This window comes from Brassica napus, chromosome C7 (assembly GCF_020379485.1).
Source record: "Brassica napus cultivar Da-Ae chromosome C7, Da-Ae, whole genome shotgun sequence".
NCBI lineage: Eukaryota > Viridiplantae > Streptophyta > Magnoliopsida > Brassicales > Brassicaceae > Brassica > Brassica napus.
The window spans coordinates 37,304,101-37,410,811 of NC_063450.1; the positions used below are offsets into that span (position 1 = coordinate 37,304,101).

Consider the following 106,711-nt stretch of genomic DNA (forward strand, 5'->3'; position numbering starts at 1 on the left):
ATTTGTGGCGAATCCATTCTTGCTGAGCAAGGTTCCCGAGACCAGGTTCTTCCTCATGTCAGGCACATGCTTCACATTCGTCAGAGTGACCTCATGTCCAGATGTCATCTTCAAAATCACATTGCCGCGTCCTTCAATCTTGGAGACTGCAGTGTTTCCCATCTTGAGCTTCTCCTCAGTCATGCTTTTCTGATAGGTGCTGAACATCGCCCTATCGGTGCAAATGTGGGTGGTTGCACCAGTGTCATACCACCATTCCTTGGGGTTGTTGCTTTCAACCATGTTGGCTTCAGTCACCACAGCAACTAGATCCTCCTCTGTGAGATTTGCCTGAGCCTTCTCATCCTTGATCTTTTTTCGACACTCAACAGTCTTGTGCCCCACTTTGTGGCAGTAGTGACATTTCCCCCTGAACTTCTCCACATTCGCGTTCGCATTGATTTCAATGCCTTTGTTCTTGAAGTTTTTTCCAGAAGCCTTCAGGGCTGCAGCAGTTTTGGAAGGCTTGGCAGGAGAATGGGCGTGTGCCTTTCCTTTGCCTTTGTGCTCAGCCATGTTGACACTGTGCTCCTTAGCAGTGACCTTGTCAGCAATTCGGTTTCATCTGAAGCCTCATGATGAGCTCCTCGAGCCCCATCTTCTACTTCTTGTGCTTCAAGTAGTTCTTGAAATCCGCATAGCTTGGAGGAAGCTTTTCAATGAAGCTGAGAGTTGTGAATGTCTCGCAGATGGACATTCCTTCAGCAGCGATTTCATGGCAAATGAGCTGAAGCGCTTCCACCTGATCCATGATGGGTTTTGAATCCACCATTTTGAAGTCGTGGAACTTTGAGACCACATACTTCTGGCAGCCAGCGTCCTCACCTCTGTACTTCTTGTCCAGTGATCTCCATAGCTCTTTCGCCGTGGGGATCTCACAGTAGACACGGTACAATGGGTCAATGAGACGACCCAAAATGTAACCTTTACAGATGAAGTCGGAATGCACCCATATGTCAACAGTTGCAAGACTGTGGACATCATCAATCCCGTACGGAATCAGGGGCTTGTCCTCCTGGATGAACTTGTCCAGTTTCATCGTTGTCAGGAAGAACATCATCTTCTTCTGCCACGTTTTGAAGCCTTTGCCATCAAACTTGTCTGGCATCAGCCCTTGAGTGAACAAGCTAGGTACAGCCGGAGGAGTTTGAACTGCCACCGGACCACTTGCAGTTGCTGATACTGAACCCGTCTGATAAAGACCAGCACCGAATAGGCTACGGCGAGTGGTTTCATCAGCAGCATTTCCCGCAGGGAGGATAGTGCTCGTTGTTGCTGCAGCGGTTGTCACGCCAGTTGCATCAGTTGCTGCAGCGTTGAGTGGAGTCTGAATGACATCCGTGGTGTCAATGGGGGTGTTGTTATCGTTTGTCATTTTTCTGTAGAGAAAACATGAAAAAATGGATTAGTACTCCATTCAACAAATAACATATTATTTTAAAGAAAATAATAGTCTAAAATCGATGTTCATTTTTGGTATTTGAACCAAATCATATCGATATAAGTCTGGAAAAAACGTTTTGCAAACTCGCTCAAAAGCGTTCGCAGAAACCATTTTTATAGACTTAGAATGTTTCACAAACTCGCTTAAGAAAACGGTTACTGAAACGATTCATGTTTATAACGTTTGAAGAATGTATCAACGTTTTGCGAAAATGCTAGAAAGCAATCCGCAAAGCGTAATGAAATAAACCAGAAACGTTTCGCGGAAGTGCTCTAAGGCAAATCGCAAACACATTTAGGCAGAAACGTTTCGCGGATAAGCGTATAGCAAATCACAAACATCGTTGTGAGATAAGAACAAAACGTTTCGCGGAAATGCTAGAAAGCAAATCTCAAACACGGTTCCAAAACCCGTTTCTATTAATCGTTTATCAACCCGATTAAAGCTTTAAACATAAAGCGATTTTTAGTTAAGATTGTAGAAGCCGAAAAATCGGACTGATGTAAACGATATAACAAAAGCGAAGTTAAGGAAATAGACGAATATATAAAAACGAATACGAGGACGATAAGAAACCGTATTCGCAAATAGACATGGAGGCGACATATGATCTCTTTCCTTAACTCAAAATATTCGCTCCGTTAGTGAGACGGGACTGTACGAATATAGAGTCCCAGGATACAACCATGGGAGACGAATCACGCCTCACTCGTGATCGCCCTATCGAACTATAAACTCTACGAAACACTCTCGCAATATAGACTTACGCAGAGGGATATTTTGCTGTTGGATTTCGATCAGGAAAAAAAAATTCTGAAATGAAGGAAGAGGAGAGACGATATTTTAAAGAGCCGGAGAAGACCCACTTCCCGCAACAGCTGCTGCACGTGGGCGAGAATCTCGCGGAGATCGAGGGAAGTTGAGTTCCGAAACTTCTTCCTCAAGACTCTCTCTTATCTCGTTTTAAATTTTCGAGAGGATAACATGCATGACGTTTTTTATTTTTTAGACAAACTACTTGTCGTTTTAAATAAAATTGTATGCTATTTTTTCCCGAAATAACTGGCAAAACGTTGAGCTTAACTTGGTCCAAAAAGAATAGTTCTTATCGGGCCAAAGGCCCTCCACCCAAGCCCAAGCCCAAGCCGAGCCGAGCCGGCCGGACGGCGGCGGCGGCGCGCGCGTGGGGAGCTCTCTCTTCCTCTGAGCTGTTTAACCTCTCATGTCATGAAGACATATATATACTCCTCAAAATCAACTCTCCCAACCAATGTGAGATGTTGTTAACTTCATTTCATTAAAGCCAACAAGGCTTTTTGTAAAAACCCATAGGCCCATTTCATTTCCACATTTTGCCATATATTATTTGAGCCATTAAGCTTAATAATTAGGCCCAACATGGTTGAATTTAGACAACCATGGGAGACGAATCACGCATATACCACATGCCTATATATTTTGTTAAAAGTTACATAAATTATACTCTCTCTGTTGTCGTTCTAATATTTTTTATTGTTACATAAAAAATGTCACTTTAGAATTTCAATACAAATTATATTAATTTTCAGTTGAAAATTAATCGCAAAATACATTAATTTTATAAAATATTTTATTTTTATCAAATACTATTGGTCAAATAGCTCTTATTAGTAACACTTTATATATATTTCAATTATTTTCTTAATATGTGTTAAAAGTGTTAAATATAACACTTATTAAAAAAAAGATGGAGTATAAATTATATGACAATATCTATGAACTACTATATATTGTGCTCGTAACACCAGCAGCATAAATTTGATAGGCATATGTATGTATTGAATTGGTAACCCGGCAATTTCGGATAATGCTAAATATATTTTAACATATTTAACATGTTTTTACCTTATGTTTCTGATGTATAAGTTTTGATTTTGAATGTTTGACTTATACATATATGTGATATGATCAGCTTCTTAAAAAAGTTCATTTGGTGATGTCAAATTCTAAAGCTGACATATTTTTTATAACAAAATTATAGTTGGTGTTAACAATATAATATATCAATTTATGGATATTGTCATGTGATTTAAGTCATGTAGTTTAAAATACATTAATTTTTTGTGATCATGTGGTAGTGTATTTGTTTGTGTAGATAACAACCCTTTTTTTTAACCTCAACTAAAGAAATAATTTTCTTGTTTTGGATATCAACAAAATTCGAGCATAGATTCTCGCAACGGGGCAAGATTCAGCGATTCAAGAGGTGGAGTAGACTTTGGCTTCGTGGACATCGAAGCACATGATCAGATGTCAAATGGTTCTACTACATCACAAGAACGTCCATCTTCTTCTTCCATGACATCACAAGAACGTTCAAATTCTCTACGTTCAATCATTATTCGGTAGAAATTGGTAAACATTTCATGAAAATCTATATGAAAAGCCTAATAAACGTTTATTGCGTAACCATAAACCTCTATATATTTACATGAAAATAAATGTGAAAATATTCCAATAAACTTAGTTTGTTTCCTACATCTATTGATTTGGCATTATATTCCAAGAAAATCGCTTCTTTACTTACCTTGTTGTCGTCAGAAGTAGAAAACAAAAGAATAAGAAATAGAGGTGATTGAGATAATACTCAAAGAAATCTCTATTTAGAGTCCAACTTGTTAATATTTCTACTTCTAAATACTATTACAGAAGAAAGAGTATATCAACTCATCTCTATTTCTTCTTCTGAAATATAAATCGCTATTTTTTTCTTTATATATAAATTAGAAAAAAAACATCACATCTATTGACCATCTCCGACGGCCACTTATCCCCTCATTTTTTGAGTGGTTTTGCACTCCAATAGTTTTTCATCTACTCAAATTTTAAGGGTGGGAGGGGGGACGGGTGGTGAATAGAGTACATCCCCGAATTTGAGAATGCACTATTCACCTCCTTAAAAACTTTAATCCCTACAAAAATATATTTTTGACAATCACATGGATAACTTTTTCTAATATCATATTTTAGTTCTTATCGTTATATTTTCTTAAAAATAGTTCGATTACAAATTATTTTATTAACACTTTTTGTACTATTTATAGTTATATATGATTATATATTAGTATATTTCTCAAAAATGTTTTTATTTAATATGTTACAAATAGTACATTTTATTAGTTTTTGAAAATTTAGTGATTATAGTTAATTATTAATAATATTAAGGACTAAAGAGTAAATTACTAATTCTTCTTAAAAAAATTGACAGTGACTTGTTGAAAATGCCTTTATAGAATCATGTTTTTTTATTTATAATGTAGTCTTTTAACTTTAAAACTTTTATAATTATAACCAAAACAAATATCTTACAGTATTATAAAACATATAATTACACTTTTTATTTATATAGTAGTCTTTTAAAGAAACTTTAGTTCAAACAAAGTCATAATTTTATGAAAATACATTTAAAAATATATAGAGTTAATTATCTAATTTCATAAATAAAAGGTATTTGTTGTAAAGTTCAAATAGAATCTTTTGAGAATATTTACTTTTTAGAGGTAAAAATAGAACTATACAAGAAGTTTCTAATCACCGGAGAGGAAATGAGTAAGTCAAAACTTTCACTGATAAAAATCCTTAAGACTCTTAAATCCCAAATACCTGTTGCATCAGAAAACAAAGAACCCAAATTACTCTGTCTCTATGATGATGCTGATGAAAGCAAGAACCTTGCTCTTAAGGCAGTGAGTTTTGATTGTTCCTCCACTTGTCTAGCTAATCGAATAAAGCCCCCAATTGAACAACGAAGCAAGGAAGATGTCAGAGTTTAAAAAAAAAAGCATGTTAGAGTTTCCGACAGTTGCGACGGACTTGTCTACATCTTCGACAAGACCAAGTTATCCAGCCATGGGAAGACCTCAAAGTCTCCCTTTTTCCAAGTTTCAGCAACATGTTTAGGCAACATGACTCCAAAATCCAAATATGTTTTCTTTCCCAGTATTTTGGAAAGATCATGTTACAGGAACATACAAACTAGTCTGATAACATAACTACAAAAGTTTTACCAAAAAAAAACATAACTACAAAAGGAACAACTGATGGGTTCATTGGTTTGCGGAACAAACGAAGATTTATTTGTCATTTTGAAGGATATAAGAAGAAGGTGATTATCTCAAAGCTCTGACTCATTTGCTTCTTCGTCACTCAATTCTTTATTCTTCACACTTTCTTTTGGTCCTTGTGGCATTGACTTCATTCCTTTTTTCCAAAGTTTAGACTTTCCATTGTGAGCTAGAATTTATCTCTCTTATAGTCTATAGTTTTTCATATACTTGCTGATTCTAGGGGTTTGCAGCCTTCTCGTTGACTCGCTTGATCGGTTACGCTTCACCTTACGTCCAAGCTCTCTCCGCCACTTTAACACTCGTCTTCGTTGCGATCCTGATGAAGCTCTATGTCAACTGGTTTCTCGCTAGGGTCGTCGTCGTTGTTGAATCAGCTTCGGGGTTAACGCCCTGAAGAGAAGCAGAAGCCTTAGTCAAAGGAATGGAAAGTGTTTCTCTTTGTTGGTAAACTGAGCCTCTCGTCTAGATTTAGCAACGTGGCGGCTTCAGTTCAGATCGATGAGGACGTTGAAAACGGCGGGTAACTGTGGACAAACGGCCTTCTTCGGGGGCCACAGCGGTTACGTCTGCGTTGCTAACGATGTTGAATAACGTGGCTTCGACCACCGTGATGTACATGATCTGCAAAGCTGTTCACAGGGATATAGCGGAGGAGTTTGCAAAGAGAGTAGGTTAGCTTGCCTTGGTCTCTGTAGCTTACAACAACGACCGATGAAACATTATGATGAAGAACTAAAGGTTAGTGTTTGTATGATAAAGCAAGTTTGTATACTAAATCATCTTCCATGAACGATAAACGATTTCATTTTTTATAACAAACAATATCATTACAAGAATACATTTCATCAACAAACTGTAACCCATCGTCAGAAAAACGAAAAGAGTTTTTCTCAAAAAAAGAAAAGAACGAAAAGATCCCTGTAACTTTGTCTTTCCCCATGTACAAAAGAATCCACATAAGACAAGAAAAATGTACTCTTCTAAAATACCAGAATGATAGATGTACTCTTCTAAAATAGCAGAATGTTATTTTTTCTCTAAAAAAAAATAATATTAGATTAGAAATTAGTTAAGTAGAATTAGTGTATGAGAGAAAAAATCATCAGTTTTGGTGTAGATTACTGACAAAATAAATATGTCAGATTGTACACACATGATACAATTTTGTTAAACACCATTTACATAGATTTTTTTTTAATGATCCAGTGACAAACTCATGACTGAAGAGAGTTAGTGCAATGACAAGATATCAGTTGTTTGTTGAAACACCGCTATCACAAAAGAAAAATCGTTTGGTAATTCATATTTAACGATTTGGGAAAGTCTTGCTGCGGCAAATAAAAAGAACTCCAAATTAAGTCTGCCAAAAGAAAAATAAAAAAAATCCAGGGTGTTGTTAACTTTCTCTGTCTAAATCAATTAGTCTAATATTTTAATGTGAATTATTAAGAGGTTCTGAATGGATATATATAATACTTTACAAACATAAGCTCCGAACGTCGGTCATCTTCCTGATCACGTTGGAACTAAAGTTGAATACCGTCAGTGAACTAAAGATAAACATTAAAACAATAATTTTGCTTCAGACCATTTATAGGATAATGGTGAGTGAGACAAGAGAAACTTCAATGATCATGAAAAGTGACAGTTTTTTTTCAAAAAAAAATAAAAGTGACAGGTTCTCAGGTCAAGAGTATATCTCTTTCTTACAAAATCTTTATTCGTTGAGAATTAACTAACAACATATAGAAGAAAAAAGAACCTTTGATATATACTTTTTAAGAAAACACACACACACAACTAGAAGAAAAGAAGAATCGACCATGAAAAATTACAGAAATTCAATTAGGTCACAACTTTTCGGTTTTGGTCCTCTTGAGATCGGGAAGCTCACATGTGTAACTAGAGCATGATTATCGCTGGATATTTTAGGGTTTCTTAATTTTTTTTTTCTTTTTTTTTATTCGAAAAAAAAAATTAAATAGTAACCAATAGTGGGCTGTCACGTGTCAGTGGGGTCCGCGAACAGTACATAAAACCGATCCTTATTTCACCATTTTTGTCACCGGTTTTATGGTGATATGTGGAGCCTACCACTAACTTTCTGTGTAAAAACTCTTTTAGAAACTAGCGATGTTGATGGTCTTACAATCCTTTCTCCTTTTTCTCTCAGAATGAGTTTCGTTTTCCTTGAGTACTCTAGCTGTTACTATAACTCTCACAACCTCCTTAACAATTTCCTTGATAAAATCAGCTTCAGGCCTGCCATAAGAATATACCTCAAGTCATTCATAAAAAAGAATCATTAATTTACAGTTTGGTTTAGTACCTCTCGTCTCTCAAGGACAAACCCATCTTGCCGGAGATACATTCCAGTGCTTCCTTCCACTTCTTGATCTGATATCCACTAGAAGCTTTTGCGAGGTTCCAGAAGTTATCACCAAACTCACCCGTCTGTCTCCGCACGTCACGTGCTCTCACCTTGTAAAAGACTGGACGTTGGAAGATGGACGAAGCACTTGTCTTCTGCTTCCATGTTTTTATCTTTTTTGCCGTGGAATCAAGACCAGAGATCTTATATCTTGTAAAACACATCGTGTAAAACCTCAACTTTCATTTTGAAATGATATTTACCTTTAGCAAAAAAAAAACTAAGTGTTTTCCTGCACCATCTGCAGTAGTAAAAAAATTAAATTTAAATTACATTTACAAATAAATTTACTATTATTTTAGATTATATTATTTTCTTAATAATATGCTACTATAAATTTTGATTTAATTGAACATAAAATTAAGATAAAATAAACAATTTAGTTTATTCTAAATTATATTTATGAATAGATAAGTATATTTAAAATTATAACCATATATATATATTTATGTATTTTAATAAAATATATTAAATAAACTTGTATAAAATTAATTAAAACTGATATAAAAGTTGTATAATTACCAAAATAAAAACTAAATGATATTTATCAAATTTGTAGATATATAAAAGAAATTAATAATATTACGATTACAACTTTATAGTTTTTTTTAAATGTAAAAAGTAATAAAATTGTATAATTATAAAAAGGTAGAAATATGTAATATTTTAAAATTTTTAAAATATTATTTTATTATTTTATATCATATTTAAATAGATTTACTTTAATGATGATGTATAATTTACTACCATGTTTTACAAGTTTACAAAAACTATAAATAAACATTAAGTGTAATTATCCATATCACATTTAATCATAAGTCATGTCATCATTCTAATATGTCATGTCATATTTATTTAGTGAAAGTGATTGTAGAGAAGACATGTGTCAAAATCACTTTGCAAATAATCTATAGGGGATTAGAAAAAAAGACACTCTCAAATAATAAGATAGCAATATGAGATAATTTGAAAATTACTCCATTAACAGTTTGAAACTTGAAAATTACACTTTCTATTTTAATTTTAGTTTAGAAAAAAAGACACTCTCAAATAATAAGATAGCAATATGAGATAATTTGAAAATTACTCCTTTAACAGTTTGAAACTTGAAAATTACACTTTCTATTTTAATTTTTGAAAACTACACTTTATTAAACATGAATTACAATATCTCAAGCAATTGGAGAAATGCACATTTGCATACGGGGGAGCTTGGATCACAAGAGATAACACTGGAAATGTGAGACATCATGCCAGGGATGCTTTCACGTGCTCACCTACCAAGTTCATGGCCGGGCTGAGATGTCTAGAATGGGTCCTACAGAGTTTGAAAGACCTTCAGTACAAGGAGATAATAATTGGTACGGAATCACAAGAGCTTATTGAAGCAGTGAAAAAGCCGTCAAGCTGGCCAAGGTTTCGGGTGATTCTACAAAGGATATCAGTTCTCTGTTCTGAAATCCAAAGGGTAGCTTTCGAAGCGGAAACAGGGGCGTCAAATCAAGTAGCAAAGGCAATTGCCAAAAGTGTGCTCAGAGATGGAAGGCTGCAATCTTACCTTGCTTTGGGTGGCCCTGCTTGGTTACATAATCGCATTCTATTAGAGTCTCCAGTCAATGATTCATAGGTCTTTACATTAAGATTGAGTCATTGTTGGTTACTCGTATGTTTTCTGTCTTGGTTGTATTTCCAGAAAATTTCTTTGGCCTAGTGCCTTTTGATGTTAAAAAAAACATGAATTCACATTTTTACCAAAATTAGACATTTCAATAATTGAGATATAATTCAAAATTAATAAAAAATATATTATTATAATTATTTATGTTTAAGATAAATATGTGTGTTGAGATAATATGTTATTTTATTATTTAAAATTTTACAATAACAGAATAATATAAAATAACAAATTATGATTTGTTTTGATTTGATTTTATCATGAACTATTTTCGGAATAAAATATAAACAACATTAGACACTGAAATCTGATTCATGAATTAGCAAATCTCTTAATGAGATGAGAGGAATAAATTGTGAAACTAGAAGAAAGAAAAAAATTTTAAAAATGGAGGATAAGAGAAGGAGACATAGTCTTGAGATTTTTTTATTTTTTCGAAATAGTAAAAAGTTTAATATATATTAAAAAGTTATTGTGTAGATACTCTAAAGATTTTTTTAAAAATATTTTTTTTAAAATCGTTATTTTAAATATAAAATAAACTAGGAATTGAGAAATATTAAGATTGGACAGTTTGGTAAATTTATATATACATAAGTGTATTTTCCGAAAAACTAAAACAATGGTGTAGTTTTCAAATTATCATCTTAATTGATTGTATTTCTCCAAATTTTCCCTAGCAATATATATATCTTATTATAACTAAAAAGTACACAAAAAAAAAAAACAGAAGGGTGTGGGGAGAGAGGAGGGCTCGAATTTGGGTTTTCAGGGCAAAACAAGAGAGAAAGATCGTGGGAGGAGAAAATAGTGGTAGAGAAGATTCTATGAGAGATTTAGAGCAGATTTAGGGTAGATTTAGTGTAGATTTAAGAAAGATATTAGGACATAAAATAAAATATGATTCCACTATTTTTTAAAAAAAAAATTAAACATATAAATAGTCATACTTATGTTTCCAATAGTTTTCATATTTTTTTATATTTTTTAAAATTTAGTTAACTATTTTTCGTAGAACACAAGGATAAAACATGTCCAAAATGACCAAAAATATCAAAAGTACTAAAAGGACAAATAAAAGTTGAGTCTATTTTTTTCAATTTTTTCTTGATTTAATGGAGAATTTCATGTTACCACTTTCATGGTACCATTATTCATATTTACCACTACTAAATGGAAACTTTTAAAAATATCTTCTTCATTAAGTGGCAAAAGACTCTTATACCCATGTTCTCTATATATATAATAAATAATTATTTAAATAAATAACAAAATTAAAAAAAATAAAAAAATAATTTTTTATATGTTTTCGAATTATACTTTTTCAAATTCAAACTTCTTTATCAATTTTTTTTGAACTTTTTTTTCAAAATTTCTTTTTGAAAATCGAAAATTATGTTTTAAACTATTTTTTTAAATATTTTTAAGTATTTATTTATATATTTATTAGAATCCTAAATTTCACATTCCAAAAACTTTACCACACCTCTCAACTCTAAACCATAAGTCTAAATTAGTTAACCCTATGGATAAAATATCTCTTATCCTTCAGTAAAAGTGAGGGTAAAACTGTAAAAATGGTTAGTGTAAACATGAAAAGTGTTATTATGAATGTGATATTTGTGGCAATTTTTCTTGATTTAAATATGATCATATGACAACCATTTAACAGACAATTCACAATTTGACATAAAGTTACAAATTTATTCATTTGTAAGATCTAAATCAATATAAAAAAAATATGGTTAAGACTATCAAAAACATATTCTATTTTTCGCGAACTTAATCTTTCTCACAGAGACAAGCACTCTATGTTGAAAGTAAATTTGATTTGGATTATATTATTGGACTAATAATATGTCTTATCCCAAACTTAACCCAAGTTTTAAATAAGTCTTTCACCTCTTTAAGATAAACAATCTAGACACTTTAATAGAATTTTCTAAATTTAAGATTAAAATATATGAGATATTTTGTATTTTAGAGAATATAAATACCTTTACTCCCTTTTTCCATTTTGTATCATCCATGTTTGTAAGAATCATCCAATTAATAAAAATCATCTTTAAGTACTACAAAGCTTTGTTCTTCCCAAAGTTGTTTTCTATTAAAACACCTAAATTCTTTTTCCTTCGCTACAATTTTTTTTTACTTCAACAAAGTGGTATCAGAACTACAACATCCTTTTGAAGATGGCAAATAGTGATATTCCCATCCAAGTTTCATTTCTCACTAAAAGCAACTATGACATTTTGAGTCTTAGGAAGATGACTATTTTAGGAGCACATGATGTGTAGGAGATAGAAGAGAAATGTTTCATTGAACCGGAGAATGATGGTGGTCTATCTCAAACTCAAAAGATCGGTTTGAGAAACTTAGGAAAGAAAGACAAGAAGGCTATATGTCTAATCTATCAAAGATTAGATGAAGATACATTTGAGAAGGTTGCTGGAACATAGTCGTCCAAAGAAGCATGAAAGAAGCTTTGAACCTCTTACAAGGGAGTAGAACAAGTTAAGAAAATATGACTTCAAACTCTAAGAGGAGAATTTGAAGCACTACAAATGAAGCAAGGAGAGTTCATCTCAAGTTACTTCTCAAGAGTCTTTTGACAGTTACTAATAACCTAAAAAGAAATGGTGAGAAATTACATGAAGTGAGAATCATGGAGAAAGTTCTTAGATCATTGGATTCAAAATTCGAGCACAATGTTACTGTGATTGAAGAGACAAAAGAATTGGAGACTATGATGATGGAGCAACTTCTTGGATCACCACAAGCTTATGAAGAAAAGAAGAGGAAGAAAGAAGATATTGTAGAACAAGTTCCCAAGATGCAGACTGATCAAAAGGAAGAAAATGGCCGAAATTATCCAAGATATGGTGTCAGTCATTTCGGAGGACGAGATCGTAGTGTGAATTGACGAGGTTGGAGACCATATGAAGACAAGTTCAACCAAAGAGGAGAGAATTCGTCTAGAGGTTATGGAAGAGGAAATTCAAAATCAAGGTACGAAAATCAAGCATTAAATGTTGGAGTTTCGAAATTTTCGACATTATGCTTCTCGATGCAAAGCTTCAAACAACAACCGAGTTTAAGAGAAATTCAACTATGTTGAAGAAAGGAGTAAAAAAGAATATATGTTATTGATGGCTTACAAGAAGGATGAACCAAATGAGGTTCACAAGTGGTACCTTGATAGTGGTGTAAGCAACCACATGTGTGGGAATAAAGCATGTTTGATGAATCGGTCAAAACCAATGTGGCTTTGGGAGATGAATCGAAGATGGAAGTGAAATGTAAATTAAATATTCTCATCTGTTTGAAGAATGGAGATCATCAATTCATTAACAATGTTTACTACATTCCAAGCATGAAGACCAACATCTTGAGCCTCGGACAACTCTTGGAGAAAGGTTATGAAAATCGACTAAATGATAATCGTCTTTCTTTTAAGAGGCAATGCAAATAATCTCATCACGAAAATGTCGATGTCAAGCAATAGAATGTTTGTTCTAAACATTCAAAATAACAATGCACGATGTCTTAAGATGTGCTACAAGGAAGAGTCTTGGTTTTGGCATCTTCGGATCAGGCATCTCAACTGTGGAAGCTTAGAGATACTTTCCAGGAAATAGATGGTGAAAGGATTACCTTACATCAACCATCCAAATCAAGTGTGTGAAGGGTGTTTACTTGGAAAGCAAATCAAGATGAGTTTTCCAGATGAGTCAGAGACAAAAGCAAGAAAGCCACTAGAACTAGGCCTGTCCAATATGGTAAAACCGAACCATACCGAACCGAACCGAACCGAAATAGACAATATGGTATGGTTTTGGTATATACCATATAAACCTAATGGATATGATTTTATAAAAATCGTAGGATTTGGATATGGTTTGGTTTATAACCGATTAAACCGAATAAACCGAACAAAACCGATCAAAAGTAAAAACATGTAAATATGTACATATTTTATAACGTCACATGAAAAATATATTTGTTATATAAGTTATTCTTTTGTTAATAATTATTACCATATTTTTATAGTAATAAAGAATCATAATTTGAAAAACACTTAAAATATAATTAAATAACAATTCATCGTAACTGAGGATTTTTATTTTCTTAGTCTTCTTCTTTTAATCATTTTGTTTTCTTTTATCATTGATTAAATTGAAGTGAAGGTTATAAATTTGATAGGTAATAACTAGAAAAAAATCTTCACAATTTTTTTCTTATTTATAAACGAACAGAGTTTCACTCGACGAAGCATGACTTTGATGAACACTGAATATGGAAGAGTGGAAACATTTTCTTTCATATTTCTCTTTTGTTTTTTATTTTTATTTTCAAAATTTAGCTTTGATTTTAATTCTAGATTTGATTATTTCATTTGAAGGTATAAGCGTTTTTATTTTTTTGTTCTTTTATTTGAAAATATAATATATTTTTAATAAATGACTGCGATGACAATATGATTCTAAAATTTATATAATATGATCCCAAACTAAATAATTATGTTTTCGTATAAAACCGAATAAACCAAAAACCGGCGGTATATAAACCGAACCGAACCGAAGTAAATATGGATTTAGAATGGTAGTTATATTTTACTAACCGAAATACCAAAATACCAAAAAACCGAAAAAACCGAACCGAAACCGAACTGATATCCGGATTGAACACCCCTAACTAGAACTCATACCTATAGAATATAGATGTATTTGGCCTGATCAAACCAAGTTCACTCGGTAAGAGTAACTACTTCCTTCTCTTTAATGATGATTTTCAAGAAAAAACATGGATTTATTTTTAAAAAAAAAATTAGAAGTGTTTGAAAATTTCAAAAAAAAAAGGCCATGTTGAGAAGGAAAGTAGTTTTAAAATTCATTCCGTGAGATCTAGTTGAGGAGGAAAATTCTTGTCCAAATATTTTCTAAAGTATTATGAAAATAATGGCATCCGAAGAAAATTGATGGTGCCGAGAACCCCTCAACAAAATGGAGTAGTAGAAAAGAAGAATAAGACTATTTTTGAGATGCAAGAAGCATGTTGAAGAGTAAGAGAAAGAAAGTGTGGGCCTAAGAATCTTTGGGAACCTTGTTCAGGCTCATGTTTGAGACGAAAAGGAGAGCAAACTAGATGATAAAAGTCCGAAGTACATTTTGCAAACTAGATAATAAAAGTCACAAATACATTTTTATTAAATATGATGCTAACTCCAAAGGTCACAAGCTCTTCAATCCTTGCTTATAATTACCTCTACCAGATTCTTGGAACAAGACACAAAGACATCTCACAAAGACATCTCACATCTTTTCATGCGCAGTTAGCCGAGAGATCTTCCATATCACAAATTGACACAGATGCGAGGGGAGAGACAAGACCTGTTGATCGTAGCACCGCTGTGAGTAACTGGAATCATTCTAATTCTAAACAACCCGTCTCAGATACAATAGACTTGACATCAGATATATCTTATTTTCATCTTTTCCAGAATAATACGTAACATATCATAGCGAAGCACTTGATATGGTTATACACTTAATTTTAGTGTTGTTATTATGTATATGCAATCTAATTCTCTCTAATAAACTAATTAATTTGGTTTCCTTGGTTTTACCGGATAAATTAATGGGCCAGCCTAGAGCTGTCTATTGGGCATTGCATTAAACTAAAATCGCTTTTGTTACGTAAGCTTTACCACGTCTGATGAAACATGATGATAATTATCATAAGGATGATGATGATGAATTAAAGGTCAGCGTTTGTATATCGAATCATCTTCCATGAAAGATTTCACTTTTTCGTACAAATATCCCTTGTATAATAATTGAGAAACATCACAGCATTTTTTTTTGTAGCTACGTGTCACTATAACAATGAAATTCAGATTTTTTTAAGAAATAGGTTATTCTCTTAACTTATATTATATTTTTTATTAAATTAACTATTAAATTGATAAATAGTATACAAAAGAATATTCTCGCACTTTCTTTAAATAAAAACTACGAAATTACCTAATATGATTAACGTATATATGACAATTAATAATTATGAATGATAAATATTTGATAATAATTTTTGTATCTTAGATATTTGTTGTTTAATTTTATATTATTAAAAGATATTAAACAACCACTTTAACCATATAATAAAAAAAATACATTTTTTCTTTTTTTTTGACATCAAATACATTTTTTCTTATATATTATATTTTGATTTTTTTTAAATGACTATAAATTATTAAAAACATTAAATGTCTCACACTAAAATTTTGTGATCAATGGTTTAATTTTTTTTTGTAAGAACAAGATACAAATGATCATAAATCGTATGAATATGAAGTCTCATTTACTAGACATTCATATTATATATTAATATAGTTTAAAATTAAACTATCTAACATAGAAAAATACTTAAATATGATAATTTCTAAATTTGTATTGAAAAAGTATTGAAACCTTAATATTTTTATTTTGAAATTTGCATTAAAAAATCGCACATTAGAAATTGTGTGTTTATCGTATGAATATCAATTTTCAATAATAAATATTTATATTAAAATATACTATGTATCTATGTTCATGTCATTAAAATTTAGTTATATATCATATAAAATAAATAAAATGATCGTTTTGATTTATTTACCAAAAAGTTATTGTAAATAAAAAGATGTATTGTTTTGATTTATGTATTTACTCTAATTTAATTATATATATAATACGTAAGTAAATACAAATATATAATAATAGATTAAAATAGTTTTATATATAACATTCATCCGGTAATTCTTAAGCTAGTTATTATTACAAGATGACACTTCATCAACAAACTGTAACCTATTGTCAGAAGAACAAAAAGATCCCTGTATTTCCCCATGTACAAAAGAATCCAACATAAGAGTTAAGAACATTGTCTCGAATCTGGTTTCTTACATTACATCCTAAAGCGTTGAGCTTTATACAAAAGATTCCAACGTGGAAGATAATATACCTTCTGAAATTGTACTTTATCAGAGTTTCTGCCCATAGAAGCCTGTGATAACTTAGTAACACCAAACAAAACAGATTCATTAACCAAAAAAGATTCTTTCAAACTCACAGATTTCTCAAGTGATTTGCTCTTCTTTAAGCCTCAGACGCGCAACACGCTGTTCTTGATTCATGTTATCCACCGTGGTGTTGTGTAGATTGTTGTTTGGTCTTAACTGATGGCTGCTATTTCTAGCAGCTGGAACGTCATGGTTATGTTTCCCTTCATATGTTGTCACTACAGCTTTAGGATCGCTTGCTGCTCTCTCTACATGTTTCCTCACTCCACACCCCGGTGTTGTACACTTATAGTAGCTCCTGTTGAATTGATGAAAGAGCTTTAATGAAAAAGACCGATAAAAATCTAGAAACTCGATGACCGGTTTGTTTTTTTTCATTCTCACCTAGGATAAGGGTTTCCTTTGACTACTTTCTGACCATACTTGCGCCATTTGAATCCATCATCTAAGAGATCAACTTCACTCGTTGTCTGGACTATAATTCTAGGCTCTGTCACTGTTCTTTGCGTTGAAGTAACTGGTTCTGTAACCCGCACTTCCATATTCCTACAACAATGCAAAGATTTGTCTAAATGATGAATGTAAAGAGACATCTCTTATAAATTTCTTTGTTTTACCTTCTCTTGGGATCAGGCTCCACACTAGTTTCTTCGCTATCACTTGCGTCACACATCTGCTCTGTTGTTGTAGTAGTAACCTGGCTTGTTTCCTGGTCTCTCTTATTCTTGTTGAGACCACTATTACTGGTATGAAACTGAGTTGCAACATCAGAACTTCTAGAACTCCCGGTATTGTCTCTCTTAGTCTTGTTTTGTGGAGGCTCGTGACTGTGCTGGCCCTTGTAGATGATTTCAGTCACTTGCCCATCCTGAGATCTCTCCACTTTCTTCTTGACAGGACACGCGGGGTGCGTGCATTTGTAATAGCTCCGAGGAAAATCGCTGCCTTTGACTTGCTTCTGTCCGTATTTTCTCCAGTTGTATCCATCGTCAGCTGGTTTATCAGCGTTTTGAGGCTGTGATGGCCGATGCTCATAGACTGATACTTCCACGGTATCTCTCTGAGCCAGGGCGGGAAGCTGGGACATAGGTTCAGAAGAAGTCTCTTGTTGTTGTGTAGAGGAAGGATATTCGGATTGTGATTGGATTTGGACACCATTGCCTTGAACTGCTTGTGCAGTGACTTGTGCTAAAGCTTGTTGGTGTGTCATACCAAATGCTCCCTTCACACATAAAAATCACATTAGTATTAGCTAATGACAACAAAGATAAAAAAAAAAAGCCAAGCAAATACATGATTGAAAGCCATTGTTAAGATTCAAGATTTTGGAAAAGAGGTTTAAAGAAACAATACTAAGGAGTAATGATCATTAAGTGTTGATTATGGTTCTCTCTTTGACATTTAAAGATAGCCTTTGTCTGAAACTTTCCTACTTTCCTTATAAAACGCATAACGTTCTAATTTCAGTTACCAAAAACAGAGTTTCGAACTAACGACAAAAGAAGAGATCAACGTGAAATGAGAAACCAACACCTGAATGGGTGAAAAAAGACCAAAGAAGCTCGGCGAATCAAGAAGCGTCGCCGGACTTAATCCCGGCGGCACGGTGAACATCGCCGGTGGCTGTGCAATCATCAATCCCGTTGGTCTGTTTTGTTTAAACCTCGGGTCAACATCACCGCCGCTTCCACCGACGGAACTCACTGGGGTCTGATGAGCAGTAGCGACGACAGCGGCGGCAGCAACAGCAGCCGCCGGGGAAGCCATGGCTCCGGCAAGAAGCTGAGAGAAGGTTTTGAGCTCATCAGGATCGGAGAAGAGATTGGAGACGAGGGTCATAGGACCAGGACTGAATCCAAGGCCACCGCTGAAAAACATTTCTCCAAAGGGTCGAGGAGGTAGTGAAATCGTTGGCCGTGATGGAGCTCCGGTTGATGATTTTAACGTCGAAGGTTGCTTTTGTTGATGTTCAACCTCTTGTTCTTCCTTATCCGCCATCGATTCCGATTTGGAAACACAAAGAGGATAGAATCTAACAAACCAAAAAGATAACTTTTGTTTTTCCTTTTCTTTCCTCTCTCTTTTAAACTCTTTTTTGTTTCTTTACACAATCCGTGTCGTGTTTCAGTTTCATTTCGTTTTTAATGTTTTTTTTATATCAGTATATTTCTTCTGTAGTCTTTAATGGAATAGATTTTGAGATATTTTTTGGTTTTCTGTCTCGATGCAGATCTCGATATATAAAAACATTAAATTTGCTTTCGCAGTACAAAGTCTGCGGTGCAGATATGAAGGAGTAAACTCCCTGTCTTTTCTCCTTCCATTTTATCCATTTAATTATCTCTGGTTTAAATAATTTCCAGAAAATGGTACTACCTCCGTTCTTGAAAGTAAAATGTTTTAGATTTTTTTCTTGTTCCACAAATATAGATTTTCTATATTGTTAAGGTATTTTTTTATATTTTTGAGAAACATTAATTGAGAATATTTGAATTGATTAAATTTTATTGGTGGAAAGTTATTGGAAAGTGTATAAAAAAATAAAAAATAAATTAAATTATAAATATTTATTAAATTCTTAATAAACGTGCATACGTTAGAAAATCTTACTTTCAGAAATAGAAGGAGTATATATTATACTACAATGCTAAAAATATCTGTTTTTTTTTTTATAAAAATAATAGAAAAGTATACTTTTATTCATAACATAGAAGTTCTTTATATAGCAGATTACACCGTCATAGATAAATGAAAAGATTACATATCATAATCTTTTGGTTACGAGCCATTCACAATCTGGTTCATAACATTTTGGAAGGTGGCCATGGAAAGTAAAAATCCAAACTTACGTCAACTTTTCCACGAGACGCAAGTCATGAAAATAGTTTTTTTCTGTCATCTAATGCTTTATTATAACATGCAATGAAGAAGTTCATTCTTTTATCAGTTACAAATTACATTGGTTACTAGCCATGAAATCATTTTTTCATAAATAAAAATTATACACTAGCATATTCTAAAAATTATACACACAGAAGGATAGTCTATAATATCAAATTTGTCACAAAAATAGATTTGCTCGGAGGTATCTGATAAGTTGGATGATACACAGAAAACTAACATGATATATGCACTAGTCTAGTATGACACATATAAATTAAGAAATAGTTCAAATTATTAAATTTGTAATAAAAAAAATTCTGGAGTTATTGTATAGTATGAGTAATAGATTCTTACTTATACTATATATATAATGTGTCGTGTTTTAAAATTCTGTGTGCACATTCTCTTTTGTCTAGTTTTGTTGTAATCCCTGGGTTATGATTGGCTCATAAGGGGAAAGGGCTTTATAAAAAAAAAGCGTCGGCGTATGTTTAAAACCACGACTTTGTCCTTACCGAAAGTTTGTCCCTCGCAAGTCAACAGCAGCTCCAAGCACGACGAGTCGACGTTTTCTAGCCAGTTTGTCGTCACCACGTTCTACAAATAGGAATCCGCCACGTGTTCGAACACACTTACCGGATTTATTGTCGGAATAAACCTAATCACAATAGCTGTTTTGTTGAGGCAAAACACAAGTTCACTCCTCCCACCCATGAATACTACTATTTCATATAGTAACTTTTATGGGTTTTTCCAATTCAAAATCGAAAAGATTCCTTACACTTTGTTGGCATCAAATGGTGAAAAGAGGAAACGTGCGAGTTAGAGAAAGAGTGAATATAGCTAGCAACAAAACAAAAGAAAACAACTTGACTTTTGGAGGGCCCAATCAACTTTGAAAACGGGCCAAGAGACAATACAGACTTAATATCTGTGGGTTCCAGGTGAGGGGCCCTTTTCATTCATTGCCACAACGAATCGCGTCTTCGCTTATCACATCAAGAAAGCTAGTAGAAACTGTGCTTGTGTAAACGCAAATTTAGAAAAGTTTGATTGCTAATCACTTAAAGGTATTGAAACTTTCATGATAACCTAACAGAAAATTTTGATATATTCTTCTTGTTCTTGAGTCCAATAAAATTAAGATGTAGGCTTGACATTGTAAATTATGATCAAGGAAATCTTAAATAATTTTAAATTTTTACACCATCTCTTTAACATTTTAATCAAATTGATTTCTCCAAGATAGCTTAAACTTGCTTGTTGCTCAAAAGTGAGAATGGTATGCTTTATTATATGACTCCTTCATGAATGCTATGCTTCAGTTGGCTCGAGGGACATAGCACAGTTGGTAGAGTTCTGCACTTGCAACAATTATTGTAATGGAGTGAAAGACATACCTTAAACGTTAAAACACAGATGATATGCACTTTACATTCACAATTTACATATGGGTCGGATATCTCAAGGATTTAATTGATGTAATAGTAACAAAATACTCCCTCTGTTTTCACATGATGTTATTCTTTAGTGCACAAAGATTAAAAATTTTATTTTTCTCTAAAAAATAGTTTTAAAAATATAATTTTAAAATCATCCAACCAATTACATCCAACTAATTACAGAACTGACTACAACATCTAATTGATTACACAGTTTTCAATAAAGTTAAAAATAACATAAAAATACCAAAACATCATATATTTTGAAACAACAAAAATCATCTAAAACATCATCTATTATGAAACAGAAGAAGTATATTCTTTGGTACGAAGTTATAAGTCACTAAATAACTGAAACAAAACACAAGTGATAATGAGATCTAGGGAGGCCAACAAGAAACGCATTTAACCAAGATGAGAGTTATATATATACCTCTTCCCAAGGTGCAATAAAACCAAATAACCAATTATGAATCAAATATGGTAATAACCGTTGAAAACAACATATTCTAGAACTCTCCAACGACTTTGATAGCGTCATGAGGGGTGTCGTAAACATTCTTGGACCGAGATTTCTTGACACCAGCAGTGAACCAGAGCTTGTCGGACTTCGAGCTCTCGACTGAGACTGTGGTGACTTTAACCCAAACCAACACTTTCGTCTTCATCCCTTCAACACCCATCAGTTTCCCTCTAAGCAAGATCCCTTTAACGCGCGTGGCGTACCTTATCGCTGATCCGTCTTTGAATGTGACTTCGCACGGTGTAGAGAAGAAGACAGTGAGTTTGTTCTTGGTCTCATCGAATTCGTAGCAGATTATGTTTTGTGGGAAGAGTCCTGGTGGTAAGTTGTATTCTTTGAGTAAATCTGGTAAGCTTTTCAATGGCTTTCCTGTTTAAATAGGAGAAAACATAACAGTAACATTGCATGTTAGAATCTTGGATAGTTTATCAATGCGAATAATAAAAAAAAGGAGTTACCTTTAAGCTTGTTGAAAACCCATTTGGCTTTCTCTTCAACGGTACTAGAGAAATTCTGGAAACAAAAGAAAATGTTCATGTTTCCTTTTAGGCAATATGTGACAAGAGAAGAAAGTGCAAATTTATCGTATGCCAAATAAATAGTGAAGCCTTTTAACACGACACAGAATGATAATTATAGTTAACTAGTACCGAATCAAATCTAAAATGTAGTGCAAAGCAACCATAGTATAGCAAACATATAACAAGCCAACCAATGGACACAGGACCTATAGAGTATAGAGCATGTTTCTAAAAATGGTCACAGAATCAAATATAAATATTATGCTTTCAGTTTGAGGCCATGAAACAACACTGATAAGTGCAAATTAACCATTCCATATATCAAAGTTCAAACAAATAGCCAAAGCCTATGAACACAACACCTACAAGGTAACCTGTCATGAAATCAATATCAACTCAAGAATAGAAAAGCCCTTCAAGTGGTTTGTTTGGTTTGTCCTAAAATCATTATCAGTGTAGGGTTCTTAGCTTAGGTCAAAAGCAAGAACATGATGAGCATATCGTTGCTAAAAGTATTTATTTTTGGAGTAAACAATTACTCAAAATGGAAACTTTATATCGAGAATAATCTTAGTTGAGTTAATCAGTTCAGACAATGAAGACTCTCGTATGCAATTAATACATAAACATGAGCTGGATCAAAATTCAGACAAGATCTTCCTAGATCTATGATTCTTCTACAATTTCGATACATCAACCGACCACATTACACAAAATATGACCAAACCCACAAATTTCAGACAAGAACCGCATGCAAAATCACAGGAATAAAACAAGGAACATCGGACAGGAAGCAAGAGAAAGATCTAGGTTTGCACTCACGGTGAGGTCATTGGTGATGTTGGAGAGCTCTTCCTTGGCTTTCTTCGAAACCCATGAACCTCCCACTTTGAAGCTCGTCACTTTCGTTAACACCTTCTCCATTTTTCTTCTCCTCCGATTCACTGTTAGAGTGAAGACAAAAAGCTCTCAGCTAAAAAAAAGTGTCAGAGCAGAGTGAAAGCGGCGACTCACAAAGATATATTGAAAGAGGGCGTTTTCGTCATTTTGTCATCTCCTTTTAACATTTTTCAACTTAATCCGCTATCTTTGCCTAATTTTTCAAATTACGAACACTTTTACATAATAATTTAAAATTTTAAATGCGGAAGAAGACTCTCTAACCGTATAAATTTAAACTCCGAGTTTCCTTTTCTAAAAATTAATTACTCGAAAATACAATTTGAAATTTATTAAAATTTCAATTTGTGAACAATGCTTTGTTTTAACGCGAAATTAAAATGACTGGATAGTGAAAATATGCCGTGGGGCCCGCATATTAACGCTGCTCCAGCACATAACTTATTGTACAACGCAATTATTCTACCAATCATTGAACCTATCTAGCTCAGCCAGAGGATTTCAAAAACAAATAAGTACACCTGTTTGTACTAGCGACAATCTGAAGAATTTCGATTTAGTTTGGTTTAATTTAGTACAAAATCATATCGATTACATCAATTCATAAGAACATCAATTCATAAGAACGCACGAAAAAGGTAAATTAACTCAAAAATAGACAAATCATTATAATCACAAAACAGAAACGTGAATTAACCGTCTATGTCCATAAAAGTCTTAGCTTTCTCGTATGCTTTATTCATATGTTCTCTAAACCGGTTCACATCTAGTCTAACATCTTGTTCTTTCAAATAAACATTCATTTTAGTTGCATTCCAATCCACTCCTCTATAAGCAATCGGATCTTTCAAAACCAAATCATCTTTACTATACTTCTCTACCAAACTGCTTTCTCCCACATTCACTCGATACTCAGTATACTCCAACTCCATTCCCTTAGCTGGATATTCAAAGCACGTTTTAGCCACCCAACCTAATCCAAGCGGAACAATCTGAACCAAAACAGAACCTGGTCTAAGAAACAACAAATGTGTTAATGCTGCACCATGAACCCCGACCATCCCGTGGCTCGACTTTATAAGCTTATACGCTTCTTTCAAGCTCGTGGTTTTTGATGGTCTGAATATGATGACCTCGAATCCAACATCTTCAAGCATCTCTTTGATATGCTTCTCGTTTAGTATCACTCGACCAACGTTGCCATATCGACTGACCAATATTAGACGAGGCTTTTGGGATTTGAGCGTAGATAGGTTTGTGTTGTAGGCTTTGTCTAAAAGATTGTGAAAGTCCACTAACGATTTGGAGTTAGGTAATCGGATCGGGTCTATTAACATGGGCCCATGTGAAATCAGCCCCACAAAAGCTGAAGTGAAACAATGTGTAATAGAAGAAGCATTTTCATTCTCTAGTAATATGGTTTTGTGTTTGGTAAACGCACCTAGAACATCCATGTATCTTGGCATCCACCATTCCTTGGGATTGACTACCACAATGATGAAATCATGGTCGGGGTAGATCGAATTGGCCGTGATGAAGAGGGGAATGAAACCATCAATGAAATCGTGATAGATGCTTCCAGTATAACCTCCAGCGCTGAACACAATAGCCGGTGAATCATGTGTTATATCACATGATCTGGTATATACCAATGTGCCTGAGGTTAGTGTTAGCTCTTTGATTCTAGGCATGACCCATTTGTCTGTTTTTCTTGGGTATGGTCTGATCTTCTCGACAATTGGTGCTGACGTGGAGGAAATGGGGTCCATGAGAGCCAAAGTTCCAGTTCTTTGGTCAAGACTACAGGTGCCGTTGATTGAGCAGAGATCGTAGTCAGTGTGGGAACGGTCGCATGTGATTGTTGATGAAGTCATCTCTTGCGGGGCCTGGTCGATTCTTATGGTTCTGGATTCCCACGTTTGTTGCAATGACGTGCCTATAGATGAAACTTCCTTTTTTTAATTAGAAGATAATATAGTGGACATTTTTAATCGATTAAAACTGAAACATCTTTGTTATTTTAATGTCAACTGAGAAGTGATAAGTAATGAAAAGTCAAAAGAGATCTGCTTCTTTTTTTCCTTTATATATGGTTGGCCAAATATTATGGTCATTATTTCTTTTTAATATTAAAAATTAAAATCCTTACTAATTTAATAAATAGCCTAGAGTTCAGCTAATATAGTGATTTAGTTAAGTTTTTTTATTGACAAAAAAAAAGTTATTTTTCCCCCCATGGTTTCTGAGAACAAAGAAGAAATTAAGCTTGATTCATTTTTGTTATTATTTAAGTATATGACACAAGTTATTTTTCTTGTTCAGAAACATTATATTACACAAATATTGGAAAGAAGCGAAGTTTAAGACTAGTTTGGTCTAAAAACGTCGACTACTAAGCTTAAACAAAAGAAAAAATATCAATAACCTCTCACGTGCTTTAGAAGATACTATATAGTTTTTTTTTTGGTAATCAAGATTGAAGATACTATATAGTTATAACTTATAAGTTCGAGACTGACACGAAATTTAAGTATCATTGGTTTTAGTAATATTAATGTGTAGATCTACACTCGTATCAAATCAAATCTCATATAATAAAAAATTGGAAAAATCGCATTTTAATCTTAAAATAGCAAAAAACTAGCATTTTAAAATCTTAGAGTTAATTGACTTGGACTTTAAACATTTACAAAGAAATGATAACCATTACTGTTAACCAAACCTTTACCTAGTTTCCGATCACTTTAGTTCAAACATTTATGGCTTCCGATCCAGTCATACCATTTTTATTGATTTTTAAAAAGTTTGATTTAGTGCGACCGTTGTGTTAGCATTCAGATTTAAATAAGCTAAACTATTTTACTATTTTATGAATTCTTTCTTTTTTTGCTAAGATACTATTTTGTGAATTTTCAGTTTAACAATATAATTGTTCCGTCTCCTTGTAAAGACAACATTACAGTGATACGTAAAAGGGAAATTTGAATCGCAAGATGAAGAAGTGGTCTGATAGTTGACATACCTTGAGAGGAACTTAGGGAAGGAATTAACCGAAGATCAGATACGGAGGAGAAGAGAGCAAGATACGTCACCAGAACGATGAACGAGGCAACCGCTGCCACCGTATAACTCTTCGGTATGGTTTTCATAACCATGATTCTTTGGTGTTGGTGTAGTGTGATAAATATGTATCTATGAATACAACTGAAGCTTTATCGTCCCTAAAAGCGTTTGGTTTTCTTTACGGGGGGAGAAAAGAAGAAAAACATTGCCAGAAGATTCACAAAAAATGCGAACGAGACAATGCGCATCTTATATACTACTATTTTAAACTTTTCTCTAAAAATAATTTTTGATTTGTTATTATTGTCTTCCTCAGTTTGGCACATGTCTTTTTCTCTTATATTGTGTAGATTTTTTATGAATATTTATATAATATTTCTTTCTTTTCCGTAAAACAATATTTGAAAGACTGCCATGTACATGAACCTTTTTCTTAATTGTCTGCCGTTACGAGTGTAACAATTTAATTTATAAAACCTCTAACAATTTTTAATTAGTTACATCTATTAATAATATCAATCACAATTATCGTCAAATGCTGTGTGTTTGTGTAACTATACAACTGTGTCTTTTCATTATAATGTCAAAGTTGTGTTTTTTCATTAAAACATTTGTGTCTTTTTATTTTAAAAATAAAAGTAGTTTAAAAATATTATCATCTTATAAAATGACCTGTGATTCTATAATATATATAAAGATGGAATTATTTTAAAATAATTATGTGTCTTTTCAATATGCAAACTATATATCGAAAGGAAGTTTAGATGTCAAAGTTTGTGGCTTTGTGTTTTTTTATACTGTTAAAAAGGTTGCGTTTTTAATTATAAACAGTTGTATCATTATAATATAAGCAATCTTCAAGTAATAAATGCTGCTGCATGGGAAGACTATAATAGAACGTATAATTAACAATATATCTTGTATCCGTTTACAGCTGTTCACTCCATTTTGTCGTTTTGATAAATCATAAAAACGACATATAATTAAATCGATATTAGTAACCAGCTAAAGATGTACGGTAACCTCTGTAAATTAATAATATTGGGACTTTTAAATTTTATTAATTTATAGAGATATTAATTTACAAAAATTTTCATATTTAGATTTATTATTTTAAGATATATTTATTCCAAGATAAAAAAAATATTTGATTTTTTTGTATACACATTAATTGTTATTTTTTGAAATTTGACATTTATATTAATTTTTTTATATTATTTGGTTTATATAATATATATCGCATAGTGATTTTAAATATAATATTACTAAATCTCATCAAAAATATATTAAATGTTAAGAAAATATAAAGATAATTTCATTGTGAATATAAAACAAACAATATAATAATATGTTCTTACTTATATAAAATATGTATACATATAAATTATTAATTTATAATTTTAATGGGACCATATATTTACATAAAATTTTCTAAAAAATTATTATCTTATTATTTTATCGATTTATGTCATATTTTGAATCGGTCCAAGTTGGGACCGACAAAATTCATTAATTTATAAAAATTATTAATTTATAGAGTATTAATTTATAGAGGTTCTACCGTTTTTTTTACGTATCTACATTCATTTGTATACACCTTTAATCTCTTACTCAATATGGTTGTTTTTGGTTCTTCAACGCAAGATGCTTAAACTATGAAAAACTGATAGACATTAATTTTTCATGGGAGGCTTGACGGGACAGCTTAAGTTATCAATAGACGGGCATTTAAATCATTCATTTCATCATAGCGTGGGCCTCTAAAGGCCCATTAAGTTTTTTCATTACAACCTCAGACCAAGCATTTGGCGGGAAGAGCCACGCCGCCACCGGGAAGTTGCCGACGGCGAGAACCGATGCTTCGCTTACGCCTATGGGTTAGAAGATTTACGTTTCAACGGAGATGCGTCCATAATGTCTCCACTTCCTCTCTGCTTTACGCCGCATCGATTCCGAGCCTTCGCCTCTTAAGTAACTGCAAGAGCATTGATTCACTGCGGAAAGCTCACGGGGTCTTAACGGGGAATGGGCTTATGTCTGACATATCGTGTGCCACTAAGCTCGTTAGTCTCTACGGTTCCTTTGGGTACACTAAAGATGCACGCTTGGTGTTCGATCAAATTCCCGAACCAGATTTCTATTTATGGAAAGTCATGCTCAGCTGTTATCACCAGAACAGAGAGAGTCTCGAAGTCGTAAAGCTTTATTCTTTAATGAGGAAACACGGTTACGACAACATTGTTTTCTCCATAGCTTTGAAAGCGTGCACTGAGATGCAGGATTTGGATAACGGGAAGAAGATACATTGCGACATTTTTAAGATGCTAGGCTGTGATGATATTGTGTTGACAGGTCTTGTAGATATGTATGCTAAGTGTGGAGAGATCAAGACTTCTTGTAGAGTGTTTGAAGGTGTTAGCTTGAGGAATGTGGTTTCTTGGACTTCGATGATTGCTGGGTATGTGAAGAACGGCTTGCACGAGGAAGGGTTGGCTGTGTTTAATCAGATGAGGGGAAGCTCTGTTTCGGGTAATGAAGTTACGTACGGTACTCTTGTCACGGCGTGCGCGAAGCTCGGTGCTTTACATCAAGGGAAGTGGTTACACGGTTGTTTGATTAAGAGTGGGATTGAGTTGGGATCATGCTTGGTGACGTCTCTGTTAGATATGTATCTTAAATGTGGTGATATAAGCAATGCGCGTTGGGTGTTTAATGACTATTCCCATGTGGATCTTGTCATGTGGACGGCGATGATTGTGGGATACACACATAACGGAAGTGCCAGTGAGGCTTTGAGCTTGTTTCAGAAAATGAAAGGAGTTGGAATCAAGCCTAACTGTGTTACCATTGCAAGTGTCTTATCCGGTTGTGGTCTGGTTGGGAATCTTGAACTTGGAAGATTAGTTCATAGCCTATCCATCAAAGCTGGTCTTTGGGATACAAATGTTGCTAACGCTCTGGTTCACATGTATGCCAAGTGTTATCAGAACAGAGAAGCTATGTATGTGTTTGAAAGGGAATCAGAGAAAGATTTAGTCGCTTGGAATTCTATAATTTCCGGTTTTTCACAAAACGGATCTGTCCACGAAGCTTTGTTTCTGTTCCACCGCATGGTTTCAGAGTCTGTGACGCCTAATGGTGTAACAGTTGCAAGTCTCTTCTCAGCATGTGCTTCCCTCGGGTCTTTACCCATAGGTTCCTCTCTTCATGCTTATTCCCTGAAACTGGGCTTCTTGGCATCATCAAGTGTCCATGTTGGTACTGCGCTCTTGGACTTCTACGCCAAATGTGGGGATGCGGAATCAGCTCGTAGCGTTTTCGACACTATAGAGGAGAAAAATACGATCACATGGAGTGCTATGATCGGAGGCTACGGAAAGCAAGGGGACAGAGAAGGCTCTATTGAGCTATTTGAAGAGATGCTGAAGAAGGAACAAAAGCCGAACGAATCAACCTTCACGTCTATTTTATCAGCTTGTAGTCACACGGGGATGGTTAACGAAGGGAAGAAGTACTTTAACTCGATGCACAAAGACTACAACTTCACGCCTTCCGCAAAGCACTACACATGTATGGTTGATATGCTGGCACGAGCAGGTGAGCTTGAGCAAGCCTTGGACCTGATCGAGAAGATGCCAATTCAACCAGACGTGAGATGTTTTGCAGCGTTTCTCCATGGATGTGGAATGCATTCGAGGTTTGATCTTGGGGAGATCGTGATCAAGAAGATGTTTGATTTGCATCCTGATGATGCCTCTTATTATGTGCTTGTGTCTAATTTGTATGCGTTGGATGGAAGATGGAGCCAGGCTAAAGAGGTGAGGAATCTGATGAAGCAGAGAGGTCTGCGCAAGGTCGCAGGACATAGTACAATGGAAACAGAGTTGTCTCATAGCTTTTGTGGATGAACAAAGAATCATATATACACAAAAGCATTCTTGGATTACGTCGATTTGTTTAGTGTACAGAACAAGAACAGTTCTACGAGGATATATAAGATAACGAACAGTGAACAGCTCTGAGCTGTGCTAAGATTCTTGCTTTGTTGCGTGGTCCCAGCAAGAATCTGTGATAGTGAAAGCCGCTTTCATCTTAATCCTCATCTTGTGAATCAAAGGGAACTTCATGCCGAGGTTTGTTGTACTTCTCACGCAGCTGTTGGATTGGGATGAAATCTCCAGCTGTATCCGCACCATAGAAGAGGAAAGAAATGTATGGATGATCAAACCTTTCCTGTAGAAACCACACGCAAACATGAGTCAAAAAAAAAAACATTGCAATGGAGATGAGATTATCCACAATCTGCTCACTTTGTCAGGTTTCTCAGGAGCTAATAGATTGTCTTCAGGAACTGCAAAATATCAGATCCACAGTCAGGTGATGAGGATAGTATTCACTGTTTAATGTTGTCCAGCAGCAGAATCTCAAAGAATATATACAGTTAACGTTGGACTCGAATACTTGGAGCTTACCGTATGCCACTAGTAGATCAGGGTGGGTGCGTACATCGACAAGAACCTGCTAGACACAAGCAAGAAGGTTTACATATTCTTGTTTTCTTCTCTAAATATGCATTAAACAGTCTTAGATCGTTCATATGTGTTTTAATATGCTCCAGATATTTGTTTCAGCTTCTTTTTTCTATCAATTTAAGCCTTTATGTGCGTTGTTTCCGAACAAGAACCTGATAAAATGGCTGATTAGATCCACGAGGCAGCTTTTCAACTTCTGCAGCTTCCATCCAGGAGCTTGATTCACAGCAAACTGGATCCATCCCGCAAACCACAGCCCTGTAACCTGCAACAGATGAAAAATATCATGTAAGTTCCCCAAGATGAATGTAAAACCAAAGCGAAAGAAGCACTAATACAAATGACAATGTTACCAAAAGCTTTGTGTTTCAGTTTCTGTCCCAGACGAAACGCATACTCTGCATTCTCAAAAGCCAAGGCTTTGGCAGATACAGCTAATGACTCTGCCTCAAGCTTTGAGATCTCATCTCTCAACTTAGCTGCCAAACCATAATCCTCACCGTCAATAGCATTCTGGAGATCTGCACTGCAATCATAGCAAATAAACAATAAAAGATGGTACACTCCAATGTTTACACTTGCAAACAAAGAGAGAATATAACAACTCACCGTAGCCTTATGATGCTAATACCCTTGTCTTGTGCTTCACTTTTGGATGATGATCCTCTTTTCAATTCCTGCAGTCTTATCGCCTCCTCTTCAACCTACCAACCACACACCTTTATCTACTGTTGTGTTGCAATCTCACTGAAAGATTCAAAACATGTAATTTCATAACTACCTCCGTTAGCTTTTCTCTAAGTTGTTGCGCAATGTCGTACTGCTCCATATTCAAAGCACACTGTAACACCAAAACTCAGATCATTTCAATGTTGTCAACACCACCAAAAAAACTCGTGAACAATAGTAATCTTGCTGTTACCTGAACACGAGTAGCCAAGTCAAGCTGAAAGAAGAAGATCAAAATATCTTCATTGGCACTCTCGCTTCGCTCAGAGTTTGGATCTAGACCTTGGTCACCTCCTTGAAATGGCCATCTAGCTTCAACCCGCATCATGTTTCTTTGCTTTAGTGACTTCCAATGGCTTCTTAGAAATGATGATGATGATGATCTACGCAAGAATTGACACGACACACATCGATCACCAATCAGTCCTGAAGATTTCTCCAACTTTACACGATTCCTCCATGAGCTGTAAACTTGTACACTTCCACAGATTGTTAACGTGCTTAGCGACTGAGTTTGCACCATTTTTATGAGGACCGTAGTCACACTTTCCAAACCTGATAATCGTTACTACAAAACCCAACAGTAATCAGACAGAGCAGATTCGGATGAGATTCTAAACTCGAAATGAAAGGAACGAGATAAAAGCAGGTTTGTAAAGTGAAAATTCGAGAAACTTTCACTAACTGTATAGATTCCGGCAACACACGCCGATCAACTAAGAAACTTGCCGGCACGGAGGAGAGTTTTCGTCCTCACAGATTTTTTTCTCTCTTATTTGTTGAAAGTTGAAACTCATAGCCACTAAATATATTTATCCTTTCAACTTTTGTTACGCATCATGACCCAGTTTAGGCCCATTAAAATGCTTTTTTTTTTTTTTTATTCCAAAGATATTACATAGTTTTTTTGTCCTTGTCTAGCTTCTTTAGCCATTACATCAACATTCCTAGTTAAAGCTCTAGGTACATAATAAAAAGTAAAGCTTAATTGCTTGGCCATTGCCACAATGGACGCCTCTATGTTACAGACTTTGAAGATGGTTTGTTCAGTCATTTACTCATTTCTAAGTTAGTTACAATCAATCATAAAAGCGACATGCTTGTATACTTCTTGAACCACCATAAGAATGGAGCATGCTTCAGCTTCTAATGGAGAGCTTGTTGGCTTGATTGAAGAAGAGGCATGAAGATTCGGGACGCCTTCTTTACTGTATAAGGACCATCCAATCCCTCTGACCTCTTTCTCATTAACCCTAGAAGCATCTATCCAAAGAGTACATAGAAGCCGAGCTAGGGAGTACCTCTTGTATGGTTGTAGTTTTTGAGATTATCTCCCTATCCGATTGAGTATTTTGATTTGCAAGTTGGAGCGCCTCCCTTCATTGTTGACAATCACACAGTGCTCTTTCTCATTTTCTAGATTTTCGAACCCATAAAAAAGCTCAATATCTCCACCTTGTTTTCTTTCACATCTTATGATACTATTTAGATTTTGAATAAGGAAAGCTGAATCCTCATTAGGTACCTTAAAAGTAGTGGGATCCAGGGACCATATTTCTTTAGAAACTCTACAGTGGAACATCATATGATTAAGAGTTTCTTTTTCCTCTCCACATACTTGGCACCAATCGCCTGTTTTTATGCCCCTCTTCTTTAGATTGTATGCCACAGGTAAGCTGTTATGAGCAATTTTACACCAGAATGTCTTTATTTTGGAGGAAGATTTAGTTTTCGCATCGCCGATCTGATTTTTTTTTAATTTCATTAGGCGTTTCTATTGCCTCTTGAGTCTTGTTGACCTTCATGGGTTGTGATTTGTCTCTGTAAGTGATACCTAGATTTAACACCGTAATGATCATCTTTTGTGTACGACCAAATAATGATGTCAGGCTTATGGAAGAGGCTAGGTCGTATGCGAAGAATGTTACTTGCATCTTGGTCATTAAACATATTCCTGATTAGTTGTATGTTCCATTCCGTATTATTTTCAGTAAAGAGCTCACATACAAGGAGTTGGGGACAATGAATTGGTGTTGTACTAGTGGCACTTGTAGCAGGCTTTGAGCCTAACCATTGATCCTTCCAAACACTAATATCCTTAATTTCCATTGCCTACTATCCATTTAACCCATTTTCTAAGAAGATCTTGTGTCTGTATAATCTTGCGCCAACCATAGCTGGACGTGGAGTAACTCCTGGCCTCTAAAAAATTTGTATGATGATAATACTTGACCTTGAAAACTCTAGCTAGTAGTGACTGAGGGTGTTTTAGCAGACGCCATTGTTGTTTAGCTAGTAGTGCCATGTTGAAATCCTCCAAGTCTCTTAACCAAATCCCCCATCTTTTTTTTTATCTTGTAATTTTCCTCCAGCTTACTCATGCAATCTTGTTCTTATCTGTAACAGAGGACCACCAGAACCTTCTCATATAAGTTGTAATCTCTCGGATTAGTCCTTTTGGGAGCCTTTAACAAGACATTGCATAAGTGGGTAACGCAGTAATCACCTCTTTCAGCATCACTTCTTTGCCTGCTTGAGAGAGATATTTATTGTACCAGCTATCTATTCTATTCTTAATTTTCTGTCTAATGTATTCAAAAGCATCTTTCTTCTTCTTACCAATTTTTTCAGGTAGTCCTAAATATCTCCCAAAACCTCTTAACTTGGTAATTCCTATAGTTTCAATCAAAATATTTTGATCAGTTTGGGGAATACCTTTGGAAAAGGTGATGGCAGATTTGGCATAGTTGACTGCTTGTCCAGATGCTTTTTGATATATGGCAAGAACTTCTTTTAATGCTCTACATTCCTCCATTGTTGCTCTGCAAAAAACTAGAGAATCATCTGCAAAAAAATAGGTGTGAGATAGCTGGTCCTCCTCGTGAAGCTTTGTATTCATGGAGCTTTTGATTTTGAATTACTTTTTTGATCAACTGAGACAATCCTTCAGTACATATAATGTATACGTAGAGAGAGATGGGGTCTCCCTGTCGGATTTCTCTCTGTGGTTGAATTGAATCTGTAGGGTCTCCATTAAACAGTACTGAATAAGTATAAGAGGATATACATGTGTGTATCCATCTGCACCAAGTATCACTAAAGCCCATCTGTCTCATTACTGAATCAAGAAATTTACACTCAACCTTATCAAATTCTTTAGATATGTCTTGTTTAATTGCCATGAACTTGTTTTTTAGGTTCTTGGTATGTAAATAATGCATCAGTTCATCAGCAATTAAGACATTATCTGTGATTAAACGCCCTAGTATAAAAGTTGTTTGATTTTCTGAAATGATTCTATCTAATCAGGGTTTGAGTCTCTCTGCTAAAATTTTAAAAATTATCTTGTAAGCAACATTTGAAAGACTAATTGGTCTATAGTCTTTTAGTGTGGAAGGGGAATCAGTTTTAGGGATGAGGCAAATGTGGGTATGGTTTATCTTGGAGTCTAAATAATTCTGTTGAAAGAAGAGTTTAACATGAGAGAACACACCTTGCTTAATGACATCCCACTGATGTCTGAAGAAGCATGTGTTCATGCCGTCAGGGCTAGGAGATTTATCCAGGTTTATAACAAAAGCTGCCTCTTCAATCTCCTGCTTCGGTACTTCTTTGGTTAATTGTTTGTCGATCTCTTCCGTTATTACTCTGGGTATTCCTTGAATCAGATCAGGAGCAATACTACAGCCTTCAGTGGCATAAATCTTTTGGAAATATGCTTTAATCTCGGATTGAATATCACATGGATCCGTGTATATGCATCCTTCATCATCTGCGAAGTGAATGATCGATCCTATTATAGCTTCTTCTTTTCATTGTCTTTGAATGAAAGAATTTGTTGTTCATGTCCCCTGCTTGCACCCAGTGTACTCTGCTCTTAGTTCTCCAATACTCTTCTTCGGTTCTTCCATCCTATATTGCAGGCTTAGCTCCGCTTTTAACATGTTAAGAGCACCATAATCAACATTAGGACTTATGTTTTTATTCCTTATGTTTAGATTCTATATAGATTTTTGAGGTTATATTTACTCGATGGCCAAAAAAAAACATATAAATATGAAATTATATGAATTAGCAAATTAAATACATGATTCCTAAAAAATAGGCCCAATCCTTGCATACATGATTTCTAAAAGATTAAGCTTATTTAAATGTTAATTTGTTATGAACCAGATCGCGTGGATGACTAATAACCAAGAGATTATGATTTGTAATCTTTCCATTTATATATGACGGTGTAATCTGCTATATAAGGAACTTCTATGTTATGAATAAAGATAGACTTTTCCATTACTTTTATAACACGTTATCAGCACGAAACTCTAAATCCCTAAGCTAATACCCAAATCGAAAAACCCTAAAACCCTAACCCTAGCCGGCGATCCGACGAACCCTAAACCCCGATCGCGTCTCTTGTTCCCGCATCTATTCCAGCTCGCGTCCCCGATCAGCTTCAGCCCAAGGCGTTCTCGATCCTAGCTCAGACGTTCGCGACCCGAGAGCAGCTCCAGCACGCGACCTCTTCCTCGTTCGCGACAGCATCAGACAGCTCGCGTCCGACGATCAAGGTGTTCCGGATCAAGCAACAAAGGACGTCCGCGACCCGATAGAAGCGACTCGATCCATTCCAGCTCGCGTCCCGTTCGTGTCCAGCTCGCGGCTCAACTCCTTTGGTGGTCCGATTCAACAATCATCTAAGGTTAAAAGGTAATTCAAAACCTAAGAACCCATAATCGAACATGGATTGATTGATAAAGAATGAAACCCTAAAACCCTAATCTTTATGAATCAAAACCATAGGGTAATATATCAAAAATCCTAATTGAGTAAATCAAAGCTCTAAAAGTTCGATACCCCAAACCCTAAATCATGTTCCTACATGATTAAAACCCCAAATCGGTTTTTACAAGTTAAAATCCGATAAACTCTAACCTTATATCTATAAACCCTAAATAATATAAGTATCAGAATTAATTATACTATAATTATCAAATCACATATTAAACCCTAACCGAATATTTTGAGATCAAAACTGTTTTCGGTTTTGATCATTGAGGTTTTAAATCTGATCAAATCTGATGCTATGTTGCTAGAATTGTTTGACCGTTAAATTGATAGATTTATTTTCTCATCCTGCTTGGTTAATTGTTCATCTGATTTAAAATTGTTTAAACCGACCAGCCTGTTAAAATATTGATTGAATCCGATAGGTTGCTAGCTTGCTTTGCTTATATAATCCGATAGGTTGATAGATTGATTGATTGAGGTATACTTGTTTGAAATCCGAATGATCTGATTGCATGATTCTTGAGGTTTAATATCATCTGCTAGGATTAATAGTTTTGTAATCTGATCTGTTTTAAATAGAACCCTAAATAATTCGTATGATAGGTTATATTGATCTGATTTGGATGTCTTTGAGAATTGAGAATCCGTATGCTAGGTTGATAGATTCATGATAAAATCTAATGTCTTGAGGTTTAAGATTGTATGCTAAGTTCGATTAAATTGATTGATCTGAATATATGTTTTTGAGGTTTGATAATTTCGGATACTAGATAAATTATTTACACATGGTTTATGCTAAATACCAATCAGCTTTGAAACTGATTCATTGAAATTCATGCTTGAAATCTATATTCTAGTATTGCTAAAATCAGCCTTGAAGCTGATTCATTGAAATTCATGCTTGAAATCTATATTCTAGTATTGCTAAAATCAGCCTTGAAACTGATTGAGTGATTAATAAATCTTTTTACTGGTCTTGCTAAAATCCATTGATTGTTAAACCCTAATTGCATGATTAATTGAATTCGTTTTTGCTAGTTTTGATAAACCATAATATTATGAGCACATAGAAATAGTATTGCTGGGACTTGCTAGAAATTGACTGATTGATTAAATGCCTTTAAGATTGATAGTCTCATTGTCCTCACAAGATTGAAATCCGAATTGATTGTTTTTAAGAGTAAGGCTGCATAAAAATTATACCTAAATATTGAGTGATATATGATTTGAGATGTCGAAAATCAACCTGGATTTTGCTGCCCTAAATCTCTCTGGAGATAATTATTTACGGTGGGCATTGGATACAAAGATTATCCTAAAGTCAAAAAGACTTGGTGAATGTATCATAGAAGACAATAATGCCAATGAGAAAGATTGATACATGGTAATATTAATTATTAGCCATCATCTTATTAAGTGTCTCAAAGATCAATATCTAACTATAGAGAATCCTCTAGACCTTTGGACAGAGTTAAAAATCGAGATATGATCACCAAAGAACGGTGTTATTACCAAATGCCCTATTTTATTGGAGGAATCCCAGAATCCAGGACTATAAGTCCGTGGATGAGTCTATTGCTAGCTGGACAAAATAATGGATTACTGATGAGAAACAGTGAATTGAGACCTCCTGGATTAACCCCATTACCTGATACCAATAAGGCCGCAGAAGAAAAAAAAAAAAAGGTAACTACGTCCAGAATGATAGACCACGCGGTCATGGCCGTGGAGGGTGGAAAGGACGTGGCCATGGCCACTATAACACATTTGGCCGTGGGAATCACTATGGCAGAGGCCGTGGGTATCAACCCAATTTGAGCCATGGTCAAGGCAGTGGCCGTGGTATATCCTTTAAACCACAAAGCTCGACCAAATCAGTGTGCCATAGATGTGGAATGGGGAGCCATTGGGCTAAGATATGAAGAACTCCCAAACATTTTTGTGACCTCTATCAAAGAGAGTCTGAAAGGGAAGAATTCTAAAACACACTTGGTCTATAAAGATGGTGAAAATAATTTCGAACATGATCAAGATGATCTTATGGAATATGAGACTTATGATTGCCTAAAAGAATCAAGTTGATAATCTGATTTCGACATCAAACTTGTGTGATTGCTTTGCTTGTATGTTTTCTCTGATTTTTATCTCCTTGAATTTATTTCTATTATATTGTCTGATTAAATGAATGAATGATTTTTCTACATAAGTACACTGAAAAACACCAATATAAGTACTAAAGCAGGTATCGTTTGTCTGAAAGAAGACTATGACTAGGCTAATATATTATTGCCTAAAGGTATGCATATAGAAATCAGTGATGCCTTATATTCACTCAACTCTAAGAGTAAGAGCAACCTATTGAGTTTTAAAGATATAAGAATGAATGATTTCCATATTGAAACAATGGGCGAAGGAAACAAAGAGTTCCTTCAGATATATGTATAAAATCGCCTAAGGCCATAATAAGTCGTAAAGACTATACTTGCATTCTCTACTGGCCTAGACTATGCATAGATCAGTATGATAGAGACTAAAAGCCTGCGAAAATATACACTTTATGGCACGACCGGATTGACCATCCTGGTCCAAACATGATGCAAAAATTGATATTCAAAAGGCACACATTAAAAGATAAGAAGAGTTATCCCAAAGAATCTCACGTGTGTAGCATGTACACAAGGGAAACTCATTAGGCCATCACCAGTAAAATAGCTACGAGCCCTTTTTTCATAAATAAGGACTATATGTCTAGATAATACTGGTGAATACATGTCCCAAGCGTTTAAATGATTATGGTATGTCCATGGGGGTAAGTGTGGACAATTCTGTGATACATGTCCATACCAAGAACGGCTTGGCCAAAATCTTTTAAAACGCAAATAGCTGATTGATAGACCATAACTTATGAGGTCAAAACTCCCATTCACAGCTTGGGCCACACGAAATTTACATGCACCTAAGTTAATATGCATCAGGCCATTTAGTGAGCATAGATATCCCCTATCACAATTATTAACGGGTCAAGAGCCGGACATACCCTATCATAAGACATTTGGATGTGTTGTTTATGTACTAATTGCTCCACCACAGAGAACTAAGATGAGACCTCAAAAGGAGGATGGGGATATATGTTGGATATGATTCTCCAACAATAATAAAGTACTTTGAGCCAACTATGGGCGATTATATTTGAGGCCAGATACACTGATTATTTTAAGACCAGGAGAAAAAAATAATAATAAAGCTGGTAAAAGAATGATAAAATAAATAGAATGGAATCAACCATCAATGTGTTGGCATGATCTTCAGACTAAAGAATGTGAAATAGACGTCCAAAGATTATACATTTACAAATCTAGCTAATCAAATGCCAGACACATTTGCTGACCCGAAAAAGAATGACTAAGTCATATATAAACCAGCTTGTAAAGCACCAACAAATTTGATGTCCAAGAATAGACACAGTCGAGTTGCTACAGGGTCTAGACAACGTATGAAACGTGGTAGACCAAATAGGTTCCAAAAGATAAGAATCCTCGGAAACAAAAGAAAGGTGCAGAGAATGATAATCAAAATCCAAATCCGAGGTTACTAAGGAAACCATCCCAGACATGGAGATAAGGTCAGCCGGCTCTAAGGTACAGGTACCAAACAATGTAGCTTGGGACGCCAAGCTGCAAAGTATTAAATGTCCTGATAATAATGAATCTCAATCGATTATATCATGTCTGGAACATAATGGAACCAATAAGGAATGTCGACATAAGATGATTTATTTGCATACAAGGTAACACTTGAATTTATGAATATAAGCAAGGATCATGAACCCACGTCAATATAAGAGTGCGCACTCGTAGAACAGATTGGATTGAATGAAAACATGGGGTTAAATAGTTTAAGGATGAAAGGCGTATTTGGCCATATTGTTAAGACGCCATATGATGTTAAAACCAGTGGATATAAATGAGTATTGTGAGGAATAGAAATCGTGAGATATAAAGCTGATGTTGCACAATGATTCTCACAAAGACCAGTAATAGATTATGAGGTGACATACTCCCATGTGGTGGATGCAACTACTTTTAGATTTCTCATAAGTCTGGCTATATAAGAGAGAAAATTAGACTTGCAGCAAGTTGATGTAGTGACTGCATATTTATATGGTCCACTAGATAATGAAAGTACTAGAGGGTATTGAGCTGAAAGTACAGCAAGTTCTCGAGAACAATATTGATAATCATCAAAGTATATGATCTGAATATCCTAGGAACCTCTGGATACAATTTTTCAAACAGTTGAATATATCAAGAAAGAGTTTGAGATGAAAGATCTTGGAAAACAAAGTTTTGTTTGGGATTACAGTTTGAGTACATTAACAATGAAATCCTTGTGCATCAAATAGTATATATAGAAAAGGGTACTCAAGAGATTTAATATGGACCAGTCTCACCCATTATCTAGTACATGGGCATGAGATTATTTGCTTTGGACACTGATCCATTCAGTCCAAAGGTGGACGATAAAGAAGTCCATTTAGTCCTGAGATGGACGATGCAGAAGTCTTGTTTTAGACACTGATCTGATTGGTCCATAAGAAGAACGATGAAGAAGCCTTTGATTTTGGTTTATTTTATACTAACCAGCCCAAATAGGGGTTATTTGGTTTTGTTGATTTGTTTTCAGACAGGTTATGTTTTACACATGGTGGTACATGCATATCACAGCAACATCATCCAAGATTTCGTGTGTGTGTATATGAGGTCGATGACTCAATATGTTCGATCAATTGTGGCATGACCGATGGTAAAGAAGAAGCAACTATCATGTTCGAGGACGAAGCATATTCTGCCCAAGATCTTCATCACCCACAGATTTCAGAAAATTGGAGAGGTCCAAGGGATCTTCAGTAATGTCCAAATCAGGGGGAATAATGTGTATTGTACTTTTTTTCCTTCACCATGGTTTTGTCCCAATTGGATTTTCCTGGTAATGTTTTAATAAGGCAACATTAAAGCACATTACAAGCTCTAAATGGTTATGACATCCAATGGAGAGTGTTATGAACCAGATTGTGTATTGCTCATAACCAAGAGATTATGATTTGTAATCTTTCTATTTATCTATGACGATGTAATTTTCTATATAACGAATCTCTATGTTATGAATAAAGATAAACTTTTTCATTATTTTTATAACATAATTTAAGTTTTATGTTTGATTTTGAGTTTAGATGTCTCCATCATAACTTTTGTGAAAACCCTAAAAAGAGAATCAGATCTGGATAAACCAATTCTATCTGAATATAATTCTGGTTTTGGTTTACCTTCGGATGCTGGTTTTTAAACATCTTAAGATCATCTCTAGTTTTACAAAGTTAATGGCTTCCCATGAGTAATGATAACTAATCAAAGCTAATATTTTATTTTACATGATCCATCAGTTAACAAATTCAAAACTGACAACTTATATTTAATAGTAACCATGGAAGATAATATATCACTACCATAATTATTTATTTGTTGATCTACTAATTAAACATTAATCACTTCATGAAACCTTGAGCCATCTTAGCATAGTCTCCTAACCCATGGCTGCCACCTCCCGACTTCTCATCCTCTTTCTTAACCGCCGGTCCTCCAGCTCCTCCTCCATGGCTTCCGCTGACACCACCGTGACTGCCAGCACCGCCAGAGGAGTGAGAGTTGGAAGACTCGTACTTGTGGAGAAAATTTTCAGCCTTTTCGAGGTACTGACCAACACCACTCTTTTCATCAAGCTTGCCGTATCTTTGAGCTGCGTCTAGTATGTCGGCGGTGGCTCCGGCGACTTTAGCTTTGTCGAGTTTGTCTGTCTCGTTGCGAGAAGCGGCTTGAGCAGCCTCCGCTACGATCTTGGCGCTAGCCATGAGCTCGGCGTTTGTAGCTGGCTTATGCATTGTTGGATCGGAGCTGGAAGCAGGTTTATGTGTTGGAACGGTGTGGCCCGGTTTGTTATTGTTGTGGTTCGGGTCAGGGTCTGAAGTTTCCGGTTTCTTGTCGGAGAATTTCTTCTTTACTTGGTCGGTGAGGAAATCCATGTTTCTTGTCTCGTCTCAGACGAAAAAAGGTTGTTTTAGTTGATCTTGAGTTTGGAAAATGTAAAGTAACAAGTTATTCGGGGATGGTATTTATTGAAAGTGAGAAAGATTAATACTTTATTCATTGTCCACTAGTTTTATTTTTGCCTCCGCTACTTAATGGGGATAATTATAGGCATGATCTTTCCACCACAACTTTAAAGAAAACGTAATTAGCGTTTATGGATATGGTCAAGAAGAGAGTCAAATCAGTTCACATTTCATTGATCCCTTACCCAAACAAATAAACAAAACAAATCCCCAAGTTCATTGCCATTTGTTTACCATTTACCACATGTTTACTTTCAGAGCCATATATATGGCCATAACCCAATAACACATTTGTTTTATCTCCAGAATCTTAAAATATTTTATATAGAGACATAAGCTACTAAACTGTTTAATTCTTTTTTTTTCCTTACTTGGAGCCCAGAATATCAGATCCGACCATGTTTACTTATACAATTTAACACGTAATTATAGTATTTAAGAGAATGCCTTATTTTGCTCCCTTGCCCTGATGTCTGGTCTGAGTTCTTTCATGTTGGCAATGTGTACTTATAGAGTTTAACACGTAATTATAGTATTGTTAGAAAATGAATTATAATACTCCTTTTGTATACAAATTCATGATGTTTAAGATTTCTCACACATATTAAGAAACAATAAATACATTTTTCTAATTATTCATTTTTGGTTTTATCAACAAAATTTCATTTCTCAAATTCTCGTAATTTTACTTTTTAATTTATTTTTTAGTTTTAAAAATAATACATTAATTATATTATAAAACATCAATCTTTTGTATACAAGATAAAAAAGGTTAAACACAAGAATCTTCAAAAACTATCAACTTTTACTAACATGTAAGTGGGGAACTAAACTAACCTTTGGGTGTTTCACATTGGGAGGCAAGAATGGATACATCAATGTCTCAAAGTTTGATCTCCACCACATCCCAATGCATTCTCCTACCTGCATTTTATTACAGTTTTGTAGTATTATAGAGAGACCATTCTCAAGCCAAAAACAATCAGAACAGTACTGAGGACAAGAATCCATGGTTCTTACCTCCAACCCGGAACAAGAACATTCTCGTTAACCAAAAGCTTTGACGCGAGTTTGCGTTTCAGGCCTTCAATATCTAAGAAGAAACCAGATTTCAGCAATTGAGATTTGAGCACAGATAAAGAGGTTACAGTAAGAGTAAAAGTAAAACTTGATTCACCAAGTCTCAAACGACCACTAGGAAGCTTGAAGATGGAGTTTCTATACTGAAGAAGCAATACATGAGGATGCTTGAACAATTCAACCTGATGTATCCCAGACTACATTTTCCCATGTAGTTCCCGATCTAGTTTCAACCCAAATCAACCCGAACCAATCCCTAGACAAACCAACACCAATCTGTCGCTAACCAATGAGAATACGCTACCAAAACCCATACTGAAATCGGTAAGGTTCATCAGATTTCGTACCTGAAGCGAGGTGGCTGGACTGGTTCCAAGTTGGATATTATGGATCTTGAGGCTTCTTGTTTCAGAGAAAGAATTCAAAGCCAGAAAAAATATATGAAAATGACGAAGGCGACAAGACAGACGAGATGAAACAAGGGAGAATTTGCGAGATATCTGAGATTGCAAAAAAAATTACATGTCATTGATTTTAACATAATGTAATAACTAACATTTATGCCATTCTACCTTTTCTTCCTTTAATTATCCAGTGACTTTGTTTTGTTAGAGATGATGTGGTCAAAAAAATATGGTGAATAAGATACTTAAATATGATGTCAACAAAATAAGATGTGGCTAAAATTTAGTGCACACTATTGACAACGACAATGTCAAAGTCATCTACATCACTGTTTTTTTACCTTTAATTAGTAAATCTATACTGTAATCAGTAAATTATAAACCAAATATAATCTATAACTATTTTACTATATATTTAAAATTTATCAGCCATAGTTATGAAACATACATATTAAATCATACCCACCCACTTAAATATTAAACCCCAGACAAACCCACTAGTTACTAAATCTAAACCCAAATATAATCTTAACCATATGTTGCGAGTGTACAATTATATCTCAGTGACATAGTACAACACCCAAGATGCGGTAAGAACTATACATAATAAACCCACCCAAGATCGCTGACTACTATACCCAAACCCTTACTTAGTAAATCTAAACCCTAACCAGGAACCTATAAACTCAAATACAATCTATAAACTATTTTTCAATATTAGACAATCTAAACCCTAACAAGGAACCTATAACATGGCAAATTATTACATATTTAAGAAATAGTATAGAACTATTGTCTCAAATAGTATAGAAATATTGTCACAAATTGACTTTGTAAATGCTTTAGAGAAGTTTTGATCATTACGAATAAACCAATATAGTATATTACACTAATATAAGAGTTTATATGCTATCTAACCAAATTTGACTACTATACCCACCCACTTAAATATTTAACCCTAGACAAACTCTCTAGTTACTAAATCTAAACCCAAATAACTTAACTATAAACCCAAATAGAATCTATATAATATGCTGCCAATTTTCTCAACGTAGACGGCATAGTATGAACCTTTATAAATAGTATAGAATGACTGACTCACACCCAACTTTAAATATTAAACTCTAAACAGTTATCACTAAACCCAAGACTCAACCCTCACCTTTCAAATACTAAACCCTAAATCTTAATCACAAAATCCTAAACCATACCACCCATTTAAATATTAAACCCTAAACGAACTCCCTAGTTACTAAAATCTAAACCCAAATATAATCTTAACCATAGGTTCTGAGTGTACAATTCTATCTCAGTGACATAGTACAACACCCAAACTGCGGTAAGAACTATACATAATTAATCCACCCAAAATTACTGACTACTATACCTAAACCCCTACTTAGTAAATCTAAACTCTAACCAGGAACCTATAAACCCAAATACAATCTATAAGTTGTTTTCTAATATTACACAAATTAAACCCTAATTAGGAACTTGTAACATGGCAGATTATTACATATATAAGAAATATGATAGAACTATTGTCTCAGGTAGTATAGAATTATTGTCTCAAATTGACTTTGTAAATGCTTTAGAGAAGTTTTGATCATTGCGAATAAACTAATATAGTATAGAATATAGTATAGTATAGTACCCTAATATAAGGGTTTATTTGCTCTCTAACCAAATTTGGTTTTAATCATTACACATAAACCAATATAGTATGAATTGCATATTACAACCAATCACACAAAATGACAGAGAAAAGAACTATCAAATTTGAAGACATGACAAATTATTACATTTTAGAGAATAGTATAGAAATACGTCTCAAATAGTATGGTACATGTATATAAAGCTACATTAAAGAATCGATACTTAACTATTTTTTTCATCGAATATAGTATAGACGGCGAGTTCATCTTCTTCAATTCATTTTTTTTTCACAGGCTGATACACATTCACTTGAATCGCCGTCATTATTCTTCACCACCATATAGAGATCATCTTCATTTCCTCTCTCTTTTTCGACACGGCGACACTTTTACCGATCCGCCGTCGTTATTCTTCACCACTCTATATGTAAAGCATCATGGATATAACCCTGATGCGATAATCTCAATCTCATTTGCAAGATTCAAAAACGAAAACAAAGTATGAAAGCAAAAACATGATTATGAAACTAAAAATCAATGATTTAAGAGAAAGAGAAAAATAAATGAAAGAGTTGGTGTGTCTACTCACCGTGTATGCCTTAACAGTTGTCTCTTATTTATCACAATTGGTTGTCCTTCTTGTGAGAGGAAATCAATTCCAGAATAAATCTGGGAAGAAGACTTTTATCTTTTGCAAAGTCACCAAAATAAATTACATATGAAAGAATGTGTTTTTCAAAGGGCCACAAGTTATGTTTTAGTATTATTATTATTAAATCAATTTATTTTTTTTCTTACATGTTTCACCGGTTGCATGTGAGGGGCAATATGTCAATATTTTATATAAGAGGCAAGTTGTATAGATGAGTTAGGGGTTTTAGATAGTGAATGAATTATAATTTGTTTGAAGGTTATAGAGCCCAATTTCCCATGAAAGAAGAGTAAAAGATTTTAAAAAAAAAATTAAATTATAGGATAAGATCCATTTGTATCGGGCTTGGGTGGGTAACCCATAGTACTGTGGTTGGGTTGGTAATTCTGAAGATTCATTAAGGGATTTATTGTATTTAGATGTGTTTTGGATTTAAAAGAAAATCAAAAGTTAAATACTTTTATAAGAGGGACATATTAGATATTTTTAAGAACACTTGGGGTATATGGAGTTAAAAGTTCATTTCACATAATTTTACCTTTTAATTTATTTTTTAGTTTTAAAAATAATACATTAATTATATTATAAATGGATGATTGCATAAAACCCCCTGTAAATACCATCACCCTATCTATTCCCACCTATACTATCAAGCTCTTTACCAAACCACTGATGCTAAAGAAGAAGCAACTATCATGTTCGAGGACGAAGCATATTCTGCCCAAGATCTTCATCACCCACAGATTTCAGAAAATTGGAGAGGTCCAAGGGATCTTCAGTAATGTCCAAATCAGGGGGAGTAATGTGTATTGTACTTTTTTTCCTTCACCATGGTTTTGTCCCAATTGGATTTTCCTGGTAATGTTTTAATAAGGCAACATTAAAGCACATTACAAGCTCTAAATGGTTATGACATCCAATGGAGAGTGTTATGAACCAGATTGTGTATTGCTCATAACCAAGAGATTATGATTTGTAATCTTTCTATTTATCTATGACGATGTAATTTTCTATATAACGAATCTCTATGTTATGAATAAAGATAAACTTTTTCATTATATTTATAACATAATTTAAGTTTTATGTTTGATTTTGGGTTTAGATGTCTCCATCATAACTTTTGTGAAAACCCTAAAAAGAGAATCAGATCTGGATAAACCAATTCTATCTGAATATAATTCTGGTTTTGGTTTACCTTCGGATGCTGGTTTTTAAACATCTTAAGATCATCTCTAGTTTTACAAAGTTAATGGCTTCCCATGAGTAATGAGAACTAATCAAAGCTAATATTTTATTTTACATGATCCATCAGTTAACAAATTCAAAACTGACAACTTATATTTAATAGTAACCATGGAAGATAATATATCACTACCATAATTATTTATTTGTTGATCTACTAATTAAACATTAATCACTTCATGAAACCTTGAGCCATCTTAGCATAGTCTCCTAACCCATGGCTGCCACCTCCCGACTTCTCATCCTCTTTCTTAACCGCCGGTCCTCCAGCTCCTCCTCCATGGCTTCCGCTGACACCACCGTGACTGCCAGCACCGCCAGAGGAGTGAGAGTTGGAAGACTCGTACTTGTGGAGAAAATTTTCAGCCTTTTCGAGGTACTGACCAACACCACTCTTTTCATCAAGCTTGCCGTATCTTTGAGCTGCGTCTAGTATGTCGGCGGTGGCTCCGGCGACTTTAGCTTTGTCGAGTTTGTCTGTCTCGTTGCGAGAAGCGGCTTGAGCAGCCTCCGCTACGATCTTGGCGCTAGCCATGAGCTCGGCGTTTGTAGCTGGCTTATGCATTGTTGGATCGGAGCTGGAAGCAGGTTTATGTGTTGGAACGGTGTGGCCCGGTTTGTTATTGTTGTGGTTCGGGTCAGGGTCTGAAGTTTCCGGTTTCTTGTCGGAGAATTTCTTCTTTACTTGGTCGGTGAGGAAATCCATGTTTCTTGTCTCGTCTCAGACGAAAAAAGGTTGTTTTAGTTGATCTTGAGTTTGGAAAATGTAAAGTAACAAGTTATTCGGGGATGGTATTTATTGAAAGTGAGAAAGATTAATACTTTATTCATTGTCCACTAGTTTTATTTTTGCCTCCGCTACTTAATGGGGATAATTATAGGCATGATCTTTCCACCACAACTTTAAAGAAAACGTAATTAGCGTTTATGGATATGGTCAAGAAGAGAGTCAAATCAGTTCACATTTCATTGATCCCTTACCCAAACAAATAAACAAAACAAATCCCCAAGTTCATTGCCATTTGTTTACCATTTACCACATGTTTACTTTCAGAGCCATATATATGGGCATAACCCAATAACACATTTGTTTTATCTCCAGAATCTTAAAATATTTTATATAGAGACATAAGCTACTAAACTGTTTAATTCTTTTTTTTCCTTACTTGGACCCCAGAATATCAGATCCGACCATGTTTACTTATACAATTTAACACGTAATTATAGTATTTAAGAGAATGCCTTATTTTGCTCCCTTGCCCTGATGTCTGGTCTGAGTTCTTTCATGTTGGCAATGTTTACTTATACAGTTTAACACGTAATTATAGTATTGTTAGAAAATGAATTATAATACTCCTTTTGTATACAAATTCATGATGTTTAAGATTTCTCACACATATTAAGAAACAATAAATACATTTTTCTAATTATTCATTTTTGGTTTTATCAACAAAATTTCATTTCTCAAATTCTTGTAATTTTACTTTTTAATTTATTTTTTAGTTTTAAAAATAATACATTAATTATATTATAAAACATCAATGTTTTGTATACAAGATAAAAAAGGAGAATTGCCAAGTGTGACTCAAAACTTGGAGTCAAACCCAAAACAATACCCCAACTTGGGTCAAAGGCAAAAGTAACCTAAAAGGCTATTGAAATTACAACTATCCCCTTGTGACCAAACAAAAAAACGGAATTCTTTTTACGTTTCTACCCCTCGCAAGTCGTCTGTTTAGACGACTTGAAAATAAGTCGTCCAGACGACTTAACTTAAAGTCGTCTGGACAGTTAGTCTTAAACATAATTTAAAAATTTTGTAAAAAATATTTTGATAAGTGAAAAATGGGAATTATGTAATTAACATATGTCTTAGGAGGTATAAATTAAGATATAACAAATTTCAATTGTTTTCAGCATAGATGAGTGAAAGTAGTGAGTCATGATATTCTTAAGTTTATGTTTCATCAACATATGTTGTAGTATTGTATGTGTTCTTAGGGTTAGATTTTGGAAAGCATTAAAACCGTTTTTGAAAATTTTTAAAATTACTTATGCGTGTTCATTTCTGTGTATAGTAAACACTATTTAAGTATAATTTGATTTTATAACGTGGTTAGTTAGTTAATCTAGTCATTTTAGTTTAGGGGTTCATTTTAGGGTCTAGGACGACTTAATATTTTGTCGTCTGAAAACAGACGACTAAATATTAAGTCGTCTGTTGTACATTATCAGCCAGAATAAGTCGTCTAAACCGGACCAAACCTTAAAGTTTACCAATGTAATTTTAAAGCTAACCGGATTATTTACCCAATATATAAGGTGATTTTTTTTTTTTTTCATTTTTCGCGATATTCAGAAACCCTAACAGTTCTCTCTCAAAGGCGATTTCGAATTCCCACGATTTCCGAACAAACCATCGTTCTCAACATCGGCTATCTATCTCACTTCATTCTCACCGTTGTCGCCGCAGCTTCTTCTAACCCTAGCGCCGCCGATTCCTCTAAACCCTAGCGCCGCCGATTCCTCTAAACCCTAGCGCCGCCGCTTCCACTATTTCCGAACAAACCGTCGCCCTCGCCACCGTGGTCACCAACGTTCTAAACACTAGCGCCGCCGCTTCTTCTAAACCCTAGCGCCGCCGCTTCTTCTCTGTAAACCTTAGCGCCGTTTCTCTGTAAACCCTAACGCCGCTAAGTCATCAATCTCGAGGAAAAGATGAACATAAAACGTTGTCTCTATCAATTTACTCATTCTCACCGTTTCACGTTTATTTTTTCAGATCTATAACCGCAATGACGAGTACTCCAACTCCTTCTGCGACTGGAAGACTTGTAAGTAATTTAAGTCGTCTGGAAAGTCTTCCAACTGGACGACTTAGTAGATGACTTAAATATAAGTCGTCCATTTGGAAGACTTTCCAGACGACTTAATTATAAGTCGTCTACTAAGTCGTCTGGACTTATATTGTTGTCTTTGATTATTTTGCAGACAAAAAGGATGGATATTCCAGAACTCCCCCGTAGGTTATACACATCAGGGGAAGAACCAGAAGCCCACAATAGCATTTCGTATCATACGGATAACAGCAAGTTGCATACTGCTCTTAGGAAAGCTCTTACTGATGACGAATTTGAAGAGCTCAAGGAGTCGAGTTTGGGAGTTTTCATCAAGTTCAAGGAGCAGGGATTTGGTTGGGCTTCAAGGCTGGTTCACTACATGCTCAGTTTCAAGCTGGACATTAAGAAGAAGTATGAGATGTGGTCTCTCGTTGGTCCAGAACCTTTGAGGTTTTCACTGTTAGAGTTTGAAAACCTCACTGGTCTAAACTGCGAGTACATCGAGGACCTTGAGACACCAAAATGTGACGTTACCCCAGAGATGGTTTCTTTCTGGGGGATGCTGGGAGTTCATCTGGAAGCTGGGCCAACTACTGATCAGATAATAGCAGCACTGCAGAGATGCGGGGATTGGTCCAGGGAAGATCGCAAGCGGCTCGCGTACCTCTCCATCTTCACTGGATTCATTGAAGGGAGAAAGTTTTCAACCGCTACACGATCTACTCTGGCAAGGCTAGTGATGGATTTAGAACGGTTTGAGAATTATCCATGGGGGAGAGTCGCATTTAAGGTGCTGATGGACTCTTTGTGGAACAAAGAAATTGCTGGCTGTTACACCGTGGATGGGTTTATACAAGTTCTTCAGGTCTGGACGTACACAGCTATGCCGGAATTGGGTGCTAGTATTGGTGGTCCCAGAGCAGACAGTCCGTCTCCACCGATACTGGCTTACGAGGGCAGCAGAGGCCGCAGATCAATGAAAGCTGCTATCTTGAGTCAGGTATTTACTTCAATCCAAAAGACTGCGCAGACGACTTATTATAAGTCGTCTGGAAGGTCGTCCAGCTGGACGACTTATCGGACGACTTAATTAAGTCGTCTGGAAAGTCTTCCATCTGGACGACTTATTAGACGACTTATTATAAGTCGTCTGGAAGGTCTTCCAGCTGGACGACATAGTAGACGACTTATAATTAAGTCGTCTATTTAGTATTTTTTTTCAAATATCTAACTCGATTCTTCTATTTACTGCAGACCCGCGTGATCAACTTTGTTGAGAAGGACATTAGTGAAATGTGGCCAAAATGGGACTCTGAGGTTGAGGACCTGCCCGCGGAGAACATCATTAAAGTCATGTATGAGCGGAGACCGTGGAAGTGGACCATGGATTGCTGGGAAGTCACTGGTACTAAGGTCAATACAAAACCTAAGGTTGTGACTCCATCAAAGAAGGCCAAAGAGATGGTTGTGTTGGAGGAGGAGGAGGAGGAGGAGGAAGACAATCCAAGACCTCGGAAGAAAGCTCGTAAAGAGGCTCCTAAAGTGGCTAGTGAAGAGGCTAGAGAAGAGGCTAGAGGGGTGACCAGAGAGGAGTTGGAAATTATGTTCAAGGGCGTAGCTGACTGCATGAAAAAAGGGTTTAATAAGTGCATGAGGGAGTTTAGGAAGTTGTCCGATAGATTGGAAGCTGTGGAGAAGAAGGTTGGTGTCACCAATCAGGCTACCCCTCAAGATAAACAGCCTACCCCTCTTGCCAAAGAAACCGGGGTAGAAACAAACAGGCTACCCCTCAAGATAAACAACCTACCCCTCTTGCCAAAGAAACCGGGGGTAGAAACAAACAGGCTACCCCTCATGCCAATGAAACCGTGGTTAGTAACCAGCCTCCTCCTCATCAAACCAAACAGCAGCCTCCTCCTCCTCAAAAGAAACAGCAGCAGCCTCCTCCTCCTCAAAAGAAACAGCCTCCTCCTCAAAAGAAACAGCCTCCTCAAATCAAAGAGGTTAGTATCAAATCCAGGGTTAACTAGTTGTCCAGACGACTGTAAAAGTTGTCTGGACGACTAGTTGACCCTGGACGACTTAAACGTAAGTTGTCTGGACGACTAGTTGACCACGGAAGACTTAATTTTAAGTCGTCCAGGTCCAACTAGTCGTCCAGACAACTTTTGTTTAAGTCGTCCAGAGTTAACTTGTGTGCAACTTTTATTGCAGAGATGGTTGCCGGAGGATACAGCAACCGAGGCGAACTCGGTAAATAAGACCTCCAAAGAGATTGTTGCTGTCACTTCCACCGATCACCAACCGAGCCTCGCTTCCACCGATCAACAACCGAGCCTCGCTTCCACCGAGCCAAGCGATCCAGTTTCAGAACCGAGCCTGGTTGTATTGGACAAGCGTGCAAAGAGTAAACGAGCGAAGAAACCTGCTCCCACTGTGAGATCTCCTTATACGGCAGAGAAAAAAAAAGATAAAGTGGGAGCCTATAATCCATTTCCGCCAGTAAACAAAGATCGGTTGAAGGAACTCGCTGATTGGTTGAAAACTGATCCGTAAGTGATTGCTTTACCCATAATAGCTTGATTTAGTCGTCCAAAACTGATTGCTTTTTTTGTTTGCAGTCATTATTTAACTAAGACCGAGGACAAACCACGTACATCACCAACAAGGTGGTACCACTTCCTCCGGACAGCCAGAGGATGGCTGGAAGACTGCGTAAGTCTTCTGCACACGATTTAAGTCGTCTACAAAGTCGTCCAAGTAGACTACTTTCCAGACGACTTATTATAAGTCGTCTGGAAAGTCGTCTACTTGGACGACCACGTAGACGACTTATATTTAAGTCGTCTGGTAACTTCTAACTTGTTATATTTAATATGCAGCATATAGATGCTTGGATTAATGTGCTAAGGCAGAGGTATCAGGAGAACCCACAAGCTTTCAGGAGCGAGCGAATGTGCTTCCTGGATCACAACTTTTCCCAGTCTTGGAGAGAGCAGTATCACCTCTTCAAAACATCGGAACCTGATCACAAAGGTTTAGGAAGAGTTCTACCTGGTGGGGCGTCGTATTTTTATGACGGATCAATACCTTCATTTTGCCAATCAAACAAGAAGTGGGGGGAGGACATTGATGATATCTATGCGCCAGTGAACTTGGACGACAAGCATTGGGTTGCTATTTGGATATCGATCCCTAAGAGGCACATAGTCGTCTGGGACAGCATACCTTCATCTAGTGTACCAGACGCATGGGATGCGATAATGGAGCCTTTTCTCCAGATGGTCCCTTATCTGCTTGTTGAGTGCGCAGCCACCGACGAAATACGGGTCAAATACGGGTTTGAGCCATACACATATGAGAGACCGCTGAAAGGTGTACCCACGGCCAACAATGGTGATTGTGGCGTGTACACTGTAAAGTACATTGAATGTCATGCTCTCGGTGTCTCCTTTGACCCTAAAGACTTTGCTAGGTGCAACGCAAAGAAAATGAGGGATAATATGGCGGTGGATATATGGAAGGAGCTTGTTGATCAGCATCTAAAAGAAAATGTGGATGGTGATAGGTTCGTGGGCTTGTATGATTAGATTAGTGTTTGTATTTGAACTTGTCTTTGTATTTGAATATATAAGTTGAACTTGTAAATATATAAGTTGTAAATATATAAGTTGTCTGGAAGATTAGTGTTTGTATTTGAACTTGTAAATATATAAGTTGTCTGGAAGAAATAAGTCGTCTGGAAGGTTTTCCAACTGGACGACTTACAAATAAGTCGTCTAGAAGGTTTGGACGACTTATTATAAGTCGTCTGGAAGGTTTTCCAACTGGACGACTTACAAATAAGTCGTCTAGAAGGTTTGGACGACTTGAAGGGATAGTAGAAGGTCGTCTAAAAATAAAATACACTGGACGACTTAGTAGAAGGTCGTCTAAAAATAAAATACACTGGACGACTTAGTAGAAGGTCGTCTAAAAATAAAATACACTGGACGACTTAGTAGAAGGTCGTCTAAAAATAAAATACACTGGACGACTTAGTAGAAGGTCGTCTAAAAATAAAATACACTGGACGACTTAGTAGAAGGTCGTCTAAAAATAAAATACACTGGACGACTAAAAATTTAGTCGTCTGGACGGGTAATCAAGACTGGACGACTTAAAAATTTTGTGTACATTGTGGTTTCGTATGGCCAGTTTCCTTGCAGTTTGAGCATCTCCGTGCCCTGTGTTTCTTCCTGGGTTTGTGTCCTCTCATCCTAGATAGCTCCAACCAAGATTGCCATCTTGATTTCTTCGGTCTCCCCCGACCACGCTTTAGTTCTGGAGGAAAGCATTCTCGTTCCTCAATATGTTGTGACACGATAGGATATATATTCTCTGAGTATCCTGCATACAGATAATTCTTTGAGTACAGTGGACATACAAGTGTGGAGATATGCAAACCAGCATGTATTCCAGCAGCTATAGCATGAGAGCAAGGTATTTTCTCCACTCCATAGACACCACAATCACACTTTGCATGTTCCAAATCAACCACACAGTCCATTTTGCCACCTTTGACAAAGAAATGCCATCCATCAATTGGTTCGACCGTCATCGTACCCGCTATCTCTTCTCGAACAGCAAGCAAGTATTCAACACCCCCGCTATGTTCAGTTGTGAGACTCAAAGCATCTTGTCTCCTTTTCCAATACCATTTTCCTAACTTCTGCCTTATGAACTCCAGCAGGAACGTAATCGGAAATCCTCTTGCTCGCTTCAGTGCGGAATTAATAGATTCAGCAATGTTGCTTGTTTTTATGTTGAACCTGTTCCCCTTACAATAAACCCTTGACCATAGCCTGACGTCGGCTTTCTCCAAATACGTTGCAAGTTCCGGGTTTGCACTCCGTATCTCAGCCATGTACCAGTCAAAATCGTAAACCGTGTGAGTATAAGCAGCCCCTTTCACCAAGTACATGAGATGTTTCCCTTTAAACTTTTTGACAATGTTATCTTGAAGGTGATAATAACATATTCCTCGGGTTGCCCAAGGAAACACCTTATCACACGCACTTTTAATGGCCTTGTGCCGGTCGGAGACTATCACCAGAGGCTTGTCATGAGATATACAACTAGCCAATTTTGTGAAAAACCATTCCCAAGAAGGTATATCTTCCTCATCCACGATCCCAAAAGCCAATGGGAATATCTGAAAATTGCCATCTTGTGCGGCTGCAACTAACATAGTTCCTCCATACTTTCCACTTAGGTGAGTTCCATCCACCACAATGACCCTTCTCTGATACTTAAAACCTTTGATAGAAGCTCCAAAAGAGAGAAATAGATACTTAAATCTTTTCATAGAATCAAGTTCTATCGCCGTGATAGAATCAGGATTTGCAATGGAGATTTGCTCGAGATATGATGCCAGACGCGAATACCCTTCTTTTGCTGATCCTCTCACCAATCTTTGTGCATATAACAGTGCTCTGTATGAAGTGGTGTAATCAAGCGCCATGCCAAACATGTTCCTCATTGCATCAGTGATATGCTGCGGAGTTATCCCATCAATGATTCCAACACGATCAATGAAAAGACTACCTACATACTTCGGAGTACAGTGTCTCCGCTGAGCGATTCGGTCTCCCGCTGAGCATAAATGTTTTTCCACATACTTTGTTACCCAAAACGTGTTTGTCCCATGTTTGACACTCGCTCTGACCTTCCATCCACAATAGCTAACCGGACATGTTGCCACAACGAGAGTTTTCGTTGATTTGTATAATTTGAAAGAAAACTTACCCCTCACTGCTGCCAACCGCAGCTCTGAAAGCAGAGCACCCTTGCTAACAAAACTCTGGTTGACATAGATACTGGTACCATTCGATTTTCCTCCTTCAATAGCATTTGTCTTAGCATATGTCTTTTGGATTTCTTCAAAACAAATATTATCATCATCTTCCTCGTCCTCATCTGGAACCTTTCCATAAAGACTGTAATCCCCACCATTCTGATCCGTTTCACCAACAATAGAATTATCAGCATCCTCCTCCCCATTTTCCTCCTCCCCATCTTCTTCCCATTCACCAGCTTCATCATTATCACCAACATCTTCTTCCCATTCACCAGCTTCATCATTATCACCAACATATTTTTCCCATTCACCAGCTTCATCAATATCCCTTTTCTCTGAAACCGTTTCGACCTTGCTGCGGCTTGATACACAAAGACATACTCTATGGGTTTTGAGTATCTCCAGCAAGTTTCGAACTTGTCTATCACTTGTAACATGAATGGGAAGACTGCCTGGAGCCATCATCATTTCTGCTGGTAATGAGTAGCTAATCTCCACACTCACTGTTCTCATGTCCAGGTTATAATCTTCTTGAGCCATTGCAACAAGTTCAGCATGTGTTGAATCTTCATTCAATAAAAACAATCTTCCTCCTTTGAGATCATCAACCACAAAATCCCAACGGAAATCTCTCAACAACCATTCTCCATACACTGCATGTAACTGAAAAATCATCTGCAAATATTCAAAATAAAACACATTAGTAAACATAGAGAAAAGGGAAATGAAGAAGTTCAATAAACATTGCCGCAGACGACTTAGCATTAAGTCGTCCAGAAGACTTAAAGGTAAGTCGTCTAAAGAGGTCACTTTTGCAATTGAAAATTAAAAGGGACGACTTAATTCTAAGTCGTCCGGCTTTGTTTGTTAAAAAAAAAACTTCAGACGACTTATATATAAGTCGTCTACGAGAAACGGGCTAGTTTTGCATTTGACCGAATCGTGTCAGATCTTTGACTATTTCTGGACGACTTATAATTCAGTCGTCTCTGGGAAAGTTAAAATTTCAATATTTTATGAAAACTTGACGACTTACACGTAAGTCGTCCTAGGTTAGTTTTGTAATTGAAAAATAAAACTTGAAATTTAACTTTCTCCAGACGACTTAGATGAAAGTCGTCCAGCTAAACGACTTAATTTAAGGTCGTCCGGGATAAGCAAGGTTTGACCAGAAAATTGGGAAAAATTCTGGACGACTTTGCTTTCCCCGGACGACTTTAAATTAAGTCTTCTGGAGGGACGACTTTATATTAAGTCGTCTGGTTAAAGTTAAATTATGAAGTTTTATTTTTCAATTACAAAACTAACCTAGGACGACTTACACGTAAGTCGTCAAGTTTTCATAAAATATTGAAATTTTAACTTTCCCAGAGACGACTGAATTATAAGTCGTCCAGAAATAGTCAAAGATCTGACACGATTCGGTCAAATGCAAAACTAGCCCGTTTCTCGTAGACGACGTATATATAAGTCGTCTGAAGTGTTTTTTTTTAACAAACAAAGCTGGACGACTTAATTTAAGTCGTCCGTTTGACCAGAAGACTCATCAGTAAGTCTTCTACATACAGATGACTTACTAGTAAGTCTTCTACGCGAACAGATCTTGAAAAAAAATTCAAATTCAAACATACATATTAAATCATACTCACCCACTTAAATATTAAACCCCAGACAAACCCACTAGTTACTAAATCTAAACCCAAATATAATCTTAACCATATGTTGCGAGTGTACAATTATATCTCAGTGACATAGTACAACACCCAAGATGCGGTAAGAACTATACATAATAAACCCACCCAAGATCGCTGACTACTATACCCAAACCCTTACTTAGTAAATCTAAACCCTAACCAGGAACCTATAAACTCAAATACAATCTATAAACTATTTTTCAATATTAGACAATCTAAACCCTAACAAGGAACCTATAACATGGCAAATTATTACATATTTAAGAAATAGTATAGAACTATTGTCTCAAATAGTATAGAAATATTGTCACAAATTGACTTTGTAAATGCTTTAGAGAAGTTTTGATCATTACGAATAAACCAATATAGTATATTACACTAATATAAGGGTTTATATGCTATCTAACCAAATTTGACTACTATACCCACCCACTTAAATATTTAACCCTAGACAAACTCTCTAGTTACTAAATCTAAACCCAAATAACTTAACTATAAACCCAAATAGAATCTATATAATATGCTGCCAATTTTCTCAACGTAGACGGCATAGTATGAACCTTTATAAATAGTATAGAATGACTGACTCACACCCAACTTTAAATATTAAACTCTAAACAGTTATCATTAAACCCAAGACTCAACCCTCACCTTCCAAATACTAAACCCTAAATCTTAATCACAAAATCCTAAACCATACCACCCATTTAAATATTAAACCCTAAACGAACTCCCTAGTTACTAAATCTAAACCCAAATATAATCTTAACCATAGGTTCTGAGTGTACAATTCTATCTCAGTGACATAGTACAACACCCAAACTGCGGTAAGAACTATACATAATTAATCCACCCAAAATTACTGACTACTATACCTAAACCCCTACTTAGTAAATCTAAACTCTAACCAGGAACCTATAAACCCAAATACAATCTATAAGTTGTTTTCTAATATTACACAAATTAAACCCTAATTAGGAACTTGTAACATGGCAGATTAGTACATATATAAGAAATATGATAGAACTATTGTCTCAGGTAGTATAGAATTATTGTCTCAAATTGACTTTGTAAATGCTTTAGAGAAGTTTTGATCATTGCGAATAAACTAATATAGTATAGAATATAGTATAGTATAGTACACTAATATAAGGGTTTATTTGCTCTCTAACCAAATTTGGTTTTAATCATTACACATAAACCAATATAGTATGAATTGCATATTACAACCAATCACACAAAATGACAGAGAAAAGAACTATCAAATTTGAAGACATGACAAATTATTACATTTTAGAGAATAGTATAGAAATACGTCTCAAATAGTATGATACATGTATATAAAGCTACATTAAAGAATCGATACTTAACTATTTTTTTCATCGAATATAGTATAGACGGCGAGTTCATCTTCTTCAATTCATTTTTTTTCACAGGCTGATACACATTCACTTGAATCGCCGTCATTATTCTTCACCACCATATAGAGATCATCTTCATCTCCTCTCTCTTTTTCGACACGGCGACACTTTTACCGATCCGCCGTCGTTATTCTTCACCACTATATATGTAAAGCATCATGGATATAACCTTGATGCGATAATCTCAATCTCATTTGCAAGATTCAAAAACGAAAACAGAGTATGAAAGCAAAAACATGATTATGAAACTAAAAATCAATGATTTAAGAGAAAGAGAAAAATAAATGAAAGAGTTGGTGTGTCTACTCACCGTGTATGCCTTAACAGTTGTCTCTTATTTATCACAATTGGTTGTCCTTCTTGTGAGAAGAAATCAATTCCAGAATAAATCTGGGAAGAAGACTTTTATCTTTTGCAAAGTTACCAAAATAAATTACATATGAAAGAATGTGTTTTTCAAAGGGCCACAAGTTATGTTTTAGTATTATTATTATTAAATCAATTTATTTTTTTTCTTACATGTTTCACCGGTTGCATGTGAGGGGCAATATGTCAATATTATATATAAGAGGTAAGTTGTATAGATGAGTTAGGGGTTTTAGATAGTGAATGAATTATAATTTGTTTGAAGGTTATAGAGCCCAATTTCCCATGAAAGAAGAGGAAAAGATTTAAAAAAAAAAATTAAATTATAGGATAAGATCCATTTGTATCGGGCTTGGGTGGGTAACCCATAGTACTGTGGTTGGGTTGGTAATTCTGAAGATTCATTAATGGATTTATTGTATTTAGATGTGTTTTGGATTTAAAAAAAAATCAAAAGTTAAATACTTTTATAAGAGGGACATATTAGATTTTTTTAAGAACACTTGGGGTATATGGAGTTAAAAGTTCATTTCACATAATTTTACCTTTTAATTTATTTTTTAGTTTTAAAAATAATACATTAATTATATTATAAATGGATGATTGCATAAAACCCCCTGTAAATACCATCACCCTATCTATTCCTACCTATACTATCAAGCTCTTTACCAAACCACCTAGAGATATGAAATCTCTTTACAACTCCCCCCCCCCCCCATTCTTTTTAATTCTGTATAGAGCCCCCTCTCTAATCAAAATTCAAAAATGAAATTATAGATTTGTAAATTGCGTTTTGTGAACTGTGATCCCCCATTAACTTAAACCCGACCCGACCCATAAACACCCGACCCAAGTTACTTTAAAAAAAAAAATCAATTTAGGGGCAAATTAAAATTAGGGTTTGTTGTGTAATAAAGGTGAGGTATTTATATATCTGAGTATTAATTATATTATTCTTTTATGTGTTTAGTATATAAGAAAGAAGAAGGAAACGATTGTGGGAGAGAGGGAGAGATGAAAGTGATGTTTTTGTTTGTTACGAGGGAGAGAGATACGTAAAACTAATTGCTCATATATATTACTACAAGTGAACAAGAAACCCTTTATATAGAAGGGAGAAGTCGGTTAAACACACAAAACGACAAAACCATTGGACTGACACGTGCAGTGGTGATGGTGCAAAGCTGATGAGGGGAGAAGGACAAGTGTCCAAGCTGGATAATCATCCAATTTTCATATTTATCTTCTAACAGGGTTGAGTTTGTCTCTCTTTTTCACGATACGACAATGACGTCAACAAACATAGAAAGAAAAACGAGAGAAGATAGAGAGAAACGACAGCAGCCAGGATAGAATGAGAAAATAATTTAATGATTGGAATCGATTTCTAGACGTGAGATTAAAGGTTAAAATGAGAAAATTATAAGAAAAACACAAGATTTCATTGAATCGTGATAGATCTGTACTGAATATAATGATGAAATTTGCAGAAACTCTGGTCGATAACTAAAGGAAGAAGAATACTTACTTATGGTTTTGCCATTACTTAAAAAACAAAAAAAAAATGCAAAACTTGAGCTTTTTTTAACCTGAGTTTAAACGGTTGTAAACCAGCTTCCCCTCCACTAGGCTACGGTAAAAACTTAGTATTATTACGTAAAACATATAACAATATATATATTTATAAAATAAAGCAGATAACGGTGTCTTCGCCATCAGAATTGCAGATGCTTCAAGGAGAAAAAAAATGGTGACATCAAACTTGGTCGTGTTCTTAAATATTACTTTATTCTTTTATCACGAGAATTATGACAATAATCACTAGCTGTTACGTATATTGCACATACATATTTCTAAGCCCAATGTTGCCATTATGGTTGATGACGAATGAAAGAAAAAGAACTAAAAATAGTATATTAGAGCATCTCCAAAAGAACTAAAAATAGCCATTATTAATTAATATTGTTGTAGTATATTTATATATGTGCTAGTTATTTAAAAAAGTTTTATGAATTCAAATTAGTTATGACAAATATAAGGACCATATTATAAAATATAAATAGTTTTGAAGTTGAGTTTGAAGTTTTACTTTTGGAGAACAACATAACTTCAAATATAGAGTTTTAGAAACTTCAAAATAGAGTTTCTTTTTTGAGATGCTCTTAGAGTTTAAATTGATTTTGTTAGATAGAGATGAAAGAACTGAAATTGCAGCTGCTCATCGTTCTCTTGTAAGCTTTTGTCTTCTTCTTGCTCACGTCATTATTATATCTCGTCTCTCCCTCTCTGCTCTCGTTTCTCTATTTGTTCACGTCGTTGTCGTATCATGAGAAAGAGGGACAAACTCAACCCTAATTTTAATTTGCCCCTAAATTGATTTTTTTTTTTAAAGTAACTCGGGTCGGGTGTTTATGAGTCGGATCGGGTTTAAGTTAATGGAGAATTACAGTTCACAAAACGCAATTTACAAATCTATAGTTTTGTTTTTGAATTTAGATTAGAGAGGGAGATCTGTGTAGAATTAAAAAGAATGGGAAGAGTTATAAAGAGATTTTATATCTCTGAGTGGTATGGTAAGGAGTTGGATAGTATATGTGAGAATAAATAGGGTGATGATATTTACATGGAATTTTAGGCAGTCATCCCTATTATAAAACATCAATCTTTTGTATACAAGATAAAAAAGTAGAACATTAATGCATTTGTATGCAGAGGGAGTACTATTTTACCCTGATGCATGGTCTGAGTTCTTTCATGCATAAATGTTTTGAATTACATTTTCGCCATTATGAGATGTTTGTAAATTTGATCATAAATCGATAGTAACGTGGTGTTCGGTTGGACGGGATGTATTGGGATCCAATGCCACGACAGTGTATGGCCAAACTCTTGACAAATCATTGACTTTTGGATGGGCCTACTACTAGAAGAGAGCCCAAATAGACACATTCGTTTTTCTCCTTCATTTTATACAGCAAAATATACAAAGATTAATTAAATAATCTTGAGGTATCAAACCTAAAAAGAAAAGGGTTCCTGTTACAGAGGTCCCTTCTTCAACCTAAAAACCCACCAAAAGAAAATTCGAAGGAAGAAGAAACTTTCAAACTTCTGCTTCTTTAAATAATTTCACTTAGAAAAACCAAAAATAAAAGCTCTGCAGAAGTCGGAGAAAGAAACCTTCAACTACTTCCCCTTCAAGTTATCACCATTCTCTCCCCATTCGTCTTTACCAAATATCTCCTCCATGATGTTAGAAGTTGGTAGAAGGTCGTTGTTCTTGGTCCAACAATCTGATGATGCGAGTCTTCCATCACAAGTATCATCGAAAGAAAACAAACCAGATCCGTGAGACCCTCTGTTTTCAACAGGGCTCTGAGCGAATACCAAATTGGAGTCATGCAACTCGAAGGACATACACGAGTCGTCTTCCACGTTCACCTCACCGCCTTCTCTTGAAACCTTATCCATATATACACAGTGAGCATCGTTAGCCGGTGAGTCTTCTTCCTCTTCCTCCTCATCATCGTCGCTGCTATTGGTTTCTTCTTCCTCCTCCTCTTCGTTATCTACATGTGAAGAGCTTTTCCCTTTGCAAAAGACGTCGTACTCCACTTGCCACTCGTCATCGTCGCTGTCAACGTCCAGGGTTTGAAGCCTGTTCTGGGTCGCTCGTCTCCGCAAGATGAAGACGTTGAAGTAGTAGCTAACAAGCTCCTTCATGGTTCTCGAAGGAAACGTCGCCTTTAACTGCTTCCAGAAATCGCGACCGAGCGAAACAGGATTGGAGTAGACAACTTTATGGAAGAGATCTTCTTCGTCTTCACTCCATAAGCTAATGACTTCGTCACCCATTTCACACAGCCCTAGCTCTGTAAACCTTTCATATCCAATAGCTTCGATCAAGCTCTCTCTCGCTTCCATGATGTGTCGCCGCACGCATCTGACTGTGTCTTTATCCGGGCAGAGACATTCCTTTCTTCCTTGACCGGCTCCACAAAGGTACGAGTCAGGCATTGGTATGATGCACTTTCCCATCAGTTTTCTTTCCAAGTCATCGTTTGTTTGAACAGGAATCTCACATTCAGGGATAGATGCTTGGTGATTAGACCCAACAGGAACTTGCTTCCTAGGAGGTTGATTCATCAGGGAAGTATAAACATCCTCCATCGGGGAAAGTGGTCTCCATGTGAGGTCTGATCCAGAAGATTCATGAGAAAGAGATGACTGAGTCTGAGCATCCTCCTGACACAAACCGGTTGAGACCCACGAGAAGGGTGCACATGTGTCATAATCCTTCTCAGCATGATTACTCCATGCCGGTTTCTTCTCACAGAGGCCATTCAGATCTTCTCCTGTAAATAAAGAGACGTCCAAAGTGTTAACACAAGCTGCTTTTACTTAACCCAAAGTTAAGTAAAACATTTTAAAACAGCTGTGAGGTTACAACTGTACCTAAGACAGCTGTCTTGTCCAGAGGAACGTGAAATGGCATAGATTGGTCAAATTGGACAGGGTGGTAAGTAAGCTGTCTTGCATGCTTAGCATTGCACTCTTGCATCTCTTCAGCATCAAAAGGTCTCTTCAATCCCATGTCTTTTTTAAGACCTGAATGGTAAAAACCAAAAGTCACTTTCTTGACAGTAAAGGTTGGTAATTTACATAAGGTAATTTCAGTATTCAGATGCAATCCATAGTATAAATCAGTTTAATTTTCATGTGCATATATAGCTAGATGCGAGTTTACAAACTAGGACCCACGATAATTAAAGTTTGGATGAGTATGGGGTAGTTTTAATTTTTAGTCAAAAGTCAAACTTTGCACATGGATAAGTGTTTTCCCAATTAATTAAGAAAAGCCCCAAATAAAAAAAAGCCCCAAATTTCTAAACCCTAGATTTCTCAATCCAGGACTAGAATCATGAAATCAAGAGTCTAAAATCAAACAATCGATGAATACTAGCAAGAGGAACGAAAGCCCCAAATCAATTTACAGATCTAACGAACCCTAACGCATCAAATCCTCCGCCGAACAAATTAGGGTGATAAAATTTGGGGAAAACTGGAAATCAACGCGAAAACCGACGAATCTGTGGAAAAGAATCGATACCTAGATAGATCTAACGTTTTGTGTTCTCAATCGAGAAACCTAGGTTTGACCAAATCGAGGGATGTTTATCAAAACAGGTATCAGTCGAAAGGTAAAATCAAGAAGAAGAAGAATATTACAATTGATTTGAAGATGGATTTGTAAGAAGGAGAGGATCTGATGGAATTTCTTTCGAAAATTTTGTAGAAAATAATAATTAGGAATTTTCGAGGCGGCTAGGGTTACAGGTAGGGATGTTGTATAGGGCTTGATATTTAGGGCTGGCCCAAACCCATCAAAAAAATTAAGAACCCTAACCCTATTATATTACTTCTGAAATATTTCGGGCCATATAGGGTTGAGCTTAAAAATTAAGGGTTTTCTTAGGGTTGAGCCCAAAAAAAAAATTGTTTGGTTAATTAAAGGGCTCAAAAAAGGTTAGGAAGGGTTCAATCCTAATACAAATAATATGATGGGTTCTAAAAGGGTTAAAGCTCACTTTGGGTTGAGCTTAAACTAAATAGGGTTGGGCTGGGTTGGGCAACCCAATACAACATAACTAGGGTGCAGAGGAGACGTAACCTTATTAGATCCTCTAAAAGAGACAATTACTATAGTACCCTCCACTTTGACCACGTGTCGTCTCACCTTATTTTAGACGTATTAAATTCGGATGGTACTGAACCGATCAAATCAAATTTTAAGAAATTCTTATCCTTAACCGTGATATAGATGACCGGGTTCAATTACTTACATGGCTCCCCTTCGGTCAGTTAAATCTACAAGAGAATCCTGATGTTGCCCTCTTTCGTGGAGCTGAGAGCTTGACAGTATCCACGCTTACTTTTATGTTAAAAGCATACAATAAATTTGAAATTATTAGAATCGTAAGCCAAAATACATGTACCGATCTAAAATATGATTATGATAACCGGACCAATCATACCATTACTGGTATTAATTTCCCGAAATTTATTTCACTTACGCGCCTTTTGTCTTTCGCTTTGACATTGTCCTTGCTTCAACAAGTTTCTTGCAATATCAAACTGGTTGTGATTTCTGGGAAAATTCACCATAGAGAAACTAACAACCGTAAGAAGTACTTTAGCAATATTAAATTTTTTGTAATGTAACAATAACTATGAACACGAAGCTGCACGAAAGAACTTGAGATGAGTTATTAGAACAGGAAGCTGTTTATCCTTGATGCAATAATATACGTCCAACTCCTCCTTCCTGTCAGAAACCTCGGCGTCACCCTTATTAACTACCAGGACACAAGCCTTAAATCCCATCAGTGGTATAGGCTGATGATGATGTATATCTGTGCCATTCCATTTCCAGGTGGTCTGCCAAAGAAAGTACATGGGCATTTGTTCACAAGGTAAGACCGTAAACCTACAAGTCCTTATGATTAGCTCTCTTGCTTCCTGATTCAGTTTGAAGCAATTACCAAAATTGGCACCAACATCTTTAAAAGAAGAAGAAGAATCTAGTCTCTCTAGGGACTCACAGTTTTCTGCTTTTAAGTATCGTAAGGGGTCTGGAAGCTGCGGGAGGGGAACTAGCTTTGTGCATCCACTGATTACAAGTTTACGTAGACGAGACATTTCGTTTATCCATGGAGATAGTTCTCGTATTCTCTTATGATCACAAAAGCATAGCACCGTGATGACATCAAAAGCATTCCGAGATTTCGCAAGGTTCTCACTGTATGGCATAGCCAAGTGATGAAGATGAGCCAATGACCTGATCGATGAAGGAATGTCTTCTACTGCGGTCCCCTTGAGCTTGAGGCGTTCAATGTTCGATGAAATCTTAGGAAATGTTTTCAACGATGAGCAATCAGCTAGATCAACTTCTCTGAGAGATTTCATGTTTATATTGATCGGAAGGGATTCTAGCTTTGTGCAACCTTTCAAAGTCAACCTCTGCAACTTATGAAGGTTTCCAATAGAGGAGGGGAGCTCCACTAAACTTGAGCACTTACCGAGTTTCAATTCCTTGAGATTAGTAGCATTCCCGATAGAAGACGGGAGCTCCACAAGGCTTGAGCAACCACTGAGATACAACTTGTGGAGATTTTTATTGGGGAAAGAAGAATCTAGTCTCTCTAGAGACTCACAGTTTTTTGCTTCTAATGTTTCTAAGGAGTCCGGAAGCTGCATGAGCGAAACTAGCTTTGTGCATCCACTGATTGTAAGTCTACGTAGACGAGACATTTCCTTGATCCATGGAGTAAGTTCTTGTATTTTTTTTATTGCACACGTACAGCTCCGTTATGAGGTCAAAAGCATGCGTGAAAGTCCCAAGGCTTTCACAGTATGACACAGCAAAGTGATAAAGATGAGACCATAACGTGAGGGATGAAGGAATATCTTCTATTGCAGTACCATTGATCATGAGACGTTGAATGTTTGCGTAAATCTCAGGAAACGTTTTCAACAAGGAGCAATCAGTGAGATCAAGTATTCTTAGAGATTTCATGTTGATGTTGACCGGAACGGCTTCTATCTTTGAGCAACCTTTCAAAATAAAAGACGACAGCTTCTGAAGGTTTCCAATAGAAGATGGGAGTTCCACCAGACTTGAGCAGTCACGGAGATCCAGTTCTGAGAGATTAGTAGCATTCCCAATAGAATATGGGAGCTCCACCAAACTTGAGCAATCACTAAGATTCAATTTCTTGAGTTTGGTAGCATTCCCAAGGGAAGATGGGAGATCCACCAAACTTGAACAACGACTGATAAACAATTCATTGAGATTAGTAGCATTCCCAATAGATGATGGGAGCTCCACCAAACTTGAGCAACCACTAAGATCCAATTTCCAGAGATTAGTGGCTGTTGAGAGATCATGAACCTCCTTAAGGTTTTCGGAATCCCTCGGATATATCCGCTTGAGATTTGTAATTATCTATACAAAAAGAAAAACACATTCTTCAGTGTTATGAAAAAACGTTTTAAAAAGCACTTTAGACGGCCATTTAGAAGCCGCTTAGGTGTTGGACCATGTGAAATTTTGACGACTGCTTTTTAAACCGCCTAGACAATTACAAGATTACAATAATAAATAACATATAATTTATTATTCATAAATTTTAATAATCAGTATATTATAGTATAGAATCATATGAAAACAAAATAATATGAATTTTATCATTTTGAGTAATGATATTAAATGTACAACATTAGATATGTATTAAGTATCTATCTATATATATAAAGAATGGTTTTCTTTTCTCCCAAGGGGTCCACGTAGGACGACACTTCACTAATCCGCCTTCTATCGTCGCGACACCTGTCCACCGATCTGTTTCATTTATTTTTCTACCGTCTGGTTTGTCTAAAGATTGGGCTTAAGTTTTCGTTTTCGGCCCAGCGACCACCTTGCTCCACGCTAACCCTAATCTGTGGGGATGAAAAATGTGTTTTCTTCGTTACTTTTCGGGGAGACGGTGACGATCGAGTGTCCTCACTGTTTCTGTAACAGATTAATCAGATGCACACTACGAGTTCTTTAGTTCGCTGTTTCCATCGGTGATATCGGGTATAAATGGGTTAGTATTTCTCTGGAAATCGCGATCTCTTCATCTCTCTGCTACTCATCTCTCTCACGCTCATCTCTTATAATCATCTCTCTTAATGGCTAACTCGAGAATGTTTTTTCAATTTGAAGTCCGGCAGGTGTTCATCCGTTGTGGAGGCTAGGCTGCTGCGGTTCTGGGAGGCTAGGAATGTCCATGGCGGACCAACTGACAGTCGAGCAGATCGCCGAGTTCAAGGAAGCCTTTAGCCTCTTCGACAAAGACGGACATGGTTCAATTATCTTTCTCAGTTTCTCTGATGGAATTTTACATTTTCTAAATCTCGCTTTGATCGATCTATTATACATGATAGAACGAGGAATATGTGTCTCTGCGTTGATAATCGCTTGATTCGGCCTATTCTTATTGATTTTTGTTTTTTTCTTCAGTGACTGTTGTTTTGTTTGGTCGATTTGTTCGCTTGGATCTGGATTATTTTTTTTCGTTTGGTACATTTTGGTCTTTGAATCTTTATTTGATCTGTATAAGCGTCAATGTGTTTGCGTGATCAAATGAGACAGAGATCTCAGTGATCTAAAATGTATTGCTCTCTTGATTGTGGTTTCCACAGGTTGCACCACTACCAAAGAGCTGGGAATTGTTATGTGTTCTCTAGGACAAAACCCAACAGAGGCCGAGCTACAAGACGTGTGATCAACGAGTCGACGCAGATGGAAACGGCACCATCGACTTAATGTCACAATGGGGTAACATGTTTTGTTCTGTATCTGCAACTTCTTTCTATGTTTCTTCCACATCACTTCATTGAAAAAAAAAAAACTTCCTAATGTATAGGGACATGGCGAAAGAAAATAACAAGCTGCACGATGAATTTGCATCTACTTTCGCCACACCGAATGCTAACTTTGTCACTAGGACTAATGAACTTCACTCAGCTGTCAATGGTAACCACGCTAAAACCCCTATCCCTTTCTTACGAAAAAACTGAGAAAAAGCGTACTAATCCCTGGTTTTACAGACTCGCTGATGCAAGACCGTGAGAACAAAGAAGCAACGGATGCTATAGTGACAACTTCAATGAAGCAGGTCACGTTATTGCAAGAGAAGCATGGACAAGCTGTATCAAACATTAGAGACAAAGCAGAACAGTCTCTCATAAAAGACTATCAGGTACAGAACACTAAAAATTGTAGAGTGTCATATCTATGACTAGATATATAACAGTTAAATTTCTGTAATACATTGGCCAGGTTGATCAGCGCATGAACGAGACGCCAGAGAAACTAGCTATAATCGTGCCAAGCTTGGCGTCAATTGAGGAGATGAGGACTTTGTCTCCGAAGAATATTCTCAGTGAAGATGCCTCAAGCATGGAGAAAAGATCAGCTAAACAGGGACAAGACGAAGCTAACAACAGAGCTCCATTCTTGAAAGTAAACATATGATTGATTTGATAAAAAGGTGCCCGCTCTGGCAGTTGAGTTCATCAACTGGATGAGTCTAGCAGAGTATGAGTGTGTAAAGGTGATATGATTGTAGTACGCAAGCTTATTTTGTTCTGGATTAGTTTGTTGCCTATGGACCGGTTCAATTTGGTTAATCTTCTCATACGAGTAAATAAGTTATGAAAAAGAAAAGTAAACAAAGAGACAAACAAAATCAGCTGAGACCTACGTTGCACGGAAGCTTCATCGGACGTCCGCTTCCCGCTTCGGAACCGGAATCGGAATCGGAACCTTGTGGAAGCTTGCGGAATCTCGCTTCCAAAACGTTTCTAAAATATTCTCTTTAAAAACATGTTGGAAGCTTACGATTCTGTTTTGGAATCATGCTTCCGTTTTAAAAAAAATGCAATGTATATCAATAAAATATAAAACCATAGTTTTAATCTATATAAAATAAAAAATAATAATAGTACTGAATATTCAGTTATAAATATACAAAAAATAATACTATAAATTATCTTTATGCATTGAGATTTTTTATTAAAGATATAGCACATATTGAAATATATTTTGTCAATTATTTATGAAGTATTGAAAATAATTAATATAATATTTTTTTGTAAACTTAATTCATGTGTATTTTTAAAGTTTTAATATAAAATCATTTCAAAATTATTATAAATGAATAAATGCTTTATTTCAAATTTAAATCATATAATTTTTAGAACTAATGTTTTTTAAAAATTATATATATATATACATATATATTTATATTTATATATGGATATACGCTTCCAACACGTACCCGCTTCCTAATATTTTTAAAAATATCGCTTCTGCGCTTCCTTACGCTTCCGCTTCCACGTACCCGCTTCCGTTTCCATGTAACATAGGCTGAGACTTTGTTTGCTCCTCAAAAAAAAATAATAAAGTCAAAGTAAGCACATCTATGCGAACTACCACTTACTTTGCTCTGATGTGCTCATCTTTGATTTTGAATATACAACTATACTTCATTGATCGTCTCCATTTTTAATAATCATCATTCATCACATTCACATCCTAGCCATTAACCCTACAGAATCCTTCTTACTGATACCATCTTGACTTAATATGACCAATGACAATATAATATGGCCTAATGTAGTAACAATAGTTATATCTTATTATTCACAGCCATGAAATAAAGCATCTAAACTCTACACAAGCTCCACCCAAGAAATCATATGAACTATGAAGGCCATATACCATGTTATGGACTATGAGGATATGGAAAAGTAGGCATTTAAGTTTATTTATATGAAAAAGTAAAAACATGAAACAATGTCTAGAGTGATTAACCGAAGAACAACTTAATTAGGTAAATATGTTTATTTTAAATAAGAAAAAAATTATATTAAATTTTTACTCTAACTATTTAAATTATTTTCTAATATTCATCCCGCCCGTATGGCGGGCCTACCCTAGTATTGTTATAATTTATAGCCTAATTTATAATCCGTACATCCAGTTAATCGTTCTCGGCGTTAAACATTGAATTATCGCCAGCTTATCACATCACTTTCTTGAACACTAATTTTTATGGAGTACAATTGAGATTTTTTGTTCAATTATATTTACTTGACTTCCTTCCCACAGTTTCTCAAGATTACTGGAAGGCATGTATATTTCCACGAGGAACTCCGGACTGAAATTAGGAGGCAAACATGTCATTGGGAAACCATCCCAATCTAATAATCTAAGTGTCCGAGGCAAGTATTTCAAACTTTGTGGTAAGTGCACTCTTGGGTAAGTACCTCCAATCCTTAAGAATTGGAGATTACTCATTTTTTCAAAGCCTTTGTCATTTTTATATAATCCATCCTCGATCTCAGCATATTTACAATCTATGCCTATTACATTTATACTACCCTGAAAAAAAAGAACTCACATAAGTAACTATGGTTAGTTATTAAAAATCTTTTACTAAGGAGTAATTATACGGCAGTGAAAACTTACCGGTGTATAGTTACTCAGTATTTGGCATGTCTCTCTACCATCAACCAAAAACTGCCGCTGCCGGAGGCCATGAATTGATTTTTTACGAACAATTTCTCTACCCAAACGTGCTAGCAAATTATGCATCCTTATCCATCCACGGTCGATAAATATGAGAGATTTATCGGCTAAAACATGAAGACCATATCTCACGTTAGAAAAATTCTCTGCTAGAAATTCTTCTACTCTTTCAATCCATTCGTCGTTGAAGAAACATGATATATAGATAAATAAATCATTATCTTCATCACATAAAGCATCGTAACTGAACTTCAAAATGCTTTCAATTTCTCTGTTAAGGCTAGTCCATAACCTTGGTAGTTCCATTTCCGAGGAATGTCCCACTCATGCCTCGACATTCCTCGGAAATAAGATCCCATAACCATTAGTCCCAGAGGGAGGTTACCGGCAAGTTGTGTAACTTTCCTAGCAAAGCTCTCAAAACCATAATACAGTGACTTTTGGCCAAAACCATACATGCAGAATATTTTAAGAGCCTTACTGTCAGATGGGAGACCCACCTCATGTATATGGTTAATCCCATGTCTATGCAAAACTCTTTTATCTTGCGTTGTGATGATAATCTGACTTCCAGGACCAAAACAACGAGCTTATTTAGCCAGTGCATCGAGTTGCATCTCATGGTCCACATCATCAAGAACGACAAGCATTCTTTTGTCTTTTAATCTGTCTTTTGCAACATCCAAGTGACGAATCTTGATATCCTTCTGGTTGATTATTTGAGATAACATCTCTGTTTGTAGTTGCAGTTGTGTGCTGTATACATCATGACAAGGTATTGGATAGCGTCTTCTGATATTGTCCATGAAGACACTAAGCTGGAACTTATGAGAGTATTCTCCAAATAGAGCTCTGGCGATGGTGCTCTTACCAATTCCAGAAGGACCCCAAATCCCTATATGTTGAAAAGTAAACTTGATTTGGATCATATTATTGGGCTAACAACTCACTAATCATGTTTAGCCCAACTCAAATTCTAGAAAAGTCTTCCACTTTCATAAGATAAAAATCTAGATATTTTGGTAGAATTATCTAGATAATTAGGATAAAATTATCTAGATATTTAAGTAGAATTATCTAGAATTAGAATTATAATATTTGAGATATTTTGTACTTTAGAGGCTATAAATACCCCCACTCCCCTTTCATTTTGTATCATCAAGAAGTATCCAAGTTTGTAAGAATCATCTAAGTAATAAGAATCCTCTTCTAAGTTATAAAAGCTTTATTCTTCACAAAACTTCTTTCTCTTCAAACACTTAAACACTTTCTCCATCTTTATAAAGTTTTTCATCCTAACAAAGTGGTATCAGAGCTACCAGTTCCTTTTGAAGATGGCAAACAATGGTGTTCCCTTCCAAGTTCCATTGCTCACTAAGAGCAAATATGACAATTGGAGTCTTAGGATGATGGCTATCCTAGGAGAACATGATGTGTGGAAGATAGTCGAGAAAGGCTTCAATGAACCGGAGAATGATGGTGGTCTATCTAAAACTCAAAAGGATGGTTTGAGAGATTCAAGGAAGAGAGACAAGAAGGTTCTCTGTCTAATCTATCAAGGATTAGATGAAGATACATTTGAGAAGGTTGCTAGTGCAAGGACGTCCAAAGAAGCATGGGAGAAGCTTCAGACATCTTACAAGGGAGCGGAACAAGTTAAGAAGGTACGACTTCAAACTCTAAGAGGAGAATTTGAAGCATTACAAATGAAGGAAGGAGAACTCATCTCAGATTACTTCTCAAGAGTCTTGACGGTTACTAATAACCTAAAAAGAAATGGTGAGAAGTTAGATGAGGTGAGAATCATGAAGAAAGTTCTTAGATCATTGGATTCAAAATTCGAGCATATCGTCACCGTGATTGAAGAGACAAAGGACTTGGAGACTATGACGATGGAGCAACTTCTTGGATCACTACAAGCTTATGAAGAAAAGAAGAAGAAGAAATAAGATATTGTGGAGCAAGTTCTCAAGATGAGAATTGATCAAAAGGAAGAAGCTGGCCGAAATCATCTGAGACGTGGTGGTGGTCATTTTCGAGGACGAGGTCGTGGTGTAAATGGACGAGGTTGGAGACCATATAAAGACAACTTCAACCAAAGAGGAGAGAATTCATCAAGATGTCGTGGAAGAAGAAACCCAAAATCAAGGTATGATAAATCAAGCATCAAATGCTATAGTTGCGGAAAGTTTGGACATTATGCTTCTGAATGCAAAACTCCAAACAACAATAGAGTTGAAGAGAAGTCCAACTATGTTGAAGAACGGCGTAAGGAAGAAGATATGCTGGCTTACAAGAAGGATGAACCAAATGAGGTTCACAAGTGGTACTTTGATAGTGGTGCAAGCAACCACATGTGTGGAAATAAAAGCATGTTCGTAGAGATTGATGAATCGGTGAAAACCAATGTGGCTTTAGGAGATGAATCAAAGATGGAGGTGAAAGGTAACGGGTGAAAGGTAACGGAAATATTCTCATCCGCTTGAAGAATGGAGATCATCAATTCATTTCCAACGTTTACTACATTCCAAGCATGAAGACCAATATCTTGAGCCTAGGACAACTCTTAGAGAAAGGTTATGACATTCGACTAAAAGATAATAGTCTTTCTTTAAAAGATAATGCAAATAATCTCATCACAAAGGTGCCAATGTCAAGCAATAGAATGTTTGTCCTAAACATTCAAAATGACATTGCACGATGTCTCAAGATGTGCTACAAGGAGGAATCTTGGCTTTGGCATCTTCGATTCGGGCATCTAAACTTTGGAGGCTTAGAGCTACTTTGCAAGAAAGAAATGGTGAAAGGATTACCTTGCATCAATCATCCAAATCAAGTGTGTGAAGGTTGCTTACTTGGAAAGCAATTCAAGATGAGTTTTCCAAAGGAGTCGGAGACAAGAGCAAGAAAGCCACTAGAACTCATACATACAGATGTATGTGGCCCAATCAAACCAAGTTCACTTGGTAAGAGTAACTACTTCCTTCTCCTTATTGATGACTTTTCAAGAAAAACATGGGTTTACTTTTTGAAACAAAAATCAGAAGTGTTTGAAAATTTCAAAAAGTTCAAAGCCCATGTTGAGAAGGAAAGTGGTCTTAAGATCAAGTCCATGAGATCGGATCGAGGAGGAGAATTCATGTCCAAGGAGTGTCTGAAGTATTGTGAAGATAATGCCATCCGAAGACAGTTGACGGTGCCAAGAACCCCTCAACAAAATGGAGTAGCGGAAAGAAAGAATAGGACAATACTTGAGATGGCAAGAAGCATGCTCAAGAGTAAGAAGCTACCAAAGAAGTTGTGGGCAGAAGTAGTTGCTTGTGCGGTTTATATATCAAACCGTTCTCCAACAAAGAGTGTTTTAGAAAAGACAGCACAAGAAGCTTGGAGCGGAAGGAAGCCTGGAGTCTCACACCTAAGAGTCTTTGGAAGCATTGCTCACGCTCATGTTCCAGACGAGAAGCGGAGCAAACTAGATGATAAAAGTGAGAAGTACATCTTCATTGGGTATGACGCTAACTCCAAAGGCTACAAGCTCTACAATCCTGAAACAAAGAAGACAATCATTAGTCGGAATGTCATCTTTGATGAAGAAGGAGAATGAGATTGGAGATCAAATAATGAAGACTACAACTTCTTTCCATCCTTTGAAGAAGAGAATGTGGAGCAACCGAGAGAAGAGCCAACTACACCACCAACTTCACCAACAACAAGTTCTCAAGGAGATGAAAGCTCAAGTGAAAGGACTCCACGTTTTAGAAGTCTACAAGACATCTACGAGGTAACCGAAAATCAAGACAATCTTACTCTATTTGGTCTATTTGCGGATTGCGAGCCTATGAACTTTGAAGAAGCTCAAGAAAATAAGTCATGGAGAAGCGCAATGGATGAGGAAATCAAGTCGATTCAAAAGAATGATACATGAGAGTTAGCTTCACTTCCAAATGGACACAAGGCAATTGGTGTGAAGTGGGTGTACAAGGCAAAGAAGAACTCTAAAGGAGAAGTTGAAAGGTACAAGGCAAGATTGGTGGCAAAAGGCTATAGTCAAAGAGCCGGGATCGACTATGATGAGGTATTTGCTCCAGTTGCTCGCTTAGAAACGGTTAGACTAATCATTTCATTGGCAGCCCAAAAGAGTTGGAGGATACATCAAATGGACGTAAAATCAGCCTTTTTAAATGGAGACCTTGAGGAAGAAGTCTACATTGAGCAACCACAAGGCTACATAGTCAAAGGATAAGAAGACAAAGTCTTAAGGCTAAACAAGGCGGTTTATAGATTAAAGCAAGCACCAAGAGCATGGAACACTCGGATTAATAAGTACTTCAAGGAGAAATGATTCATCAAGTGTCCATATGAGCATGCACTTTATATCAAAACTCAAAACAATGATATATTGATTGCATGCTTATATGTTGATGACTTGATATTCACTGGCAACAATCCGATTATGTTTGAAGATTTCAAGATGGAGATGACAAAGGAGTTCGAGATGACCGACATTGGATTGATGTCATACTACCTTGGCATTGAAGTAAAGCAAGAAGAAAATGTAATCTTCATTACTCAAGAAGGTTATGCTAAAGACGTGCTTAAGAAGTTCAAGATGGATGACTCAAATCCAGTTTGCACGCCAATGGAATGTGGCGTCAAGTTATCAAAGGAAGAAGAAGGAGAAAGTGTGGATCCAACACTCTTTAAGAGTCTAGTTGGAAGCTTACGCTATCTAACGTGCACAAGGCCCGACATCCTACACGCAGTTGGAGTTGTGAGTCGATACATGGAGCATCCAACAACAGCTCATTTCAAGGCAGCTAAGAGGATCCTATGCTATATCAAAGGTACAATCAACTTTGGCTTGTACTACTCAATCTCTAAAGATTACAGGCTTATTGGATATAGCGATAGCGATTGGGGTGGAGATGTAGATGACCGGAAAAGCACAAGTGGCTTTGTGTTTTTCATTGGAGAAACCGCTTTCACATGGATGTCAAAGAAGCAACCGATTGTCACCCTTTCTACTTGTGAAGCGGAGTATGTGGCAGCTGCTTCATGTGTTTGTCATGCTATTTGGTTAAGAAACTTGCTAAAGGAGTTGAGCCTACCACAAGAGGAGCCAACAAAGATCTTTGTGGATAACAAGTCAGCAATAGCATTGGCGAAGAATCCAGTCTTCCATGACTGGAGTAAGCACATCGATACTCGTTATCACTACATTCGAGAATGTGTTACCAAGATGGATGTGCAGTTGGAGTATGTGAAGACAAATGATCAAGTAGCTGATATCTTCACCAAGCCACTCAAGCGAGAAGACTTTATCAAGATGAGAAGCTTACTCAGAGTAACCAAATTAAGTTTAAGAGGGGGTGTTGAAAAGTAACTTTGATTTGGATCATATTATTGAGCTAACAACTCACTAATCATGTTTAGCCAAACCCAAATTCTAGAAAAGTCTTCCACCTCCATAAAATAAAAATCTAGATATTTTGGTAGAATTATCTAGATAATTAGGATAAAATTATCTAGATATTTAAGTAGAATTATCTAGAATTATAATATTTGAGATATTTTGTACTTTAGAGGCTATAAATACCTCCACTCCTTCTTTCATTTTGTATCATCAAGAAGTATCTAAGTTTTTAAGAATCATCTAAGTAATAAGAATCCTCTTCTAAATTATAAAAATTTTCTTCTTCACAAAAGTTCTTTTTCAAACACTTAAACACTTTCTCCGTCTTTATAAAGCTTTTCATTCCAACACTATTATCCTCACTTCATCAGTGTCTAGGCATAATAATTGATCCATCTTTACGATATGAGTTCTCATCCCAACATAACCGTACAAATCACTTGATGGCGCATAATTTAGCAGCTGTGCTGAAACATCAGTGGTGATTTTGAAAGATTTAAACATCAGTGGTAGTTTTTTTATATAATATAGTCTGTATTAATTTTTATAGACTATAAACTATAAAAAAAAAACGAGCACAAGAAGAAATTAAAAGGACGAACCAGTTGATTGAATGGTAACCGGCGGTTGTAGCTACGTCCACCAGAGCTTGTCTCCATCTCTCAGTTTCTTCGTTGCTTCTACCCGCGCACGTCTTTCTGAAAACCTTTCCAAAATCTCCGGTAAGCTTCTTTACTTGAGACGGTTCAACGTCATAGAAAATGGGCAATGCAGTTTGATCCAACTCTTCCTTGCACTTCATAATCTCAACCAGTTCGTCAAGACACCACTTTGAAGAAGCGTAATTCCTCGAGAGCAAGATGATGGCGATCTTAGAACTTCTAATGGCACTTATGAGTTCAGGACGGATGTGATTCCTTTTCTCTGAAACTCCTTCTGAATATGACTGAAAAAATTCTTGCGGACATCTTCTCTGCGGAAGCTTGGAAAGACGTCATATATTAAGTTATTAGATGAAGGAGGAGAAGAAGAAGACGAAGAAGAAGAATCGGGTTCTTTGTTTTCTTGATGGGATCTAAACATTTTAAACATCACGAAGAAGCCAATTGCAGCAGCAACAACATTGGTAAGTAAAACAGAAGAATCCATTTTGTGTGCTGTCAAGAAACTAGAGATCTTCGTAAGCAAAACGTGTTATTATAGTAAAGATAAGAAAGTGATATCAAACATTGACTCTATTTTTTATTGACCGTGTGAAAGTTTATGGAAGCTTCGTCCTTCGGTACGAGGAAAGAAGTATGTCAAAAAAAGAAAAGGTACGAGGAGAGATGTGGTCTTGGTCTTAGGCTCGAGCAAACCCGAATGAATGATCCGACTTAAGTCTTGGGCTTTTTTCTACATTGTTTTCAGGTCTTGATAAATAGTGTAAACAATTCATATAAACCATTAGAACGTTGAATTTCTTTACAAACTGAAGAAACCATTAAGTATTAGTGACACCAAGTTACCAAGAGATTGACTCTGTGTATTGACTGAAAAAGTTGATGGAAGCTTCGTGCAAAGTAGGTCACAGAAAATGAACATCATTGTATCTCTAAGAGCAAGAATGAAGAAAATACAAGTAAGAGCAGAAAAAGCAGCGAGTAAATGGTTGATAATGTTGTTGCAGGTAAAGAAGTTCTTAAAGACTTTGGTGAAATGGAGGAATTTGGAAAATTCTACTAAACAATTTTGATGATTGTGTAGGGAAAACTCAGAAGCGTCCTTTTCCTCATAGTTTCTACTTCTTTATATTTTAACTAAGGTTTTTTCAAGTTTTTTTTTTGTGAAAATGTTTTTTCAAGTTTCTTTTTGCGTTATGCGCCGATTAGACTAATTAGATTTTTATATTTTCAAATGTTCATTTCTAATGACTCTAACAACTTTAAATGATCCACATGAAAAAACAAAATTCTTACATAATACCACAAAATAAAAAAAATAGATGAACAAATAATAAAAAAATTAAAATAAAATACAAAATAAGAGAGAGAACTAGATATCAAAGAATTTCAAGGATTAAATTATAAATATAAATTTCATATACAACAACAATTTTTCATCAATAATACTACTACACTAAAACTGAAATATCATATATATGATTAACAAATATTATTGAATTAAGTTTCTCAATTTTAAATATACATAGTATTTTTTTAATTTGTCAGCATACATAGTACATTGTATATCTATATATAGCAATGAACCTTTCATAAAAATTTATAAATATATAAATATTCATATCATTTATAAATTATATTAATGTACTTACATATGTATACGGGTCCATCCACCTAATTATCCATAAGAGTATATATAAACAATTGTTTCTAGTTAATCGGATGCTGATAATGCAAATTAAGAGATTACAAGATTACATAAGCATATAATATGGGGCGGGTGATAACTGCTCAAACTTATTATTCAAAGGAATGGCTCAAACTTTACATTCAACACAAAACTAAATATAAATAAGTAAACTTTGTCGTTTTTTTTTTTGAATTAAACTTTGTCTTCTTGATCTTATGATCTTTATGTAATTTTAGTTATTATCTGTTACTAAAATTCAAATAGCTGTTGTGTTGTAATAATGTTTGCTTTATGAGAAAGTGAAGGTACTTAATTTTGTTATATTATTTATTAGAGGGGACATAGGAAAACGATTGCTTTGCGTTTTGTTTGTCGATTTGTCTTTTTATTTGTCTGTTTATCTCTATCTATCTCCTTTCATGCTTTGTTGTTATATCTACATATAAAAAAGAACTTTTATTATCATAACAAGAAATGGTTAAAACACTTGTAAGAGCCAGAAATCATAACTTATGTGTTCTGTTACAAACAAAAAAAAAATCATAACTTGTGTGGGTCTAATATAATTTTTTGAATTACTTTTTGAAAAATTATGAAACTAATCACTTATGATGGTTGGGAATTTAGACAATCCAAATCTATACCACCATTTGTATGACTAAAACACATAGACCATATACAGTGTCGGTCCTAAGCTATATAATGCGTAAAGCACATATAACAATAATGTCTCCTTAACTAAACTTGTCGAAACAAAGGCAATGCAAAGGGATGGCATGACTTGTGCACTTTATATAAAATCTTGAATTATTGTTTTGAAAAAAAAAAACTTTTTAAATTAATTACTTATGCGTGATGGTTGGAAATTTAGACAATCCAAATCTGTACCAACATTTGTATGAATAAAAATATAGACCATAGTCCTTAATTATATAGACATGTAACGTGCCTATGATTATACTATGTAACGTACATTTGGAGAAAAATATAGACCGTAGTCCTTATATTATATAGACATGTAACGTACATGTGGAGAAAAACAAAAGTTTTGTTATTAATATAGCAGCGTTCATTAGTATAATTAGTTGTTTTCCTGATGTGCAATAATAAAAGTTTTACATTTAAATTATATTTAAAAATAAAATTGTATTATTCTTTTAAGTTTAATTATTATCTTACCAATATTTAATATAAATTTTAATTTAATTGAACATAAAAATTAAGATAAAATAAACAATTTTATTTATTTAAGAATGAATATATATGTACATATTTAAAATTATAATCCTAGATAAATTGTTTTCTATTTCTTTTGGATAAAATATATTAATCAACTTATATAAAATAATAAAAAAATTGATATCAGAGTTGTATAATTATCTAACTAAACAACATTTCTAAAATTTGTAGATATATAAAACAAGCCAATAATATTACGACAAAAAATTTATTATTTTATAAAAAATGTTAAAAAATTGAAAATATTTTTAATAATAAAATTAGATAATTGTAAATCATTAATATTTCGATATTTATAAAATATTATTATATTATTTAATTTCATATTTGAATAAATTTACTTTAATGATTATTTATAGTTTACTACCATATTATAAAAAATAACAAAAATATATGAATAAATTTTACTTTAATGATGATTTATAGTTTACTACCATATTACAAAAAATTACCAAAAATACAAATATATATTAAATGTAATTGTCCATGTAATATTTAGTCATAAGCTATGTCATCATTTCTAGCATACATGTCACATTTATTTAGTGAAAATGATTGTACAAAAGATATGCGTTAGCATCACTTTACAAATAATGTATATGAGATATATAGTATAAGATAATGATAAAGATATATTTTAATTTAAATAAACACACATCATAGTATATAAAGCTAAAATTTCTTTTTTTTTGTTAAAAGTTAAGTGTAAGCCAATGATGAACTCGTTAAATCATTATTCCTATATAACATATACAAACTTGAACTCGTTAAATCATTAGAGTCCAAGGCCTAAATTTCTTCTAGTTAACAAAAAAAAAAAAAGTAATACAAGCTTGAACCTAGCAGAGAGTAAAAGAAAAGAATTTCCTGTAGACTTGTAGTGGAGTATTATTGCTCCCCAACAACAGCATTATAATAATTAATAAAAATGTTTTTTCCAAAATAATACTCTCTGTGGTTGTCAAAAAAAAAAAAAAAATACTCTCTCTCTTTTTATAGAGTGTCATTTTAGTATAAAAAGTGTGAAAAGTATCTGAGTGACATTCATAATGAAATGTAATATGTGTGAAAACTGTCATGAAACGGAAAGAGTAATAAAATAAAAAAAGGACAAATAGACCAATTTATTAAATGACGACAAAAAGAAAAGTGAACCACTGAATTGCAATTATTCGCCTCCTATGCTTGCTTCTTTCATGGCTGTTTTTCTTTGCTGGAATTAAATTAACAAAAATTATTATTTTCTTGTTTTGAAAAAGTTACTCACACATTTATCCAGATCTAATTAGAATTTAATCACTTTATTGAATTTTCGTTAATCATCTCATTCATTTAATGGTAATAATTTACAAATATATTCAGAAAATAAACAATTAAAATAAACGAAATTTCATAAACGAACTCCACAGATTACAGAGCGCCCATATAATTGGAATCTCTCATCCTCTCTTGTCTTCAATCTTTTGCCATTGTTGGTCGAAAGCTAAATCCTTTTCCAGCAATCTATTACAGGTACTACGCTTCTCAAAAACCCTAATCTAATTACCGTCCTTGTCGGGAATTACTGTTCTGTCTGATCTGATCTCCATTCTCGAGATCTCATCATGAAAAAGCTTCAAGATTTGATTTTTTTTTTCTTTCGTCGACGAAAAAAGCAAAATTCTCTTCAGTAGCTAATTTAAGTAATGTTTCCTTTTTGGGATGTTTGATCTGCAAGATTTGCTTGCAGGTACATGGTTTGATTTGGGATTTACATGTCTCTATCAGTCCCCATTTCCTGATTTGGATCATAACAGTGGTCAAAAAAAGACTTAGCCTTTGTTCCACAGATGGCTTCAAGATTAAGACTTTGTTAAGAGAATCTTACCATTATGACAAGTCCTTGGTACAAGACTGTTTCCTCTGTGTTCGGTCTCAGACCACGGATCAAAGGCTTGCTCTTCTTCATCCTCGGCGTTGTGGCTCTACTTACCATTTTATCACCCTTGACATCCACTTCATACGAGGCTTCTTCTACTGGTTCTTCAACACGTGTGCCCAACATTTATAGTAACTACAGGAGGATAAAGGAGCAAGCTGCTGTTGATTATCTCGATCTGAGGTCTCTCTCGCTAGGGACTAGTCTGAAAGAGTTTCCTCTCTGCGGTAAAGAAAGAGAGAGCTACGTGCCTTGCTATAACGTCACAGGGAATTTGCTCGCTGGGCTTCAAGAGGGTGATGAGTTGGATAGGCATTGCGAGTTTGAGAGAGAGAAGGAGAGATGTGTGGTTCGTCCTCCTAGAGACTATAAGATACCGCTTAGGTGGCCTCTTGGTAGAGATATCATTTGGAGTGGGAACGTGAAGATTACTAAAGACCAGTTTCTTTCGTCAGGAACCGTTACAACGAGGTCCTTTTCTTTTTGACATATAACAGTTTCTTCATATTCAGTTTCTCAATTTTTCTTTGTTGTTAGGTTAATGTTGCTTGAAGAGAATCAAATTACATTTCACTCGGAAGACGGGTTGATCTTTGATGGGGTCAAAGACTATGCTCGTCAAATCGCTGAGATGATTGGCTTAGGAAGTGATACTGAGTTTGCTCAAGCGGGTGTAAGTCTTCTTGAGATTATTAACTTTTTGGTTCCAGCTTATGATGTGTTTTGCAGGTAAGGACTGTGTTAGACATAGGTTGTGGATTTGGAAGCTTCGGTGCGCATCTAGTGTCGTTAAAGCTGATGCCTATATGTATTGCGAAGTACGAAGCTACAGGGAGCCAAGTCCAGTTAGCTCTAGAGAGAGGCCTTCCTGCAATGATTGGCAATTTCTTCTCAAAACAGCTTCCTTATCCAGCGTTGTCTTTTGACATGGTCCATTGTGCTCAATGTGGCATTACTTGGGATATCAAAGGTAATTTATTACATCGACATGTATGTTTGGTTCCTTTAGGCTGAGACATGATGACGTTTTCTGTTTTTGTCTCTTGAGCAGATGCAATGCTACTTCTGGAAGTGGATCGTGTTCTGAAACCGGGAGGGTACTTTGTTTTGACTTCTCCTACGAACAAAGCACAGGGGAACTTGCCAGACACGAAGAAAACGAGCATCTCGACACGGGTGAATGAGTTGTCTAAGAAGATATGCTGGAGTCTAACAGCGCAGCAGGATGAGTCGTTTCTTTGGCAGAAAACTGCAGATTCAAATTGCTATTCCTCTCGGTAAGTATGATGATCCTCAGGCAATGTTGTTAGCATTGAAAGTGGTTATGCTTGGCTGATGATGTTTTGCTTCTGGTGCATAGTTCTCAAGATTCTATACCGCTTTGCAAAGATGGAGATAGTGTTCCTTATTACCACCCACTGGTTCCATGTATAAGCGGAACCACGAGTAAACGCTGGATCCCTATCCAGAACAGGTCTGCTGTTGCAGGAACTACCTCAGCTGAACTTGAAATTCATGGAAAGTATCTCTTCCATTGTTCAAATGATCACTTTTAGCACTTTCAGAATCTAAAACAGTTTGTTTTGTATACTTTCAGGTATAAAACCTGAAGAGTTCTCTGAGGATACACAAGTATGGAGATCAGCACTTAAAAACTATTGGTCATTGCTTACACCTTTGATATTCTCTGACCACCCAAAGAGACCCGGTGATGAAGATCCTCTTCCTCCTTTCAACATGATACGCAATGTCATGGACATGAATGCTCGTTTTGGGAACTTAAACTCTGCTTTGCTCGAACAAGGGAAGTCCGCTTGGGTGATGAATGTTGTTCCGGTGAATGCACGTAATACTCTTCCTATCATACTTGATCGTGGCTTTGCCGGTGTTCTACATGACTGGTGAGTGCGTAGATGGTTAAAGAAGAAGCCCTTCTTTATCAAGATATGAGATTCTTGAATTATCTTCTTTGTTCACTTGCGCAGGTGTGAACCGTTCCCAACGTATCCGCGAACGTATGACATGCTTCATGCCAATGAGCTACTCACGCATCTTAGCTCAGAACGGTGTAGCCTAATGGACTTGTTCTTGGAGATGGATCGGATTCTCCGCCCTGAGGTTTATATATAAAACACACACATTCTTGTTTTTCTACAAGAAGATCTCAAAGAAAAAAAGAACTTGACGTTTTGTGATTGATTTAATATAGGGATGGGTTGTAATAAGCGACAAGTTGGGAGTGATAGAGATGGCACGTGCAATGGCAACTCGAGTGCGTTGGGAAGCACGAGTGATTGATCTTCAAGACGGTAGCGACCAAAGACTTCTTGTCTGTCAAAAACCTTTTCTCAAAAAATAACTCAAAAATAGATTCTTCTTTCACTACACATAAACAAACACTCACTAGTCACTACTACACAGTTCTTTCACTGGTGAGTTCTCTCTTACTTGCTTTGTAGGTGTCTAAACTTCCTGAGCTAATAATGAACCAGTAGCTGATATTTTTGTATACGTTTTTATTTGTTCTAAACAGATCCAGATGATGCCTCCTGCAAATTATTGAGAGAGATTATTTATTTTTCTCGGACAGAAGAAGAACACTTGAAGAAGGTTTTGTAAGAGTGGAAGCTGTAGCTACGAGTAGAAGAAAGAATTTAGATTCTATATTCTTTCATTTTTATTTTTATTTTTTGCTCTTGGAACAATACTGTAGCTATATATTTTCATTCATCCAATTTTTGTTTGCTGTTTAGTTTTGTAAACTAGATTACTTCTTTTAAATTTTATTATTTTGGAGAAATGTATTTAAACTATTAATCTCTGAATCTGTTGAACACTTAAACTCGTACAAAGGAAGTGGAAAGTGCAGACCTAATATTAAAAAGCCATAGTGGAGATGCGGCTCTCGCATGCAAAGCGAGCGCTCTACCATTTGAGCTACATCCCCAATTGCTTATATCCTAGAATAACATACTTCTTAACTTAATGCATTGTCAACATAGTTGTTACCACGTGTACAAATTATACACGTGGTGAAAATTTTATAAAGAAAAATGTTAGATGCTTTTACATATGTACTAGGTGATTTTCCACGGATATAAATATTTCTAAAGTAAATATATTATAAAAATTGATTGCTACTTACTTTTAATTTTAAATTAATTTATAATTTGTATGCATCATTTATATTAATAATATTATATTACTTTAATTATACATATGATTTTATATATGTTATATCTAATCGGTTTTGTTGTTTTTCAGTCGATTTAGTTATCATTTGGATAAATTGGATTGCATCTATGAATTTAACTGTAGTATTTTTTATTCTATATATTAAAATTTTGATTAATTTCTTATTTTCATTTAGGTGGTTGTTGTCTTAGATATGTAAATATATTTTATGAATATTATGTATCACTTAAGATATATTTTGCTTAGAATTAAATAAAAAAACAAACTAAAGTGTCTGATTCCAAATTACATACATTAATATAAAGAAACGATAATATTCTGAAGTCGCATGCATATATAAATTTTAAAGAACTCGACTGTAACAGTTGTTTAATATTTTATTTTTCATTTTTAATATGTTTTGAGTTGTCCTATGATTTATATTTATAAAATAAATTACTATTCTTATAAAATTATATCTTATCGTAGTTAAATCTATGATTTTAGATATAAGTTACATATATTCTTTCAAATTCAAAATGAAGTATACTTATTTTTTATTATAATTAAGTCAAATGTGCATGTATTTTCATAATATTTATCAGATATATATTGATGTTTTTTAAAAAAAATATTAGAAAATAAAGCGATGATCAATAGGAAGTTACATGCATAAGTAGCTGATATATTTTTGAAAGATCCTGAACACATATCAATATTTACAATAATTAAAATATTTTATAAATTCTAAATAACTTTATGCCTTTGATTTATTCAATGAAAACTAAAATTTATTTTAAATAATCTTAAAAATGAGAATTCAGATTTTTTTTGGTATTTTGATTATGGTTAAGTGCCACAAACATAAAAACATAAAATTTAAAAGAAAATTTAATATTAAGAAAAAAAAAAACTTTAATAATGATAAAATATAATATATCTACCTTTTTAAACTATTTTGTAGCTATTTCATCAAACGATGTTTATTTTAAAATTTATTTTTTAGTTTTTTTAATATCTCTTAAAAATAATCAGTAAACAAAGTTGTGATTGTATTTAAAAATAATATTATATAAGTAAAATATAATTTAACGATATTTTTGCTATAATTGAAAGATATTATAGTCAACTAAATATATGAAAAAAATAAAACATTTCAATATTACTAATTATAAACTATTTTTAGAGAATTAAAAATATATCAGTTTATGTTACTTAATTATTTTATGTAATCATCTCATATATATATATATATATATAAATATTTTTATTACTTTGAATTTTTTTGTATTGTTTAAAATTATGTTTTAAAAGCAATAATATTTTTTTTAATATCAAGATTATCTGTGTAAATTATTTTTAATGAAATCACATTATATTGAAATTTATAATTGGGCTTTTTGCAAAATTGACCTACAACTTAAAGTCAAACACAAAACTAACCTCCTTTTTTTTTGAAAATTGGTTTTGCCCTATTCACCCCACAAGTTCATATAATTTACGAAAATGCCATCAATTTTTTTTTTCTTTTTTTTTTCCGAAAATGACATATTTACTCTCTCACCCTCATCATCTTCAAGTAATTACAAGATTGCCATTGTCATCAATACCACAACCACCATGAACAACCAATTTGAAGCTCTTAATGCTCCCAAAATCGATTTACCCTTCTTCTTTTTCCATTCTTGTGAACTAAACACAACATATTTCTCACTTTCTCTCCACAATGAGCTAAAAAACCCAAGATTTTGATTCTAAAATTTTTATGGTTCATAGAGTCATAGAAGCTAACGATTCTGGGTGGGTGACTTTCGTTTGTGATTCTGTGTGCTTGGAGAAGCCTTATGTATGCTAAGGAACTTATCTCACCAATTTAAGGTATGACATCGAGTTTTTTTCCAGATCTGTTCGTCAGACGACTTACTTGGGAAGTCGTCTGGCTGTAGACGACTTAACTGAAAGTCGTCTGGCTGTAGACGACTTACCTGGAAGTCGTCTGGTCAACGCAAAGGTTATTTTTGCAATTGACTTTGAAATCTGTAACCTGAGACGACTGAAAGTTAAGTCGTATACTATTGTTTGGTTTCAAAAAAATTTCCAAAGAATCTAGACGACTTACATTTCAGTCGTCATAGGTTAGTTTTGCATTTGACTGGATAATTACAGAAGTTTGACTTCCCCACACGACTTACATTTCAGTCGTCTGTCGAAAATTAAAATAATAATATTTTTTTAAAAGTAAACGACTTACAATTAAGTAGTCATAGGTTAGTTTTGCAATTGAAAAAAAAACTTCAAGATTTAATTATACACAGAAGACTTATAATTCAGTCATCCACCAGACGACTTACTTGTAAGTCGTCGAGGATTTTTTTCCGAGATTCTGGTCAAACCTCGTAAATCCTGGACGACTTACATTTCAGTCGTCTCGTGGACGACTGAATTATAAGTCGTCTGTATATAATTAAATCTTGAAGTTTTTTTTTCAATTGCAAAACTAACCTATGACGACTTAAATGTAAGTCGTCTACTTTAAAAAAAATATTATTATTTTAATTTTCACTAGACGACTGAAATGTAAGTCGTCCAGAAAAGTCAAACTTCTGAAATAATCCAGTCAAATGCAAAACTAACCTATGACGACTGAAATGTAAGTCGTCTAGCTTTTTTGGAGTTTTTTTTTTAACCAAACAATAGTAGACGACTTATTTTTCAGTCGTCCGAAATAACATATTTCAAAGTCAATTGCAAAAATAACCTCTGCGTTGACCAGACGACGTATAGTTTAGTCGTCTGGACAACTTAGATTGAAGTCGCCTGCGTCTCCTCTGCTAGTTTTTAAGTCTTCTACGTTAGTTTTTGAATAACTTGTATTTTTAAGAGTGATAAGTAACTTCAAGATATGTAAAACTCATATTTACAAAATATGTTCTCTCCCTTAGTTTTACTAAATTTGACTAAGTTTTTCAACGCAAACTTATAAAAAAAAATGATATGCTTTGACTAGTTACTATTGTTTGTTTCTATCTCTTAAGTATTATTGTTATAGACAATAATGATGACTATTGTTATGAGTTGGAAGAAGGGTTAAATGCTTCTTAAAATGTTGTATCAATATGAAGCTACCAACATTCTTGTTTATTAAGATGAGAAAAGGCCATTGGAGTTTATTATTGCATATGAGAGATCCAAAGATAAGAAAAAGGCTACTGAAGTCTATTATTTCATTGATTTGTAAATGTGTTAACACATTGTTAGCACATTTAATACATCTTGGAAAACATTATTACTGATTTTACAAAAAATTCACAACTAAAAGAGTAGACATGCAATTCACAAAACAGACCACAAACAAAACTATTATAGATCATTCCTCTACAAAGACAAGCTTGGATTCCACTTGAGTAGACAAGACCAGACGACTTTTAAGAAGTCCAGACGACTTCTAAGAAGTCCAGACGACTTCCAGGAAGTTCAGACGACTTTGTCAGAAGACTTTTAGGAAGTTCATACGACTTCCAGACGACTTTACAGGAAGTCCAGACGACTTTTAGGAAGTCCAGACGACTTTCAGATGACTTCCGGACGACTTCCAGACGACTTCCAGACGACTTTCAGACGACTTCCAGATGACTTCCAGACGACTAACAAGTAAGTCGTCCCAGAAGTCTTCCAGATCTGAAAAACCTGCATATTAAATCCAGATTTGAAAAACCTGCATATTCAAAAACGTTCAAATGGCTTAAAAACAGAAAAATGAGTGGAAGATTAGATAAATCTACCTTTACAGAACACACAAAAATACATATCTAAAAATAATAGATCTACCTTTAAATTAGTGGAAGATGAGTACCATCTAATTAAAAACCTGCAAAAAAGATAGATTAGTAAGAAAGACATGAGACAAAACTGAAAAATTCATATAAAGTTTGGTGTTTTCAAGTCAAAGAGATTAGAGTAGGTTTGGAGAGTTTTAGTTTGGGAAAAAAGTAAGAACTTTATACAACAAGAAGTCCAGACGACTTTGTCAGAAGACTTCCAAGAAGTCCAGACGACTTCCAGACGACTTCCATACGACTAACAAGTAAGTCGTCTCAAAAGTCTTCCAGATCTGAAAAACCTGCATATCAAATCCAGATCTGAAAAACCTGCATATCCAAAAACGTTCAAATGACTTAAAAATAGAGAAAATGAGTGGAAAATTAGATAAATCTACATTTATAGAACACACAAAAATACATATCTAAAATTAAGAGATCTACCTTTAAATTAGTGGAAGATGAGTACCATTTGATTAAAAACCTGCAAAAGAGATAGATTAATAAGAAATACATGAGACAAAACTGAAAAATTCATATAAAGTTTGGTGTTTTCAATTCAAAGAGATTAGAGAGAGGTTGGAGAGTTTTAGAATGATGAACATTACATTTTTGTTGCAGCCATTTGAGAGGAGGAGAGAGAATGTGTAAATTTTTCTTTATATAGGGAGACAAAAAATCCAATTAGGTTAAATATTTTTGACTCAGACGACTTTCTAGACGACTTACATTTCAGTCGTCTGTTGAAGAAATTAAAACAGACGACTTACATGTAAGTCGTTTAGAAGAGTTTAATATTTTTAGTGGGAAATTAAATATTTTTAGCGGGAAACTAAAATAGAAGACTTTCCAGACGACTTACAAGTAAGTCGTCTGGTTTAAATTATTTAAGCGGGAAAATAATTTTTTTAAAAAAAATTTAGGCGGGATTATTTGGACGACTTACATGTAAGTCGTCTGTTTTAATTTCTTCACCAGACGACTGAAATGTAAGTCGTCCGAGTAAAATGATCCAGTTAGGTTAAAACGTACATTGGTAAAATTAAAGGTTCGGTACGATGTGGACGACTGAAATATACGTCGTCCGGGTAAATTATTCAACAGACGACTGAAATATAAGTCGTCCACACCCTAAACATAACCCCTAAACTTATATATCTAATTAAGCACTTCATAAAACCAAATCAAACTTGAAAAGTGTTTATTATACACAGAAATAAACACATATAGGTGAAAACTAATTTTTGAAAAAAACATTTTAGTTTTCCAAAATCTAACTCTAACAATACATACAATACTACAACATATGTTTGCCAAACTCCTAAACCAAAGTATTTCATGATTCACTACTTCCACTCATCTATCTTCAAAACAAATCAATTTTATCATATCTTAATTTATATCACTTAAAACTGTTTATAATTACTTGATTTTTATTTTTCACGCATCAAAATATTTTTTTACAAGATTTATAAATTATTTTTAAAATAAACTGGTACCAGACGACTTACACTTCAGTCGTCCAGACGACTTCCAACATCTCAGACGACTCAGACGATTTACTGGGGCTATATTCGTAAAAATGGCTTCTGTTTTTTTGTTTGGTCACAAGGGGTTGAGCTGTAATTTCACTAGGCTTTTAGGTTAGTTTTGCATTTGATTCAAGTTTGGGTATAGGTTTGGGATTAAAATCAAGTTGTGGGTTAGTTTTGGCAAAAACCCCTTTATAATTTTCATCTAAAAAAATATAGATATAAAAAAAGTATTTTATTACTTCAAAATTATATTTTATGTAATTTAAAATATTTTTTAAATGTAATATTACTATTTTGTGAGCTTTCTCTTTTTTATGAAATCATATTATATATACATATATTTTCGTTTTTCAATTCTTTTTTTATATATTTATAAAAAATTTCCTTTTTTTATTGTATGTGTAAATTTTTTCGAAATTCTTTTTATAGGAAACTAAATAAAAAAATAAATAATAGTATTTTAAATGTAAATTAATTTATTAATGATATTAGTGTAATCAACCATCGTGAGAGTTAACGTGAGAGCGACACATAGGAAACTGAATTCTCGAATAATATTATAGAGTTTTTTTTCATAATCATCTTTAAGAAATCAATAGAGTGGTCCATTGTGTACGCTAGTTCAGCAACTGATCTTTCTATCATGAATGGATTTTATTTTTTTTGTAAACTATCATGAATGAATTTCCAGTGTGAAAAAAAAGGTTCAGCAATTGATATTTTGTTGAGGTCCAAATTTCGCCGTATGATTATTATGTTACTAGAGTCCAAATAACATCGGAAGACCAACATATCAAAAGAATATGTCAACAATTCCCACATTCAAAACTACAATATGATCTAAATAATATACACATCACCAGTCAATCCGTTCATGCCAGTTTATTTTTAACTTTAACGTGCATGAAACCTATCAATTAATATAATTCATGTTGATCTACATCCTTAATGACTAGACTAAAAATCCTTGAATTGACATGTGAAATCTTAGAGCATAAACTATACACACAATTGATATATACATATCATATATGTATATTATGATTCTAGATACACATAGCCACGAATATACACGTATATCTATGTTGGATTGTTCGCTCATGTGTTCTGTAAAAATCTATCATGTTAGAATATGCAGATGATATAACAGGATAATAGCAATACAGGACTTTGCATGAAACGTTAAAGCTGGCGAAAATTAAAAATATAAACATAAAAAGTATGTTCTTAAAAAACAGAAGGTACCTCATTCCCTCAACACGTTAACCAGTCATTGTGAAATTCCCTTTGTATTATTAGTCTCGAAATCCATCATCTATCTCTTTGAATAAACTTTTTTATTGAATAAAAGTTAATAAACTACCCCCTAAAATTATAACACGAGAAATAACCTTTTCTATTTGAAAAATTAAAATAATCATCATATTACAACACAAGAAAATAACAATAAACATTTGAAAATATTGATTGGTTTGGTCGCTTTGTTTTTGTTATTGTAACTGAAGTTTGGTTAGTTTACAAAAAAAAAAAACTGAAGTTTGGTCTCTTTGTTCAAACCAATTAAAATCTTCATATGCAAGACTCCAACCCTTAACTTTTCTAAAGATTCTTCTTAAGAATCCAACTTTAGTTACCTCTTTTTCTTTTCTTTTAATTCGGGAATGAATTTCATTTTTTAATTTTGACGAAAAGTAAAGAGTTGTTTCTTTTTTAGCATCCCATGCAAAGCACGCACAAAAGAGATTCTCTCGTGGACACGTTTCGACTTACTTCTTAACTTTGATTTCTGTCTGAATATCCCCTTTGTCTGTATAAAATACGGACTCCCGAATATTATTATTATTTTTTTTTTGATAAACCCTATTGGCTGATCCGGTCGGCCCAGGGAAGAACGCACTTAGTACTACAGAGTGGACTACCCCGAAAGCGTACCACATTGCCTGACCCGAGTTTGGAATACCTTCCGACTAATGTCAGGGGTGGACCAATCATCTGTTATGGTCCACCATGTAAACCACTTGGGCCGAAGCCCAATCCTACACTAGTCAAGTAGTGATAATTTAGTTCCCAGGGAGAATCGAACCCATGAATGATGTGGGTACACACCAAGTCCTAAGAAATTGCCACTAAGCTACCAACGCTCGGTTCTCCCGAATATTTTGCACTCTCCTTTTATCTTATATTCTTCTTCTTTTTTACATGTTATTCTCTGATTACAGTATATTATATAATTTTTATGTAACCAGTGTTCAGTGCCGTGGTCAGCTATTACGGGACCTAAGGCAAAACTAACACACAAAAAAACTGTTTACCACAATTATTGTATAATATATGAAAACAGTTATGATAAGTTTTATACAAATCACTGTATAGATAAATAAATATGAACAGTTTTATACAATATATGAGTATTTGTTGTTGTTATGAAAAAATTAGATATAGCTTCATTTATTTGGAAAGCACACGTTTAATAAACTAATAAACTTATTCAGTATTTAATATTAAAAATTAGCTATTAAGATTACATAATATATCTTGAATATTTTTTTGAATAAGTTAATTTTATCCACACTAAGAAGTTAGAATGAAAACCAATTAGTTACACTATAAAACTAGAAATGAGCAAAAGCTAAAATATAAAATAGAAATAAACAATCAAAAGAATCAAACCATAAAAAATTCTAAACAAATAACTCTTCTAAATTAGTATGGCTCAGAAAAACATAAACTCTGAAACAATGTCAGGACTATTTAACCAAATTGACCAATTAAGCTAATTATATTTGGGAAATGGGGGCTTGAATTTGATAAATCTCGTGGTAAGAACATGATTAATGGGGGTTCTTAGGACGAGGTTCTTAACGGAATACAATAACCCGTCTTTTAACTTTTAATTAAAAAAACTAAGAGCCGGTTCTTAAATCTCTTATTTAAGAGCCGACTCTTAGCTTTTTTAGTTAAAAGTTAAGAGACGGGTTCTTATATTTCGCCAAGAACCCCACTTTAAGAACTTCGCATTAATCATGCTCTTAAGTCACTTGCCTCTTTTGTAATACAGTAGGCACGGCTCTGCCAGTGTTTCAAGTCTAGACTGACTCGGTTGGTAAGACCGATACATCCACGTCTCCCGACGATACTAATCTGATCTGGTTATATTTCTAATTTAAAAAGTTCTGGATCGAAGTTTATAATCTCTTTGAGTTATGGACAATAACTACTTGCTAAATCCTTTTTCAGTAACTGGTGAGACGCGAAACTGGCTATTAAACAGAAGGTTTTGCCATTAAAGCTAACAGCTCCGGATCTAGACTGACTCGGTTGGTAGACTAATAAATCCACTTGTCATGCCGGTATTAACATGGGCTGGTTATATTTTTAAACTCAACTTTTTTTTTTTTAATTTAAGAAGTTACCAGAAAAATTCATAATTTCTTTATATTAGATATAAGAACCGGTTGTTAAATTCCTCCTTCGCATCCGATGAGACTCAAATCTAATATATTTACTTTTAAGACAAAAGATTTTACCAGTAGAGTTAACAACTCCAGATAACTCAAGTTTTGTTGATCTACGTGTGATGTTTTCAACTTTTTTTTATTCAGCAAGGTCAATTATAGGTATTTGTATAAAATATAGACACTAGGCCTCAGACTTTTATCCGAGATCCGGATTCGATCCGAGATCCGATGCGGATCCGATCCGAAAATCCGGATATCCGGAGAGGCCGAATCCGGATCCGGATAGTAAAATGTTAGATCCGTCAAAGCCGAATCCGGATCCGAATATCTTGATTTTTTAGTCTGGATATCCGGATCCGTAAATTTTATTAATAATTATTTCAAAAATAGTAATATATATATATATATAAACTAATTTTATTTAATAAATTTTCATTTTTATAATACTATATATAAATTTTATGTAAATTTTATAATATTATACATAGAAATAATTAAAAGCATTATATATCTTTTTTTTATTTTTAAATTATTGTTTATATCTTATATATATTAATATTATTTTTTATTTATTTTAAGGATTCAAATCCGGATCCGGATATCCGCCGGATATTATAATTTTTAAAAAGATATCCAACACCCGGATATCCGCGAACCCCGGATCCGGATAAAGATAGTAAAATTACGGATCCGCCGGATAAGGATCCGGATCCGGATATCTTAAAATTGCCCGGATACCCGATCCGTCCCAGGCCTAGTAGACACTACCTATTTTATGGATTCAAGGGCAAAAAACGGGTCATGTTTGTCTGTGCCGTGCCTGAAGATTGATGGGCTCCAAACCAAAAATATTTGAGGTCTAAAATTAACATGTTAAGATACACTAAAAACATGGCTAAAAGATGGCTAGGATGAAAGTTCGAACCTATGACACTATAGTATAGTAAGAGCATGTAAAGACCACTAGACCATAGTAGAAAATTTAAAAATATTTGGCCCCTAAAATAACTAATATGAAAAAAGGCCCCAAGCCCATGCTTGATTTGCTTGCATCCAGGTACGGTCCTGATGTTTGTTTGTGGCAGCTACAATATTAATTTGCGTTTATTATCGTTAATTTAGCAATCAACAGAGACTTTTCCTGTTTGTCTCAACCGTGGTCAATACTATTTGCTACTACTAGTTTAATGCGACGGCTTAGTTATCTAGTTATAAATTATTCTCGTTTTAGTATTTTTGGTCCTTTTCATTATCTCTGTGATGTTCTTTAAAACAATTGAGTATTAATAATATTTTAAACAAAAAAAAAACCGTTTGTCTTTGTTGTTAAATACAACTTCTTGTTAAATACAACTCTAGTTTAGGTTTTGGCTGTATTCTTTCTTATTCCAACGTAGTTGGTGTATGGATTTTTTCTTCTCTATTTGACTCAGATCAGTTTTCTGTTCTGTACCCGTTAGTAGTAAATAAGATATATGGTGCTTGTAAATTTAAACAAAATATGTTTTTAATAAAAAAGCTACTATCTAATAGTAGAGAAATACAAGAATATACTTAAGGCACTAAAACTTATGCCAAAAACTATAAATTTTCAAAAGACTCTTTTTTCTTTGTCGGCTTGCCAAAGAGTTCATTTTTTCTACTTTTTATGGCCTCCGAAAGAGGATAAAGATACGAGTAGTCTAAGTTACGTTCCGTTCACCGTTATATTTTATATTGTTTTCATGTCTCAATTTGTTTGGTTACACAACTAGAGATATGGGATTATCTATTACGTGTGGTTTCCCCACCCGAACTGAATTAGACTTCAATGTTTCAGGATTCAGGTTGCTCTGGTCCTATATATAGGAGGGTATATTCAATAAAAAATTTGAGGTGATTTGATTTTTCATGAAGTTTTAGATGATTTTAAAGAATTGCAGAGAATAAAATGATTTTTATTAAACCACTCTAGACTATCACCTAAAACTATGAGATTTGAGTTTTAATTTTTTTTAACTAAGAAACTCCACCCAAACTCTAAAATCACCTGAAAACTTTAAAATTCTACAACTTAAAATATTTTCAATAACAGTGGATTTCAGAGTACTTTATAAAATGTCAAGTTCAACAACACTGGATTTTAAATGAGTTTTTAAAATTCATGTTTCAATAACAGTAGATTTGTCATTTTAATACAAATCACCTAAAACTCTCGGTTGAATACACCCCCCATAGTGTTGCAGATCGATACAACGTTATGTGTGAAAAAATAAACTTATTTGTTAGAATTCGATTACAATTTCTTGACAGAAATTCTCCAGTATATAGATAATACCGGACATAATCCTGAGTATTTTAACACTTTAGAAACTGACTTTAGCTGAACCGGATCGGTTCTTGTGAAGTATTGTCGTTTTAAGGTCTGGGCTTTGAAGCGGACCTGTGGAGTAATCATATCAAGTTGGTAAATGGAATGGTCTGAGGATAAGCTCATTAAGATTCAGTTTGATATCAGTGAGCTTAAGAGGATAAGGTTACAGTTACAACGAACCCCACAAGCTAACGAAATACTTTGTCTTCCTCAAAAGAAACAAAGTGAAGAAAAGATTAGAGCGAGAATTACATAAGAGAGAAATAGAGAAAGTATCAGAGCGGAGGAGAAAGCTTGATCGAGAATAGAGAGATCTAGTAGTTGATCATAGCTCTTGAGGCCAAGGAGATTTCTCCGGATCATTCTGCGTGTCCCCTTTGTCATCAGAGGAATCAGAGGCTAATAGTGAGTCGTTTTCTTCGCAGTCACTTTGATACTCTTCTCCGAACAGTTCTCGGTAAATCCTTCTGTAATACATGCACTTGAAAGATAGATCGAGTGAGATCATCACTGTTGTATCAATCCGATTAATAGTGAAGTGCATGAGAGTTTTGTTCTCTCCCCAGTCAGTAGGAAACGAAGGCTGGGTAAATAAATTGTCTGTGTTGTTTGCGTTTGGATTTGATTCACAAGCGGTCACTAGTTAAGGAGCTAAGCTATCACACATAAATAATGCTTAGGAAACTTGATAAAGATTGAAATCGAACCTAGTCTGATACCTTAACAAGTGGTATCAGAGCCAGGTTCTCGGTGAAGAGAACTAGGTTCGCTTAGCGGAGGAGCTGTGGTGTGGTATTGAAGCTGTGTGTGTAGTGTGATTTGGTGTGTGTGAAGTGTGTTGCGTACATCGACAGTATGGAATCCGTTCATGGAAAGTTTAAGATGGAGAAGTTTGATGGATCTGGTGACTTTGGGATGTGGAAGTTCAAGATGCTAATGCAGCTGGAGCTGCAAGGGCTGGGACACATCTTGACGGCATAATCAATCTCAGCAAAAGAAGAAACTGATGGTGATCCAGTCACGGAGAAAGAAGTCAAGAAAGACCCCCTGGATAAAGAGAAGGATACTAGAGCGAGGAATCTTATTTGCTGAAGCCTCACCAACATGGTACTAAGAAAGGTTATGAAGGAAACTACAGCCTTGGGGCTTTGGAAAGCACTTGAGGGTGACTATCAAACCAAGATGCTTCCTAATCGCATCTATCTAAAGCAGAGCTTTGCTTGTTATAAAATGGAGGAAACCAAGAGCATTGAAGAAAATCTGGATGTGTTCCTAAAGCTGGTGGATGATCTAGCGAGTTTAAACATACAAGTTTCTGATGAGGATCAGACAATACAAATTCTTACAAGTTTTCCTCCTCAATATGATTCATTGGTTCACACTCTCAAGTATGGTAACGGCAAGGAAACCCTGACGGCTAAGGAAGTCACAACCTCAACATATGCTAAAGAGGCTGAACTCATAGAGAGAGGGTTGAACAAGCTTTCAAAGTCAAACGCAGAGGGACTTGTCGCTGCTAAAGGAAGAAGTGATAAAAGATCAGGGAACAAAGGAAGATGCATATCTAAAAACAAAGATTATCGATCGAAGTCTAAAGGAAAGGTTCAACAAAGAACTCGAGGATGTTGGATTTGTGGAAAGGAAGGTCACTTCAAAAGAGAATGCCCTGAGAGGAAAGATCAGAGATCTTCTAGTGCTGCAAATGTTGCACATGACAAAGAGTATCCAATGATTCTAACAGCAAGTGTACAAGACTAGGCCTGGGATGGATCGGGTATCTGGGCAATTTTAAGATATCTGGATCCAGATCCTTATCCGGCGGATCCATAATTTTACTATTGTTATCCGGATCCGGAATTCTCGGATATCCGGGCGTCGGATATCCTTCTAAAAATTGTAATATCCGGCGGATATCCGGATTCGGATCTAGATCCTTAAAATAAATAAAAATATTAATATATATAAAATATTAACAATAATTTAAAAATAAAAATATATATAATGTTTTTAATTATTTCTATGTATAATATTACAAAATTTACATAAAATTTATATATACTATTATAAAAATGAAAATATATTAAATAAAATTAGTTTTTATATATAGATATTACTATTTTAGAAAAAGTTATTAATAAAATTTACGGATCCGGATATCCAGACTAAAAAATCAAGATATCCGGATCCGGCTTTGACGGATCCAACATTTTACTATCCGGATCCGGATGCGGCCCCTCCGGGTATCCGGGTTTTCGGATCGGATCCGGATCGGATCTCAAATAAAAATCCCAAGACTATACAAGACACTAAGGCTGAATGGATACTTGACTCGGGATGTGCATTTCACATCACACCAAATCGAGAAGTCTTATTCGACTTAAAAGTTGGAAGGTGGTAAAGTACTAATGGGCAACAATACATTCACCGAAGAGAAAGGAATTGGAAAGCTGAAGATTATAAACCCAGATCAGTCTACGGTTGTTCTGACTGAGGTGAGGTACATGCTTACCATGGGAAGGAATTTAATCTCCTACGGTCAGCTAGAGAAAAGCGGCTGCAAGTATACAGGAGAAGGATTTAAAGTTGTATTCACGAAAAATGGAAAGAAGGTTATCTCTGGGAAGTCTAAAGAACGGCTCTATTATCTTGAAGGTTCAGTTACTAAAGCTGAAGTAAACGTTGCAAGAACATAAGTGAATCTGACTAATCTGTGGCACTCTAGGTTGGGACATATGAGTTTGAAGAACATGGATATTCTTGTGAAGAGTGGATATCTTAAGGAGAAAGAGGTTCACACGTTGGATTTCTGTGAGAATTGTGCTCTAGGAAAAGCTTATAAGTTACCGTTTTCTACTGCTATATAAACATGCTACAACAGAAACTCTTGCATATGTTCATAGTGATCTGTGGGGTTCGGTATCTAATGAGGAAAGCTTATCAGGTTGCAAGTACTTCCTGACATTGATTGATGATTTCTCCAAAAAGGTTTGGATCAGGTTCTTGAGATCTAAAGATGAAACCTATGAGAACATTGCAGAATGGAAGAAGCTGGTTGAAACTCAGACAAGAAAGAAGATCAAATGTCTATGAACAGATAATGACCTTGAGTTTAGTAACAACTTGATGGATACGATGTATAAAAAAGCAGGAATAAAGAGACACCAAACGTGTACTTATACTCCACAGCAAAATGAAGTTGCAGAAAGAATGAACAGGACTATTGCAGACAAGATTTGTTGTATGCTAGCAGAGTCAGGACTAGAGAAGAAGTTTTGGGCAGAGACATCTTCCACGGCAGTGTATTTGATTAATCGAACTCCTAATGCGTCTATTGAATTTAAGATCACAGAGGAAGTTTGGTCTGGAATTAAAGTGGAGTTTGGTCATCTAAAAAGGTTTGGTTGTGTAGCTTATGTTCACACAGTTCAAGATAAAATGAGCCCGAGGGCTTTGAAAGGCATATTTATGGGATATCCTTAGGGAACCAAAGGGTATATAGTGTGGTTGGCGGACGAAGGTAAGTCAACGATAAGCAGAAATATGGTATTCGATGAGAGTACGTTGTACATGAAGTCTAAAGGGAAGGAAGTCGACTGTGTTCCTAAGTCTAAAAGAGTTATCTTCAGAGCTGATTTAATTTAGGGTCCTTCTCGGAACAGTTCTAGTTTCAAAATTAGTTCTACATCTGAGTCAGGGCATACCGGTGAAGGTGGAGTTACTTCTAGTCAACAAAAAAACTCAGATTCAGAAGAAAGTGAAGAAGAATCGAAAGAAGAAGCAGAGGGTTAGGAAGAATCTCTAAATGATTATCTACTTGCTAGAGATCGTGTAAGAAGGCAAACTAAACCTCCTGCTATGTTTGAGAGTGAAGACTTTGTGGCCTACGCGTTGATGTGTGCTGATGTTATAGTTGCTGAGGAACCGAGATCATTAGCAGAAGCAAAATGGAGCAAGGATTGGGATAAATGGAATGCTTCTATGAAGGAAGAAAAAGATTCCTTGGATAAGAATCACACTTGGGATATTGTTGAAAGACCTCTGAGACAGAGAGTCATTGGATGCAAGTGGATTCACAAACTCAAGGAAGGAATTCCGGATATAGAAGATCCTAGATACAAGTCTAGGTTGGTTGCTAAAGGTTTTACTCAAGTAGAGGGTATTGAGTACAATGAGATTTTTGCGCCAGTGGTGAAGCATGTGTCTATAAGGATTATCATGTCCTATGTTGTAAACGTTGATGCTGAACTAGAACAGATGGACGTGAAAACTGCTTTTCTACACGGAAACCTAGATGAGACTATCTACATGGAACAACCAGAGGGGTTTGTTAAAAAGGGAGATGAGGGGAAAGTTTGTCTTCTCAGAACGTCGCTATACGGTTTGAAACAATCTCCTTGACAGTGGAATTTGAGGTTTGGTTCGTTCATCAAGACACTTGGTTTTATAAGGTGTGTTAAAGATCATTGTGTGTACATGAAGAAGTCAAGGACATGAGATTGCATTTATCTACTCTTATACGTGGATGATATGTTGATTGCGGCTAAAAGTAAGAAAGACATTCAGGTGCTAAAGAAGAGTTTGAGTACAGAATTCGAGATGAAAGATCTTGGAGCGGCTTCTAGAATTCTCGGAATGGATATCGTGAGAGATAGAAGGAAAGGGGTACTGAAACTGACACATAATAGATACATTGGATAGGTTTGAAGACGTTCGGAATGGAATTTTGTAAACCGGTTATAACACAAACAAAATCTCAGTTTAAGCTAAAGAGCTTAACAAATAAAGAGTGGTTACTCGAGTCAAAGGTTATGGACTCAGTTACATATGCGAGTGTTGTTGGGAGCCTGATGTATGATATGGTTGGTTCGAGACCTGATCTTGCTTTCGCGGTTGGTTTGGTTAGCAGGTTTGTGTCCAAACCAAGTAGAGAACACTGGGAAGCAGTGAAATGGATACTAAGGTATCTAAAAGGATCTAAAGATGTTTGCTTAACATTCACTAAGTCAGAAAATTTCGAAGTTGAAGGCTTTTGTGATTCAGACTACTCTACTGATCTCGATAAGCGAAGATCAATCATTGGCTACGTGTTTAAAGTGGGTGGTAATACGGTGAGTTGGAGATCAACACTTCATCATGTGGTGGCTTTGTCAACCACATATGCTTAGTATATGGCATTATCGGAAGCGACAAAGGAAGGATTGTGGTTGAGAGAATTCTGTGATGAGTTAGGATTTGATTCAGAGTTCTTTAAGCTACATTGTGACTCACAAAGCGTGATTTGCCTAGCTAAGAATCTAGTTCATCATGACCGTACTAAACACGTTGCTAGGAAGATTCATTTCATCAGGGACATTATTGAGCTGGGTCTAGTGAAGGTCCTAAAGATTCATACTAGTCTAAATACGACAGATATGTTAACAAATATGTTACGTGGAAGTGCGTTCGAGAAATGCCTCGTAACGCTGGCGGTCGTTGCCTGAGTAATTTGAGAAGTATTCCGAGATGGCACTGTTGTTTGGTCATCTCAACAAGACGGAGTACATGTTACAACAGAGAGAACATTGAGTTAGTGGTTTGTTCTTAGTCAAACATCGGAGTTAACTAATGGGAAGTTTAAAGAGTAAGTGAGATTCTTACGCAGGGGTTACTGGAGTCTCGCCAAACACGTTCAGATGTTGGTTGACTGAAAAGGGTAAACTTAGTGAATCTGGATTGTTTTGCGAAGTAACTGTATGTTATTGAAGAAGTGAAAAGTACTTACAGTATTCAAGGTTGGAAAGTCTGTGTGGTTGAACTTCAGTTGGTTCAGTTGGATTTGGAGTCGGGATAGGTTCGGGATCTGGTGGTACTGGAATAGAGACAGAGTCTGGGATTTTGAAATCAGCTGGAAGGTTGAGAGTAGGAGAGCTTACGAGTTCATGATTGTAAAACAGCGGGTCAGGGCTGGTTGCAGGTTCCTGAGGAATCAGAAAGGGGTTATCATCTGTTTTGGGATAGCTGTTTGAACCAGAGCGAATGGTTTGAGGAGATGGAGGCATCGTCACAAGTCGGAGAAGATGGAGTTCATTTCGGCGGAAGTTCTTCGGTTTGAAACTGACCTAACAAAGGTGGAGATTTATGAAGTATTGTCATTTTAAGGTCTGGGCTTTGAGGTGGGCCTATGGAGTAATCATATCAAGTTGGTAAATGGAATGGGTTGGGGATAAGCTCATTAAGATTCAGCTTGATATCAGTGAGCTTAAGAGGATAAGGTTACGGTTACAGCGGACCCCACGAGTTAACAGAATACTTCGTCTTCCTCAAAAGAAACAGAGTGAAGAAAAGATTAGAGCAAGAATTACAGAAGAGAGAAATAGAGAAAGTATCAGAGCGGAGGAGAAAGCTTGATTGAGAATAGAGAGATCCAGTAGTTGATCATAGCTATTGAGGTCAAGGAGCTTTCTCCGGATCATTCTGCGTGTCCTTTTCGTCATCAGAGGAATCAGAGGCTGATAGTGAGTCGTCTTCTTCGCAATCACTTTGATACTCTTCTCCGAACAGTTCTCGGTAAATCCTTCTGTAATACCTGAACTTGAAAGATAGATCGAGCGAGATCATCATTGTTGTATCAATCCGATCAATAGTGAAGTGCATGAGAGTTTTGTTCTCTCCCCAATTAATAGGAAACGAAGACTGGGTAAACAAATTGTCTATGTTGTTTGCGTTTGGATTTGATTCACAGATGGTCACTAGTTAAGGAGCTAAGCTATCACACATAAAAACACACTTCAGAAACTTGATAAAGATTGAAATAGAACCTAGTTTGATACCTTAACAGTTCCGTCTGCAAAGTTTTGTTTTACTACATCTCTGATTATTAATGAGATTGTTGTTAGAGGAGATATTTCCAATCTAACTTTTACCCTAGGGCAGGAATGATATCATGATATAAATAACTAATTGTTAGTTCTAGATTTATAATTAGTACATAAAAGCTGATTAAAGGTTTCTAAATTTTGGGTAACTAAAAATAGATAAACAAAGGATAATGATAAGTAAATAGGAACATATACATTAATAGACTAATATACCATATAACTATAGTTGAAGAAATTTGAAGAGAGATACGAAATATTTGAAGGGGATATCCAAAATTTTAGGATATGCGTGTAGGCTGTTCGAAGATTTGATGTGTTCAGTTAAGAAAAATTATTTGATGTGGGATTAGATGCCAATGGGCTACTTAATTACTAAATAAGACTAAACTGTGAAAATAAATAGTTTTTTGTCAACATTATATATAAAATAGTTGAATCCGAAAGTTTAGAATCTATATCAAGCAAATAAAAATTATTAGTATGCAGTACATGTCTAGATTCAAGATGTATCGGCCCTTATCGAGATCCAGCCTTCTCCAGTTAATCTCTCGGATGACTCATGTTTAATCCTGGATATATATGATCATATTTTTTTTTCACTACCTTTGATTCGATCCATATATAGGTGAATTCTCACACGAATTGTTTGGTATTTGTTTCCTTTTTTTTTGTCACTGAGAACTTTGTTTCCTGGTGTAACTTTTGCAAACTAATTTCTCTAGATAGAGCAAACCAATTAACTTCTTTCAGTTTAAACTTGATTAGATTAACAACAGCAAAAATAGTTTAAGTTTCACTATTTACACTAAGGAAAATTGAGTCTTGTGTTTTATTTTATTCGATATTTCAAAAAAAAAATTTGATCTTTTCATGATTAAAATTTTGAAATAACATACTCCTTCCGTTTCATTTTAAGTGTCATTTAGACACTTTTCACGCATATTAAGAAAATGATTGAAATGTATTTATGATTTATTAATTACGTCTAATTGACCAATGATATTTGAGATAAATAAATTTATTTATTTGATCAATGCATTTTGCAATTAATATTAAGCTAAAAATAAGTAAAAACTGCATTGGAAATCTAAAACGACACATTTTATATAACAATAAAAAAAACAAAAATGACACTCTTTAAGAAATAGAGGGAGGATATATATATAAAGTATATCATAAATGTTTTCAATTTATATCTTCTAATTAATTCATAGATGTCCAAAAATCTAGTTATTCATTGTTTCATAAAGAATATATAAACTAACTCTTTTAGGTATCTCAAATTAGTTCATTGTTTTTAATCGAACCTAGATAAGAATTACATTTGAAAGACAGTGCAATATATGGAGATATAAAATAATGCGAGAGAGAAAATTTGATAAAAAAATGTTTACGATATTTTTAAGCAAGAATCTTTTACCTTCCTGGCCACTTCACTAAAGCCCGGTGGGAAGATTCTGCGACTCTCAGGTCTCTTTCAGTATTGTTAATTTATGTGAATATCTGTCCTAGTTTACGGTAATCAGTTAAATCAGATGTTCCCCTTCTTTCTCTCTTTTGCATCCACTACATTTTAGAATAATTAGTCATCTTTATTTTAATTCGCTTTAGAAAATAAGTGATCAATCGTTACCTCTCACTCTCGTGCGACTACAAATATAAAAATCTTGTTGCCTCGTATATGCTTCATTGATTTATTCTGAATCTCAGTATTTTTTTTCAATTTAATTAAAAACATATAGGTGGTGGAAGAATATTTCTAGTTTGGCAACGACTCTGAATTACCGTAAATGTTTCAAACGTTTACTATTGATTCCTTTCATATATGGCCGTGGTGATTCCATACATAACTTAAACATGTTTTTTTCTCTTAACAAATGTTCGAACAAGAAATATGAGCTTAAAACTATGTTCTGTCAACAGCTTAATTTATTCAGTATATATAGCAGTAGCACAGCTAGGAAACATATTTTAGTAACAAAACTTTAAACTAAATTCACGAAAGTATGAGCTATGAGAAGTGGTGAACCAACAAAAAGCGGAATCTGGAATTAAAACAACATATCGCTTTAATAAAAATAATGTAAAGCTTTTTCTTACCCGTTTGTTCTTTATAACAAGTTTCCATATATTCCCTTTTGCTCTCTCGACTCTAATGCTTTATATTCTTTTCTCCTTTAGCCTCTCTTTTCTCTTTCTTTCAAATGGAATTATAATATACTCTTGATAAATAAGTGATTAAAAACTAAGCATAATAAGAGATAACACATCAAGTGGTTGTACGTAGTTTGATGATTTAACTTGAGCCATAAATACTTTTTGCTAAGTACATATGATATTTGAGCTATTGCAAAGTTCATAAAACGATTTGAGTATATTCCAAATAATTTAAACCATATATTTGATTTTTTATATGATAGCTAAAGCCATATCATTTACATATGCATGTACCCGCCAATCAAACATGCGGCAAAATCCGGGTGGAAAAAAGTTAAACATCATAAATAAATTTGTTAGCTTGCAATTTTTGGATAGCTAAGAGCATTTTTATCCTCACTTCATAATTTACTGCGAAATAGAATACGAAATGGAGTGAAAAATGGATTAATTAAGAAACAAAAAATAATTATTCCATAAATAAAGTGATTTTTTTTTTCTACTTCATTTTCTATTCTATTTTTAAATTATGGAATGGGGATAATTAAAGATGCCCTAAGTCTGCTTATTTTTTTCATCAAGCCATATTTACTTTTTAATAAATAAAATTCTCTATTAAATTAATGAAAATGTCTTCAGCTATTATTTATTATTTTAAAAATTTATCTTAATGACAATTTTGTTTAAAACAATGTATATGTTTCTAACCGCATCTATTTTTCCTAACCGTTAAAAGTAAAACACGTCTTACTGCGCCGGCTATGACATTTGTTCACGTACCAATCAAATCTTCAATTTATATCCAA

General features: G+C 34.9%; 12 protein-coding genes and 1 long non-coding RNA gene across 18 annotated transcripts; 4 read left to right on the forward strand and 9 right to left on the reverse strand.

Annotated features, from left to right (window-relative positions):
• The first annotated feature begins 3,591 nt into the window (after positions 1-3,591).
• On the forward strand, positions 3,592-6,008 carry LOC111208051. The gene is made up of 2 exons (XM_048764225.1): positions 3,592-3,596; positions 3,688-6,008. The coding sequence occupies exons 1-2, from the start codon at positions 3,592-3,594 to the stop codon at positions 3,869-3,871; spliced, it is 189 nt and encodes a 62-aa protein (XP_048620182.1). The 3' UTR covers positions 3,872-6,008.
• A 1,431-nt stretch (positions 6,009-7,439) lies between these two features.
• On the reverse strand, positions 7,440-78,193 carry LOC106408119 (disease resistance protein RBA1-like). The gene is made up of 7 exons (XM_048764226.1): positions 78,140-78,193; positions 77,842-78,026; positions 72,276-72,297; positions 53,066-53,078; positions 7,919-8,081; positions 7,735-7,851; positions 7,440-7,485 (listed from the first exon to the last, which is right to left on the reverse strand). Exons 1-7 carry the CDS (start codon positions 78,191-78,193, stop codon positions 7,440-7,442), a joined length of 600 nt encoding a protein of 199 aa, XP_048620183.1.
• Positions 16,448-18,920, reverse strand: LOC106410409 (probable WRKY transcription factor 3). Of its 3 annotated transcripts, none has more exons than XM_048763703.1 (5): positions 18,286-18,920; positions 17,370-17,974; positions 17,137-17,298; positions 16,803-17,050; positions 16,448-16,722 (listed from the first exon to the last, which is right to left on the reverse strand). In XM_048763703.1, the coding sequence occupies exons 1-4, from the start codon at positions 18,748-18,750 to the stop codon at positions 16,810-16,812; spliced, it is 1,473 nt and encodes a 490-aa protein (XP_048619660.1). In that variant the 5' UTR covers positions 18,751-18,920; the 3' UTR covers positions 16,448-16,722; positions 16,803-16,809. The 3 variants fall into 3 exon arrangements, with proteins under 3 accessions (XP_048619660.1, XP_022561811.1, XP_048619659.1); XM_022706090.2 differs by having other exon boundaries at positions 16,448-16,736; XM_048763702.1 differs by having other exon boundaries at positions 16,448-17,050; positions 18,286-18,917.
• Positions 21,356-23,147, reverse strand: LOC106410413 (uncharacterized protein At5g01610-like). Its single transcript, XM_013850903.3, has 3 exons — positions 22,944-23,147; positions 22,059-22,113; positions 21,356-21,969 (listed from the first exon to the last, which is right to left on the reverse strand). Exons 1-3 carry the CDS (start codon positions 23,043-23,045, stop codon positions 21,587-21,589), a joined length of 540 nt encoding a protein of 179 aa, XP_013706357.1. The 5' UTR covers positions 23,046-23,147; the 3' UTR covers positions 21,356-21,586.
• LOC106410410 (xylan glycosyltransferase MUCI21-like) lies at positions 23,638-26,321 on the reverse strand. Its single transcript, XM_013850901.3, has 2 exons — positions 26,044-26,321; positions 23,638-24,957 (listed from the first exon to the last, which is right to left on the reverse strand). The coding sequence occupies exons 1-2, from the start codon at positions 26,174-26,176 to the stop codon at positions 23,714-23,716; spliced, it is 1,377 nt and encodes a 458-aa protein (XP_013706355.1). The 5' UTR covers positions 26,177-26,321; the 3' UTR covers positions 23,638-23,713.
• LOC106410408 (pentatricopeptide repeat-containing protein At2g03380, mitochondrial) lies at positions 27,829-30,027 on the forward strand. Its single transcript, XM_013850899.3, has one exon. It carries the CDS (start codon positions 27,941-27,943, stop codon positions 29,990-29,992), a length of 2,052 nt encoding a protein of 683 aa, XP_013706353.1. The 5' UTR covers positions 27,829-27,940; the 3' UTR covers positions 29,993-30,027.
• LOC106410411 (clp protease adapter protein ClpF, chloroplastic) lies at positions 29,953-32,172 on the reverse strand. 2 transcript variants are annotated; one of them, XM_013850902.3, is made up of 9 exons: positions 32,031-32,172; positions 31,539-31,913; positions 31,398-31,457; positions 31,226-31,320; positions 30,970-31,142; positions 30,769-30,881; positions 30,557-30,602; positions 30,395-30,435; positions 29,953-30,317 (listed from the first exon to the last, which is right to left on the reverse strand). In XM_013850902.3, exons 2-9 carry the CDS (start codon positions 31,866-31,868, stop codon positions 30,177-30,179), a joined length of 999 nt encoding a protein of 332 aa, XP_013706356.1. In that variant the 5' UTR covers positions 31,869-31,913; positions 32,031-32,172; the 3' UTR covers positions 29,953-30,176. The 2 variants fall into 2 exon arrangements, with proteins under 2 accessions (XP_013706356.1, XP_022561812.1); XM_022706091.2 differs by having other exon boundaries at positions 31,539-32,127.
• On the reverse strand, positions 41,536-42,433 carry LOC106409683 (nodulin-related protein 1). Its single transcript, XM_022706092.2, has one exon. The coding sequence runs from the start codon at positions 42,207-42,209 to the stop codon at positions 41,676-41,678; it is 534 nt and encodes a 177-aa protein (XP_022561813.1). The 5' UTR covers positions 42,210-42,433; the 3' UTR covers positions 41,536-41,675.
• On the reverse strand, positions 47,355-48,276 carry LOC106409823 (nodulin-related protein 1-like). The gene has a single exon (XM_013850378.3). The coding sequence runs from the start codon at positions 48,036-48,038 to the stop codon at positions 47,505-47,507; it is 534 nt and encodes a 177-aa protein (XP_013705832.1). The 5' UTR covers positions 48,039-48,276; the 3' UTR covers positions 47,355-47,504.
• LOC106395787 lies at positions 58,869-60,192 on the reverse strand. Its single transcript, XR_007326603.1, has 2 exons — positions 59,437-60,192; positions 58,869-59,266 (listed from the first exon to the last, which is right to left on the reverse strand). It is a non-coding gene; the product is annotated as an uncharacterized LOC106395787 (long non-coding RNA).
• Positions 62,433-64,862, reverse strand: LOC106396802. Of its 2 annotated transcripts, none has more exons than XM_013837290.3 (3): positions 64,722-64,862; positions 63,948-64,100; positions 62,433-63,847 (listed from the first exon to the last, which is right to left on the reverse strand). In XM_013837290.3, the coding sequence occupies exons 2-3, from the start codon at positions 64,084-64,086 to the stop codon at positions 62,679-62,681; spliced, it is 1,308 nt and encodes a 435-aa protein (XP_013692744.1). In that variant the 5' UTR covers positions 64,087-64,100; positions 64,722-64,862; the 3' UTR covers positions 62,433-62,678. The 2 variants fall into 2 exon arrangements, with proteins under 2 accessions (XP_013692744.1, XP_013692745.1); XM_013837291.3 differs by having other exon boundaries at positions 64,603-64,805.
• On the forward strand, positions 67,951-69,732 carry LOC125590272 (kinesin-like protein KIN-5B). The gene is made up of 6 exons (XM_048763705.1): positions 67,951-68,140; positions 68,260-68,399; positions 68,739-68,874; positions 68,963-69,072; positions 69,147-69,298; positions 69,379-69,732. The coding sequence occupies exons 3-6, from the start codon at positions 68,870-68,872 to the stop codon at positions 69,571-69,573; spliced, it is 462 nt and encodes a 153-aa protein (XP_048619662.1). The 5' UTR covers positions 67,951-68,140; positions 68,260-68,399; positions 68,739-68,869; the 3' UTR covers positions 69,574-69,732.
• A 3,752-nt stretch (positions 78,194-81,945) lies between the features above and the next one.
• Positions 81,946-85,378, forward strand: LOC106396231 (probable methyltransferase PMT5). Of its 2 annotated transcripts, none has more exons than XM_013836575.3 (10): positions 81,946-82,147; positions 82,365-83,024; positions 83,091-83,226; positions 83,283-83,523; positions 83,605-83,830; positions 83,914-84,071; positions 84,151-84,454; positions 84,539-84,671; positions 84,763-84,985; positions 85,087-85,378. In XM_013836575.3, exons 2-9 carry the CDS (start codon positions 82,507-82,509, stop codon positions 84,910-84,912), a joined length of 1,866 nt encoding a protein of 621 aa, XP_013692029.1. In that variant the 5' UTR covers positions 81,946-82,147; positions 82,365-82,506; the 3' UTR covers positions 84,913-84,985; positions 85,087-85,378. The 2 variants fall into 2 exon arrangements, with proteins under 2 accessions (XP_013692029.1, XP_013692030.1); XM_013836576.3 differs by having other exon boundaries at positions 82,009-82,147; positions 82,353-83,024.
• The last annotated feature ends 21,333 nt before the right edge of the window (positions 85,379-106,711 follow it).

Coding starts and splice junctions, on each gene's coding strand:
- LOC106396802 (XM_013837290.3), bottom strand. CDS start 64,086: ATGGGATTGAAGAGACCTTTTGATGCTGAAGAGATGCAAGAGTGCAAT. Junction 63,848..63,947: donor GGACAAGACAGCTGTCTTAG/GTACAGTTGTAA, acceptor CTTTATTTACAG/GAGAAGATCTGAATGGCCTC.
- LOC106409683 (XM_022706092.2), bottom strand. CDS start 42,209: ATGGATTTCCTCACCGACCAAGTAAAGAAGAAATTCTCCGACAAGAAA.
- LOC106410413 (XM_013850903.3), bottom strand. CDS start 23,045: ATGGAGAAGGTGTTAACGAAAGTGACGAGCTTCAAAGTGGGAGGTTCA. Junction 22,114..22,943: donor ACATCACCAATGACCTCACC/GTGAGTGCAAAC, acceptor TTTTGTTTCCAG/AATTTCTCTAGTACCGTTGA. Junction 21,970..22,058: donor GGTTTTCAACAAGCTTAAAG/GTAACTCCTTTT, acceptor CTATTTAAACAG/GAAAGCCATTGAAAAGCTTA.
- LOC106410410 (XM_013850901.3), bottom strand. CDS start 26,176: ATGGTTATGAAAACCATACCGAAGAGTTATACGGTGGCAGCGGTTGCC. Junction 24,958..26,043: donor TTCCCTAAGTTCCTCTCAAG/GTATGTCAACTA, acceptor TTTCATCTATAG/GCACGTCATTGCAACAAACG.
- LOC125590272 (XM_048763705.1), top strand. Junction 69,073..69,146: donor ACTTCACTCAGCTGTCAATG/GTAACCACGCTA, acceptor CTGGTTTTACAG/ACTCGCTGATGCAAGACCGT. Junction 69,299..69,378: donor CTCTCATAAAAGACTATCAG/GTACAGAACACT, acceptor TACATTGGCCAG/GTTGATCAGCGCATGAACGA.
- LOC106409823 (XM_013850378.3), bottom strand. CDS start 48,038: ATGGATTTCCTCACCGACCAAGTAAAGAAGAAATTCTCCGACAAGAAA.
- LOC106408119 (XM_048764226.1), bottom strand. CDS start 78,193: ATGGATTCTTCTGTTTTACTTACCAATGTTGTTGCTGCTGCAATTGGC. Junction 78,027..78,139: donor CTGCTGCAATTGGCTTCTTC/GTGATGTTTAAA, acceptor CGTCTTTCCAAG/CTTCCGCAGAGAAGATGTCC. Junction 72,298..77,841: donor GAACTGGTTGAGATTATGAA/GTGCAAGGAAGA, acceptor TGCAAAAGACAG/ATTAAAAGACAAAAGAATGC.
- LOC106410408 (XM_013850899.3), top strand. CDS start 27,941: ATGCTTCGCTTACGCCTATGGGTTAGAAGATTTACGTTTCAACGGAGA.
- LOC106410409 (XM_048763703.1), bottom strand. CDS start 18,750: ATGGCGGATAAGGAAGAACAAGAGGTTGAACATCAACAAAAGCAACCT. Junction 17,975..18,285: donor GTCTTTTTTCACCCATTCAG/GTGTTGGTTTCT, acceptor TTATGTGTGAAG/GGAGCATTTGGTATGACACA. Junction 17,299..17,369: donor GAGCCTGATCCCAAGAGAAG/GTAAAACAAAGA, acceptor GCATTGTTGTAG/GAATATGGAAGTGCGGGTTA.
- LOC106410411 (XM_013850902.3), bottom strand. CDS start 31,868: ATGGTGCAAACTCAGTCGCTAAGCACGTTAACAATCTGTGGAAGTGTA. Junction 30,603..30,768: donor CTAATCAGCCATTTTATCAG/GTTCTTGTTCGG, acceptor TGTGTCTAGCAG/GTTCTTGTCGATGTACGCAC. Junction 30,436..30,556: donor TGATCTACTAGTGGCATACG/GTAAGCTCCAAG, acceptor GATATTTTGCAG/TTCCTGAAGACAATCTATTA.
- LOC106396231 (XM_013836575.3), top strand. CDS start 82,507: ATGACAAGTCCTTGGTACAAGACTGTTTCCTCTGTGTTCGGTCTCAGA. Junction 83,524..83,604: donor CATTACTTGGGATATCAAAG/GTAATTTATTAC, acceptor TCTCTTGAGCAG/ATGCAATGCTACTTCTGGAA. Junction 84,072..84,150: donor AGCTGAACTTGAAATTCATG/GAAAGTATCTCT, acceptor GTATACTTTCAG/GTATAAAACCTGAAGAGTTC.